Source organism: Neolamprologus brichardi, chromosome 5, assembly GCF_056152115.1.
Source record: "Neolamprologus brichardi isolate AB-2024 chromosome 5, ASM5615211v1, whole genome shotgun sequence".
Taxonomy (NCBI): Eukaryota; Metazoa; Chordata; class Actinopteri; order Cichliformes; family Cichlidae; genus Neolamprologus; species Neolamprologus brichardi.
Genome location: NC_142108.1, coordinates 5,483,563 through 5,627,741, shown reverse-complemented (window position 1 = coordinate 5,627,741; position 144,179 = coordinate 5,483,563). Strand labels below are relative to the sequence as shown.

The 144,179-nt window shown below is 39.9% G+C and overlaps 5 protein-coding genes across 12 annotated transcripts; 2 read left to right on the top strand and 3 right to left on the bottom strand.

Annotated features, from left to right (window-relative positions):
- Nucleotides 1-41,870: 41,870 nt before the first annotated feature.
- avpr2b.1 (arginine vasopressin receptor 2b, tandem duplicate, 1) lies at nucleotides 41,871-43,507 on the bottom strand. The gene is made up of 2 exons (XM_006784734.2): nucleotides 42,643-43,507; nucleotides 41,871-42,137 (listed from the first exon to the last, which is right to left on the bottom strand). Exons 1-2 carry the CDS (start codon nucleotides 43,505-43,507, stop codon nucleotides 41,929-41,931), a joined length of 1,074 nt encoding a protein of 357 aa, XP_006784797.2. The 3' UTR covers nucleotides 41,871-41,928.
- Nucleotides 43,508-43,804: 297 nt separating this feature from the next.
- trnt1 (tRNA nucleotidyl transferase, CCA-adding, 1) lies at nucleotides 43,805-53,290 on the bottom strand. The gene is made up of 8 exons (XM_087840536.1): nucleotides 53,156-53,290; nucleotides 52,842-52,971; nucleotides 50,735-50,928; nucleotides 49,454-49,592; nucleotides 48,766-48,892; nucleotides 48,456-48,649; nucleotides 47,424-47,677; nucleotides 43,805-44,525 (listed from the first exon to the last, which is right to left on the bottom strand). The coding sequence occupies exons 2-8, from the start codon at nucleotides 52,969-52,971 to the stop codon at nucleotides 44,280-44,282; spliced, it is 1,284 nt and encodes a 427-aa protein (XP_087696662.1). The 5' UTR covers nucleotides 53,156-53,290; the 3' UTR covers nucleotides 43,805-44,279.
- A 38-nt stretch (nucleotides 53,291-53,328) lies between these two features.
- On the top strand, nucleotides 53,329-58,121 carry arl6ip5a (ARF like GTPase 6 interacting protein 5a). The gene is made up of 3 exons (XM_087840537.1): nucleotides 53,329-53,588; nucleotides 56,903-57,120; nucleotides 57,294-58,121. The coding sequence occupies exons 1-3, from the start codon at nucleotides 53,410-53,412 to the stop codon at nucleotides 57,452-57,454; spliced, it is 558 nt and encodes a 185-aa protein (XP_087696663.1). The 5' UTR covers nucleotides 53,329-53,409; the 3' UTR covers nucleotides 57,455-58,121.
- Nucleotides 58,122-61,663: 3,542 nt separating this feature from the next.
- Nucleotides 61,664-103,392, bottom strand: frmd4ba (FERM domain containing 4Ba). 5 transcript variants are annotated; one of them, XM_035905017.2, is made up of 24 exons: nucleotides 103,137-103,392; nucleotides 84,036-84,101; nucleotides 83,828-83,922; nucleotides 83,589-83,681; nucleotides 83,233-83,317; nucleotides 81,884-81,940; nucleotides 81,476-81,498; nucleotides 77,505-77,588; nucleotides 76,671-76,736; nucleotides 76,038-76,095; nucleotides 75,525-75,611; nucleotides 70,579-70,655; nucleotides 69,157-69,295; nucleotides 67,867-68,008; nucleotides 67,635-67,768; nucleotides 67,439-67,555; nucleotides 66,821-67,049; nucleotides 66,625-66,681; nucleotides 66,401-66,536; nucleotides 65,429-65,590; nucleotides 64,576-65,333; nucleotides 64,346-64,472; nucleotides 63,728-63,970; nucleotides 61,664-62,778 (listed from the first exon to the last, which is right to left on the bottom strand). In XM_035905017.2, coding segments are annotated over exons 2-24 (3,036 nt in total). In that variant the 5' UTR covers nucleotides 103,137-103,392; the 3' UTR covers nucleotides 61,664-62,777. The 5 variants fall into 5 exon arrangements, with proteins under 5 accessions (XP_035760910.1, XP_035760909.1, XP_006784798.1 ...); XM_035905016.2 differs by lacking the exon at nucleotides 103,137-103,392 and adding an exon at nucleotides 88,181-88,462; XM_006784735.3 differs by lacking the exon at nucleotides 103,137-103,392 and adding an exon at nucleotides 88,181-88,462 and having other exon boundaries at nucleotides 69,157-69,292.
- An 8,688-nt stretch (nucleotides 103,393-112,080) lies between these two features.
- mitfa (melanocyte inducing transcription factor a) lies at nucleotides 112,081-138,622 on the top strand. 4 transcript variants are annotated; one of them, XM_035905095.2, is made up of 10 exons: nucleotides 112,081-112,221; nucleotides 118,391-118,640; nucleotides 133,565-133,765; nucleotides 133,862-133,957; nucleotides 134,099-134,204; nucleotides 134,497-134,580; nucleotides 134,930-134,986; nucleotides 135,188-135,263; nucleotides 135,498-135,645; nucleotides 137,817-138,622. In XM_035905095.2, exons 1-10 carry the CDS (start codon nucleotides 112,208-112,210, stop codon nucleotides 138,219-138,221), a joined length of 1,437 nt encoding a protein of 478 aa, XP_035760988.2. In that variant the 5' UTR covers nucleotides 112,081-112,207; the 3' UTR covers nucleotides 138,222-138,622. The 4 variants fall into 4 exon arrangements, with proteins under 4 accessions (XP_035760988.2, XP_035760989.2, XP_006784800.1 ...); XM_035905096.2 differs by lacking the exon at nucleotides 134,497-134,580; XM_006784737.2 differs by lacking the exons at nucleotides 112,081-112,221; nucleotides 118,391-118,640 and adding an exon at nucleotides 132,779-132,909.
- The last annotated feature ends 5,557 nt before the right edge of the window (nucleotides 138,623-144,179 follow it).

Here is a 144,179-nt window from a genome sequence, read left to right as displayed (position 1 = left end):
AGTGAACAGAGACAGTTATGCTACATTAATTTACATATTAGGCTAACATCTAGTTTATACTCATTTTTAAAAAGTGACATTCAAACTGCTCCCCAGTAGCTTTCTAACATGTAATGGCACTTTTTTATTAGTCACTTAAAAAGGCTTATAAATACACACCTACTTTTTATTAATTTTATTGGTTTTATTTAATTATCACGAGAACAAATTGTTTCTTACCCACAAATCTACTGGTTTACTTAAGAATTTCCCTTTGAAAATTAAGTCTTCTCGTGGGTCTAAAAAATTATTATCTGCACTCCCTTCAAACAACACGCAGGCATCAAAAGACAGCTCTAAGCCTGAGCTACGCACATCTGGGCTCTGTTATTGCACCCAACTCAGATGACATCCCACAGTGCATGGAGACAGTAATCGGATTAGCCGTGGTCTCAAGGAGACAAACATAACATGTTGTGTTCTATCCGAAGACTTCCCCACAGACATCATCTTCATCAGGTGCCATTGTCCCTTATCATCTTCCCTCAGCGTCTGTCCTCCAGCTTTGCTCTGGGGAAACAACACTCGCAGCCAAACCAATTTAACCACATCCAACAATCCAATCACTTCTACAATGTATCTGTGTCAGTGTCTGAGGGAGAGGAAACTTGTGGCCAGTGATCTTTAAAATACCACGGACTGCTTGGAAATTATAATTCAATAGCACACTAAATAGCTAATCTGACTGCTGGTGGTAAATGGCTGCAAAACAAAGACTTTGTCATCTGCTCCAGGCTAAAAAAAATACAATCCAATTCTTACCTTTTCAAAACCACCACACCTGTCTTTGAAGGGCAGCTTTTTTTTAAATGCGGCTCACCCTCCCTGTATTGCTTGTGAAGTCAAGTAAAACCCTGCCGGGGAAAGACCATATCGATTGCAGTGATGGCTGCCTGAGGAATACTATGTTCTCATAACAGCTTGAAGGCATGTTCTGGCCTGACTCTGCTATACTGAGATGAGCAGGTCACAGGGTGGGAAGCACATAAATAATTCACTGTGATCTCACTCTGGCCCACATGTAATTTAGCTTGTATCTCAGGTGGCTCCACCAAAAGAGAGAAAGCGTTGTGTTTTAGTTATCCAAAGGGGACCCTCCACGGTGATTTTAATAGGAAGCTGTTTTTCCTGTCTCCAGATTTGAGGCAGGAAAAAGGTGAGAAAGCTGCTTGACTCGTCTGTTTTCATACGAGACAGCGCCGCAAAAATGGGGGGAAAGCTGCGTGACTAAACAATTTAGGTAGGAAAACACTGTAGAGAGCTAAATCATGTTTTCCTAAACTGCTGCACCACCGACTAGCTTTAATAACTGTTGGGTTCACTGCAGTTACTCCTAAAACTGATGTTTACCTTTGTATTTTCTGAGGAAAACCTATTTCTAATATGTATTAGAATCTTGAAAACTATGTAATTGTGTAATAAAACTAACAAATAGCTGACCTAGGTATTAGCTGGAGCTATGTGCTTTTAGTTTGAATTTGAGTTCATCAAAAGGACTGAATTAATGGTTAGGATTTATTGTCCACTTTTACTCTCACTGTTATCCTGTCAGTGCTGATTGTCTGTTTATGTTATATACCACATGTAAGAGTCTATTTTCTGTCTGCAACAGCGGTCTCCAACCCAATCTGTGAGTTGTTTGGTACCGGGCCCGAGAGTTGAGGCTCAGGTGTGAAATTTATGGTTTTCGGGGTTTTTATCGTTAATTCGGTTTCCCTGGGTCTTTTCCCGTGTTGTAGTTGTGTGTATTATTTTGAAAGAAATATTTACACGTTACCATAGCAACCAGAGAGCATTAAGGGGCAGGGAGGAGGATTTTACTCTCAATGTTGTTGGCGCATTTCAGGAGGACGCTGCTAATAAAGTTACACAATTACATAGTGAATTTATTATTATATTTACAAAATACCACAGTTTTTGTCTTGGTCGTATCATCTTATTTTATTGTTTTTATCCGCGACACCTTAAAGGCCGGTCTGTGAAAATATTGTCTGACAAACCGTGGTGCAAAAAAGGTTGGGGACCGCTGGTCTACAAGAACCAGTACATAGCATACTGGTGTGTTCAACCAAAGGAAAAAAATGCATTCCCTTTTTCTGTTAAGTATATTTAGAGTATATTACTCTGCATTATCCGTTTATGGGGTTTTTGATTAGTGTTGATGAAATTTTGACATATTAAACTACACAAATGAGTGTAATTTAAATGTTTTGTGTAATCGAGCTTGGATTGATCCTGCTGTGTGAATTCAGTTCAGGGCCCAAACAAGTCTGCATATAGTGCAGCGAGGTCCACTCTGCTCTACCCACTGGATCACGTGTCCTCACTCAGTGGGAAACATCGTACGATGATGGTGGACTGTTGCAGTCTGTGATTTTCTGTGTGTGTGTTTTTATTCCTTGTATTCAACTTCTTTTGCTTCAACAACAAATTTGTCACATTTAGTTTTTCTCCACTTGTGCTCATGTTTTGCTGAAAGTCAGAGATGCTGGTGTGAAACTACAGTCCCGCCTCTGCTGCTCACATTAAACAGCCTCTCAGTTATAAATGTCTTGTCTATAATGCATCTCTGGTAACACATATCTCCCACAATCTAATTGTGACACATGTACGTACGGAAGTAAGACAAACTCATCATCTGGTATTAAAACACTTGGTCATCTTAAGGACCACTTTATTGCAAGATTCTCCTGCAATGAAGTGAAAAAGTTTTGAAAATATGTGGTTTGGTGTTCTGAAACCTTAATGTTACCCCTCCATGTTGTGGTATTTTTATATAAAAGTGCTTAAATCCACTGGGCTTAGTGAAAACTAGTTTTCCCAAAGGCAGAATAAAGAACAGCGCAGATCTGATTATTCAAAGAGCCTTATTTATGTGTTCTGAGCAAATGGGATTCTGGTAGGAGAGATGGATGGGTCTGAAACTTTGGATTTTTTATGAGCTCTTCTCCAAAATACACATGCCTTATTATAACAGTATACAGGATATTACTGTGCTACAATCAGGTTTTTTTGCAGGGTGGAATCTAGTGATACAACATGTTGTGTAACTGTGGGATTAATTTAGATTTGTCTTTCTGTACTCCTAATACTGTACGTATTATTTACTCTGTTAGCTCTAGGGCATGCACTTTATACATGGATGATTATTTCAGCTGGGTCGAACTCATTTTTTTCCCTTGCTTCCTTAAAGCAATTGTGTTTGATTGTGTTAGCAATAAATCCAGAAAGCAGACCTCTTTTAGGAGCACTTTTATTTAATGTATACATGATGCAGCTCCATTATGGAGAGAGGAGTTCTGTTTTTCTAATCTTCTGTGTTAAGCATATTGATTTTACTGATAATGAAATGTGCTATATAAATGGAATTGCCATCTCAGTTAGGTAGGAATTGTTTACATATGTAATCTATTATTGCCATATACTGGGAAAATAATCAGTGCCCTCTAACAGTTCTTAACAAAAAGAAAAAAGGAGGGATGGTCCAATGCCAGGGATGAGTTCCTGCCCCAAGTGGAGGAGTTTAAGTATCACGAGCTGTGGGTAATGACCGAAAGAACGAGATTGCGGCAGAAATGAGCTTCCTCTGAAGGGTGGCTGGCCTCTCCCTTAAAGATAGGGTAAGAAGGTTGGCCATCTGGGAGGGGCTTAGAGTATAGCCACTGCTCCTCCACATTGAAAGGAGTCAGCTGAGGTGGTTCGGGCATCTGACTTGTACTCATATAATCTGGTCGTTAAGTGATGACGTGACGAATCCTACTTCCAGGCCTAAAGTAGTCTGCGTTTAATATGGCTTTTGTGTTGTTAACATGTTTAATATTTTGTATTTTCTTCTATTTAATCTCAAAAAGCTCCTAAAACAGTCAGTGATCACTGTTGACCTCCCTCAGCTTTGATTACCGCTAATCATTTATTTAAGCTCAGTTTTTAAAACCTTAGGATGTAACTGCAGCCCAGCCCATGCAGCAGTATATGAATGACTAACCTCGTATTGTGGATGGATTATCTCAGTTGTTCTCCTGGCTGAAGTTTGGTCCTTTTACAGCATCCTGCCATGCGATTACATTTGTTCCTGACCACCGAGAACACTCACGTTAACTTTTATCGAGTGGAAAAAAAGTTAGCTTGTTTATATTATGCTAACATAGCTGTGTCGCTAGCGGTCACGTAGCACTTCATTATTATACCAGCTAGCCAAATTTCAGTAACCCTACAAACGTCACTGCTGTTTAGTTTTCTGTCTTCATTTATGCTGGAAGTGATAACAGAGCTGTACGTTTTAATTTGTTTCCAAAACCCCGCAGTCAGGACATGCTATATTGTATTTAGATGGAAGCTAGCGAGCTAACTTCCTGCTAACTTCTAACTCCGTTAAATGTCATAAATTCCGTTTTCATGGATGCCTGGATGTTAAACTCAATTGTTACACCTGGTAGAGCAGAACGCTGATCATTTTATTAAAGATGAAAGACTTTAGACAGTTTTTCAACTCTCAGTAATGCCATAGTGATCGTTTGATATATGGACGTGCAGCAGAGTTTAGGCCCAGACACGGCTAGTGACGTCAGACTTAACGACCGGATTATCCTATTTGCTTAGAGGCCGAAAAAATATTAGCTTTGTAGAAGAATACTACTTGTTATATTTTTGTATTTTATTTAAAACTTTGTGATTAAAGTAAAGATAAAAGAGTTGAGAGTCCAGTTACCATAACCAGGATCAGTCAAACCTGGATCATTCTATTAATCTTGCATTTAAAAACATAAAGAGAAAAGGCTCCTGTTTTGACTGCATCGTTTGGGGAAGAAGCATCTTATTTAGCTTTTTTTTCTTTTTTTACTGATCCTTCAGAAACATTTGAGATAAAGTATAGCTTATTTAGTGTTGTTTAATTTAGTGTATTTTAAGGCCACCGAGAGAGATGAAAGTTTTTTGTAAAAAAAACCCCTAAAAAGTCAGTCAGTCAAACCTCATTTTGCATCCATCCATGAGAACGTTTTGCAAAAGATGGTATAACCAATTCAGTCCTAGATCTCTGAGAAACCTAAAGAGCTGTCATCAACCACCTTTTATTACATCCTTTAATTACGGTTTATAATTGAATCCAAACTGAGCACAAAAACATTAAGACAGTCAAGTTTAATATTAATTCATTAAGTAAGTGTTTTAATGTTTAAAATGCAAAAGGGAGTGCTTTTTTGGACAAATCATAGTATATTTCTCTTATAATATATTAAATGATAATATCTCTGATTTCTATGTTTCATGTGGGATCTAAGAAATAAATCGAATTATTTGCCTCCACGGCACATTATCTATCTATCTATCTATCTATCTATCTATCTATCTATCTATCTATCTATCTATCTATCTATCTATCTATCTATCCATACACACACACACACACACACATATATATATATATATATATATATATATATAGGCTATATATATATATATATATGAAATAAAAATGTTAATAACTTTTACACAGTCAGAAAAATGTCAGATCAACAGCTTATCAGGTAATTGGCTATGAAAGTGGCACATCAATTACTAGGAATGATGAATGCCCTGCTGGAGATAATCTAATACACGTGGTTGATTTGGCTCAGTGTTGTTAAAGCGAAGGGAAATCATAGCTCATGCATAAACAAATCTAATACGACTTCTGTAGCACACTGTTACACAACAACTTTAAAAATCCTGGAAATCAGTTTATTCATGCGACTTCACAGCAGGGAGGGCAGCTTGACGTGTTCACCGGAGGAGAGCGAACTTCTGCAATATTTTTATCTGATCAGCTTTGTTGCGGTGAAATCCGCTGTAATTGATGACGGAGACATGTTCTCTTCGGCAAATCAGTTTAAAAGGAGATGACGGATGGAGACCAGGGTTGCCGGGGAAAAAGAGGCTCATCTGTCTTCCCTCTGTCAGGGTGACAGGAGCATGAAGCTGTCATTTTCATTCGCTCCGCTAGTTGCTCTTCTGCCCGATTCACAACTCAATCCACACCAGCCTTCAGCTCCAGTCAGCTCTAATGCTGGATTTGGGTCCGAATCTTTAGACAGCTTTGAAATTTATATTATGCGACTCCTAGACTGTAGTCTATTTGGTTAGTTCAGATGATTGATCGTTTCTGCAAGGGTCCAACAGACAGTTCTTTAAAGGTTTTCACTGTCTTTTTGTGTGATTTGAAAGTGGCTTTTGACAAAAATACCAAAGCTTAGCTTAGCTTAGCTTAGTTTAGCCCAGCAACAGAATAAAAATGGGATGAGGGGTGATAGCTTTACCTTAGGTCACATAGAGATAACAGTTTCTAACTGCAAATTTGTTGAACTCTTTTTAATTACCAGTTGATGCTAAGCTAAATTAGCATGCAAGTGGCACACCAATGTGACAGTTTTTTTTTTATTCCTTTCAACAAAGCTTTTAAGGCAAGTAACATTTATACAACGGAGCATTAGGGCCAAAATCAGAAAAAACATATATTGATCATTTGGACAATAAAGTCAAAACTTTGAGATTAAAGTCAAAAATCTATTGTGAGAAAATAATCTAAAAACTGTTTTGAGAAAAAAGTCAAAATTCTGTTTTGAGAAAATGTGGAGGTTAGTTGTTTCAAGTCAAAATGCCACGGTTGCTATACCCTCTGAGTTAGTGAAATCGTACTTCAGATTCAGTTTTAGCAACATGGAATGAAATTATTTCTCTTCAAGCACACAAGCACAGTGTGGTGATCAGTATAAGGTGATCCATCTACACAGGGCATTTTGTACGGGGTACAGCAATCGTGGGAGTTGGGCTTGAAACAACAACTGCTTTCTGCATATTTGGACTTTTTCTCGAAAATTCAACTTTATACTCAAATATCGATCAATAATGTATTTTTTTTCTTTATGTGACCCTAGTATTCCTTCTGACATTTCAAAGTATTGCTTCAAATTTTGTATTTTACACATTAAAACACAAGACAGATGGCCTGTCCTTTTAAACTACATTAAACTCCCCCATAATCCCCATTTATAGAACCTTTCATTTCACGAGTGTGAAATATATATGCAAATATAAACTGTGTTGATTATTTCTCTTGGGTTTCCAAACCAATAACCCCCATAGTCTTTGCAGCATTACACAGCTTTACTTCTCCCCAGTAGCAATCATTTGGCCTCCAGGCTCCCCAAGCTGGAGAATAGTATGGAAAGCCTAATGTGATGACACTGGGCCATATAAGTTAACTTTTTCAGCCCATGCTTGTTTTTATTGGATTTTATCTTAAGCCTGACCAGAAATATATTCTAGAAATTGTTACCACTTGACGCAAAGCTGGCATCTTGTTTTAGTGATGGAGAAAAAATCCATCATAACCTTACAGCAAATTGTAATGGTAATAGCTCCTTTACTTCCTCTGGCTTTAAAAATCGAGTATGTGACAGGGGACTCAAGTCATGGGTCTTTTCAGAGCAGGTGACAAGTCCACGTGGAAAGATAAATGTAGGGGTGACAGTGGGTGACCAGAGGGCTTTCACCTGGGGGAGTAGGGTTTGAATTCTAACTATTTTTAGGCACAAACCTGTGCTCATCAGATGGGAGGGGTGTACATCAGAATGCTTTTTGTGTGTGTGTGTAACTTTTTTTGTTTTCAGCTTTAACACTATGAATTTTCCAGGAGATTTATAGCTTGGAACGTGACAGTTGAGACGTGATAACAACCGAGGCAAAGATGTCCCAGAGGGACGATGTCAATGCACAACATGTGACCTTCTCCACCACCTCAACCTGCTACTGTGCAGATGGGATACAGACCATGTGTGGAAGCAAAGAACAAGAAGCAGGCAATGACATACACACATTTTACACACATGTTTACTTCACAGCCATTTCCTGACTACAGCAGCAGTACATGCAGCTTGATCGGGCTCTTTGTTGTTATGCTGCAGGATGGCTGGGAGGATGCCAGAGGTTTTGAGAACAGCTGTGAAACTTCCAGACACCAAAGATTCAACACATCCTGCAGTACATCTGCCAGTGCCAGGTCTGTGAGCACTGATATCTCTATAAATCTTGCCTCTTCATATGCCATATGGCTTTTGCATTCAAACAAAACAAAAAAAAAACAATCAGTGGCTTATTTATGATAAGGAATTATCCACAGCTCAGCAGCCAAATAGGACCGATTAATGACCGGTGAATAAAAAGCTTTTCTGCATGCGTTGTAATGTACATTTGGGTCGGTCAGCAAAGGATCAGCGCAAGTTTTCTTACTGGAGTCTGTGGCTGGCTGAAAGCAGCCCTGTGAATAATCTGGAATAATAATGTTCAGTAAGTGGCAGCCTGTGCCTGCCAGCTGCAGCAGAGACCTCCTCCTGTATCTATCCAAGGAGCTGATTATTCTGAGCCTCTCTACCCAGGTCTACAGTTCACTTATTAGTTCAGATAACTCTTACTTCACCAGTTAGCTGTTTTTAGTCAGTAACCTTCTTTACCTGTTAAGTACAGTATATTATTGCAGTTGGATAAATATGTATCTGACAGACTGGTGTGTTTGCCTGTTGACAAAGTGCGTAATCGTGTGTATCATTGACAGCTGGGGCTCTGACCTTGGGAGGTGTCCACCACTCTTTGATTGATGGCAGATAGATGCCTAGTGCAACATAGATAAAGGGATCGATCTGGCTAGGACTTACTGAGCCCTCATTGATCCTCTGGCTGGGGATCACACTGGCTGAACTGTTTCAGTAAAGAGGAAGTTTTATATAATTATCTTGTATTGTTACAATGCATTGCTTATGTGTTCTTTTATGGGGGTACTGCAATGCAGAAGGAGATAATGAACTTTTTAGATTGCAGTCACTCTGTAAAAACTCTGCATTTAGTGTAATTGTACAGCAGGGTAGATTCATCACATTATGTAACACATATACATATATACAGCTTGCTGCACAGCGTGTTACAGCAGGAATAAGCTCTTCAATTGGTCCTGTGTTACAAGATCATGGCAGAAGATCAAGAGGGCCAGATAATATCATGCTTAATCATTCATTTTCCAGACAATTATCCACAGCTCCTTTTGTAAATGATCATCATCCCCTCATCGTCGTCAGACTCCACAACAATATTTAAAGGACAGCACTGACACCTTCTGGACAAACTGGCAAGAGTCAGGAGGGAATGTGGAGACTACAGAACAGCACCAAAGCTATTAATGGTTTCAAACTGTAAGAAAGATCAGATATCAGATAATTAGTCTACAGTCATTACATTTGAGTTAAATTTGAACATTTTTGAGTGATATTGAATACTGAAACCCGTCACTGTGCCACGGTCCATTTTAAGGTAAAAGACTGAATATTTTGAGCAGTTTGATGTGGAGGAACTCTTGACTCGTAACATTTTAAGATTCCTATGCTGGGTGGTAAACTTTATGGTAGTGGCATTGAGCAGTCCTCCTTCTACACAGCAGCATACATGAAGATAAATGCACTTCATAATTTTTCAGACTTTGATGGAGTGTCCAATATTCTGCCCTGCACTCATGTGTATAGAGTACAGATAATGAAACAATATTACACAACAAATGTCATATTAATGCAGCTCAGTCCACACAACTGTGAAACCTCAATAACCAAAATATTAAATATGGAGTTAAACTGACATCTTTCTAACAGTCAAAACTGTAAATGGTTATAATGGCAAAGGCAGAATTTGTGACAGCGTAAAGAAGTGTGTGAAGAGTGTACTGCTAATTACTGCTTACTTAGAAATTCCGTACACGTTACTGCAGCTAACATGTGCAACAGCCTTTTAGATTTTAAATGTGTTGCATTTAGTCTGCAAAAAAAAGTTTGAAATTGAAATTACTGTATGGCCGTTCAATATGTGGTTCAAGGTGTAATCATGTGTGTTGGAGCGATTAGATAATTTATTATGGAAACTTAATGTACTTAAAAAATATTTTAAGATTAAAACTGTAATGATATTGTCTCAGTTCAAATTTCCTTTTACTTGAATGATAGGAAAAAAGAATAGACTATCCTGTAAATGTCAGAACGTCGCGATGTGGAGAGAAGGAAGAAAAGACCTAAACGCAGGACTCACGGGTTGGTGAAGCATGTGGACAGTTTTTATTAGGAAGGCAGGAAGAACAGAACATGAGACTGCCTGAAGGGTTGGCTGAACTGAACTGAAACACACATGCAGAATTGACAATGACAAGACAATGAACTGAGAGAAACCGAGGGTTTAAATGCAGAGGCTAATGATGATGATAAGAGACCTGTGAGTACACAGCTGAACTTCATCTAACTAATAACACAGGAAGTAGACCTAGACATAATGCACATAGACAGAAGCTAACTTAACCCTTTAAAACCGGTAGGAGCGGGCACGCTCTGTTTTGTGTAACTATTTTTAAATCCCGGTAGCTCTGCAACCACGTAAGCTAGCGCAATATTTTTTTTTGCATATGAAACCTGAGGAGTTGTACTTACACCTTATGCCATCAGCTTGTCCTCGGTCACAGTTTCCTTCCACATATAGTTTTGCAAAAACTGCATAAAAAGCGCTTGCAGCAACAAAAACATAATATTCCAGAAACACGCTTTGCCGATCCGATCAGCTGTTTGTAACACTTCCTACATTGGATTAGACGGCAGCGCGAACGATCGCATGTCCGCCATGACCTGCCCGAAACCGGAAGTGACGTCATTTTCGCGGAAATGTAGTTTTTTATGGTTCGGGCCTCAATGAGCCTATACTGGTGTTTTTAAAAGTTATGTTTGACTTTATGACTTTCTGTATCGTTTCTGGGATGCTTAGGACTCATATTGCACTGCTGGAAATAGTTTATTTTGATGCATATGCTGCTTTTTTGCAAATTTGCACTATAATATTTATTTTCGTTTTTCCTGCAGTATATAAAAATTGGTGTATTTCAAAAATAAAACTATGAAGGCACTCAAAATAAATTTCCTGTGGTGGGAAACTATTTTGTGCAACTTTTTTGTATTTACAGTTTTGAGGGATAAGCCTCTTAAATTTCTCTAACTAGAAATATATGTTAAAAAAACAAAAACGATTTTCAATTTTTTTGTAGTTTATTGCACTTTTTTGCAATTTATGTAATCACTATGCACTTAATTCCTACATATTATTAAAATCTAGGCTGTAATGGTTGTATTGATGTATAGCAACTTGAAATGCTCCCAAAAATGGCTCCACAGCATGTAAAAATATAATATAAGCTCTGGCGGACTTGGTTCTATGGTAGGTCTTAAAGGGTTAATAAAACAGGAAACTTGAAAACTAAACTGTGACAAAGTCCAAAACTGGACAAAAAATAAATGATGTAAAACTACGACAGATCAAAAGCCCCAATGTGCTTCTTTGTATTTCATATTTCAGTGTCTCACTCTGCTGCGGGCCTGTGTGCATGCTTTCTCAATATGTTCAGTTCACATAGCCTAGAGAATAACTTTTCCCTTTTTTCTTCTATTGCGTTGAGGCTCCATAAGAAGCCATGAACAAAATTGGAAGGAAATAAAATCTATAAAACAACAAAACTGTGGTACTCTTTAAAAATTGATATTTAGTCATTAAAGCTGATTCTTAGATTGTAAAGTTGAAGCCATGACAGAGTCGCTCCTTCCATAACACATTAGTGCAAAGAGGAATACACAGCTGAATTTACAGAGCCATAAAAATGATAAATGCAAACTTCTAGTTAAATGCTAATAAAGCAGTTACTGTTAGATGATGCAGAGGTGTGGATTCGTGCAAGGATTTGAGTGTCAACTCTAATGTAAAGCATATAAATATATTTCTGGAAACTCAAAGCGACTTGAACTCATTCCATCACTGTGTAAGGCCGATGCTCTAATTCATGCCCTTTCTTTGGCTTTGCTAGATGTGCTACACAAACTCTTTTGCTTGATTAAAAATCTAGAACTCATGACATACATTTAAAACCGTTAGCAACCATTCTGGCTTCTTCATTAAAGTAAAACAAGAGCTGAGTTTGTACCAACGTTCTTACCTGAGCTAATTAGCTACATGAAACAGTGTGCCCTAATGGCTTTCTTGATGCTTGTCTCCCAACATTTGCATACTAAAAATGCCCATTCAAATCAGTAAATCAAACCTGAAAAAAAGAGCATAAAGTTAATGTATTAATGTTATTTTTAGAATTATGTGTGGATTGGTTGGTTACACCATGAAATGTCTACAAAGTTTTTGATGGCTCTATAAATCCAGCCAGTTTACTCAGCCAAGACAACATTTTCTTCTTCTTCTTTTTTTGTTGTTGTTGAGGATCCATAGGAAGTTCTGCCGAGAAGATCTCTTCGTTAGCTGATGCTTTTGATATGTATGTTGATACTATATGGATGCATAAAAGGTTGTCGTCATCTGCAAATTTCACAGCAGGATTGAGGTTGTTTACAATCTGTTTGGCTGTGAGGCTACAGGCCACAAAGGAACCCTTAACAGGAAGCACTTTTAAAGACCTTCTATGACTCTGTGGTGGCATCCGTCATTTTTTACAGTGTGGTATGTTGGAGCAGCGGTTTATCAGCAGCTGAGAGGAAGAGGTTGGATAAACTCATCAGGAAGGCCAGCTCTGTTCTGGGATGCACCCTGGACCCAGTGCAGGTGGTGGGAGACAGAAGGACTCTGGCCAAAATAACATCTCTGATGGACAGAGTCTGCCACCCCATGCATGTAAATGTTGCTGAACTGCAGAGCTCCTTCAGTGACAGACTGCTGCATCCTCGATGCATGAAGGAGCGTTTCCGCATGTCCTTCCTCCCTGCAGCTGTCAGACTGTACAATCAAATGCTCCCAACAATCATAGATGTTTACATCTGCGCTGTAAATGCAATAATTTAATCAACCGATTCGCACTACAACCTGGTTTGCCTCTTATCTGTAGTTAATTTTATTTAATTTAATAACTGTACAGTACTCTGTTTATAGTAACCATTGTCCTTAATGTAAATATGTAAGAAAAATTGTGTATATTTCTGTTCTGTGTCCTGTGTCCTGTTTGTTGTATATGTGTCTTTCTGGCTGCTGTTACAACCAAATTTCCCCTTGTGGGACAATTAAAGGATTATTCTATTCTCTATCCTATTCTATTCTATTCTATTAACACCTTAACATACTCTCCTAGGTGTCAGGCAGGGTCTCTGTGAGTGCAATTTTTAGTGGCCGGCACATTTCCTGGCTCACCTTTATATCTTGGTTGGGATCTTCAACATGTTTAATGCTTTGAAGAAAAAGACTCTGTGATTCCTGCATTTCTTCACCTTCTTTTCCTGCAACAAGTGAATGTGCTCATCCACTTAATTTTCAAAGCCCTGGTTCTTTTCGATCTTCGGTTTGTAAAAGCTGTCTCTGCCTTTGAACAGTTTCACTGGGACACAGCAAACGGTGGATTCTTTGACTGTGATGAGATCTGGCTTCACAGTATTACAGTAGTGTGGGCGTAACCTGGAGAGGTCAGTACTGAGACAGTTTGAGCCTTTAAATGTCACCTCCAAGACTTTCATTTCTGGAGACAAGTCTGTGGTCTCCTCTGTAATACCAGGCAGACGAGAGTGTGGTCTCCCCGTAAAAGTCAGAAAGAAATTGAACACCAGTGCATGCTCAGAAACCTTAAAAATGACACTGAGGCTGGCACGGCTGCCACATACACGATGACGTTAAAAGCTACATGTGTTTTGTGTATGTTGTATTAATGACTTGTCACCGAAACTGGTTTATTAACCTGCAATGTCCTACTACAAATGAAGGCTTTTTATGGCCCGTTTAAATTTTTTCTTCTAAGTGATGGATGCAAATAACGAGCAGCCGAGGAGACACGTACACGTTATTACTTGACAGACACTCGTTGAGCAGAAAGTGGTGCAGAGAAGAATGATGAAGGCTGAGCTTGAGCTTAATTCATTTTCTGCTGCTCCTCACATCACCCTTTAATAACAAGCTTAGGCTTTCTTTTTGCACCACAGTTTTTGTTTTTCACGTGGACTAAAACCATCTACTTCTATTCGTCTCTGAGCGTGGCTGCACACTGACTGAAAAAAGGAGGAGCTGCTCAACATCTGGAGTCTGTGAAATGAACGACTACAGAATAATCTGACCTATGAGCTTGTGGTAAACAAGCAGCAAGAATTAATAGTTTTATTTTTCTGCAGCAATTATAACTACAACATGAGACAAAAGAAGATAAATGTGTATTTATATTGCTGTTTATATTTAAGAGCATTAGGTCAAATTAACTTCCCTCGTCACCCCCAAAAGGTCTGAGGTCTTCACTAACGTCCTGGATGTAACTGAGGCCTTAAAAAACAATCAGAAAAATATGTCACTACACAATCGATCAAGCCCTCTTTGAAAGCACTGCAGTTCAGTTTATACACTCTCACTGAGAGTCGGGCTCAGTACTGCTATGAATTAGAGCTATATGTCACCCACAATGGGTCAAGAAATGGAACAGGGGGGAAAAAGAACATTAGGTTTTTGTCCAATGGCTCTAAAAAGCTGTGCGGACGAACTAAAACTAATGTCAAATCACTGGTGACGGTGAGACACCAAAATAAAAAATAAAAATAAGGATCATTGAAACTAAAACATTATCCTTACCACAGATAAACTCACTCATGCCAGAATAAGGCTGTGAGCCGCCGACTTTCCACAGGTGAAAACTCCTTTTCGTGGATTTTGCAATAGATCACTGACACAACAGTGTTTTCCAACACTGTGGCTGTGGAGAACATTCCCCTTTTGATTTTTCCTGTTATAAAAATCCCAGCTGTTAGTTATAATATAAACAGTTAGAGCGTCACTGAAAGGACAATAATAGTCTGACAGCATAACTGACAGCAGACCACAATAACCGAGGCAGCTGAACGACATTCAAACACTGTCACTGTAATTATTTGATGCTGTGTTTGTTTCTCTGTGACAGTCTTAAATGTAAAAAACTGACTCACATGTTAACTCACGAATCAAATATGAATTTGACAGTCTGTGGACCAGTGAACCACATCACAAGAGTCGCCTCAAGGAGCTTTATATTATAAGGTAACGACCCTACAGTGATAAAGAGAAAAGCCAACAATCAGACAACCTTCTATGAACAAGCACTTGGTGAAAGTAGAAAGAAAAAACATAATTTTAACAGGAAGAAACTTTAATTAGAAAAATAAGCTCAGTGCAAGAGAAGCCCCCAGCAGCCTACACCTCTTGCAGTGTAACCAAGGGAGGATTTGAATTTTAAATAGTTTTATATCTTATATAAATTTAAAACCTGATCCCGGAAAAGAACCCGAATCCCTCAGATGTGGAGCATATGCAGCAGGATGGCCGAGTGCCCAGTGCACCCAGTACTAGAACCAGTGAAGCTGCTCAGAGACCAGCAGCAGATCAGACATTTTGTTCATTTTGAGTTCATTTTGAACAGCAGAGGGCAGCGTGTCCCTGAGTATGAAGATCCTCTGACTTTAACGGTAAAGCTGTTAAGAGAAGGGAAGATCAAGAAAAATGAAAATGAATCAACGAAAATCATCCGAGGCTGCTGTGATGACCAGTGTGGTGCTTAAAGGAGAACAGCAGAAGGTTTTCACACCTAAAATGAGTCGTGACAGTCTGACGTTTGGGAATGTCAGCGCTACACAAATATGCACAACAGACACAAGGAGGGTTGTTTTAGTGAAAACCTCAGATACTAAAGCTTTAGAATAGAATAGATTTTTTTTTTTGGGCGACCGTGGCTCGGGGGGTTGGGAAGCGTATCTGTAACCGGAAGGTCGCCGGTTTGATCCCCAGGCTCTCTGTCCTGGTCGTTGTGTCCTTGGGCAAGACACTTTACCCTACTGCCTACTGGCGTTGGCCAGAGGGGCCGATGGCGCGATATGGCAGCCTCGCCTCTGTCAGTCTGCCCCAGGGCAGCTGTGGCTACAACTGTAGCTGCCTCCACCAGTGAGTGAATGAATAGTGGCACTTTGTAAAGCACTTTGGGTGCCTTGAAAAGCGCTATATAAATCCAATCCATTATTATTATTATTATCATTCAGATTGTTTTAGAAGAAACAATGAATCTTTGTCTCAGACCTCTTTTTATGACCATCCATTCAAAAGGCACAATAATGTATTTTATACACATAATCCAACTCTTTGAAGTTACATGGTTACCAAGCTGAATTAAATCAAAACAAAACTAAAATTACCTGCTGAAACGTGGCCCTCAGTTAAAAGTGTCACTACTAGGTGGATAATATTTGTATCACAGTTAAAACCAGCGCCACAAACTGCTTAAAAAACATAAAGTATGCAAAAAAAAAAAGAACGGGTACTTTAGGTCTAAATTACAGATATGATTTCAGTTTTAACAGGATTCTGAGCAGCAGAGTTTCTGATGATTCTGAATAAAAGGACAATAATGGTTTGTTCCTCCTGAGAAAAAGGATTTTAAGAACAGGCCTGGACACCTTTACAAAGACACACTTCACTCAACAAAGAAAAACTGAAGCGATGGTGAAAAGTGCATCCTAACGAGAAGCCGAGTCCTGTTCAAGCAACTAAAAGCTGCTGATTTTTGTTTCCACCCTTAAACCCTTTAAATCAGTTTTTCCCTTGAAGGAAGAATCTGTGCTGCACTGATGTTTAAAACAACCTCATATCTACAAAAGTAGAATCTGCTTCTTCTTCTTCTTCTTCATCATCCCTTTCAGTCAGGTCTTTTCACCCCTTTATTAACCACTAATCAACAACACATCAGTCACTATTACTGCATTTTATAAAATGTCTTTGAGTGCACAAAAAAATCTCCAGATTTCTCAGATCGCCTTTTTGGTTTTAGTCCCTGATTTATTTTTAAAGAGTTAAACACTTGAAGATGATCAACATGATCTCCTAGAACTCAATAGACTTTCATTTGGTTTTGCTGTCTCCCTCTTTACTCCTCTGGTTTGTTGAGTTTCTTTTCAGTTTCTTTCTTGTTCATATATCTGCTTTCATTTCCTTTACAAAAGAAGAGTTGAGTTCACATTTGATGATTCACAGACACAGAATGAAAGATGGAAAAGTTACAAAAAATACAAAAATTAAGACATAAAAGTTGATCTCAAAGATATAGACTCCATTTTCCCTGCAAAGTATACCAATGTGCTCACACACCCTCATAGAAGGAAGGATGCTAAACAGTTTCTGATTTAAGTGGCAGCTCTGGGTCACCTTTACAAGGATCTTTCTCATCTATCTGGTTTCTCTGAGAAGCTACAAAAAGGCAAAACAAAAGTCTTTTAACATTATATAACACATGCACGTGATTAGTGAAGATCCCAAAGTGATGAGACTCATCAGTATCTAACTCACTGTACTGCAAATGAAGCTCTTTGATTATTAAGATTTTACTGTTAACAACAAACCACAGCTGTGAGCCATCGGGCTTATTATTCTACAACTGCAGCAGGTACATGACTCCAAGCTAAATTTAACTGTTTGCTCAATCGATCAATCTTTGTGTAGTTATTAAAGCCCTTTTGCCTCCATTACATAAAGATTAACAGCCTTATGTTACCATGAATGTCTTAAGCAACCTACTAAAAAAATAAACTTGCTGCATCCAAGGGGCTAAAAGTCCTGAACAACTATAATAAGGAGAAAAAAATTAAAAGAAATCTCACCATGATGGATAATGCACGTGGATCTCGTCATCAGTCACATGACTGATCCCTCAGTGTGGCTACACAGAGGAAGAGGTTGGTCTTTGTCTTGGTCACAGTGGTGATGTAGTAGCGGTCTCCTCTGTATGACACCTGTGGCTCTGCAGCAGGACGGAGGCGTCCATCACTGTCCTGTCCTCACACTACAGCAGCGATCTGTCCTCTGTGGTGATCAGGATCCTAACAGGAGGCTTTGGACCTTCTTTCAGTCTCCTCTTTCTATAAAGTTATTATTGTTGAATTGTAGTATTCAGAGATCAATTTGATCTCAAAGGCTAACTCATATCTGTTTTCTAACATGTGTGGGTGTTTTTGTTGTTGTTGTTTTTTATAAGTAACATGTAAGCATGTTCAACAAACTGAGTCCTATCATAAACTTTGAGTTGATTAACTTTGAGATCAGCAACTCTGATTGGCTGTTCTGGAACCGATATCTCAGAGTTCAATCAGCTCTGAGTTTGTTTGGCTGTGTTAAGTGCATGTGTGCGTTGAGCAACAAAACCATCATTAATGGAGCTTTAATATGAGGATTCCCCGTGGCAATAGGTAAATAAAGAACAGAGACTCCAATTTAATCCAATGAACCAAGGCAGAGCTGCCCCAGGTGTTATGGGCATTCAGAATTTGATGTGGGATTGACTCCCGGTTAAAGACATTTCCTACCACCCACCTCACCACAGCCCAAATTAACTATATACAGCACATCTAAGACAGCCATCACCAGGACTTAAAAAGAACACCAAATAAATAACTAAAATATAAACTATTCATTAAGAAGTATACTCTTCATTTGTAGATGGATTAAAAAACCCATGTCATGTCATATTAAATACTAATAAATACTAATGAATGCTAAACATATCTGACAGGCTGGTCCATATTCATCTGGCAGGAAAAACTCACCTGTGGTTGTTGGTGTTCCAAAATATTTTAACAGTGCTCCTAAAAGTTGATGGGGATAAATTTACCAAGTCATGGCAAACTCAAACACCACGGAGGTCAGAATGAGCAAAACAACAACATCCAGAACAGGTCTTACCAAATATAACGGCAAAGACTCCAAAAAGACAATGTGCATTTTGTAATTCAGAGCCATGAAATACAAGTTTTGTTTCATGATGAGACGATGCTAGTCACAAAGCAATGGGATATAATTCAGCCTGGGACCAGGATATGGTGAGGGTCCAGGAATATCCCTTACATGTTACTAGCATAGTCCCTCAGTTCGGAAAACTCTAATTACATTTGCATAAAAAAAAGTAAACTAACTAGTAACGGGTTATCTTTAGAGTGTAACTTCCTATAACTGATATTCTAATAAGTGAAAGGCTTAGAAACATGATTAAAACATGAAGAGCACATATGGTTACTTGGCTGTTAACTGATTAGTGAGCTAAAGCTAAGTTACCAATAGTAATGCCTGTGATTTTTATACAATATACAACTGAAGCTCGCCATACACTTACTCATATGAAGGCTCGTTTGATGCTTCTGTTTCGCTAACATCATTGTCACAGTAAATATTTCAGTATAACTAAGATGAAACATTTAAAACAAAGAATACAGATTCTTTCATGACAAAATTAGCAACACAAAAACATGGGAAATAGCAGGATCTGAACTGGTTGTGTACCCAGGGGTGGGCAGCATAACCTCAAAATTAGGACAAAATCAGGACATTTCAAGAAGATTTGCAGTAATGATATTTTCATTATTAAAGAAAACATAACATTTTATCGACGCTTGCAGGCAGCATCATTTTTAAGCATAAGTAAATTACTAACATTTCCCATCCTTCTTTTCCAATAACTTACTGTCACTGATGACAGACTACCTCATTTAAAGTGTGAAACAAGGTGCCAGCAGCAGCATTATGGTGGAACAGCAGTTAGACAGAATAAGTTAAATGTAAGCAGAAAAGTAGCCAATGAAGTGTTTCCCCTGGAAACTTTAAGTATAGAACAGCTCCTAACACTTTATAGAGTTCGTTTATTATTAAGAGTAATTAAGAAGTAATAAAGTGAATAATAAAGTAATTAACCTCGTAACTTGTCAGGACATAAGTGTGTCTTAGATTATTTGAGTTATACCACATTATGCTTTCTTCAACCAAGAGAATGCACCGTATAAAAAATACAAAAACTGTTGTGCATATGTGTTCACATTTAGTCATTAAAGCAGATTCTCATAAATTGTGAAGTTATAGCCATGGCAGTCACACCGTGCATTATACTTATTAGTGCAAAGAAGAATACACCTGAATTTATAGAGGCCTGTCTACTATAAAATGATGAACATAAACTTCAGGTTAATGACGGTTTTATAAGCATTTGTTAAATCAGGCAGATGTGTGGATTCATGCAAGCATTTGAGTGTTAACTCTAATGATTGTATTATTTCTGGAAACTCAACCATCAAAGCCAGTGGAGTTCTTTTTGAATGTATCTTATATCCGTGTCTTGTATCAAAGCTAATTGAACCCATTCCATCAAAGTGTAAATGCTGGTGCTGTATTTTTGTAGATCGTCTACTCAAACTCTTTGACCCAAGGAGAAATCTGAAGCTAGAATCCAGCCAGAAGTTTAAAACTGTATTAATTAGCAACCAGTCTGGTTTCTTTTCACTAATTATCAGTAAAACAAGAGTGAAATTTGTAGAAACGTTGCTGTCTGAGCTTATTAAACCATATAAACCTCATTGTCCCCTCATTGCTTACTTGATGCTGGTCTCTTGGTCATCTACCATGCTTTGTATGTCTTGAATGGCCTCTTCCTCTTCTAACTAACATGCATAAAGGAAAGAGAGAATTTGTCATGGCTACATCTTTGCAGTCGATCAGAACCAGCTTTGATCACCAGATGTGTAGACATGCACAGCTGTATTCATCCTTTAATTGCAATACCTAACTGCATTTCCCCATTTCTGAACAGTTAAAGAGTTGTTATTATTTTATACTTTTCTTTCCACTCTTGCTTCCAAGCCTTGTTGAAAGTTTTTATATCCATATGTCTCTCAAACATTTAGTACATTTTAATCAGATTTTCAGAAATGGATTCTTCATTACTGCTTGACTCTTTTTTATTTGTACGTCTTTGCACCAACTTTTTAATACATATTGAATAATGACTCAGATTAATTCACGCTATTGTTAATTAAACTCAGGGGTTGATGTGGAATTTGGTAGATTGGGAAACACTAAGATCTAGTGTAGCAGTGCAGAGGGAGACATGGAAATTACAAAATAATTTGCACTGATATTTCTTTATCTTTTTTTTTTTTTTGGTATTGCAGCAATCAGCTGACCTATGCTTTATCTGAGATGACTGCTCTCTATAGTTTAAGACAAATGGATTTTAATTACAGCAGCTAGTATTCAATCCTTGGTCAGTGTACATGTGGGATTCAACAAATGATACAAAAGAGCATCATCAGCTTAAAATCAAATTGACTTGTATCCTTGACCGTGACTGCGTATACAATTATTAAAGATTAAAGATTTGGGTACATCAGCTGATAAAAGGATTTCAATCCCATTTCCAGCAACCAATAAAGTGAATAAAGTCAACATGTCCAAGGGTAATGCTAATTCAATTTTACGTCTTTTCTTCTAGACATTTCTTCGAAGCAGATTGTACTGAATTGATTTAAAAGGTTTAATAGTCTGCTGGAAGTATTCTGCCCAAAAGGTTATGTAGGAAAGACTGTAAAATGTCCTCTGCTTTTCCACAATCACTAATGCCGAGCCCAGCATTAGTGTGCAGAGTACAAATATGGGAAAAACTCCCTTCAGCGCTAAGTAAAAACTGCTAACTTAATAACGGAAGTAGCTGCATATAAAGTATGCAGAACAGGACAGAAAAATAAATTCTCTAGTGGCATAAATAGAGAGAGAAGAAGCACACAGCTGCTACGCTCAGCCTCGACCTTTCCACATAATTATTTTTGTTAGCTTTTCCTTCTGGGTAATTGTATTGTCTCAGTAACAATAGTTAATATGTAATATTATATTATATTTTTATTTATTTTTAAAATACAAAATTGTTTTTGATGTGATTTTTCTGGTTTCACCAACTTTCATTATATATACTTTCAACTTTCATTATTCATTATATATATATATATATATATATGTATATATATATATACATATATAACCTGCCATGTGTTTTCTGCTGTGTCTGGTGTTAGATTAAGCTACAGTGAGGAATATTAATAATAAGTATCAGTTTTCAATACAGTACATCTTATCACTAGATTCTAAAATTATTTTTTCCAATGTGTTTAGTTTTGCAAGGATAGGATTAACCTTCAAGAAACAACAAAGAAGAAAAAGCATCAGGTCTGTGTATCTGTCTATATCATGTCAAATCCACTCACTCCACAAGCCACTGAGCTATTAAAGACTAGTACAGAAATTTGTACTTTTCTACAAAGGAAAGCACACTCTCAGCCATGTTAGTTTGCCTGGTGCTTTGAACATTAAAGTAGATACAGCAATGCAGGGTGAGTGTCGCAGGCAGGTTGCTTTGAATCAAGCCCACTGTTGACATGAAAGACGAGTCAATTTTACATGTCTACTGACTCATCGACTGTTTGTGATCAGAAGCAGGAATGTTGATTGTAGAGCTCCGTCTGAGTATCTACCTGCTGCAAATGTATGGTGTGCATTCAAAGCAATGGAAATTACATTTAAACAAGAGACAACAGCCATGCTAACAGCTTGTCAGGCTGGATGTAGATGCAACTGGGATTTCATCTAAATGCTAATGTCAGCGCGCTGCTACTCACAATAATAATGTTAACGTACTGATACTAAGCAGATATCCTTTCACCAGCTTATTAAGTTTGATTCTAAACAATTGACAATAAACGCAAACACATAAAACAAGTACATTAGGGGCTAATGGCATTTAGTCATTAGTAAGAATTAGACAAATTAAAATGTTAAGCTGATGACGATAATACTACAGTGCAGCACAAATCATCTTCTGTCATCAATGTCTGCTCGGCAGTTTACTGCGATCCATGCAGTCAATGCTAATTGGAAGAAAAGCAAAGTCCATCAAAGCCATTACAGAGATAATCATCAGTGCTGGCTTGCCCCTTAATGAAATGAAAAAAATAATCCACAGACCTAGGAAATGGTTTTAGCAATTATAGCTTTTGGATAAGATAATTGCTACCCAGGTTATGTTTCCTGTTACCCCGTCTAAAACGGGAAAACAGCGACATAATTGTGATACACAGAAATAATATTGGATATTTCTACTGAAAGAAGAAATATCAGATACCAGCATGGGCTAGAGTGGATCTAGTACTTTTCTTGGTGCCTTTGAAGAGCAGAAGTTAGGGTAATTTCTGTGGGAATAAAATTAGCAGGTGAATCAGAATCTGAGGGCTGCAATTGTGGAATTATCTGTGAATTGCTTGGGGCAATCCAAAGCTGTTTGGTGTAAAGTCACGGACCATTTACCAAAGGTCCTAACACCATGTCTGTGCTGTGTATGCTTTGGCCTAGGCTATGCTGTATTTGGTAAAATGCTGAAAAATAACCAACCAACCACTGCATGTACATACTATCACTGTTTAAGTTACTAAGGCGAGCCAGTGAGCAATCCAGCTTTCTTAGAAAATATGACACTAATGCATTTTGCATGTTGCATGTTTGTGCAAATATCAAATGTTCAGACGTGGTGGTCTACAGAAAATAACCAGCCCCGGTTTGGAACATGCATCAAAGGTAGGACCATAGCACTAATAAAAGGTAAGATGTTTTTTTTTGTTTGTTTGTTTGTTTTACAAAACTTAAAAAAAAAAAAAAAAAGTTCCCTTGAATTGAAACAGTGTGGTAGGATACGGTAGTGTACGTGGGATTGGTGTGGGTTTAGAGCAAGAACTCTGCAAATGATGCTTAGTTTTTACCAAGAGGAACTTCTCAGAAACAATAAGCCACTGTTTTCTCACTGGATAATAGAGTTTTGTTTTGGTTTTTTTTGCAAGTTTCTCATTTTAGCAAAGTTCTCGGCTGACACTGAACCTGAAATTCTATCTTGCCGAGTATGACACGGTGACTCGATATCATCTGTAGTTTTTGATGGCAGTTAATGAGACAGTGGTGTTTTGTGTTCCAGTGCACAAAACGACTACCTTAATTGTGTCTTTTATTGACTTTTAGGGTCTGAGCGTAGGCTGCTCACCAGCACAAAATTGTTGGCTTAAAAAGCCGTCCATCGATTTCCTCTGCCGGGTTGGGCTTGTTTCCGTGCTTCCCTCTGTGTATCTGGACGAGGCAGATGCAGCACTTGATGACAGCTTCATTAGTCAAGCTGACTTCATTAAAATTAATCTGTGGCTATGCATATCGTTCAGCTGAATTATTCATGCTGGGTTATTTACGGTTTTAGAGTTGAAAAATTAGTGCTGGTGAAAGGCTATCTGATGGTGTAAAAAGCTCATTTATGGTAAAGCTCAAACACGGTGCACTACAAGGTAAAATGCTTTGCTATTAGAGATACAGCAGAAATATGCAAGCCTGGTCGACTGAGCTCTGTCCACAACATCACACTTCCAGAGACAAAGAAACTGACGTACTCTGTGTTTTCATTAGATTCAGGTTCAAGGATTGCTGACCTTAAAACCACTAGCTCACAATCATAATCGTTCCTGTTATTGCCATAGCAACACTGCAGCATTTGTTAAGGCTTGTGTGTCAGTTTATGTTTAGGTCTTGTCACATGGCCTAGAGGAAAAGACAGATCTGTGAATTACACATAAATAACAATCAAATCTATGGCTTTGGGACTATGTCAGTCAGTATTATCAGTTGTAAATGTAACGTGTGGCTGATGGTTTGTGAAATGTGTGTGAATCAGATAAATGCCAAATCTTTTGAGACTTTCCAAAGCTACATGAACCCCGGCTGTACTGCAAGACTGGCTAACAATGCTAACATTTCCTGTGTAAGCACTAACCAATGGACTCTAACGTCTCTTTGGACGTGTGACACTGTAGTGGCAACGAATACAGGCCCAAAGGAAAAGTCTGTATTCCCCAGCCTAATGGTGAATGGTCTCAAGGTAAAAGTGAATATAGGTCAAATTGGTACAATACTGATAGTTTGCAAACTTATATTAAATCTAGATTTTACTGTTAGACTAAATTTACCAGAATAACGTTAAACCCCGACCAAAATTCTTAATCCCTTTTGCATTTGCGGTTAATATTGAAGTAATGTTGAATTCATGACCAAAGATAAACAGTAATCCAGTGGTATTTCAGCTTCAGCTAACTGTCTACTTTAATTTAAGCGAACCAACTTTGTATTCTGATGTTGATGATGTTGATTCTTGATAATTTTTGCATCCTCGGTTAATAATGACACATCACTACTAAAGATCAGCAGGACATGCATTTCTTTATCTAAGGCCAGAAAAAATGTTCCAGTCATGTTGATTAAAATGTATCAAATTATAACCTTAGAACTTTATCATTAAATATTAGCTTCTATCTGGCCTGTAAATAACAACAAAAAACTTGACATCAGTTAGAAAGAAAAACAAGTTATTGTGTGTTTTTTGCACAATACAGTCTTTTGCACATTTCTATTGTACTGTTGTGTCTTTATCGTTCTGTTCTGTCTGGTCTTGCACTGTCTTTGTTTTGGTTTTTTGCAGTTTTGGCACACTTGCACTTTATGTAGTCCTGTGTTTATTGTCTGTTATATGTCATATATAGCACCAGGGTCTTGGAGGAACGTTGTCTTGTTTCACTGTGTTCTGTACCATTGCACATGGTTGGAATGACAATAAAGCCACTTGACTTATTTAATTTATCAAATCATTACTATTTTAAAATCACATTTGATGAATTCACTCCTACTTGGTACCACGACTTGCCTCCACCTGGTCTGGATCAGAGCTGTGAACAGCCTGTATGTAAAGGAGAATTCTTAGAGTGCCACTAAAGTGCCATTTGCTTATGCATATAAAAAAAATATGCAAGGAGCACGTTCTGCTCAGATTTGGGGTTTTTCCCTAATATTTGTCTCTCTTTCCCTAAATCATCCCAGCTAATATAATCCTACCATCACTTAAGTTCTCAGTTATATTAGCAAGCTAATTTTAGTAAATTAAATTTAAGAAGCATCTGATAGTGAAAGTTATAATATATAATATTATAAGTCTACAGTATGCATCACTGAATCTAGTGTTTGACAATATGCATAAAATACATTTTGCACAATTCAGATATAATAAAACAGTAAGTGAATTCTTACCTTGTGTATCGACAGATGACATTTCTAGGGTACAGTAATGTAGACTATAAATTCAGGATGTTTTCATATCTGGCAGGTGGGATCGGGTGGGTGGGGGTGGGGGCGCTAGCACATCATCCCCACCGTAAAAAATGGTGATGGCAGCATCATTCGAGTTAGCGTGCCCCAGACAAAGTCAAGACCTAAATCCTATTGGGAATCTCTGGCAACACTTGAAGATTGCTGTTCACAGACACTCAGTTCAAACTGACTGCAAAGAAGAATGGGCAAAAGCTGAAGTGAAAGGTGATTCAACAATATGTAGACTCAGGAGTGCTGAATACAAATGTACAGCACATTTCTCAGATTTTTATTTGTGAGAAATCTTCAAAAACGCTTATTATTTTCCTTCTGCTTAACAATTATGCCCTACTTTTTGATGGTCTATAACATAAAAATTACAATGAAATACATTTAAGATCATGGTTGTAATGGAGCAAAATGTGATGAAGTTCAAGGAGTATGAATATTTAGGAGTAAAACATCCTTATTGGCAGTCATCACCAGGATAACGTCACTGTCATGACGGTTGCAGGTTTAATCATTTCATGAGGTATTTTAATGTTGATCCAACATTCATTTTTTCTCAACTTTAATGATACTTCAGATCAAGAGGTAACATTGTTACCTGAGCTGTGCCAATCTGCTAGAAACCAAAGCAATCACAAGAAGGTTCTTGGTGCAATAATTCAATTTAGGTCGTTTGTTTATATGTATAGCGCTGTTGTGACTGTGGTTGTGATAGCGCCAAATCACAACAACAGTCACCTCAATGCCCTAAAATAATACTGCACTATATTTGCAATCAATTTCACCTTGCTGCTTGTGAACTCCAGGAACCGCTCAGCAGTAAAGCATTCAGAATATGCATTTTCCCCTCATGACTGGTGGTGGACAATTCTTGAGCAATGTATGGATGATGTCACAGAAACCTCAATAAGCAAGTCTCATCACTCTGCAGTCATATTGAAGGGATTCAAACTTGGTTTTTCTTATGATGCATTATCAAATAAACTTAATGGTCTCAGGAACATAGAAACTCCATGCATAGGATCACCAGACCAAGTCTGCTACAAATTGCATAAAGTCTTCTCTGGATTTGCCTCAAAATAAGACTTTAAAGCTTTTTCCTCTCAGGAACTTGTGATTCTACCAACATGGTTTCTTGTGGAATTTGTTTTGGAAATTTCAGTTCAAGATTCTTTGACTTCAGTGTCTCTTGTATCTCTTTTTGTACAAATTGGGCCTACAAAAGATAGTTTTGAACTGATTATAAGGCAAAATATTTGAAATAGATATATTTTAAAATAAGTAGATTTTGGCAATGAGTAGCCCAGTGTTTTGATTTTGTATTATTGCTAACTGGTAAGGTTTAGACAACAAAGCTACGAAAAAAAAGCATGTGTAAAGTAAGTTAAAAAAAAAACGCAATCAAAACCTGGTCTCTTGGATGACGGTCTAGTAAGTTATGCCTCCAACATGCTTTATGTGGACTTCAGTCTTTTGAAATGTAAGCCTCTGTGGAGAGAAGCTGTATCCGATGTAGTTGAGCAGTCTGCTTGTACGGGAACATCATTATATTGTAGATAGTGTGGCACAGCCTTCTCAGCATTAGGAATGCTTGTTAGTGCCATCAGACTGTACAACAAGTCAGCTCTCAATACATTACAACACAACACAACCACTTTTTTTTTTAAATAATAATAATTATTACTCCATGCCTGAGTTCACGTGGCTGAACGCAGGCATCGGTTTTATGTGCTGTTTTTGTACTCCTTGCAAGACAGCAGTTGTCTCTAGTAATAAACAAATTCTCCATCAGTTTTAAGTTTTAAGTTGGTGTGACATTCTGGCACAGTAACCACTGTTTTTTAGTTGTTTTTTGTTTGGAGGGGGAACTGTGCTGTTTTAAAATTCATGACCTACAAAAATGTTGCTGCAAGCCAGAAAAATCACATCAAAAACAATTTTGTATTCACAAAGCTAAACAGAAGGCTCCCGTGGAAAGCTCTTTATTCACAGATCGTGACAACAATAAATGATTTTACCAGCAGGAACAACAAAGCTAAAGAAAAAGTCTTCTGTGTCAAAGATGAGTCATTTGTATGTGTCCCGAATGCGGCACAGCGAGTGACTGAAACAATGTATGATAGAGTTGCTGACATCCGCCGAAAGGAAAATGCATGCAGTGGGAACACTTCCTTAGTAAAGTGAAATAGGATTCTTTCAGTGTAGAACAGCTGGACTGCTTCTGTATATATTTCCTGTCTAAGGATGTGTGTGCTGATAGCTGGGTCTGAGGACTAAAAAGAGGCATTGTTGTAGAAGATTACCCTTTCAGTTCTGTTAATACAAAGTTTTGAAAGACTGATTAAAATATGGAAGATGTGAAAAATACAGTGATTATTGTCATGTACAAAGGAACAGTGCAAAAGGTGGATTAGCCTTAGACTGAAAGTGGAAAAAGCTTTAGGTGTTGCTTTAAAGTAGACTGGATGGACCACAGTTACATCGTCAGTGACACGAATATTAAATAAGAGCAGCATTGACCCCACAAACAGCTGCTGTTAAGAATGACTCCCTAGTGAAGTCCGTTCTGCAGCTTCTTTCTTTTTTTCTCCTGTTGTCGTGTTGCAGCCACACATCAAATGCTGGGATTTATTTGTATGATTGGTGGTTAGTTTCTTATATTGTTGCTTCCCAGCAAACATTCTCATGTGGGAGCACAGTGAGTAGTTGTGTGGGCAGAGCAAACCCACAGTCATCCCATGTGGAAGCTGAGTGGGTGATCTCATAAAGAGTCCATGGCAGTTTTGCCCTTTGGGGCCCCAATAATTCCACTTTTCAGTGGGCTTACCCACAGAAGACCTGCATGGCGTCCCCTTTGGTTTGACACATGCAGGCCCCACAATAGTTTTACCACTTGGGGCCCCTGTGAGTGTTTTCTGTAGGCAATCCACAGCGGGCTTTCCCACTGAAATCTGAAAGGCACCACAATAGTTTTAGCCCTTTGGATACCCATTACCGTTTTCTTAAGGGCAAGCCCTCTATGGATTGCCCACAGGTGGGAGCTCTATGTAGGCTATGTCACCCCTTTTGCCCTGTTTCGCCCTTCTGAGTAAACCCATAGCAGGTTTGCCTATTGAAAACCCATAAAGGAGCCTCAAAGGGCAAAACTGCCATCAGTGCTCTGTGGACACACCAACACAGGGCCAAGAAGTGTGGATGTGCTTACAGACCTTCACAATTTAAGCACACCTACTTACTGTGGGCTCATTTGTTTTATTTATGATAATTTATAATAAAGAAACATAATGATCGTACAGTCCAGGACCACAATGGGCTCCTCTGTGTCACACTGGGGATGGTCCAGATGTGCCCTATATTTTACACTGGTGCTAGGGACTGTGTGTGTCTGCCTACAGTTGCCCCAGAGAGGGGCATGTTTGCTGGGTTATTCCTTTTGGTGCCCAGACTGACAAATTGCATTATTACCGCACTGACAATAGCGTTAATGTTGGTACTCAATTCTTGTAACCTGGTTGCATGGTTGAGGACTGTAATTTAGACACTCACAGGAAGGTCTGAATCACAAGAGCTTCACTGTGACCTGGTCAACATTGGGAACCTATTGTCAGTTTAAACAATCAAGACAGGAAATCTAAAAACACAGGTAAGGGGCAAGTTCACAGAAAAGCCACAGACAGCATTTCCATGTAAATGGCCTCTTCGGAGTCCAATTACTAATTCAGAACCATGATTGCAGCTAAAGTTGGAAAAGAAACCAGCTATTGTTTTCCCTCGCTGCTTTGCCCGAATCAATAAACTAATCTCGCTAGCTTTTTCACAAGCGGCGGGGGACTCTCTATAGCTGTGCACATTATTCTGCTTAAACCTCAGTTCCATTTTGGAGATATATTACTGCCATTTCTTTATATTTTGTTTTTAAGGAGTCAGACTTTCTTCTGATTTTTTTAAAGCAGTTTTGAGTAATAGTTCTTCAGGCTTTCTGGGGATCTTTCAAAGTTTTCCGTTGGGCATTGGCTGCTTTTTCCTTGTACATAACCATTTTCAGAGAAGTGCTTTTATTTGCTTCTTTTTAACATACTTAATTCTAACCTAAGAGTCATTTAAGCAGAAAAAAGGCACCTAACTCAATGGATGAGATATGTGAGGTAAGCTGAAAGGATGTAACACAAGTCCAAAACATAAAGAATCAATCACAAATAAATAAATAAATAATCTAACGAATGCATTGAGAACACGTTAGGGAACAATAATGATCCAGTAAAGAAGAATATAGAAGTTAAAAATATGGACTGATTAGTGATGAGACAGAGGAGGGGCATGACACCGGTGAAAGTAGGAAGAACAAATAAAAACCAAAACAAGACAAAAAGACACTAAACAGGAGACAGGGATGATTTGCAGTAAATGTAGACAGAGAAACGCAGAAGAGATGAGTGTAATAATGAAAAAAAGTAGCTATTGCAAGCTAAATGTCATCGTTAAAAAAAACAACTGGACTGGCCCTTTTCTCAGCACTGAAGGAAAAAAGATGTCAGAAAAGCAAAAAGCAGTTTTTAAAATCCATAAATCTCAAGCAGCGAGCATTTCAGTCTGCTGTTCTGCAAACAAAGTGACACCCTGAACCGTACCTGAATATCGCCTTTGATAGGAGGAAGATCGTATAGATTTCCTCCTGCTCAGCAGAAAGAGGAAATCTATACGCTCCCCGTTGCCTCGTCTAGCTGCTCTGTCTCTCTCAATAGTTTGCAGCTTGGTGTGGATACGTGAGGAGGTATTGACTCTGACAATTACATCTGTCAGTACGGGCCTACACACAGCTCAGCTTGCCATTTAAAGGGTAGTACAGAATCGGGGAGGACGCTACACCTGTCCAAGTGTACTTCAAGTTTTGTCCAGAGTCACACAATCCTTGGAAGGTATCTGAACACAAAAATTCCTTCTTCTTTTTCTTTTTTAGCAAAGATGAAAAACAAGACATTATGTCAATCTAAATTAGATATCAACCATCCTGCAGTAGTAAAGTGTCCATCACCAGTGTATCAGTTAGTTAGTTATACTTCTGAAAGGCTAACCTTTTGCCTCGCTCTTCCCTCTCTGAGTATTTTTCCCACACATCTCTCCATTTTCCACATCTCTTCTCAGTCCCCTCTTGGGCTCTGTTAGTAATTAAAACATCAAGGTGTACCACAGAGTGTTTAGTATTTCTGTTTATCAGGGAACTAGAAAGTGTTTTTCTAGTTTTTGAATAAAAAAATGTTTACACAGCAGCTGTAGCCACAGTTTAGGTCAACATGCAAATGGAGTTCCATTATTTCCAGCAGCCAGAGTTTGGCGTGCATGTAAAATGACGCCCCACGGCACTCTGAACTCAGTTAGGTTTTGCCCTGCATAAATGTGCATTATGTTGTTTACATTCGGACAGAAAGAGAATTTCCAAATGAGGGAATGGGGTTTTATACATGCAAACCATAAACATCTGCAGATGTATTCCCTGTCACAGTAAGTACCAAATGCATTAGTAAGCAGAATAAACCCTGCAGAAGCTATGTTGCCATTCTGTGTGATTTACGAGCTGCTGTGAAAGGGTCCAATTTACTCTCAAAAGAGTTCAGAAAGTGCAAAAAACCCCAAAACAAAATCACACAACAGCACAAACTGCACCTATGGACGTATTAAGAACAGTAAAAGCACAGCAAAGATTAAGTCAGCCAGGTCAACCAGCCACAAAATAGAGATGACTGGAGTACGGGGGGGAAAACACAGACAAATATAAAAACAACAAAGCAGTCATAAAATCAATCTGTGAGATGGACGGGAGGTCAGCTGTGGGGAGTCTAATGCTGTGAGAGATTGACAATAAAGGTTTTGCTACAGTTTCTGTCTACAACAGTGCGCAGCGGTGTCACGTTCCTGGGTCTGTTGACCCGGCATTTTGAGTTTTCGTTTATTTTGATGTTTATGGTTTATTTTTTAGTTCATTAGGTTATCTAAGCTCATTTGTTTATTTAGATTCCCCTTGTGTCTTCTACCCCTGTGTTTTTGTCTCCTTTTGCCCTTTATGTGTTTCATGCTGCATGTCTTATGTTATCAAGTTTGTATTATCATGTCTGTCTCATGTTTCCTGTTTTATTTTGAAGGAGTCGTGTGTTCTTTGTTCATTGTATGTAGTTTCACTTCCCTTGTCCTGTCATTAGGCTCATGTCAGTCAGCTGTTCCTCCATGTGTTCCCACTTCCCCTAATCACCTCCTGCGTATTTAAGTCCTCTGTTTTCAGTGTACGTTGTCAGGTTGTCTGTTGTTCACGCCAAGGTTTCCATGTCATGTTTCCAAGTTTCATGTCCAGGTTTTTCTTGTTGTTTATTTAGTTCTCCCAGTTTAGGTTGATGTTAGTTTACTTCAGTTTGAAGTTTGCCTTTTCTTTGTACCTTTTTACCAGCCTTATTAAACGGCTTGCTTTTTATTAATACTCAAGCTTTGGTCCAAGTTCCTTCGTGTCTGCATTTTGGGTCTACTCTTCACAATTAATACAGTCTGCCACCGCCAGACTGTCACAAGCGGTTTGGTTTGTGTGTGTGGCTGATATAAAGGCAGTGCGCACAAAGCTGTTTCTGTAATAAAGTGATCAGTGCACCATCATCTCTGCTTAAAAAAAACTAAACTAAAATATACCAGGGCTGGATATATTTATTTATTTATTTGCTTAAAAACAGACAAAGAAGAGAATGCAAAATGATGACTACAGCAGCCAAGAAGTAAAACCACAAAATTTTGCATTTTTCTAAGAGGCCTTTACTTTGGCTAAAAGTCAGCATTTTTTTTAGCTCAATATCAAATTTGAAGGAGCAGCCAAAAGTTACTCTGATACTGAACCCGACGAGCCAAGAGAGACATTAAGAAATGAACGGTGACTCGGGACTTTTGCACAGAAAGGTCCAGATTCATATAAGAACCACAGTGTGTTTAAAAGTGACAGGGAACCACAGTGAATGTGCTTATCAAATACACCCGTGTGAAAAAGCTTTGAGTGGGTGAGTGGGAGCGGTGTCTCAGAGCCACCTTGCAGACTGTGATGATCGACTCCCTCACTTAATAAGGAGATTAAATGAGCTCAGACTGGGGAGCTGAAAAACAGAGTTTGTAAATGAAAACTTAAGAGCAGAAATCTTGTCAATGAAGCTAAAATGTGTGCACCACACTCCGTTTAAAACATCAGTCCTCACAAGCATTAAATGTAAGTCAATGTTTGCTGTGCAGCACTCAGTCAGCCATGCACTAACCCTTGCTCCACAGAGTACATCCTGTTCATTTATATGCAGCAGCTATTTCAATCTAGCTTCGCTGGTGCCTCATTTTTGGGCACGCCGCCTCCCCTTGACAGCAGTTCAGTTCAACCTCGATGCAGAGTGAAGAAATGAGTTGCAGGTAAAACACTTTCTGAAGTGACAACACACCTGAAAAACAATGACAAGGATACAGACCTCTCACTTTTTACTGCAGCAGCTTACACTAAGTAAATCATGATATATGTGAAGATGAGGTGGAATTATCTGTTATCAGTAGAACACAGAAGCCTCAGTATGAAGACATCTTGATAGGAAAGACAGACCTGGGAGCGAATTACATACATGCACTATTGCACAACATTTAAAGCTAAACTTGTGGTCTGGTGTCACCGTTGTTCATTTTTTGGTGCATAATTTGATTTAGTGTCTGCAAAAAAAGTAGTAGTGCCATTTCTTCTTCACTGTTCTGGAAGTGGCTCTATAAAATGCACAAAGAATGGATAGATCTCATATGTGAGTGACGATAAAAGAAAGCGAGAGCGATTATTCCTAAAATCACTCTGTGTAGGGAAAAAAATAAAATAATAAGTTCCTTTAATGGCGAGAAGGCTTTCAGGTGTGAAAGAGCTCATCTGGAATTCATGTCTTATTATAATGCCATCCCACCGCTCTGATTCGTGCAAAGTCTACAACGGTCGAGGGAGGATCGACCTCCTCATGCTGTCTTTGTATTGATCATATATTTTCTCTTATATCTTGCCAAGATCTATATCAATATTAGCTCGCTTTAACTCAGTGGGGCATTCGAGGCAGTCATCAAACGGTATAATAGATGAAGCTGACGATCAGTGCGTATCACAGATTCATAATGAATTCTCCATCTCATTTGTAGGAAGTAAGGTTTGAACATTCAATTATTCAAAGCCCATCAAATTCTTTTCAGGGACTGTTTATTAATTACATTGATGGTGTTCAGTAGAGGATGTGCTACAACTGACAACGTCTAAAAAGTGTTAGAATACAGGTTGTTCACTGAGTCCTGAGCTGCGGTTGTTTCCGTTTCCACCAGTATTCCTCCTGTTTTAAGATTTTAGACATTATTTTTTAAAATCAATCAAAAATCTAATGTTGAATGAATTATGTTGAAATAATTTGATGGAGCTGAAAAGCTGCCAAGGTTCTGTTGAGGCTGACTTCAGAATTGAGTCAATTCACTTATTTTCAAATGTTACAATGCCCAAGTTTACAGCAGTGTCCTGCAGGCTTTCCAGAGAAAGTGCAAATGTCATATGCAGTTAATTTAATAGTAGCTTTGTTTTTTACTCCTTATTCTGCCATGAAACAGCAACTGTTTATGAAGCAGCAGCGTCTCCTTTATTGCTGCCACAATAAACCTCTTTGTTGTCATTTTACACTGAAAGCAGGACAAATAATTACAGCAAACAGACTGTTCTTTCTTGCATTGAATTATCTCAAGACAGGGTTAAACAAGTGAAGCTTAACCAAAAGGCCACCTAATTATAAAGAGCACCAATTATAAACATGTTTTATAGGTTTAAAATGCCTCAAAGTACTACACACCATGCAGTATTAGCCACAGTACACTTAGCAAGATCAACACTTCATGTATGCTTATTGACTGAGCTCCAACTGGTCAGCTCCACAGTCACCAGAGCTCAGTAAAATAGACTGAGCTCTGACATCTTTGGGATGTTGATCAACAAATCTGCAGCAACTGTGTGATGCTATCACATCAATATGGACCAAAACCTCTGAGGAATGTTTTCCAGCACTTTGGGGCGATCGTGGCTCAAGAGTTGGGAGTTCGCCTTGTAATCGGAAGGTCGCCGGTTCGAGCCCCGGCTTGGACAGTCTCGGTCGTTGTGTCCTTGGGCAAGACTGGGTGGTCAGAGGGTCTGGTGGCGCCTCTGTCAGTGCGCCCCAGGGTGGCTGTGGCTACAATGTAGCTTGCCATCACCAGTGTATAAATGGGTGGATGACTGGTTGTGTAAAGCGCTTTAGGGTCCTTAGTTGGACTAGTAAAGCGCTATACAAATACAGGCTATTTTCTTTGTTAAATCTATGGCACAAACAATGACGTCACTTCTGAAGGTGAAAGGAGACGAATCCAGTGATAGCTAGTTGTAACTAATAAAGTGGCCGGTATATCATATTGATATACTTGAAGAATCTCCTTTACTTATTTGCTTTATTCCACCTGATGGTCATCTGAGTCATGTGTTAGAAAGAATACAATCAAGTGGGATAAAAAAGAAAAAGAAAAAAAGAAATGATCAACAAGTTGAAATTCCTCAAGTGGCCACTTGAGGCTGACTTCAGAATTGAGTCAATTTGCTTATTTTCCATTGTTAAAATGCACAAGTTCACAGCAGTAAAAAACCTGGTACAAAAATGGCTTTTGTGGATAAACGTCCTTCAAAAAAGACGTGACAACGCAACTGTACGGACGCTGGTAATGCTTATGGTTAGGGGTGCACATGCTCTATAATCTATAATAATCTATGGCATGCTGAGACAGGAAAATGTAGCAGTTGCCTGTCTGCTAGGCCTCACCTCTGCTTATTCCAGTCACTGAACTCAATCTTTGCATCCTATTTGTGCTGTCAGTGCCTTTTGGAGCATTTTTATTGGAGTTATCAGATGAATAATATGGCCTACTGTGGGGTGCAAACCATGCAGGGAGTTTGGTGAGTAAAATTTTAATGTTACTAAATTAAACTGTTCACCTGCATTAGTTATCAGATACCTACGTTTGTACGGCCCTCTTTGTCCAAATATGGTCATTTGTGGCCCCTGTAAACTAACCTGGTGATGACAAAATGCTAAAAGTGCCACTCATTGACAACCAATGGGTATTGTTAAGTTATTGGGTTTGCACATCTTTTATATAAAGTCAGTGGTTACATCATGAAGAAAAGGAATAAAGGAGTTCAGATGGTTTGTGCCATCAATTCTTTATATATGATTCATAAACAATAAACAGTGCAGTATCTTAAACAGCAAATACTCTGTTTTCTCATCTGCTCGTCCAGTTTAGTGTCCTGAGGGAGTATCACAGACCCTGCCCATAACATTACTAACTCTGATAAACAGGTATTCTTGATTTTCAAATTAATTTTGAATACATCATTTATTCAGCAATAATATAAAAAAATTCACATGTTATGCACCTTTTAGACTCAGAAGAACATCAGACCAGTCGAGTAAGATGTGCAGCAGTCCACTGTTATCTGTGTGAAATTTTCTTGTTATAATAATGGGATCACATTCAAATTAAGCTTGTTATAAACACAAAAATTAGGTTATATCATTGCACATTGCATATTCCACATATTATATAGGCTAAGTATACTAACAACACTGGAACTTCCTGACCTTGCTTCCCTCAAGCCTCTGAATAGAGCTTATCTGTCTTATCTGGGCCTAATAGCCGCTCTGATAAATGGACACAGCCCTCAGGCATGGACCATAATAAGAAGACAGACCTATTCCTGGGACTAGCAGCCATTATGGAGTCACAGCCCCATTTTATTTTAATCAAGCTGAGGTCATGCACATGAATTATAAAGCGCTTTATTCATCTTTGCACTTTCTTTAAAAGTTTAATTAGAAACTCATGCTTGGACAATAGCAAAAGCCCTCAGACAATGACACATCTGGATCAAAACACCTCATCCCTCCATTACGTAATCCAATGCAATTTTCCCATATTTCAAATATCATCAGCACATTCAATTCAATTCAATTCAATTCAATTCAATTTTATTTATATAGCGCCAAATCACAACAAATGTCGCCTCAAGGCGCTTCATAGATACAGAGAAAAACCCAACAATCATATGACCCCCTATGAGCAAGCACTTTGGCGACAGTGGGAAGGAAAAACTCCCTTTTAACAGGAAGAAACCTCCGGCAGAACCAGGCTCAGGGAGGGGCGGCCATCTGCTGCGACCGGTTGGGGTGAGAGAAGGAAGACAGGATAAAAGACATGCTGTGGAAGAGAGACAGAGATTAATAACAGATACGATTCAATACAGAGAGGTCTGTTAACACATAGTGAGTGAGAAAGGTGACTGGAAAGGAAAAACTCAATGCATCATGGGAATCCCCCGGCAGCCTACATCTATTGCAGCATAACTAAGGGAGGATTCAGGGTCACCTGGTCCAGCCCTAACTATATGCTTTAGCAAAAAGGAAAGTTTTAAGCCTAATCTTAAAAGTAGAGATAGTGTCTGTCTCCCGAATCCAAACTGGAAGCTGGTTCCACAGAAGAGGGGCCTGAAAACTGAAGGCTCTCCCTCCCCTTCTACTTTTAAATACTCTAGGAACAACAAGTAGCGAAGTGCTCTAATAGGGTAATATGGTACTACAAGGTCATTAAGATAAGATGGGGCCTGATTATTTAAGACCTTGTATGTGAGGAGCAGGATTTTGAATTCAATTCTGGATTTAACAGGAAGCCAATGAAGGGAAGCCAAAACAGGAGAAATATGCTCTCTCTTTCTAGTCCCTGTCAGTACTCTTGCTGCAGCATTTTGGATTAGCTGAAGGCTTTTTAGTGAGTTTTTTGGACATCCTGATAATAATGAATTGCAGTAGTCACATGTGATGGGAAAGTGTTGTATTGTAAAGTACCATAATGCACATCTGTTTGATTATGTATGGTATTCTAATGACAGCAGCCTGGACACATGTCCTGGATGCTATAATAGATCTCAGGTATACACTGTTCTGCATGTGCTCTGTCTGTTTGTTGTGTTTACTGGCTCACTGCATCAGGACAGGAGAAAGTAAGGAAATGGTTCTGTTTAAATTCCAGATGTAATCCATAATAATTGAAGCTTTTGTGGTTTCCACCAAGTTTCATTTCACACTCACAGTTTCACAACTGTTTCAAACATCTTCAGGAATCACGCCCTGACACATTTGCGCTCACGCACAATATGAACATGAGGTATCACTTAAGTGTGGTGTGTATTTTGTTGGTTTTTTTCACAATGTTGACGATATGTTCTGTGTCTTCATTACATCTCTGAGGCTTTTTGTTCTCAAATCTGTTCTAAATTGAAGGACACAAGCAGTTTCTTCTCTGTGCACATGAAGTGGTTTGTTAAGTAATGCATTTGTCATCCACCATATGGTAAATGGCCCGATCATAACACCCTTCTTCAATCAACCTTTTGAGATTTACGTGTTTTGGCGTCAACAGCCTTAAGAAGACAAAGGCAGGAAAGAACATTTAAAATGCCTCGTGAACACGCACTGTGCTCAGTGATAGAATCAATTGTGGTGACAAAAATAGACTTATTGGATCTCAAGTGTGTGGGTCATTTAAGGCTTTTTGTATGACGTATTGAAGATCTCTGCCAGGGAAGATTGGCTTGACTGTTGTTGGGTGAAGACAGAAAGCCTGGGTACGTTTTTTCAGTGCTACCTACACACACGTGTCCTGGATTTGGGTATGTACCATTATCAAGTCGGTAAACTGCATACCTCCCTGTGAGGAAGAGACTAGAAGTCATTCTTTCACGTATAAGGTTTGATTTAGTTATAGTAAAGCTTTTAACTCTTTGTTACTATGTTGGAAAAAATATCCACTTTCTTTAGATAAATCTATGAAAAATGTCAACGATAACACAGTTTGACATTCATAAAATAGTATTGTTGCACCAATAAGGTGATTCCCAAAGAGCCATTAACTGAAAACCTGGCATACTTCGGTGTCAGGGGAAGGATGGCTGTCCAGAAGCCATTACTGAATGGAAGGGAAACAGGGGAAAAAACCCTGATGTATGGCAAATTACACAAACACTGAGCTGAAAAGATCTTATGGAGTGATTAATCCAAATTTCACCTTTTTATTTCATATCATTGTTAATATCATTAACAGGGGAAGTCAGGAGAGAGGTACAACAGCATCAAGCTGCATGTCATTCAGTGGTGCTGGGGATCTTGTCAAAATTGGTGGAATTACAAACTCAGAAAGGTACTGTCAGAGTTTGACACAGCACTGAAAAAAGACAAGAAAAGCTAAAAATAAAAATAAGAGAGCTCAGACTGTGCTGAAGAATAAAAGTGGTCATAGCAAATATTGGCTTTCAAGCTTGTTAGGAACTTGGAAACATTAAAATGGCCTCATGTGGCCACTGTTTGTGCTGAGCCCTGTCCAGGGGCTGGATCACAGAAATATTTCTGTTGTTCTAACAGACCAAAGGTAAAGTTGTCTCTATTGTTTACAGTCAGGCTGAGCAACATGGCTGAGATGTGCTCATTTCCTAAATATCCCAAAAACACTCAGGTGTGGTACGTTTTTAATGTGCAGAAGGTTTTGAGCATCTGCAAAAATCTGAGACAGACAGGAGGATGCTGAAAAAAGTGAACCTTCATAATAATTATCGTTTTCGCTGATGTGAGTAGTTAACGCATGCACATTCAAGCTTCCTCAAAGAAGACGCAAAAGTAGCAAATATCAGACAGAATAATCAGCTCAATACTCGCATTAAAGGACGGAGATGAATAACACAGTGAACAGAAGAGTTAATCACACTCACATGTGTGCTGACTTTGGTGCATAATTTTGTTTTTTTCCTTCATGTCTATTTTAATGCCCTCATGTACAAGTAGTTTAAATGTTGTGACTAATCATGAGACACTGGAGAACATTAATATAGCTTTGGGATTCGACAGCAGATGAATGTGATGATAGAAATTGAAGTCAGAGAGCACCGGCCAGCACAAACAAACTTTATTGAGGTTTTCTAGACAACACACAATTGTTACAAGTAGGCCTTTATATATTTCATTACTCAGCTGTCAGTGTTTCGTTATTTATGTCAGTTATTGTAAGTAATTTCCAATTGAATGCTGGGTCATACGTCATAGTGTTTTATACTATAAACACTACCAAACAGAACTGAAATGCGATCCTGTAATGCATGAAAACTGAAGTGGGGTGGCTAATAGTTCTATGATGAACTTTTGGTCTTGGTGTAGGGAACCATTTATATTTTAGGGGGTGCGCTGATTGGTTTAAATATTGATGACCTCACGAGCGCCCAGCAGCCGTTGTCCTTATTACTGTTAAATGTCCCTGCCGAGTCCCTGCCAGGCACTCGCTGATGAGGGTAAAAGCAGATTTATTGTTGGACAATTTGTGTCGGATTTGTCTGTGCAGCCTAATGAAAGTACAGAAGCGCATTTCTTGTGGCCGTAATGATGTTTCACAGAAATGTTTTATTCAGTTCTCCTGGCTAGCAAATTACACACAAAACATGCACATCTTCAACCGCTCGCTTCAGAAAGATGTGCAGCATGCTGGGTTTTTGCTAATTTTCCCCACCTCGCTCTCCGTGAGTTCTAATGATATGTTGTATAATAATATAGCGCGCACGATTGAATAATTACATACGCTTGCATTCCATCCTCCACGTGGAAGATGGAAACGCTATTAAGTGATGTTCAGCAGAAAATTTGAGGCCTAAATATAAAGTGAGCAAACAGAAGTATGTGTAACCGAGGCCTCCGAGTGCAAATAAATAGTTGAGCTTTAAATCCAAAGGGATTTTTTCTTTTCTCAACGTGCTGATGGGAAGAAAGAAACAAGTCATCAGAAATAACAGCCCTAGATCCTTGGGGGATGAAAGGAAAAATGGCAACATGTATCAATGACTCTCTGGGGCACTGAACACAGAGTGTCTGAAAATAAGTACTATTAATGTCGCCTGTTAACTATTTCAGCCACCGAGTGTAGCTCGGACTGTCATACACATGATCGTATGTACACATGGGCGTAAAAGGAGCTTGAAGTATTTGATTCAGATGACATACGAGATATTTAAACATAGACATGGGAACAATCACATTTAGGTGAAACATTTCAAGATCAGCTGCTAAACAACCTTTTTGGGGAAAATATTCAACGCAGTAAAATATCAGAAACAACATTTCGAGTCATGCACCGCAGTGTTTTTAATCAAATCACAACTGAAGCTGGTGGGGATGTGATTATGGGCTTTCGAGGTATTTACTCGTCAGCTGGTCTCAGACAAAATAAAACTCCTACCTGATAACGGTGCCAGAAGAAAACGCTACTGCTCAAGTTATTATCAGCTAGAGACCATTCATATCTGAGCATTTCCTGCTAATAAAGTCAAAGTAACATTCAAGCTCAGGTTAGTGCTTGCAGAGAGACTCTTCCTCTTCCTCTGAGCACCACGAATGTCAAATTTGGGATTTTAGTGAATTTATCCAGGACATATTTCAGTCACAGCTATTTTTTTTTATTGTTTTTGTTCTTTTAATTTGAAAAATGTTTTCAAAATGTGATGTGCAAGATAGTGTGTCTGGCATTTTCTGTATGAAAGCGTTGTATGCAGTGATCATCTGTACAGTAGGAATATCACACTGCTAGGCTGTTTGCCTTCACACTTATTAGAAGAGTTTCAGTCTGTACCATGAGGGAGCCGTACTTTCACACCATGTGAAATGAGGTGTAATCGGTGTGTGATCATCGGGGCTTTCATCTGCAGTCCGATAGGCTCTTGAGGCTGATGTACATGGAGCTGACCACAGTGGCTTCTTCCTGCATGGACTCCTTCAGGTCAGGCTGACCTACACAAAGCAGGCTGACCACCCTTTTGGGTAGCTTTCCGCTAAACAGCATGTAGATGCAGGGGTTCACACAGCTGTTTAAACTGGCAAGCAGCATCAAGATGGTGAAGGTTGCACCTGGAGATAGATGAGGAGGACATGAGAGTCACTTTATTTGGGCTTGGTTACCTCTTACAGATTTGTGGCTATTTTAAGTTATCTGTTGATGCTATGCGAAATTAAGGACCATTAACCTTTGACCTAATGTACTGTCTGTCGATTACAGTGACTTCATTCAAGTGGAGAGGGTATCCTTCCCGTAATTTCACTTTTAAATTACACTTTCATTGTAATACTAAGAGATTTTAAGGTGTAGATGTTAGAAATAATGTAATTTACTGGATGTATTAAGTGTAACGGGATTGTATAAGTGGAATGATTCTGGTCTGCAGAATGTGAGCGGTCGAAATGAGTTCAAAGCAATTGTGCAGAAAATTCTAGTTTCCTCCTCTATTGTTTTCCTGAGCACGATGGCGCTTGTAGCCAGTTAAACTTGCAGTAATAACAATTTTTTTTTGCTTTCCAGTGACTTTTATGTCAGACTGTGCCCTTTTTGCGTGTTGTGGGATCACTGTCTTCTTACTCTGTGTGGGTGCCTCGTCGTCCCAGACAGACCAAAGCTGCACGGTGAAGAAAGGTGTCCAGCAGAGGATGTATGCGAGCACAATGACCACGGTCATCTTCACCGTCTTCACCCTGGCCTTGGACACTCCTGCCACGCTGCTGGCCCTCGATGACGGAGGCTTGCTGACCGCTTCCCCGACGTGGTGCGTCTTCATGTGGAAGTTTAGCTGCACTGCGCGGCAGATGCGCACCTGGCACACGATCACGGTGAGAATTGGCAGGACGAATATCACCAAAGTCGTCCAGGTTACGTAGGCTCTCCGTCCCCACGGCTCGATGAACTGCGCCCAACAATCGTACACGCCGGGAGCGACCTCGACCCGAGAGAAGATGAAGACCTGCGGGAGGCTGCAGAGGACGGAGACGCACCAGGCTGCGCACACCGGACCGTTCCAGCGCGCCCTGCGCCTCTGGAAAGTTACCATGGGATTGCAGATGGCTTGGTACCGATCTATAGTCATCACTACGATAATGTACGTGGAGGCGAACATCCCGACCACCTGCAGGTACTTTACCGCCCGACACAACACATCTGGACCGATGAACCTGTCGGTGATGTCCCAGATGAGTTGGGGGCAGACTTGGAAAAATGTGACCACCAAGTCAGCGACGCACAGGTGGAAAACGAAGACGCGCATTCTGGAGAGCGGCTTCCTGCGCTTCCACAGCACCAGCAAGATCCCAAAGTTTAGGATCCCCGCTGTGATGAAGATGATGGCGAGAAGGGCGATTTCCACCTGCGCCAAGCGCTCATCCCGAGGATCGTCACCAACCGGTGCACTCTCCGAAGAGACGTTACTGATATTTACACCGATCCAAGCCATGCCTTCAACCCAAGCGCAGCACAGATGGGATTAAATAACCACTCCAGGTGAATCCAGCGGCAGAGGCGCCATGTGAACGATACAGAAAACTCTTGGCGATTTCATCAAAATGTAAAAACGACGGCGGGAGGGACACGGGCTGAACAACTGTTGAGCTTCTTCATACACAGAGAGCGGTAGTAAAGGAGATCAGCGGATTTTATGTCTCGTCTCTGTGGGAGGGAGGAGCAATCTCACTCCAGCACAAAAAAATGTATTTCTCACAGTGCCAGAAACGTTAGAATTCACACACTGGGGGCCACCTTTTATTGTACAGAGCATGCAGAAAAGGGCAGCCATGAAAACTGAACCTTTTAGTAGAAGTGTAAAATGATCTATACAGAAAACAGAAATACAGTCAACATAAAAAAAAAAGCCACAGACACAAACATTCCTCTGCTTCCTATCATCATGTGAGCAATGAAAATAAACATCTACTGTGAATAAACTGAATTTATTCCATGTGTAGTTGTCCGTTACAGGTCAGAGCGAGTTTACTGCAAATGATGAGAATCCAACTGGCTGAGCATCAACAATAGTGGCCCAAGGCTGCAGGCTCAGGCTAAAGAGCATTTTTCCGCCCGATTTCATGTCTCACTCACCGTAGTGTCCTTTCTGATTGTTTGAGCATCAGGCTGCTCAAACAATACCCAGGAGCAGTGCAGTCGCAGCATCAAGCGTCCATGCGATTACCATCTAAACACAACAAAACCATTTCTGCTCCTCTGCTTGTTTATAGCTTTACATAACTCAGCAGTTCATCTTTGTCCATCTGGTAATGACTCTTCTTCCAAATGTCACGGAGCTTCTGTAAGGTGGCGCCTATCTCTTTGCCCGAGGTGATGCCCAGCTTCCTCAGATCGTGCCCGCTGATGGGGAAGCGAGGGATGGACCATCTGCTCAGGTCTGACAGGAGCTTCTCCTCACCTTTGTACTTGAGCAGCTCGCACACTTTACTCTGGGAATCCAGCTCCCGACTCTGAAAGGATGTGACATGTGTGTGAATCAAAGTAACCACATTTTCTAGAACATCCCAGTCACAAGCAACAGTAAGAAAGCTTTACCATTTACAGTAAATACTTGGCTGAACTGTTCAGGACACTGTGGTCTGATCAGGTTTGACTGACAGTGGTTTGGCAACAAAAGCAGACAAATCTTTAACTGTCGCCACCGTTTTGACTCAAATTCTCCTAAATCCTGAGTGGTTAAAAATATGCAGCTGCACATTTTTCCAACTGACTCTCAGCCAACGTCAAACCAACATGCACACAGCAAAACCCAAATAAAGAAATCTGCTCTATAAGGCGAGACAAGCCCGGTGAGAAACCAGAGAAACCAGTCTTCATTCTTTCTCCGTCTACTTTATCCAGTGGTGCTTCTGGTAATGGCAGGGTTAAAGTATTGTGTTTTTGTTTATCAATGTCAACCTGAGTAAAACAAAAATGAAATTAAAAGATATAAGAACAAAAACAGTCTAAAAAAAGTGACAGCTTAAGATGCAACAACTAAATTTGGTTTTGAAAATAACTTTAGAAAAATGGTGAGAACAGAACACTGTCTCTCCCAAATTGACTTTTTATATATTCAGTAAACATGCCATCTTTCAATTATTTCTTAATCCTACAAGGTGTTGTACATGTTCACTTCCTTGCTCAGTCAGGGATCCACCAGCATGTTATAAACCAGGCAGCCCTCCTAGCCTAAGCTGACTCTGCACCGAGCACTTTTTATTTTTTTAAAGAAAGCTGCAACCATTAAATGGTGGAACTTAAAACTCTTACTTGTTCAGCTGATTTTCATTCACTAGTTGAATGACATGAAGTAAGATTCACTGGATTAAATAAACCAGAAATAAACCAACTCCCTCCTTTACTCGCTATATTTGCATAAATGTCTTGATGGCTCTTTTTAAACTTCAGGATACTTCCTGTTGATGGTCATAGTCTTTACTGTCTGTGTACAAAACATTTTAAAAATCTACTTCATCTTGACATTTACGAGGCTTTCGTGTCATAAACAGTATGTTTGTTAGTTTCCATAATTAGTTTTGTCAGCAGCTCAAGACACGACTACTTGCGCTGGTAGCAAAGCACATTTCCACAGCACGGGAGCGTTTATGACTTAGAAACAATACTTACGAGTGCGGTGTGTATTTTCAACATATAGAAAATATTGTAGAAAGATTTAAAATATGTCGCATTTGACCCCTGGCCAATAAACTGATCTTAAAGTCAAAGTAATAATAATAATGTTGTATAGAGCCATTTAAAACTATGGTTCTACTACCATTGTTTGTACTGACCACAAGCATATAGCGACTGATATACAGGGATTCTAAATATCACAGTACTTTGTACCTCTGATCTCTTCTTTGCGGTCAAGTTAAGCTAAACTTTCATAAAATGTCTTATCTGTAAAATTCTGCTGCCTTTGTTTGCATTGGCAACACTTATTTTTCAATTAGTCCATAAAATGTGTTAATTTTACTGCACTAAACTTCAAGTACATTTAAAAAGAACAAAGAAAACAAAATAACTACATATAAAAGACAATACTATTCCCTTATAAGTAAATACTGCCCAGCATGTATGTCTAGTTATAAATGGAAATATAAAGAGAGTGTAGAATGTCAATAATGTAGGCTTTATAGTGTTGAAACTGTCTATTATACTTTAACTTGAATGTGGAATCATGTGTCTAATTAGCAAATCTGAATACAATTTCATATTTATGTCTTTAAGAACTTTAATGACAGTTTTAAAAAAATACTGCTACAACTAAAACTAAAGTTGAGCTACGGTTTGTGAAAGATGCAGTAACTACAGAAAGAACTAGCAGAGTGTTTTGGTAGCTGTAGAGCAGGGGTAGGCAACTCCAGGCCTCGAGTGCCGATGTCCTGGAGGTTTTAGATGTGTCCATGATCCATCACAGCTGATTTAAAGGGCTAAATGACTCCTCAGCATTTCTTGAAGTTCTCCAGAGACCTGGTAATGAACTAATCATTTGATTCAGGTGTGTTAACCCAGGGTGGGATCTAAAACCTGCAGGACACCGGCACTCGAGGCCTGAAGTTGCCTACCCCTGCTGTAGAGTATTTGACCCTAACCGATCTGGTTTTGGTTCGGCTCTTTGACCTGTTCTAGGCTCCTCTGCTACCCCCTGCTCTCCTGCAGTGGCAGTGCACAGTGTTGGCTGGCTTTGATAGATGAGATTATAAACTAATTAAAAATAAAAACTGATGTTTCTATAAACTCTGGTGTCAGTCTCTCTCCAGTGTGTTTCAGCTTATGAGCTGGGTTGTAACAAAAGCTGATCAAAGCTTAAACTAGTGTCAAATCAATTTAGCAAATCTAAACACCAGAGCGATTTATGTTGACATTTCCACATAAAAAAAAAAAAAACAACAACTTTAAAATAACAGCTACAACAAATACTACTATAACACAAACTAAGGTTCAGCTAAGATTTGTGAAACATGCACCATTTACAAAAATAACTATCAGAATGTTTTGGAAACTATTTTTTTTATTCTACAAACATTGCAAAGATAAATATTCCATCAAAGATCAGCAGTGGTTTTGGTTTAGCTCTGGTTAACGATCCACACATTTCCTAAATACTTCCTGCCTCTGAAAACAAAGCCGTAACAGTCGGGTGAGATCATGCTGCAGTCTGTTGTGAATGACGGCTGCAGGCTGGCAACTCTTGAACATTAGCGACACAGGTTGGCTATGGTAGGGAACATTCACAGACTCAAAGGGTTAATTAATGTCTGTGAAACTGGCTTTTTAAACACATATGTGACTAATATCAGTGACCGCATTGGTCTGGAAATAATATTCTCTGTACAGACCGAGTGGAAGAAGAAGAAACTTACGTCAATAATAAAGTCAGTGAAAGGTTTGAGGCTGTCTGGCTCATCGTCTCTCTTGCAGAGCTCCCGTCTGTATTTGACCAGAAACAGTGCCAGGTTCTTCTCCTCTCTGGACACCTTCAATCGGATGTCCATCTTTTCCACCTGCTCTGGGGAGCGGAACAGAGCAGCCAGGATGGTCATGGGTTTGGGAGAGTGGTCTTTGGCGTTCTGCCACACTCGCTTCATCTCGTCAATATCGCCATCTGGAGGTAACCCTGAGGAGCAGCAGGGACAGGAGGGAGTGACCAGGACTGATGTGTAACAAGACAGAAAATGTTTGGTAGAATGATTTCTCCCTCAAACCTATTAAATACTAATTTAACAAGAGTTAAATCAGAGGAAATAGAACCTTACTAGATACGAGACAATAATAGAGCTCAGAGGACCACAGACATCAGGAGGCACTTAAATCCTCTTTATCTCAGGGAAGGAAACCAAAACTTTCTCCCAGTTATAAACAGCTGGAAACTGCAAGAAAACTGTTGGCACATTTGATCCATTATTTCCAGACCTATGCTAAGAAAACAATGATTTCACTGCCATCCCCTCAGGCCACTTTTAAGAAGGATCCGTGCCAAAGCAAAAGGGATACCATGCTCTGCAAAGTGGCCAAATTTGACCATATTGGGTAAAAAAAATGTTGTCTACAAAAAGCATATTTCACAAATAATAACCAGTTCTATGAGTATGAGTGTAGGTGTAACCGTCAACTAAATAAATACATAAAATAAAATAAAATAAAATAAAATAAAATAAAAAACCTACAGGGAAAAACTAATGTTGACATCTGAGCTGCAACCATCATGATTTCCTTTTTAAAACAATTTATTTTTCTAATTCGTCTTTGGTAGCGCTGGATATAATGTGAAAAACTCTTAAAATGTTAGATTTACCTTTTCTTCTTTTTAAAAACAGCTGAACAGAAACATATAAACATTTTTTATCTGGAGTTTAAAATGATTAAGACACCCAGCCGTGCCCTCCCTCTCTCACCAATGTACTGAGCCAGTTCCAGGCTATAGATCAGCTCCAGCAGGTGAGCGGCATGGTTCCCGACCGCCAACTTTTTTAGCTCCACCCAGATTCGCTCTCCCGATATAGCGCCCAGTCCGTGACCATTTTCCCTGATGGCAGTCACTGTCTCAGGCTCGTGGTCACCGGGCTCCGAAGAAACTCGGCCGTAAAACCTGCGACAAAATGATGGGAGTGAGGTGGTTAATACGCTCACGTCAAACAAGGAAGAATATCTGCTTTTCAAACTTCACAGTCTCAAGTTGATACAAAAAGAAATGAGGAAGTCTACCTAAAATATCGTAGTATTCTCAGGTAGTCCTCTTTGATCCTTTGTTCAGCGCTGCCAACAAACCGCACTTTACGGTTCTGCAGGTCCTCATATCCACGATAATAATCATACAATGTGCCGTCCAGACCTGTTATAGGAAGCAGAGTCACACAACTTGTCACAAAAAAATTGGAATGCAAAAACAATACTTTTTGGTTGCAACTGGGAACTTCAGACTGACTCTTCTTCTAGTTCTCTTTTAAATATCAATATAGCAACACAATTTCTGACATTTTAAGTACTTCCAAAACTGTTTTAATGTGTTTATTCTCAACACAAACTCAAGGTCTCTGCTCTGTGATTGCCAAGAAAATTCTGGACAACCTGCACGAGTGCTTCCCGTGGGTTAAGCTTCCTTTTGAACTCACTGTCAAGCATCAGTTAACAGATTTCAGGAAAAACACATTCCTAATTTTGGCTTCACTTTTCTGGAGACCAGATTTATTTCTTAAATGGTGAATCTGTCCCATTATCGCAGCTGTACAATACTTGAAACATCATAATTTAAAAAAAAAATAAAACTGAACGTGCTAGATGAAAATGGTTTTTAGATTTTGAGTGAAGGTGAAGGTACAGGTGAAAGAAGCTCCGTGTTATCAATTCTTTGTACGGTCCATTTTTAGGCTCAGTGGAGAAGAAGGGAAATTACCCAGAAACATGGAGTTAATGGTGAGGTCTCTCCGCTCAGCATCTTTCTGCCAGTCAGTTGTGAATTCCACCTCTGCATGACGCCCATCAGTCTGAACATCCACTCGCAGTGTGGTCACCTCAAAGCTCTCATTGTGCAGCTGCAAACACCCAATAAAGGAAACACTCATCAAGATCAGAGGCACAGAGAAGCCCGTGTTCTTCAACTGCTGTCAAGTACAAATACTATCAGAGTCATTTCACAGTCTTTATAGAACAAATCCAGCTTAGTTCATGAGAAAATTGTTGCACTTGATAAACATCCAATCGTATTGAGCCATACGTTTCAGCCTGCTGCACCTGCTCATTAGAACAAAATCTTTACATATTCTAGAAACATAAACATCACTCATTAGCAGAGCTTCCTGTTAGTGGGCTGCTTATTTATGCAATGCATCAGGGCTGTTCAACCATTTCAATCTTTCCATTAAGATTTAAGATTTGACTGATGATGCAGCTGGCTGCTCAGTGAATCATCACAATCTTTGCTCACGTATTTACTTTATATTTGCACACTTACTTTATTCCACCATTAAAACTGACCCTCACATGACCATGTGGTCATAAACAGATGTGAAGAATCTGGACAATTACACTTTTAGTTTGTAATTCTGTAGGTTATTTAGCCTAAAATATAAAACAGCTACTGTATGAGACCAACTTTTTGATTTGTTCATTTAAATTTTAAAACATTTAATTCTTAATCCTAATCATGAAGAAAGCTCATTCAGCCTAAAACCTTGTTTGACTGGCTTGTTTTTTTCGTTTTGTTTTTATTTTAAGAATCATCACAAGTGTTGATTTGGACAAACTAGCTCTAATATTTGCGATGCATTTTTAAGCTTTACTAAATCTTGCCTTGTTAACTCACATGACCTCCTCTTCACTCATATTTACCATAAATACCAACTCTAAAATCTGAACCTCGTGTGAATCTTTAAAAATGACACCCAGCATCTATCTATAGAGTACACTTCAAATTTAGCTGTCTAAATAGTTATTATTTTCTTAAGTGCATTTTATTTTCTATTAGACAAAAACAGACAGAAAATATACATGTTCTAAGAAATCAGTAATAAAGTTATTATTCCTTTCAAACAACATTAGCTACCATAACTATACCAGGACAGCAAGTTTGGTTAAGCAGTCGCTGACAGTTAAGTTTAACACTGTTCAAATCAGCTTTTAGCATTATTTAGACAAATGAAAGACTTCATCAGCGTTACACAGCAGAGCCTCTTACTCGTGCAGTGATAGTCCCGTGCTTCTCTCCTTTATTGTTGATCATCCTGATCCCAGCCGTTTGAAACATGTGCTTCATCTCCTCTGGAGTGGCTGTCGTAGCAAAATCCACATCTTCAGGCCGCTTCCCAGACAGCAGATCCCGCACAGCACCTCCAGCTATCCTCAGCTCATGCTGGTGTTTCTCAAACACCTCTGGAAAAACCGTGCAAACACACTCAGGAAACTTTTCAGAAGTTGCGCCTGGAGGTCGTTTTGACCTCTGCAGTGTATTTGCTCTCTTGCAAATCACCTGACAAGTTTAAAATTTTTAACTATTTTATCCTTAGTCTGTTAATAAAACAGGGAGTTTTACATCTCACGATCTCTTTCTCGTCTAAATATACCTTTAAAAAAAGGGGGCAAGTTTTACACACTGCTTTGGTCCTGAAGCAGACATTCTGACACAGAAGAGAAAGAACAGTTGCATCATCTGTAAAGCACTGCATCAAAGATGCTAAAGTGAAGTTTGAAATGCAGCCATCACAAATATCAGTTAAATCAGTCACTCTGGGGTATGTTCTGTTTTTGATTAGTTCACTTTCATGTTTTACTGACGTGACTCCCACTTAAATCCAACTCTGCTTTTCATACCATCAAAATATTTGAAAAAAGGGTCTATGGCTGTTGCAGGATTTATTCAGGCAGGTTGAGGGACAATATCAGGGAATTACAGCTTCTTATAACTTGGTGACTTTTCACGCAAACGTTGAAAACCTATTTGGCCAGGCTTCTTCAAAATAACATCCACGGGCTATTCAATCATTCTGGCATAAATGAAAAGTCAGTCTCGCCTCCAACCAGATTAAAATACAGCAGCTCTGCTTCTACCTGTCTACATGTTTTATAATGTGTTTTAAAAGTTTTAACTTATTTTACTAGTCACTTTTAAAGCAGCTGAGGCCCTTCTGGTTGCTCTAAAGTCGAGACTTAAATCTAAAGGTGACCGTGCTATTGCCATCACAGCCCCAAGCTTTCGAAAACAATCTGCCCAAGGAGATAAGGTAAAATTGGTGACTACTTGAAATCACTAGAAAAAACACATTTTTATAAACTTGCTTTTGTGACGTTTTGATCTCTCTGGTTTGTCTTTCGCCCTCTTATTGCTGCTTTATATTCTCATTTGGTTTTTAATTCTCTTTTGCTTTCGGTCAAGGAGCTTGTGTTTCTGGTACTGTTTATGTACGTGTGTATTTCTGTCTGTAAACATGATAGCTCAAAAGTTTGACATTAATTATGATAACCATTAAATTTTGGCTTAGACCCACTGAGGTCTTTAAGGTCAATTTAATGACTTGTTGGTCATAAACTGACAAAAAGCCTTATAACTTAGAAACTATGATTTTTACAAGTGTGGTAAGCACTGTATAAAGATTTAGAATTTCATTTCCCATTTGGGCTTTAAACCTCTCATTCAAGGTTAGTAGATTGATCTGAAGGTCAAAACAATAATAATGCTACACAGAGCTATTTAAAAGTGTTTCTTACTGTCCAGCGAGTGAGCTGCCTTGGTGGAGATTTGGGCTCTCAGAGTGCTTCATATGTTTTTTGGCTTTTACAATATAATACGTTTCTGATGCAGTGCTTTTTCTGTCTTAATATTTATTTTCCTTTTAAATCCCGTTTTATATTTGGTCCCAATTTCCAAGCTTTCTGTTTTAATACTAAATAAATAAAGCAATTATTACTATCAACATAGAAGAACCATCATCTTGTGAAAATTGTTAAAAACCCTTATTTCCGGTATGGTAAATTCAATTTCTCGCCATGGAAGCGCAATGCATTAAAACAATAAACCTGTACCTAATACAAAACCTCGATGTTGAATAAAAATAATAAATTAGTAAATAAGTTAATAATAAATTGTATAAGAAAGTAAGTAACAGACCGACGGGCGGTCTTCGGTTCTTAACTGCTCTCCGAGTGTCCCCATTTATTTTTAATAGGAAGTGATCAAGTTGTCAGTCACTCTGTCATTGTGCACGGGTATTAACATTTCACAAATAGGCGAAAACTCAAAGGTTTAAGTGACCGCAGCTGGCACGTGTCCTTCCGCAGCTGTGCCTCACCTGCCAATCCATTCAGTCCATCAGTGAACAGGGACTGGAACTCGCTGGTCTTTAGCTGCATGGTAAACAGGCTTCTCCAACACAAACTTGCTCTACCACTCACACGAGGACTCAGTAACCTGCTCCACATCTGCACAGACAAAAGACACGTTGTCACGGGCTGCTGCTTGGTTGTGTATCACTACTTCTATCGAGCTAGCTAGCTATGAGTCACTGAACGCATGCTCCTGCGCTCGAGCAGCTCTCGTGAACATTTCACGTTGATGTTTTTCCATGCCAACGTATGTGTAACCAAAAACAACAGACAAACTGACCTACAACTTAACAAGGAGATTATATGCGCATAAATCGCCACTATTTCCCATAACACCGTCCTGTTATCTCTCGTGAAAGCTGGCCGGAAGAGTTTCCATACCGGGCACTTAACTAACCAATAGCGCGAGGTTTCGTCAGGCAGTGTTTTTAAGGAACGTGCAACAACAAGTCTCGCGAGATTCTGGTTTGAAGTTAAGGGCGATTGTCTGTCAGATTCTGTGCGCTGTCAGATTTAATAAAGGGGGCAGAAGTGATGGCTAGGGTGGAGGTGGCACCGCTCCGACCGTGGACCGACTTCTTTCCTGGCTCGAATAGATTCGCAAAACCAGACACAAAAGATTTTAGGAAATGGAACAACAGAGTTGTCAGCAACCTGCTTTATTATCAAACTAATTATCTGTCTTTGGTTACCACCGTTTTCCTCCTCGTCGGGTAAGTAATGTTATATCAGTCACTATCAATCAGAGAACTTCGTCTTTTTTGTTTATTTACCCAGCTCGCATAAAGTACAATGCCTGTGATGCACTGCTATTGTTATATTCTCAATATGAACTTTTATTTCTTTGGTGCCAGAACCAACGACCGATCATTAAATGAGAATGTAATTTAAGCAGTGTTAAAATTCACATATATTAACTCTATAGTTGAGAAACAGCCTGCGTTTGTGGGGGCTGCTCTAAACAGTGAAACAGGTATCTGCAGACAATTTTGAGAATGGACTTAAGTAGAATAACTTAAAACAAGATCCATGCACAGACACGTGCTTATGCAGCGGAATTTTCTGAAGTCGTCTATTATCTTGTAACTACATACAAGGTAGATGTGACATATATTATCTCTGATCTAAAACATCCTGGCTTTGCTTCTCCCTTTCCCCCCCTTCTAAAGCCCAGCCTGCTAAAAATAATGATGTCCACTGAGCTGTGCCACGACACTGTTGCTGTGGTCATGAAAGCCCCATAAGCCTTCTGGTCAGCTGTTCCATTGCAGATAGCACTGGTGATAAAACAACAACTTAATCAGAGGCAGGGAGTCCATGAGTCGTGACCTGCAAACTCAAACTTTGACACGTCTGGTTTTTCAAAAAACCCTGTGATGCTATTTCCATTTAGTGTAGAGCAAACAGTCTCTGCGCTGTGTGTTTGTGAAAGTCAGTTGTTTTATAGTGTTATTGTATATGATATATGATAACTCGGAGAAAACAAATCAGTGTAATATTATACTGTTTGTACGGTTTGAAGGCATTTTTGCAAGCTTACCAAAGAAGTATTAAAAGTCAGTGTAGGCAGATTAAGTAGGGACTATGTGCAGTGTACTCAGTATTATACCTGTAGACCAGACCTACAAGAAGAAGAGGATTTTCAGGATTAGAGCAACATTCCTACAAATAGCAAGAAATCTCCTCTCCATGTTGAGTAAACAATAGAGCTAAATATGAGGAAGGAGCTAAACCGTCAAAGTATAGATGAGGTGACTGTAACAAGACATTAAAAGAAAAAGTCACTACAAAAAGAAAAGTTCCAAGAAAAAGTACCACAGAATGCCCAAAGAGCCTCTGTTGACTTTGTGGAGATGAACTTTTCTGCTATAAAAGGACGAACATCTGCATATGACAATGAGTTGATCATGCTACATTTTAACCGCTTCCACCTTCATCAAGCCGTGTTTCCTGAAGTTTTCTTGAGCTTTTTTGATGCCAGTAATCCAACAAAGCCTGACTAAGTTGCTTAGCAGGCCACTAGCCACATTTACTGAGGTCATGGACTTGGCCTGGTGGCATCACTGTCGTCGTGCCAAGGCTGGATCTATCACAAAGCAAATATGTCTGCACAGGCACAAGAGATATCTTGATGTCTTGATGGAGATGAGAATAGAAGGCTTCAATCTGCTGATTTATTTAAACCTTAGACAACATGATTATATCAAATTTGCACAATGAGAAGTGTTATTGTGTTTTGAAAATGTAATAAAGGCTCAGATTTTCCTATCCTGGATTTGTAAGATTTCAGCCTCACAAAAGTTAATTCTATTTTCTGTTCCTTAGTGCTCTAAATGTTTTTAGTGTGTGAGATATCTGAGCCGCAGACGAGCCAGTTTAGCACCCCTGCTGTTGAAGAATGTAGTTTGGCATCTTTTGCACCGTCTGTAGTTTCCATGAAACAAGAAAAAGAAAAGGATATCATGTGCATAGCAGTATATGTTGCTCGTTAAGTGTTATCAGGGCCTTCACACATGCATGAAGGCATGCACATGTGCGCTAACACACCTTGATGCCATCACTGATTCTGCTTTTCCTCTTTAGCCCTGAGAATATCCACAGCACAGTTTTCCAGTCCATCTTGAATGTGGTCAGCGCAAAGAGGACAACTCTGGTTTTGCTTATATGCAGCTTTAACTTGCATTTGTGGATGCACCAGTTTAAAATTTATTTCTCATCAGTACTTTTTAGAAGTGTTCCTGTGCTGTTATGCAGTGTTGTGCAAGGGTCAGAAGAGGTCACAGCTAACTCGGTGACACCCCCACACTTTTGGACTGTCTTCTCTGAATCTTTTAACAGCAACACTTCGGGCAAACTCAACCTATTTTGGATGCTTGTTTTCTATCAAGTCATATTTCTAAGTTTTAGTGTGAAATGTTCCACCAGAGTTGTTTGGGGTTTTTTTTTGTCTATTTTTGTTTTGTTTGCATTTCACAACTTTTCCATTTTTCTTTCATGAAACAGGTTTAGTGGCATCAGGTTGCAAACAGCAAGGGCGTTTCTCAGTTTCAGTGGAAAAATATTAATCATCCCAAGTGTACACACAATTATAAGTATTAGGGGCACATTAAGAAAACTGGAGTTGTTTCAAGACAAACTGCCACGTTTGCCTGTGTACGTGAGTTAGTGATCAGCCAGCGTGTGATACAACATACATGCTCTGATATTGAAACTATCGATGCCCTACGAACTGTCCATTACAAGCTGTTTCAAAAGAGAAATCATTTCCTTCCTTTCTTGTTGCTAAAATTGATTCTGAAGTAGTTTCACCAACTCAGAGGGTAGAGCAACTGTGGCGTTTTGTCTTGAAACAACTGTAATCTCCACATTTCGACTTTATTCTCGAAATAGAATTGCGACTCTAATCTTGAAATTTTGACTTTATTCTAATTCTTTTTATTCGTTAAATTTTTTTTATTGATTTGCCCCTACTGCTGTTTCGTACAATTAAACTAATCTGACATTTGATTTTTGTAAACCAGTCTGATCCACTCAGCAGTTGCTGTTGCACACACAGCATCTGACCACTTGATGGAGCTAGTTAGCACACAAGAACAGCGCCTCTGCTCCAGCTGCATGTCAGATTCAAGATTCGGGACTGTTTATTGTCATTATGCAAGCACAACGACATTAAATCACATAAATATACTGACAAAATACATTATATGCAGCATGTACACAGTGAAAGTGGGCCTTCTGCATGCTTGGACTGAACATGAGTTATTTACTGGCTGTGTGTGTCTGTGTAACGTGTATACCTGAGTGTCATAATCGTGTGAAGCTGAGCAGTAGAAAAGCGCACTTTACACAAGTTATTTTACATATTATAAAATGCACATAAGGAGGTATAACCCGAGGGGTAGGACCTGGAATTGGGCAGACGAATATTGCACACAAGGGTTGTACGTCGTTACCATGGGGTCAAGTTCAGCAGTATGCCAAAGCTATTTAAACTTGCCCTCATATGTTCTGTGCTGCTGCCTTGCAGGATCCTGAAACCTCTGGAGACGCTCATAGCCATAGTCGTGGTGTCGGTCGTGTTCGTGGTTTCGGTGTGGGTGGGGGAGAACGGAGCTGCGATCAACAACTTTAAGAAGCAGAAACCTTCAGCGTTCATCATTTTGATCATGGTTGCCAGCTGCATATTGATTTCCATGCTGGGGAGCATCTTGGTATTCATGTGGGCCATCACTTTACCCCTGATTTGTAAGTTTGTAAGTTTGGCTGATTTGGGTGATTGAATGTCTAATAATTCTTCAGAGCATAATGATCACTGCATGTGTGACATCATGAAATGTTTCAAAATCAATGAAACACATTTTCCAGATCCTCAAAGTGTGATATTACAGCTGACATTTTTCTACGGGTTTGTTTTTCAGTAATATTTGCACATGCTTCATGTCGCAAACGCAATATGCAGAATAAGCTGGAGAACAAGATGGATGGATCTGGACTGAAGAAGACGTTTATGGGCATTCTGCTGGATTCTCTGGGTCAGCAGGAGGAAACCATTCAAAAGATCCACAACTTTCTGAATTAGAAGTTAAAGAGTGACTGGATTTGAGAAGAAGCAAATGCACATCTGTGCGTCAAAGATTATGACTTTTTTTTTTTTTTTAAATTTTGCTTAGATTTCATACGTTTGTCTCTCTCAGTCTAAACTCCTTGAAGTTTCATGCACAGCTTGTGATTTAAAATGAAAGATTGTTATCTAAAGGGCTTTATCTTTACCTCAGGGCTTCTGTCACTCTACCCAGAACTTGTCAGGGTACGTTTTTTTTTTGTGTTTTGTTTTTTTTCTCCGAACAGTGATGAGGGCATGTGAGTGCAGCCTCACATCTCTGCTATGCAGTGTGCAAGTGTTCCTGTAGAACCAGCTGCAGACTTAACCCTGGGTACGAAATCTGTGTTCAATCATTCTCAGAAACAGCCGACAGCCCTGTCTGTTTGTGCTCAGCTAAAATTGTGAAAGCAGCACGAGTGTTGCCTTTTAACAAAGAATGAAGAGTGCACGCTCAACTTAGTTGTACTGCCAAGAAGCTCGGAGGCTGGATTGAATAATCTGCTCACGTAAAATGTAACACCAGCTTCAGTCCACCAGCCCACCCGATGCTCATCCAAATAAAAAGTAGACAAAAGAGAGAGGACTGCTGTGTCTCAAGTCAAACTGCTTTGTCAATATTGTAAAATAAAGACTTCAAAGGTGACCCGTGACCATCAGTGTTCCCTCTGAATCTTCGAGTGCTTCATCTTGACAGTGCCCCCTGGGTGATGGATTGGTTAACTTTACTTTCCTCTCCACTTACCCCAAATGCTAATCAGTGGGCTTGCAGTAGATTATAGTGCAGAGAGCTGACAGTGGATTCATCTGCACTCACTCACCTCCAAACCCGATTTAGTCGCTGTGTCAGCTTCTCTTTTATTGGATTCCATTTAAAATTGATTGCAGATAACAAGAATCCATCCAGAACCTAATGCTCTGTTATTCAGTTTGAAGCGGCAGCGAGGGGAAAACGGGAGGATGGTCCATGTTAACCCTTTGCTTTCTAGGTTTGCTGTAGCTGAGGATCTCTTCGCATTGCTCAGTTGGACTCAGCTGCTGGGTTTTCCCCCCTTTTTGTACTTCAGCGCTGATTTATGTCCCGCGGTGCTTCATCAGCATCCATATTGTGAAACTTGGACGAGTGAGTATAAGCACCGGTGGCAGTCTAGTCAAGTAAAGTCATGTCTCAGAGGGCACAGTGGAAGCCCTTGTTCTAGCTGCTGATGCAGCTGCTGCGAAGATCGTATCGGCACGTGTGCTGCTGCACACCCAACAGGTGTGTGTGTGTGTGTGTGTTTGGTCTTTTCTTCTTCACAGTCTCTCCAGGAGTGAGGCCTCTTTTACACTCTACAATACCAAAATCTTGTTTCTGTGCATTTCTGGGCAAAAATCAGCTGCTTTCACCTGCTGCGCGCTTCTTGCACGGGACACTGAGCAATGTACAGTACACAGTGCTTGCTTTTGCATGGTTACGCGTACTTGCTGTGCTGCCTTCCACTTGACCCCTGCGTCCCCACCCCCCTCCTCTTCCCTGAGAGGCTTTGGCTTGTGGCTAGCTAAGCTGGTTAGCTAGCCTCATAACTCAAACAGCCTGTCATTCAGCAGATCTCGGCTGCTTAGACCTACACCACAGCCGATCATGTGACCCATTAAAGATGACCCACCATGACCTGTGCAGTCTGCTGTATCCTCATGTGAGCTGTTCCACCTTCCGGTTTGTCCATGTTTTTTGTTTTTTGTTTTTTGCCTCCTTTTGAAGGAAGAGACAGGAATGAGCTGTGAGAGCATGTGACCTGGTCAGCTAATCCAGTCGTTCACCTTTCATAGCTTGTCAGAGTCATTACTCCCTGAATCCTGGGGAAGTCGCAGGATTCGGGGAGTAAGCACAGCATGATTTCAAGCCATTTTAATCTCAGTTTGGCCGAGCCCTGTGGCTGCTCAGTTTAGTGTTTCATGTGTGACACTTCCTGTGTGTGCTACCATTGGGAACATTGTACATTCTATATTTAATAATCACTCAGTGTACAGCTGGTCTATTACAGTCTTTATCATATAACTGCCTGCACTGACGAAAATCAAGGATTAATGAAAAAAGTGAAACTGAACTAAAACATATTAGCTGCGGGGCTGTAATGCGGAAACAAGAAGCTGAAAGGTCCTAAAATGGACAGCCATGGAGCTTAGGGGATTTGGTGAGTTTTTCTTTAGCTTGAACTTATTTACACAAAAGAAAATGTATACAAAAAATGGACACCACGCCACCATGACGCCACCCATTGTTTATTTAAGTCCAGTTGTCAGGCATCGTGCGTAGTGTTTCCGCCATATTGTCATTTTGGAAACAGACTTGCTGAACGAGGGGGGGGGGGGGCTGACAGAAAATCAACGGACAGTACCCACTCATGAGTTGTCATACACAAAATATGACCGTTATACTTGTTATATTACCTATATAAAGTAAGGCTGCCCAGCAGGCGTGCCATTTTGCTCTTGGATCACTGTCCTTCGGGAGCTGTTTGAAATTTCTGTTCCCATTGTTGATTGTAACAAATTTGCAGTTTATTATAGTTCATTTCAGTTTTTTCACACATTGCTTGTAACTGCCACTTGACCTCATTCAGTTGCAAACTGATAGCAGACTGACTCCATCTTATCATTTTATCACCACATCGAGGCACCAAAGTCTTTTTGAAGAAGCCAACTGACAGCAAGTGGTCGTAGACATGGTCCCCGTCTCCGAAGCGACCCCATCAAGGACACGAAGTGAGGAGGTCATTACACACATTCATGATAATTTGGGTTGGGATGCAGTCTCCAACCACTCTCTTCCCTAGTTTGCCCCAAGGGTTGTTTTTCCCATAAGCTTCTATGCAGATTGCAGGTTTAAGGCACTTCAGGATCCAGGAGCTGTGTCGATCATTTATGTACAATCTATGGTTCACATGGTAATCTAATACACTATTCAACACTGTTTAGTGCAGGTTTAAATCAGAAACCATTCAGTCAATGAACTTGTAATGCAGATATTTGATGCCAGTACTTCCAGTACTTGACAGCTTTCAATACTTTGCGTGACTGACGTTTCCATTAGTCACACAAGTATTGGAGTCCATGCACAGCCTTAATCCACTCTGCATTACAAGTTTTTTGTGTGTTGCGTTTTAGATAAAGAGAAAGTCAATAGAAATCTATTGTTTATGTAGTGAAGTGTCAGCTGGAACAGCCTCCCATGATGTCTAACTACAGCTGGCGCGGCCGAGACAGGGAGACAGCTGGATGAAGAGCTCTCCCCCTCTTTCGCTGCTCGAGGAGCTGGAATAGTCCAAGACCTCCCTTGAGCTTGCTCAAGAAGCATAAAACTGAGAGGCACTCTGAGCAAGGAAAGCTGCTCAACTCTGGCCGTCTTAAAGAGGGGACCCGAGGCAGGATACATCGATAGAAAATGTGCAGCAGCACAGGAAGGAAAGGAAGGGGAATGGTAGTGAAAGGTTATAGTACAATGTGAAGGGAGGAGGGCTCGGATAACATGTGTAAAACAGACTTCTCATAACATGAATGCCTGCAGGGAGGGTTTGATGCTATAAACACTAGCTTGTCATTCACACAGAAGACACAAGGAAAGGTTTTATAGCCCATAGTGGGTGTGACAGCCTTTAAAGACTGGTTTGGTCGGTTTACAGCTTGAGAACCCGCACACACAAAAAAGTGCCTGGTTACACAGCAAGGCAGTGAGAAAGTACAGCAGAGCGACAGAACTCTGCAGAGCAGTGAGTTTCTAAAACCGGCTCATTTATTCACACTTGACTGTCATTATGAGTGATTGCAGCTCTATATTCATTCATTCTTAAGACGCTCAAAAAACCCCCCAGTACTTTAGAGTTATCTCTCTTACTATAATCTGCTTCCTTGAATGAACACCTGATAAGCAGCTTCCAAACCATTTATATGAGGAAAACTCATTTGTGTTGTGTTCTGCAGTCATTAAATGTAAATGACACTTTAGGTTTTCTACCTATTTTCCTTCTGGAAGTAGTGATTATTGCACCTTTATACTCAATTTCATTAACTGAATTGGCCCAGCAGACGTTCATTTAGCTAATTCAAAGGATTTGGATTTAAATCCTGTGTTGTCCTGCACTAAGGGGGATAAGACGCTTCGAAGGCTCAGTTTTAAATAAATATCACCCACAAACAAAAGCACTGGGAAATTCAATTTTTTTAATCCAAACCATTGTAATTATACAAATTACTAAGAACCAGCTTAACAATAATTGTTTACTATATATTACATGCTTTTCAAATACATAAAAATGCTCTAAAATAATAAAAAAAAGACTAAGCCAGTGTATTTACATACCAACATTTACACAGTTTTAATCTCTTGAGAGAAATTTGGAGCACCAGTCCATGATTTCCAGCATGGATGAAATAACCATGTTCAAAACAAAACAAAACTGGATTTTCTGTCTTCCCACAGAGGCAGTAATATTCGAAACTGGTGACTCAGGTAATACTTAAGTGGTGCAACAAATAAGCATTTGGCTCAATTATGGTGTAAGTACTGACAGTGAAGCAAACTGAATACTTTGTAAATGACAAACGAGTGTAGAGACCGGAACGGTAATAGAAACGTGGATCAGGTGACTGCAGAATGTTCCCGGAAGTAGCCTTTTCTCTCGACTCCTATTTAACGAGTTCAGTGCTTCATTAATGACCTTATAAATCCGTGTCTAATCCTTCATGGTTACAGTGTTCATATGTGTGTGCAAGTAGCACAACAGGATCAGTCATGTTCTTTGTTCATTGCCGCTCAGTATCCTCTTAGAGAGACAGTTTTAGTCCTTGGTTCAGTATCTCTAAAGAGTAATGCTACACCCTTTGCTATACCATTCAGTCCACTGCAGGGCTTGGTATAGTTTCAGTGCACAGGTCCCATCACTACAAACACTCGCAACCCCATGATTAGACACTCCAATGGAGTTCTTGTTGTGATTTCAAATACAGGGATGGGCATCAGTTTGGCAACTGCGTTCAAGAGATACAGAAATGAGAATACTTCATTTAACGTGCTGAGTTCCACAGAAGTTAAATTCCTTCATTCTTTGGGTCCTTTTACAAGGAAATTACAAAACAGGTAAGTGCAGTTTAAGGCACAGTGACGTTTTGTCAAGGTGAAGATTTTGCACAGTTGTAAGGTATCCGGCTAAACTATTGTTCCTGGTTTTGAGTCTTCATGCCAGTAAAGCTGTTCTTCAGGGTCCATGTTAGTGTGCATTTGGCTGTTGATGTGGGAGTCCATTTGGCTGACATCTATATAGGATCTGTAATGAACACACAAAACAAACACATTAGGCTGCAAACTGCTGACTGTGACTGACTACGGGGTTAGAATTGATTAACCCTGGGCTCTGCGTCTAAACTACAAAGGTAAAATGTCAATATAAAACAGCAATGTGAGCCATCACCTGTGTTTCAGATTTTGTAATGTGAAAGCTGATTTCACACCCAGGGTCAAACATTCTCACCCAGTTATAAGGCAAATGCACACAGACACAATAGCCGTCTATACACAAACACATGGCCTTCCAATGCAACAGTGCTCAGGGGTCACATTTTCCCTTTGCCACACAAGTGCTCTCCCACCACCACGAGGCACCAAAGTTCGTCAGTGAAATCAAATGATCTGGTGCTTTCTGTCAGTCCCTGCTATGCATAAAAATTAACACATCACCATCACCACGTGGGGAAGTTTTTACACTTTCTCACCCTTTCTTCTCTCCTGTGACTTTGATTATTGGGGGGGAGGGGATAATTTTCCTGGTCAGTAGCATAGGAAGCACCACCACACCTCTCTAAATACCCAGGGGGGCATGCCATCCTATCACATCCTCGCCACTCAAACTCTGGGAGACATCTGTGCATGAGAGGGGGCAAAGGTCAGTGGTGAATGGAAGCACATGGGCAAAGAGTGGAGGGAAAAAACAAACAAACAAAAACAAACAAAATCTTGACAGTAAAGGAAGACTGCGGAGAAATGTGACCACTGGATGACAATGTGGCAGTTGAGGAGGAAGTAGGACGAGCATATTTATATATTTTTCCTTAAGGAAGCCATGCAATCACAGTATCAGACATGACACTGAATGATCAGTCAAACATCTCAAAAATGCAAAGTTCACTTCAAAACATCAACAAGCAGACTCACGAGTCAGACTGCGGGCACACTAAAAGAAGCAACTGCACGGGGTCTGGCCGATGCTGTTTACTTACTACGAGCTACCTTTAGAAAAAGACACCTTACTGAGCCTGTGCCCTCTGGAGGATTGTGGCTGCGCAGGGCTGGAGGCCACCTGCCTGACCCGACAGCCAGGGGAGTAGTAGGAGGAGGGGGAGGGGGAGGGAAAGGAAGAAGAGGGCAGGGAGGAAGTGGAAGGATAACCAGAGGAGGAAGAACTAGCAGGGATAAAGGCACAGCGCCTCTGGCCATCAGGGCTGTGCCAGGAGTCGCCATATCTATAAGAGAGCAGGGGCCAGTGGACAGTTAGGGAGAGCAGAACCATTTTTAAGCTCTTAGGAGGAACTGACTGCAGGCAGCACAGATCCTCTAATCCCATCAATGAATACGGCTGTGAAATTAAACACTGGCCTGTTTGTGGATTCAGTTTCATAATTTATAGGTGAAGGTAAAGAAAAGATGACATTGGCAACACATTATTTCACATTGCTGATGGGTGTAAGGGATAAAAACACCAAATAGCAGCTCGTGTTTTCTGTAGCCATCCCCTCTAGGTAATTAAACACTAGCACTTAACTCTGAGGATAAGAAGGATCAGGGAGTGGCTTATTGGATAAGTAGAAGAGCTGAGGGCCAGGTTTTTTTCCTCTTACCTGCTGTGGGTGGAGTGGGCGTAGGGGGCTGTGCTGTAAGAGTAAGACTGCGGTGCATGCACGGGCATGTCATATTCCAGCATAGCACTGCCGGTCATGTGACTGTGCCAGTTTCCACTGGAGGCCACTGAGGACATGGCAGAAAAATGGTACAAGTCAGAAAACAACCCACCAACATGTAGAACCAGTGTTAGAAACATAATTCAGAGGACATTGTGAAATTGTCTAACCTGACGAGTAGGAAAGGTTCCTGCTGTAGGCTTGTGGTGCATGCGTGGTTGGATAGCCCAGACTCTGCTGGGAGCCTCTGTCATACTCATAGTCGTACGCAGCCTGTTTTTGTGCAGTGTTGCGTTTGTACCAGCCTCTCAAGTGTTCAGCCACCAGGGCCTTCTGGATGTTCTTGTTGATCTGTTCGTTGCTTCGAGGCACTGGACGCTGCCTGGATGGCCGTATCGTGGCGTACACGTTCTGTGATGCACCATCTATCTCGTCATTACCGTAGTGACCATACACGCTGTGGCTTTGATAAGCTGTTTGGGTGTGGTGGTAGGAAGGGTTAACATTATAGTGTCCCTCCATTTCATTGTCGTAAACATAGACTCCATTGGAGTAAGGCTCCGGTTCTGGGTAGTTGGGATAGCCTGTGACATAGTAGGCTGTTGTGGTGGGCCGAGCCCGAGGCTGGTAGGCATAGCACCGAGTGTCTGGCTGAGCCAGGTTGGGCATGCTGCCCGTGTTGGCGTACATGTCTTTTCTGTGGCGCCCGCGCACTCTGCGCCCGTGGGTGTGGTTACCAGGGACGCTGTATTCCACACTAGACTGGCTTGTGTAGGAGGAACCGTCATCGAGCATTTCGGTGCTGTTGCTGCGTCGAGCTGACGGGACAGTCAGTGTTGGCATGGTTGGTTTGGTCTCGATCATGAGCTGAGACTGTGACTCCAGACTCCCGCTACGCTGGCGGAAGTGTTGTGGAGAATCCTCTGATCTGCAATTAAAATTAAAGTTTAGTGAATGTAATGCATAAGAGCCGTTTATGAAGCGGGTCTTCAAAATAATGAAAGAACTACATAAAGCTCATACCTCAGCTGTGTGCTGCTGTATGCGTTGCGGGTGAGGAGGGGAGTGGGTGGCATGCTGCGTGCATCACGTGGCTGCCTGGAAGCTGCTTTACATGGGCTGCTGTAGACCGATAAGGTGTCATTGTGACTGTAATGGTGCGCTTCCTGGTCTTGGTCAAACAATCTAGAACACAGATAGGAAATATGTTCAGATGATTAACACCACTATCTTCTCGACAATAAATCTAGGAAAGGAAGAAAAAAAAGGAAAAAACAAAACAGGGTTTGCTTGACTGCGGCACTTTAGTCATTCCTTACACCTGAATGAGTTCCACTGCACAGACCATTAATCTTTTCATGCAGCAGCAAGCATTATGACTTTTACCCCCCTTCTTTTAAATGAACCTGAGAGTAAAACATCACCCGCACCACTCTAAACACTAACGCAGTAGCTGGTGTTTAAACAACATTTCCAGCACCGCCTTCTGTTTCCCTTTTCCTCTCAGCTTGGGATTGTTGTTTGCTCCTTTACAGGCAGAGACATGTTGTTTTTTCATCTATTTTTAAAGCCGGTGTGTTTGGGCTGATAAGCAGACTGTTGGAGAGGCAGGAGAAGGAGGGAGGAGGTTGACTGTCAGGAATGTAGCTCTGGATCTACTCTACAGGTCTGTACTAGCTTCACGCTTCAGGCCCCTGGAGAAACAACAGGCATTGCGTATCTCCACAGAAAAACAGTTCAGCCATGTTTCCCTGTCATCAGTCATCATACCCATCAATCCAGCCGTTCTCTCCACTTGCCTACACGTATCTTTGTTTTTATTTTCTTGCATTTTACACGCATACTTCCAACTGCCTGTGTGTTGAGCTCTGCCAAAAAGTGATAATACTGTGTCTGAACAGAGTTGTGTAGCTGCTCACATTCAGTCTCCTCTTCAGTCACAGTGTTAGGACACTAATAAAGTATGCTCCATGAGTGTGGGTGCTGGTCGCATACCTGCTGTCTGCGAGCTGGTCATTGGCAGAGGCTCGTCTGTCTTTGTTGTAATGAGCATCCAGAGTGTCTGCGTGGTGTGGTCTGGGGGAGTATTGGACTGAACGAGACCGCTGCCTCTGGGAGCCAAGCTCATCATCTGGGAGTGAAAAGGTCATTGTTTTAAGTATAACTCATTCATAAATGAGATGGGGATTAGGAAGCCCATGCACACTGAGCACACTAACCATCATCCAGAGTGAGGCTGTCAGATAGCGAGCTGAGTTCTGAAGGCTGGGGATCATCTGGTCAGAGGACAGAGAGAGACAAGTGTTCTAAGAAATGTCTCTGATATTATTATTCACAGTCTTGTCTCATTATGACTAATGTTCTACAAGCTCTGATATGCAAGTATGTGTCACTGCCACTGTTCGTGAAATCTACCTCGTAAGATCAGTGAGGCTCTCTGAGTGGGTTTCTGTCCTTTTTTGACCCTGTAGTCGTTGATCTGCTTCTCAATCTCTTCCAGGTTTCTCATAGCGTCAAGATAGTTGTGTTTCCTTTTCCTTTTCACAGTCTTGCACAGGTCAGCCTCATTGGCTAGCTTCATGGCTGCTTCCACAATCTTTTGCTGCAAGGCAAACCGACTCTCCAGATTCCTCAGATGTGGATCCTGTAGGAAAACACAAGACTGACACAGTTAATGGGGACTTTCCAAAAAACACAGATCTTGTCAGAGCAGAGGCACCCATATGAACAAAGAAACAGACATAAAGCACTCAAAGCTAAAAACACAAAGACATCAGTCTTTTAGTGTAATTTTATATACTCATCTTTAGATAAAGACAGAAACTAGGTACATCTCCCCATAAGAGTCTCATATGATATGTTACACAATGTAGGCTTAAAAAAAAGAACTGAACTCCAAAAGCCTGACTTTAAAAAGTCAGCTGATCTAAATGAGCCGTAGCTAAACAACAACAGTGGGGCACTAATGGTGTTCCAAGTGTCACAGCAGCCTCACACAGCAAATCCACAGCACAAACAAATATCTGCATTCACCTCATCATAGGGGAAAAGATCATCCAGTTTGAAGGCTGTCCCAACACGCCGTCGCACTTGAGGAACCTTCTCACCTGTGGCCAGGGGATATTCCTTAGGCAATCTTCCTGTAAGCTCCTGCAAATGAGAATAGCAGCCAGAAGTCAGCTGAGAATTTGACACTTTTGGAAACAAATCCAGTAAGACAGACACTCACAGCTTCTCTTAAGCAGATCTTTTTCAGTTCTTCAAGTTTCGCTGACAGTTTGTCTTGAAGTTCCTTTTCCTTCTTTTTCAATTCAGCGATCTTCTCTTTCTTCTGTTCCTCGCTGACTTCAGAGTCAGCAGAACCTGGAACAGGGACAAAATAAATAAAAAAAAATTAATACATTATCACCTATCAATCTGATGTAGAATAGAAGTCATTATTTGATTATCTGTCTGCTTACCAGTTGAGATGAGGCTTCCATTGCTGGCCATTATTAGATGATTTTTGCTTTCAATACTGGAAAGTTTAGTGATCCGGGGGGCGGAGATCTCAGTGAGGTCTACTGCGATGTCTCCTGAACTCCTGGTAGTGGTCATCTTTGACTGTAAGTGAGGAAAGAGAAGATTAGGAGGAGAAAAGGGAAGGCGATAGTATTTAATTTTATTGATAGCACAGTGCATCGTGACGGCTGCAGTGGCATGCTAAATATTTATCATCAATTGACTTCATTGACTTCCTGTGCATGGCATCAAACCTGACACGCCATGCGCCTCCAAGACATAGCCTGAATAACTTCATATAACTGCAACCACACACACTCAACCATCTTAACTATAAAATGCACATAACACACATAACACCTGCCTCAGTGCTCAAGCCCAGTGTGCATTTCAGGAAGAGTTGAACACTTGTTCTAGGATCTTTGCTTTTAATTCACAGTGTATTTTACCTTTCTGTGGTTTCCAAACTAAATACTTTCTTTGTGCACATGTGCCTTTACCTTAAGCTACAAATAAAACAAAAATAGGTAAAATACTACAATTCTATAATGAATACTATATGCACAACATCATAAAAGTATTTCCTGGGGTGCAATTTCAAGCACTTTGTGCACTTTCAGTTTCATTTTGCAGAAGTGAATTAGAGAGGGTCTGGTTACATGAATTATAACAGCTTTTACACTTAAGACCTAACAACCTTCCTACATAAAACTCAATGGCTAGGAATCTGTTTACTTTAAAACTGGAAGCCCTCGATAAACTCTGAGTCAAGATATTTACACTAGTCACGAGTAAGGGACACGGATCAGGCAGTGTATCACATGAAGAACAGTCATTGTTGTAAAAGGCTGTGAGACAACAAACCGTTTAAACATCATTTGGTCACTGTTCAAACTGAAAAAGACTGGCAAGCTTTTCTTTGTTGCAATCCATCTAGAGGTTACTCCTTTTACAGCCTACTGAAAATAGGTCAACACCACAAGACAAACTAAAAACATATAACAAGAAGATTTAGCATTCAAAATTTAAAAACTAAAAACAAGGAAAAAGTCCGTTATGGTCTCTTCAATCTTATGATTGACTCTACTCCAAGAAACCACCATGCATATTCTCTAAACACATCAAACAGTGTAAATTACTGTGGTAAACTGGTGTAGACTGTTTCTTTGTGTTTCACAATAGAAAAACAGGCAGACAGTGTGAACAAAGCAAAGTGAATCATGGAGGAGAAAAAACAGGCAGACACTCACTTTGCTTTGCTTCATGTCCAGGTAGAACTGGTGCTGACTGATGGCCATCACCCAGATGGTTTTAATTAGTGAATGGCTGGCATACCACGTGTGAATAACCAGGCCAGACTGTCCAAAGGTTCGCTTGGTCACTGTTCTACTGTAGAAGATAAGATAGACATCCAATACTTGCTGTATTGCAGATACAATCTGTTTAATTGCTTAAATTCGAGTGCCTATAATATGTTCATTTAAAGATTCCTCATTTTATTTTGGGTGTGTACCTAAAGCCCAGTGTGCCCCAAATAGTCCCAGGAAATATAAGCCAAACTAATGCTGGTCTAAGATCTGTTGGCTGGTATCAACAGTATGAATCTGGTATGTATCCAGAAAAGACTACTCGTCACATCATCCCATAAAGCACAAGGTTTTCATCAACTTGTTTTTCATGTATTTATATTACAAAAATATATTACAAAGGAATGACAGTAAAAAAGAAAAAAAATCCAGCCAAGTTTAGCTTCCACTATAGCACAAGGAGAAAAAACAGTAACCCACAGCCAATTCTTATTTATTGTTTTCAAATCAATCTTTAAGTCATTTTTGATTGTCCCTCAGTATTACGGTGTTCACTTAGCTCTGGCCTGTGGGCAAATGATCAAATGCTTACGTCAGCCACATTAGCTCACAGCATAGTGCAACTACAGACTCTCCTATTCTTGTGAGGACACTGTCATCAAAAACTAATCCACCGGGTGCTCAGTTTCTCAGAGAGCATTAGAAACTCCTAAAAGTCTGCTCTTACTGGCAGCAAAAGAACATGCTTTTTTTGTGGATGAAACATTTTAAAGTCAGACCTAGCAGACACAGCTCTAGCAAATTGGCGAAAATGCAGAATGCGAGGCAGTCATTCTATGCTTAAAGGCGTGCCAAACTAGCTGCTAGCTAGTTAACCTGATTACAGAGAGATAACATGGATAACACATTTATATGGGTACATAAAGGAAGTAAGGGCTCAAGTGTCAACGAAGCATTTCAAGTAGTTCAGCAACAGTGTTTGTTATCCAATACAGAACCCGTTACATACATAACAGCTATATAACAAAGGAGGAATAATTTTAAATCTGAAGCTGTCTGTTAGGTTTAATAATGGCTTTAACTGCTGGAAGTGGCACATTAAAGCTTGTGTTAAGGGCAGAGGGCTTATAACAACCTTAGAATAATAAACAGCCACTGAGCAGCAGGAAAAGACTCATTTAACAGACATGTTAAAAGGCTTTAACAAGGTGTCCTAAATGGGCCAGTGGCTGCAGATGACCTTCACAGTGTGTAAGGTGCAGGATAAGGAAGCAAGAGCAGTTGCTAAAATGGGAACACTTCAGAATACAAGAAAAGCAGCTATTAGGTTAAGTGAAGATAAAGTAAGTGGGTTTGTCTTCTGACCTGTGTGGGTCGTTCACTTCCACTGAAAACTTCTTCTCACGGAAATACAAATTCTCCAACCGCTTCCACTGAAACAACTGCAGAGACACAGAGAGGGTTCAGCGGAAAGGAGGGGAAGGGACAGACAGACAGATTACACATCACTGAGCACACATCAGCCAACACAACACTATAGAAATATGGATTGACATTACATGAACAACAACAACAAAAAAGCTTTCCATACAAGAGGAATCAATACCACCAAAAGATACTAAGCAGAGAGGTGGGTAGATTCAGCCACAGCAGCCTGCCTGTGAACACTGTTTATAACGTATACAAAATAACTGCTCAAGTCATGAATGGGACTCAGTGGGCCAGCCAGTCAGGTGTAAGTTCAGGCTAACAAAAGAGTAATTATGAAGCTGCTGCAACTGCAGGAACAAAACTGTGCCAGGCAGCAAGCCAGCTTTTCATTTCTCTGTTGAAGAGAACAGACACGACTTCTCTGTGTCAGAAGAAACATCTGTTCTACCGATACTGAAACAACTCAAACAGATTTAAAGTTTTTGTTGCCTTTCAAGAACTCTTCTCTGCTCACGTACAGGAAAAAACATAATAATAAGACCAAAACAATGGGGCTGCCAGTGTTCATAGAAACTGCTTTACCTGATACCAACTCACAAGACAAGGACTGAAACGCCAGTTTCAACCATTGTACAAAAACGTATATATATACACACACACACATGCTTTTTGGGATAAGAATCCAGTATCCAGTTCCATTTCCAGAGTTTATTCTCAGTAAAACAAGTGCAGCACATCACAGCAGTGACAGACACAATGCTTTACACATTACAGAAAGCACAGCACACTAACAATCTAGAGAAGAGCACAAAGATACTAAAACATGCCAACTTAAAGATTATTTAAATCAGCCTGACAGGTAACTAGTGGACACCACAACATGGCTTACCGTGAACGTTGTATCTGTGCTTATCAAATCTCTGAGGAATTCTCTGGACTTGTATTGAATCCTTTGACTTTCCCACAGGGCTTGAGCTTCTTCGAACAATACTCTCTCTTGTCTGTTGTGAAGCCAGATAGGTGTTGCAAGAGTTTTGGTTGAGATAGCCACGCCCCCCCCCTCCTTAACCCCAACCCCTCCTCCACCTCTCTCTCCTCCTACGCTAGCAGGGACACCTCCTGCAGCCTCCAGTGCTTAGTACTGCTCTGCACTCTCCTTTCCCCCCCTTCTCTTCTACGCAGCTCTCTTCCTTTTTGGTCAAACCAGATAAGCAGGTTGTACACAACTATTTGATGAACCAGATATTTCACCTTTGCTCTGCTTACTGTCACTCACAGACATTTAAATGCCCCACACTAAATGTGGGAAGTGTTCTGCCGCCCTTACTGTAAACAGAAGACAGAGCACTGCCATGTATAATAATCCACTACAACCATCTCCCCCACCAAGAAAACATGCTGGCAATAAGTAACTTTGGGCTAATAATTAATAGCAGTGGCTTTCTTTGCCATTGTGAGAGCAAGTGAGCACACAGCATGGCCCAAATTACCCCACAACCTGAGCCTACAATACTGAAACTGTACATAAATGCTTAGTTCAAACAGGGTATTCCAGCATGGCAGATCATTCCACTAAATACTGCACTCCTAGCAGCTGGTAGGCACATTTAAAGACCTCATTTTCTTGTGGGGGTCTTCACGAAAATTACCACTGTCTAGTCACCACCATTTAGCATCAATCACACAGTAACAACTGATACTTGTGTTGGCTCACTCATTCTGCTAGAGAAACTCCACACCTGTGTGCCAGCGCATAATAAAACTCTGAGGCGGCTTCTGGTAGAACCACTGTTCGAAAAAATGTTAGAGATGTGACACACCTCAAACTCGGCAATCACGAGACCTCTCAAAGAGGAAACAGTCCATGAAATCACCCAGATCACATTTAGAGAAAGCAGAATCAGTTTGCTAAAACCAGAAAACTAACCGGAATTAACAGCACACAAAAATTTTCTGTCTTCATTTTCTGTCATCTTCTTTGTTTTTGCCAAATGTGTCATTACAGGTGGAAGTGTGCCAGAAATGCCTGTGGTTTCAGATGGGATCAGGCTGTTCTCATAGAGACACACCCACAAGCCCAAGGACCCCCAGGGCCACAAGTCCTAAAAATCATACATGGATTTTAAAAAGGAGCCCTGACTCACATGCCAATACAGAAAAAGATCTGCCACACCCATCACAGAGTACGTCACATACCAAGGCTCTACTTGAACACTGTACATTTCCACGGCATGACACAACATGACACACAGCTCAAAGTTGTGATAAGCTGATAAAAATGTAGCTCCCGGAACAAAAAGCATCCTGTTTTATTTCATAACAGGAGTAAAGCGAGTTGAGTGAAAATAGGGAAAAAAACAAAAAAACTAAAACACACACAATAGAAAAGTAGTTTGTTCAGTTTTTATTTTTCTTGAACAGAGAGTGAGAACACTTTTATACCCCCAGCTGACACTGTCTCGTAATGACCTGAAGACTGGTTTTGGTTCTGCTGGCTCATCGTACGTGTGGACCAGCATGCGGTCCCATTACATGAAGGGAGAGAGCCCAAGTGACGCAGAGAGAGAGAGAGACTGACTCCTGGTTTAATTTAAGAAGAAATTAAATGTCGACTTGCCATCTGCCTGAGTCCCAGAAACAGTTGTGGCACTCCAGTTTTGCTCCTTCATATTAAAGCATCACAGGCTTCCTAATTACAATTCTGCATCTTTTTCCTCCCATTCCACATTCAGATCTTTGGGATACATAATCAGTGGGTGTTATCTACATGCTTATATACAGTTCCATTATGTATGCATGATGGAAGCGGGAGAGTATTCACTTTACTAAATATGTCACTTTTCTAAAGCACAGCAGGGAAAGGGGCCTTTTCAGTTTCAGGGTATTCAGTTAAAAGTGATCAAAGTGGGGTGTGTGAAAAGAAGATAATATTGGGTTAAGCTATCATAGCTGCTTTTTAGTTTTACTAGACTTATACAATCAAAAAATAAAAAAGCAGCACTGAGCAAATGCTTTGTCCTCTTTAAATCAGCACTACAACAATGGCAGCAAGTACTAATTTTCTGTTATCTATTTAATGAAAAACTGTTCAAAGCAGCATTGTTGTGAAGGGAAAATGTTCACACAGAATTGAAAATTACATTTAAAACTGCCGTGATGGTCAACTGACCTCCCCTTAATACTAAAATCCAGCACCTCACCCACATCCACAGATAACTGTTTTGTTTTGTTTGAGCAATTGTGTTCCCTCTAAGACACACACACACACATAATTACCATAATGAATGTAGCATGCTGAGAGGGGATGGGCAGGAGGCAAGGAGGGATGGGATGGGTGGAATACAAGGGCTATGAACTAAGACAAGAATACTACCCGGATATAGAGACCTCCCTTCAAGGTAAAGGAAAATGAGGGAAACCGAGGCTTCTAATTACCAGCAAGAACAACAAAAAGAGTTATTAAGAAAAAAAAAAAAGCCACATTTCGCCCCCCAACAGGAAACTCTTATGAAGTTTTTATGCTCCTGCCCTGAGTAGAAGACTTAGAAAAGGCAAAAAGGCAGTCTTGCTTTGGATGAACATTTCCAACATCCCAAAATACAAATTCTACCTATCCACTTGGCTGTCGAGGAGAAAACTCTGGTCCCAAAGCTTTGCTGCTTCCCTGGAGCACCATAATTACCCCTCGTATAGGACTGCTGGGAGAGCCACGCTGTGCGTCTGCCCATTAATGCCTTGCCTCAGTACTGCACACCCTGCTATGTCAACAAGTTCATACTGTATAAAAGCAGCTATGATGAGACTAAAGAAAGAGGCCAGCGAAAATGCCTGGGTAGAACATTATTAAATGACACCTCCCAGACAAAGGAGACAACAATCACGGACACAGCTACACATTAAGAACGTTTGCCCTATAAGCAGGGAATTTTTAAACTGCAATGGATACTATACAAACTACATTATTACCAGAGTGATGTTTTAAGACACACACCACTACAAATTCAGTACAAGTTATAAGTATAATTTTAAAGCCACTAATCTTATATAACTGGAGTAAGCTACAAATTATAGAAAAAAACTGCTTTGCAAGAGCTGTTATTTTTATTTACTTTAATAACACACTGGCCTGGTGATATGTTTTTAGAATTAATCAAAAAAGGACTATGACACACTATTTTTTCAAAGTGTAGGTCTTTGTGTATTTTACCACTTAAACTTAGCAAGCAGATTTTATAATCCATACCACTCTGCATTCCACCCCTGCTAATACTGGTCCATACTGTATTTACTCCTGCAGCCTTGAAAGCACTACGCACATACTGACACTCCAAAATATTTCCCCCCCATCTGTGTTCCTCTTTCTCCTGACTGGCATGGGAACCAGAGTCTTAATTACACCTATTTACAGTCTGGATGGATCATTAACCAGCCAGCAAGAAACACATGAGTGGAAGCAGAGTTTTCATCAGACAAAGCCTTTCAATGACCCTCAATGCATCATACTTCCACAAACTTAAGAGCTTTCAACTTTACATTCGATGAGTGACTTGATCAAGTATTAAATGGCACTTGTAAGAAAGCCAGGTCTATTTATAAAGCCCACACCCTAAGCTAGTCTGAGTAACTTTGCAAACCAAACAAAAGTAACAAACAAGTAAAACAAGTAAATTATAAATAGGAACGCAGATCCAAACCAAAATTTAACATATCCCTTTTTTAGTCCAGGCTCTGTGTCTCCATAAAGTTTCATGCAATTTGGCAAAGTAGATTCATCTGACAAACAGATGAATGCAGTACAAGTATACCTTCACCAAAGACAGGACAAGAGAAAGAAGAGCAACTGTGGCAAATACAGCAGCTATAACGAGAGGTCAACCCACCTGTCGAGGTTTCAGCTTATCCTGCCAATCGTACTGGCCAATGCCTTTATAGCTGACTCCCAGCCACCACGGTATTCCTTGCTTGTCCTGCAGGAAAGCACACACATGCAAATAAACCACACTTTCACTCCTTAGAGGTAACTTTATTGGTGTGTCTAAAAAAAAAAGAAAGAGGCCTGTTACCAAAGTAATTACCCTGTTAGGCTCACAACAATTGCAACTCAAGAAGAGATCAAATACATTTAAGCTCTTAAAACTTCAACACTGCTGTTTGATCTCCTCACACACCTTGATTTAATTAGGTTTGGTAAGGGAAAAAAACTGTGCATGAATGTAAGAAAGTGAGAAAAGCTGAATGGATAGATTGCTGTCTTAGCTGAATCAAAAAGCTCACATTTCAACCATCATGGGAAAAAAAAGTAGGAATAGGGGTTAGATTGATGTGTTTAGATTAGATGTAGACGTAAGCTTGTTTTAATGTTAAGCTACTGTATGACAGGGCACTGCCATTACCTTCACTGGGTAATAATGGACTCCATATGTTGGCAGGGACTCCACCAGGGCCAGATACCTTCAGTGAAAGAGGAACAGGTTAACAGGAATTCAGCCACTTACACTTCATCACTGTCATCTGGCTGCTGTAATACAACAGACTGAGTGGGATTTAAGCTACAGCCATTGAGAAGCCACAATCATTTGAAGTGGCAAGCTGATCGATTTGTTTCAGGGCTGTGACAGAGTCCATTGATCAGTTCAAGGGCAGAAATCATCGGAGTGTAAATGACCCAGGGTTGCACAGAATTACAGTCCTGGGAAAAACAGTGCAGGGCTGACACTCTCCCAAGGCTGGCTGGCAAACTGCCCACTCTAAGAGCACCTCCTCTAATTAATGACACATTCTGGCATGGTGACAGTCACCTCTTAAAACAACAGCCACCACAGAGCAGACATGTTAAGTTAAAGAGTAAGACCTGATGTAGAAGCTGCTGTAATGCAGAAGAGAAGTTCAGCCTTAAATCATTTTTAGTCTCTCTCTCTCTCTCACACACACACACACACACACACACACACACACACACACACACACACACACACACACACACACACACACACACACACACACACAAAGTTGTTTTCATGACTTACTGAACAATGGCTTGCCCTCTGGTCAGTCCTATCAGCTTCTTGTAATGTTCAATCACTTTTTCCTCACTGTAAATGGATAGATAAAACATTTAATGAATAATCCATCAAGTGTAGCATATTGAAGCCACAGAGGGATTGCTGTGCGAGGGCCATTTCTCCGACACACTTTCTGACTGCTCATGCAGAAAATGCAGTCTGCCCTACTGGCTTGCTAATGGCTCTCGTCTACCTCTCCTGCAAACGCCTCACATTTACATCCCATTGTAATCATTTCTTAACAGCCACACTGCAAACATACTGAAACTTAACACACAGAGAAAGCAAGAACGACAGACATGTACATGTGGTCACCCAAGCACCATAACAATGTAATTTTACAATAGGATATTGAACTGCTGTATCAGCTTCAGAGACTGTAGCAGCCTCAGATGACCAAGATAAGCAAGAGCAAAGTGGATTGAAGAGGCAGACAGTGATCTTTCAGACAGTCTGTGGCTGTCAGCACCTCCCAGTGCTCTCCAGGACTAATGAGCAAACGTAATTAACACGACCCAGACGCTAATGAGTCACCCTGTCAGAGGAAAAAGCTTCTGACAATAAGAGACTGGGTCTGCATTCAACCTTGACACCTAAAAAAGCTCATCAGAAGAGTTAACTGCTGGGTTCAACCAGGCGTTGCTGACCAGTGAGCAGATTTGTTAGAGTTGTGAAGAAAGGGGCTGTGGTGTTGGCTGAAACCTAAGTTTCTTTGGTGCTAATCCGAAACAACTTAATCATTCATTATCCTCGTGCATTTTGTGGTTTTCTCAGACCACAAGATCTCAGATATCTTACCAGTAATTGAGAGACGGGTGTTCCCTTAATACCCTGGTGGGCAGGACTGGTAGCTGTTTCAAGTCTGATGTAGCAGTTTCAGCACTGGATTGGGAAAAAAAATTCTGTTAATTTACAGTAACAGAAAAAAGTTATTGTGCTATCCTTTATTGCTGGCAGTGTGACAGTAAAGCACCAAAACTGCACCGATTATTGCCTGTCAACACACAATATTGTACAAGACTTCCTATGCATGGGAATCGTGCTTACAAGTCCAAGGTATCCTGTTTTGGCCTTAAAGTAAGTGGCCTGTGCCAGAATGTTGACCATGAGTAAAGCAAATTTCAGTGTTTACGCAAAAATCTCAACCCAAAGTCTAAAAATGTGTCGAGAGCATTTCTCCACATGTTCGGACTTTCACAGTGTGTTTTGGATTTCTATCTTAAGGCATGGCAGCAATAACTCACCCTTGTAGATCTTTAGAAAAGGTGCACTGTCAGGATATTGTTTTCATCTTTCTTATCTGAGGTAGAAAGAGTATAACGTCCCGCCAAGACAAAACTTGGGCTTTATTCATGTCTTGCCAGACTTAATTTGCGCAGCACATGCAGAACTTTTAAGTCACAAAGGGCTTGGAGAAAAATAATCTCTTAAAAAATATCAAAGCCGTTCTATGCAGGTTCTCCGCAGTAAGCCACTTCAGTTATGTAATTTACTGCATGTAAATAATAGTATATCGATTCCTCTTTACGGGTAAGCCAAAGAAGGGGTGCTCTCATGCACAAACCAACCAACTGTTGTAATCACTTTATCTGTACAGAACTGTGGTGTTACTGACTGTCAAGGTCTCTGATACTGAACTATGAGTCACTGCAGCCTCTTGTAGATGGGAGCACTGGGTCTACAGTTTCTGTCAGACAAAAACGGCTCAGGCTTGGCGGGCCAGTCCACTGGAGACCTGAACAAAAGCCATTCACAAGCACTTGGCAGCCTCTGCCTGTGTTGAAAAGTACTGTATGGGCCAGTCCTATTACAAAACAATCCATGTCTTCTCAGACAGGCCTATAATATGTAGATCACACCATATTTAATATAAAGCTATTAGAACATCCTCAGCTCTTGTGCTATCTAACTACATTACAATAACCTTGAAAATAAGTATTGAATGACTTTAAGATCATAACCATTTAACCTCAAGCTGACTTTGTGGTCATCACTTTAGCTCATCTTCTTCAGAGAGTAATGGAATCAAACGGTAAGACGGAACCCTAACAATCCAGCTATGCGAACCTGCTCCCTAAACCAAAGGAAAAGAGTGAACCACCACAAGGACAGAGGCTCCTGACTCATTCTCCCCTGTAGTTACCTCTCCTAGGTTGACTGGGTTTTGCTGCCACGGCAGCTGTGTGTTTGATGGCATACATTTTATGGGGAGCTGGGGCCTGGTGTTGTCGAGGTGATCTACTCTGCAGCCGCACTGCCGTGTCAGCAATCTGGAATTCATTACTATGTCTGTTATCTTCCCGCAGAATGCAGCGTGGGGGCAATTCCTACACCCAGTGCAGCCCAACCCGGAGCAGCCTACCCAGTGTGGGAGCGATAATGCTCATGTGTCAGCTGTTCCACAGGGCTGAGACATGGCGACTTTGGAAGGGAGCACAATGAGAGAGCTGGTTACTGTGAATCGACCACTAACTACAGGGTACACCTGCAAATAGAACTGAAGACCAAAACTGTCTGGGTGTAATGCCGGTTTATGCGCCGCACATTTTGAACTAAACAGACACTCAAGTTAACTCGAAATCATCAACAGATGAATAGACAAATGTCTGAAGATTACGTTTGAAGGTAACTACAATTACACAAAAGAAAGAAAAAAAATCCCCAGCCGCTCTTAAAACTGTAAGGCATAATTAAAGCCATCAATCAGTTCAGTGATTTCCAATGCTTCCACCAAACCCCAGAGAACTGCTGAAACTTGTTGCTGTGAATTATACCTGCAGGTGCGAAGAGGACAGCAATAAAGTGTGAATCAGTATGCAATACTGCACAGGAAAAGGAATTCTAACACAGAACACAATGGGAGACCTGATGGCACATTAATTCAAATCACAGCAGGGGGCCAGCCCACACCAAAACAAAAGCATGACTACAGTGAGTCCTCCTGACGCCAAGTTGTCTGCAATTGGACAGTGGGTCTGGCTCATCCCTCTTAAGGCAGCTGTGTCTGTATGCGGAGGGCTCCCTGACTCCTCCGCAGCTAATCTTTACTGCTCCAGGACCCTTCGCTGATACAGTATATGGGAGGCACATTCATATGCTTCCTGAGGGGATTTACTTGGCCTATTCTCTCACAGGAGTAGAAATAAAGGAGATCACTGACAGGGATGAGAAATACTTCCACAGAGAAGTGGGGGATGCACCAGGACAATAATAGTGGTAGATAAATGGGATGGGGGTGCTATGATCAAGTCAGACAAGAAAAAAAGTATTTTGCCACTGAGGGAAATCCATTCTATTTATTAATGTGTAAAGTAAACAAAATCTATTGTGTTTTACAGCCTAAAATCTAGCAACCACAATGCAAGTAGATATCCCTGCAAATACAGACTAACAAAACTCCCAAAAAACTAAAACAGAACTGTTTGATTTGGAAACTTCCCATCATCCTCTCTGATTCTTCCAGATTTGTTGGCCAGTTTTCTTTTATTGTGCTTTCAGAGTCAGGGCAAAGTACAGCCCATCCCTACACCCACATGAACTGAAAGTTCAGACAGTAAAGTGCATGTTACACTTTAAGGATATAACAAGCCTGAAATCAAAACACAAGAGGAATAAATCTGCATTGAAGCTATAATAAATGGTAATTAATATTTATCAGGTCAGTCGCGTTTGTAATAAAACAGAGCAAGTTAATGAGCACAAGCAGATGCAGCCAAGTTGTGTTTTTCCATTTTTTTCTGCAGGAGAACAAAGGCAAAGCTTTGACAAGAGGTTGAACTGCATTTTCAGCATTGCATATATACCACCATTCAAACAACACAAGCGCACTCGCCTTACAAAGCACAAATCTTTGTTTCTGCACAATGGACGGAGAGGCCTTTAGAGGCAAAGCAAAGAGACAACACATGCAGGTTCAGGCTGCTTCAAGCTGCTTGCTCATTCAATCAAACAGGCCAGTGTTTACTAGTGGCAGCAAATGTCCTTCACTTCTATGACTGGAGGGGGAAAAAAACAAAAAAACAAACAAAAAACTCCACACACTTTATCACTAGGCAGGCTTCTGAGAGCAAGTTGACTATGAAAGCATTATCACAACTAATGAACAGATTATTGAGCTCTGGAACAGAATCTCCCACTAGTGTCATCGACCCAATCGTGTACACTACGTCCCATGTTTGTACATGTGTCATTCAGGCCATGTTTGTCAGGGTACGTGACATTTATTAAGAGATGACGCCATCACTACATGCCAAACAGTAAATCTGTAAAGTGTTCCACATGTTTAGAGCATAAACACGTTGCATCATTGCATATGCATACGCAAAGGCAGGAATTAATAGTAAATCTGTCTTTGAAAGCACTATGTGGATAATGCCAAGCCACATGAGGTTCAGGTAAATGCCAGAAGAGCAACCAGGAAAAAAAGAAAAGAAAAAGAAAATTATTAACTCAGATAAGTCCACCATAATACAAATCTGAGCCAGCAAGTTGTACATTAACAGACAGCCATCGTTTAAACAAACAGAACTGACCAATGAACTTGGCAAACTCTGCTTCCTTTATATAGATGACAGGAACAAATACTTTATAGATTATGCAAAGCCTGCCTTCAAGTGCAGAACTTAAGTTATAAAAATGTGTATGGAAATCCGTTTATCCAATACATCAAAACATATTTCTAAACTTCAACAGATAGTACTGTTTTGAATGAAAATCAACTTGATGTAATAAAGACCTTCGAGCCAGGCAATATTTCAAGGGGTTCTTACCTGCTGTAATCTCCTTTGGCCTCCTAAAAATGGGAAAACAAAGAAATTAGTGAAAATATTGCTAGAAAAGTCAAGACTTAATAAACTGTGCTAGTAGCTAACATTACCGCAGAGGTCAGTCACTACAAAGGCAACATTACATAAGTAAACATCAACACGTTTAATTTAGAATTTCATTCATTTCAATAGCTAATAGCTAAAAGCAAGCATGTAGTCGAAGCATAAGGTGATTTTAGACGTCACTGTTGATATAAAAAGGCACAGTTTGGTTAACAACAGCTCCGACTGTAGCCCCCCCACCCCCTCAAGAGACAACTATTTTCAAATGTTGCGAGCCCACCGAGCGTCCTCGTTTGGGCTGAGTGACAACACTTTAGCCTGGAAAGGCTGCGACAAACTCTTTCTTACCTGCAATGCGAACGCAGCTAACTTGAACACATTTTCACTCTCCACTTCAATGGTCTCCTGTTGTTAAAAAAAAGGAGAAGAAAAAAAATTGGCAAGGGTATTTAAAAAGACAATGTGTAGCCCGTTTGAAACACTTGACTTGAGAGAAAAACCTTCCCGTCCCGTACCTCGGTCCCACCGTTACCGACTGAACCACTCTCGCAAAGTCAACCCCGTGTTACAAAAAAAAAAAACTGCCCGTGAAGAGGATTTAACATGTTTTTCAGTCCCCGAATTATCCAGTCGTTTACTCTAAAACGTAACGCACACACCGGAGTGCAGAGAGAGCCTGGGTTAATGCCCTGACTGAAGTTGCTGCCCCCTCGGCAAAGTGGTACGGTCCGAAAGCAGGTTCAACAGTCTGCGTCTCCCATGGAGATCAGTCTGCTCTCCCCGCGAAAAGAAAAAACGGCAACCGCAACGTTTGATCACGTGCTGCCTTCATGTGCTCCTCGTATACCCCACGTTCCCCTGTCCTCTTTTCGCAAATTTGCGCAGAACTTCACACATTAAACAGTTTATTTCAAAATGATTAAACATAATCAAACACTAGTATCTATTAACGTTTATTAACTCTTGTCAGCAAGTAGCATAATAATTTTGCTTAATTTTTATAAATAATTTAACTAAAATACAAAGGGAAAGTGACTGCGGAGCTCTGAGTTTTTCATTTCTGTGTTGAAACCTTTTGTTCTGTTTGAATGTACCCTAAACATTAACATTCGACTTTGATAACACCGTTAGTAAATTAGAACAACACTAGGGGTTTCCAATTGCCACCGAAAGCAGCATTCTGCTCTTGAGCGGTAGTAGACGGACTACTGAGAGATATAACAGTATATTATGAATAAATATTACATAGGCACAACAATTCAGTGTAAAGAACCATGAGCAAAGGAAATCAGTGCACAGCAGGATATGTGAAGTTGTTACATCTGAAGCAAAATGATGGGGATTTGTGATTTGTCATGCTAAAACAATAAGAAATCAAAATGGGCAATATTAATTCTGTAGAAAAGATTGTGCATGTTTTATTTTTAAAATGTGCATCATGTAGATTTTTTTCTTAACATTTACTCAAAATTAAATTACCCTGAGCTGTTATGCATCTTCCCATAATGCAATCAGCTATTGTGTGCAATTTATTAAAATGCCAGTTTTGGATACCCTTATACAAAATATATAAAATTTTTGTTTTGTTTTTTATATATATTTTGCTTCAGATGTAACAACTTCACATAGCCTGCTGTGAGCCTATTTTCTTTGCTCATATATATTATATAAAACACATTTTGCTCGCAAACACTTACATTAAACACTAGAGATTTAGCATTTAGGAAGAACAGCTCCACTGTTGTGTTCTCTTTCAAGAGGGTGATTTTCTCGATGTAAAACCTGTGAAAAGTTTATTTTGGGTCAGTAAGGCTTACTAGAAACAGATTGCCAGTGCAAGTCAGCCAGTGTTTGAGCATTAAGCACATCATCATGTTCAATACAGTAATGCTGTTTGGAAGACATACAGCTGGATTTAAACCATGTTCCATTACTGCCACCTGCTGGTCATGACAAAACAGTGGATGTTGCTTCAAAACGGGGCTCTCATTATTATAGTGTGTAGAACAATAAGACATGATAGGCTGATGCTTCCAGTAAAACACTCACTCACCTCACAAGGAACTTGAGCTCCAAAGGCCCTGAAGTCTTGGAGAAGTAATGATCGAGGACTTTACGATCTAGCTGGAGCCAGTTGCTCTGGCCACTGAGCAGGGTTAAATTGCAAAAGGAAAAAAAGAAAATCATGTTTGCAATACAGCTATTTTTCAATTATTTCCCTTTTATTGTTAAAGTAAATTTTCCTCAAGTGCACTTTTGCATTAAAGTGTACACATGTGGAAATGTACTTACGTGTCATCTATGAAGCACAATCCAAAGTACTCTTTCTCCTTCAGGTTAAAATGTGACGCTACCAGATCTAGCAGTTCACGGGACAAAAGCTTGGGCTGTAAAGTTTTAAATAATATGCAGGAGCTCAGTTTAAACTACTACTATTATTATTTTTTTAAACATAAAACACCATAAATACAATGTGAAATAAATTAAAAGGGTGACGTACCTGAACCAGCAGCTCCAGCTTGCGGTCATCAAGGAGGTGAACTTGGCACAGGCGGCCCTCTGTCATCTAGAGGGGAGAAACAAAGACAACTCCTGTAAAACAACACCAGAACACCTCACTGTCTCCACATCCACCTGTGCGTCTCAGCTGTGCCTCCACTGTTTCAGGCCCTCTTCAGTGTCACGATTGGCTTTGTGATGAAGGAGTGAATAGGTAAGAAAATCCACAAGCTAAGCACCCATTTGGGACCCACGCTCCCAAAGATCAAAGTCTTCACAAGATCATTCTCTTTACATGTCTGAAAACTATTGTTTAAAAGTCCACTGGCAACACTTTGGCCACAGGTCTGTCTGCTTTTTATAAGGCCACAGTGAATCTCAGAAAAAGAGTTGGAGATTCTTTTGCCGCCAGACAGGATCCCATATCCTGTCTGCTGGTGTGTCCTTTTCACCCACATATCCTTCCTCTGCATCAACACTAGTCCTATGAAAACGTTTAAGATGTCGTCATCCCGCTTTTTCCTCTGCTGTAAAGAAAGAGCAGTGAAAGACAATGATGTCCTCCTCCAGAGTTTAATTGAATTCCCAGTCTATTGTTTATGATGAATGGTTTGTAAGACTCATTATGTTGCAGTCAGCAGAACTGTCTTTCACTGCAGAGCACCGTAAACATTATTGTCTTGTGATAACTTATAATTTAATTTTTTAATTCAGCGTGTTGAGCTGCCACCAACACTTTGATCTGGTTCTGATCATTTGAGACGTGCACACTCCAAGTGCCATTAATACAGAAAAGGGATTTCTATGTAGCACTGAGGAATGCAGCGACACTGCTATATTTATTTCCTTGTGTTAACATATATTATTCCTTGCTAGTGGAGGTATCGGTCTGTTACAATGTACTATAAACACACTTCATATTTGCAGGCTTTATTCAAACACTCCTGTCTGTAGAGTAGCTGCATATAAGGCTGCCATGAGCAGCTGCTAGCTTAGCTTGGCATGATGATGGGAAACAATGGGAAGCAGCTAGCTTGGCACTGTCAAAAGGAAGTTCAACTACAAGCACAGCTGAAACATTGACATGGTTCAATGTTATTTCATCTTTCAAAAACTTCATTCCCTCTTAGTTTGACCTGCTCAAAGTGGTTTTTGTAATATCATGTAGTAGATTGAGCCTGTGAAACACACTAGAGGGAAGAAGCGCCAGCAAACACAATCTCAACATATAAGAAAGCTTATAGTGATAATGATAAAGCTTCTCATTGGGGCTGGATCAGGTGATCATTTAGTTAAGATAGTAATAGGCCCCAGCTGCTGTGCGCTTGCCATGACACACTGAGCATTTCTTCATCACTGGAACTCTCCATGTGTTTATACACCACTATGCTATTTCATCTTTTATTTTGAAAGTCTGGCTTTCTCGTACAGTGTCCTTTGTTCTGCCTTCCTCCATTCACCCCCAACAAGTCGCAGGACAGGACTGCCCCTCCCTGAGCGGGGTTCTGCTGGAGGTTTCTTCCTGTTAAAATGGAGTTTTTTCTTCACACTGTCTCCAAGTGCTTGCTCATAGGGGGTTGTCTGACTGTTGGGGTTTTTTCCTCGGTCATTGCAGGGTCTTTACCCTACTTGAGGTGGCAACTTTTGGGATTTGGTGCTTTATAAAGGAAATTGGGTTGAGCTGAATAATGTTTTTAATGCAATAACAGTGTCTTTATGAGATGGGTAACTTAGTTCAGTTAGCAGTACTTTCCTACTATCTGATCTCAGCAACACTAGGCAAACCCGTAATGTCAAGATCTGCTAACTGCATGTTAAATGTATTCAGGTTACCTTTTATTTCTCTAACTTCAGCTACCCCCCCCCAAAAACAAAAAAAAAAACAAAAAAAAAACAAACAAAAAACAAACCCATGACATTCAGCTAGTTGGCCTCTTTGGAGGTAACTGAGGGTCACACTGACCTCCATTCAGGGAGACCACAGGCAGGGAAGACGTCTTCTGGCACTGTGTTAACCTTAAGTGTACTAGGACATATCGTTCTCAGCACCACAACAGAGCAGTCATTTCACTTTTATACAGCACAGGCTGCTTTTCCAAGCTGCTGTTTTTCAACACCCAAAACCTCAGTGAGACTTACGCTTCCAGAGACAGCTGGATGCGTGTGTTCGGTTGTGTGTTCAGTCATGCTAACTTTTTACTGTGCCATAATTTTGCTGAAAGCTGTAAAGTTCCAGATTTTAAAACGACCTCCTCCGTCTACTGTGCACGTGTCCAAAGGTTTAAGCCTCTGAATCTCTGCCAAAGACAAACATAAAGAATCCCAGCAGCTTGACTGTATGAGAAACACATCTTTGGCAGCTTTGTTGTGGTCTGCCCATTATGTGGTTCTCTTTTCATACTTCTTTGTGTCTTGCTCTCTTTTGTCTTGTGTCTCCTGGGCTTTCTTGTCTGTGTCTGTCAGTGTTTCTTTCTTATCTTTTTGTGTGCGTCATGTCACGTTTTTACTCCTGCTTTTTGTTGTTGTTTTTTTTTCTAGCATTGTTATTGTCACATGCCTCTTGATTGTGTTGACCAGAGTCTCATTAATTCCCTGTGTATTTAGATTCCTGTCCCCCCTTTGTTAGACATCAGTTTAACTGTTTACTGGCCACCTGTACGGTTGCCTTTCTGATTTGGTGTTGTGCTGTTTGATCCTCTGTTGGTTTATGTTTGAACTGTGTCTTGCAACAGTTTTGGTAAGTCGTAATAAAGCTGATATTGTTATATTACCTGTTAGCCACATTTTTGCATTCAGGACTCTCCTGAACTCCACACATAACAAGATTTGCCTTGATAAGAATTATAGTAGATGACAGTAATGTCCATTGTTTAAACAGGGATTAATCACTATAGCAACCCTTTTATGAGTTGTTGTTGCTGTCCAAGCCACAGTCCTTCCAAAAGCCTATCTATCAATGCTGTATTGTTGTAAGCCGTGGACATCAAAACAGAAAGAAAGGGACAAAGGTCTTTAGATAATGGTCCGATTTTAAACTCACAGCCAGTCGTTAAAGTGAGCTCACTATCTAAAACTGTGTGGGACACAAAGCCTCTCATCCATAAGTTTTCACTCTCCGTGTCAATGTTTAATTATTTGTTAAAAGTGTCTATAACGGTATCCTGTCCTCCGTAAAATAATGTGCACAGCAGAAACAAGGTCTTGTATCGTTCTTTATGATGACTAAAATCAGGTTATCAACTCACTAAATTAACCCATGGTTTCCCAATCTAGTTATCAGTTCATTCAAATAATACAGGCTGTATTGACATGGATAAGTAGTGGTTATACAAAGAAAAACAACATTCTAATATTATAAATATATGAAGAGGTTAAACAAATAATACAGACTGAAAGCTACACAGACAGGCCCAGCTTGATGCTTCAGAGATTATTTCTAGGAAACAACAAACTTTTCAGTGACATAGAGGAATGCTTACATTTAATTGTTGTATTATGTGCATTTTGGGGGTTGAGGAAGTCAATTTCAAGTACTATGAAAATGAAAATAGCGCTGCTTTAAAATTAAAGGGATGTGAGTCATACCTGTCTTTTTTCAGAACTCCTTTTCAAAGAAGTCAGTGTCAGGTTTTCTGTTTGCTCTTTCAAAGACACAAATGAACTTTACCTTCACATGATAGCATGCAGGGAAAGAGCAAAACCTGAGAGAGAAACCCGAGTCTGCCCAGATGACGTCCATGAAAGTGAGATACGTAAACCACGCAGACAGCGCTCAGGTGTTCCAGGAACCACGCATTTCAAAGAAAACTTTGGAAGTGCCCCTTGTTACCCGGACGCCGAGATCAAACGGCCGGTCACGCTGCTTTCCAAATGATTACCACGTGTCCTGGGAGAGGGACCCTTGTTAAAAAACAGACTTTGTGACTCAGCATGAGGCAGCCTGTGCCTCCTCACGTTCACACAAATAAACGCATGCATGCACTAATGAGCCAGATGAGGAAAATCACTGACTCACTTCAGTCAGAGGAAAGTTTGGCCATAAAAATCCAATACAGTAATTAATCACAAGTGCTGCCCAGGCAGCTAGTAAAATCAGCTTTATCTGACTTCCTCCCACTTGAGATATTTACACTAATGCCCTCATACCTGGTAGCATTTCCCAATCCTGAACCAGGCTTCTAGGAAGCGTCTGCATGGCATCAGCCCACGATTGTACCAGCTCCTCAGTGTCTGATGCGCCAGGCTCCAGACGAGCTGGCTACCCGATGCCACCAGATCCTCCATCCCACGTATGATACGCACAGCCATGTCCGAATGCTCTTTCTCTCCGCTGGCCACCTTTCTTTCTTCTTCTACTGGTGACACCTTGCACCTTCAGAATGAGTAGAAGAGCTGATCTGTGGACCACTTTGTTTTGCTTGAGAGCAACAAGCTTAAAGGGAGCACTCACTCCAGCACACACAAACGCACACACAGACACACACACTAGTCTACTATGTCTCCCCCAGCTGATGTAATGTCAGTGAGAGTCGGCGCTCTGGAGAGGCTGGAGCAGAGCAGCGTGCCTCCGGCTTGGTCCTGGGCCCCCGTCCAAAACACTGCCTCACAGAGTGCAGGGGAGGGCAGGACAGAACCACAAAGCCCCTGCTGCAAAGGCTCCATCTCCCACCACATAAACACACTTGTATACTAATACAACTTACATGCGAACAAACCTCAGCTGGCCACTCTGAAGTCACACAATCGTTCATCTGTGGCTCACAGTAGTATAATGTTGAATTTATTTATTTTTTGAGGGGGGGGGGGGGGGGGGAATTGTGCAAAAGCGAATGACTACATCTCTCGCATTACTTTTTTATTTCAGCATTTATTTCAGTTTCATTGTCTGAGAAAGGGTGTGGGAATGGTCCGTCACTTTGTCTGTGATGTGGGGAGCAATTTCCTGAGGAGTCCAGACATTCCCACCCACTATATTCTGCAGAAGCACTAAAAATAATTGGTCCTGTTTGGATCAGCATGGCTGGCAAAACTGACGAGGCAAAACTAAAAGTGATACCGTCTGGGGAAAATCATTTGGGAGGGCTCTGATGCAAACACGCCTTGTTTCTTCCTTTCATACGGCTGTAAATAATAGGTGAACTTCACACGTGAGCTGAACACCTGAGTCAGACCTACAACTTGGAGAAGGTTGAGCAAAAACAGCACGAAAGGAGAGATGGGAGATTGCTGCGGCTCACGTGGAAGCAATATCCGGATGTTTGTTTATGTGATCCCAATTTCTGAGAAATTTAAAAGTGGCCGCAGACAACAAGGTGCCGTTTCAATGAACATGATCAATGTTACCGTCTGCAATGACAACAAAGAAGAAGGGTGGAGACAGAGGTGAGAGAAGGAGCCTATTAGTGAAAATTGTGTATTATTAATTACCAATAAAAAAAGCAGGGCAGGAAGTGAAGGTTTGTGTGTAAACAAACACAACCTTAGCACCCATCAGGAGCCGCCATGTATCTAAAATGCATTGTGTGCTATGCATGCACCGTCTCTGTGCAGGAAGTGCACAGGCTACTGTCTGTTTTACCTCCCTTCCTACTTCATTTAAGTCAGCTGTTTTCAGATTGGCAGCCCCTGGCAAAGAAAAGATTGGTAATGTGCCATCACTGTACCGAACAGCATGCCAGGGATACACTTTCATTTGCTTGCATTCATTTTAAAATCATATCAAAATGCAAACAAGCGTCCAGAAAGGATTAAATACATGTGATGTTGTAATCCATCTCACTTGAATCAGATGGATCTACTTCTAAGTGAAAGGATTCACTGTCCTAAATGTAAAGTTGCAGCTAACTATAACAAACACGGACAGGCGTGCAAAGCCACAGCTGCCTGGAGGGCAGCAGGCGAGAGAGCCAAACATATGGTGGACACTGTTGCTGCTGTTGAACACACATGTGCTTGCCATGTGTGCAAAGGAGGCTGATGTGTTCTGGTCCACATCACTCTGAAACATGAAGAGGGGCTTATGCATCTGTGGCACACATTTCTGCCATGTAAACATCTTGACTTTCCACTTAGAGCATGTCACATAAACTGCCTGGTTAATAAGCATTTAAACTGCCTGAAAACTATTTCTTGCATAAAAAAAAAAAAAGATCACTCTTTGATTCTAGCAAATTTAAATAAACCCATTTAGAAGTGGGTACATTCATTATGTAGAGTGAACAATAAATTAGCTAGGTACACTATAGACATGCAGATGCTGTCTTTAAGACACACAGTTTTACTCTCTATCCCAAGTCTCAAAGAGGAACTAACTGATATTAACTTTTCCAGATAAAAGTTAATATCAGCCGTTGGGTAGATACATATTTAGAATATCTATCTGATACTCTGTGACTCTGTGTGATCTGTAAGTAATGTTAAATCTTAAAATAACTGCTTTTTTGGGCAGATGCAGTACTGTATACACCTTGTGACAACTACTCAAATACTAAATCTCATACTGAATAGTCATTCAGTCTCTAACTCTTAGAGGGGATGTGTGGCTAATTAGCACATAATTGCTCCATTATGTTCCCAAGTTACTTGCATTTTGGGCTCTGTGGTGTCGGCCAATCGTGACTAATGGCGCATCTTCTGCTTTTTGTGTCTGCAAACTCATGAGCACAAACCAAAATTGTAAAGATGGATGCCATTAATCTAAATGAGCTTGAAGCTTAAAAACAACATAAAAAGACAACAAAACCAGCTTTGATCTCTGCATGCCTGAAATAGGTTTCTTTGTCTCCTGGTGATCATAGTGACACACTCATTCTAACTTCTGAAATCTTACACAAAACAAGCTTGCAAGTACAAATTTGTCTACTCATTTCAAGGTAAAGTGATTACTCGACAGCTAAATAAAATGCTTTCACAGAGAGAATTTATCACCTGTGTTCCCTCTTATCGTCCACTGTCACAGCAGCCGTTAATACCATGAGGTCACAGCATGGTCCGTCACCCCCTCTGATGTCACTTTTGTGTCACTCTGAATTAGTCATGTGCTTTCACAAGGCTGTGCTCACTTAAAGGCTCATTCTTTTCCAGCTGCTGTTGTACTTCACCTCGGACAGAATACGATCATTGTTGCGGACGCTGCAATGCACCTTTATTGCCAGCAGATGGGGTAACAGGGTGTCAGACAACCCTTGGGGGCAAATGGAGGCAATCCTTTTGTGGTAAATTATTCTGTCTGGAGGGTTTTCCTCATGCTTTTTTTTTTTTTTTTTGCCAATGTCACGCCATTTCTCCTCACATAAAGCTCTTATTTCACTTGTGACATGTGGATTGAAAATGTAATAAGAGTACAGACAGGCAAGTTGTTGCAATTTAGCCAAATTCTATCCCTGAAGCTTCGTGTTAATAGGCTTGAATCTATAGAGAATACAAGGCAGGGCATGACAGGGGGAGCCACGCTGCCAAGATCATCACGGTTTCTTGTCCCGGGGCTCTTTTCAACATGGGATGGCAATTACCGTGTACAGTAAGTGGTAGATTAATAGTCTAAACGGGGTAGGCCTCCCGGTGAACAGAACAGAGCCGGAGCAGGGCAGGGAAACAGCTGTCACCAACACACGCCTGCAGCTGACGAGCTTTGCCACATACAGAGACTGCAGCTGACACACTGAATGGAAGACATTTTGGACAGTACGCTTGACACACACACAATTGCACGCAGGTCGGCACTCTCACTTACAGTACCGTCTCCTCACAGGACACTACCCACACACACTTATCACGCTTCCCGACTGTCAGTTGTAGTTAGAAATTTAGCAGGTGGACACAGCTGTCTGAGATCATGACACCCGATCAGAGCATCATCTGTAATCATACATCACAGATGAACAAATGTGGAACATAAAACATTAAAAAGGCCATCTTTGGTCAAGCATAGTCTATGTCCTACTTTTTAAAGGGCTTTAACAGTGCGAGCATGGCTATGCTGAATATCAGATGTTATGCATCTTGTGTGTTCTCACTGTTGTTAACCTTCCCCTGACGCATGGCTTGAAATCAATAAATCAGAAAGAACTAATCCTTTAAAGACAAAAGCTTTCAGATTTGATAACCAAGGGAGCGTAAGTGAGAGATTACTATTATGCATCTTGACTGAAATTGTGGTTTAAGAAACCACAAGACATCTTAATTACAGCCAATTAACACTGTGTGATAGAGCTCCATTTGGCAATCATTGGTGAGACAGAAAAGCTTTGCGTGTGTGTGTGTGTCTGTGTCTGTTTGGGCAGTGTGGGGTGTGGAAAAAGAAAGGAAGACGGGGAAAGAGGCAAAGGCCTGGGGCTTCAGGCTGCCACCATGCACCTATCGGCTTTTGGGTTGTGACTAGGGATTTGGGGCCAGCTCCTCTTGCTGTACAGGATGGCCCTTAGGGGCACGCTGGAGGCCACAGGCCACAACAAACCATGTGTGTGAATAACCCAGATGCTATGAAGAGGAGGAGGTCAGGAGCTGGGGGAAGGGTGCAAGGGGGCTAGAGGCCACAATATGAGTCAACAGCCCAACACTGACTGCCACAACAAAATGTTGCCTCAAGGGACTGCGGGTGCACAGATTTGCCGAGGCATTTCTTAGAAGAAGCATAAAGAGCCAGTGTCAGAAGTTTTCAATATCATATCCAAGTGACGAAAAACATGAATGGCCACTGTGCACATCACCACAGGCATCCCAGTGAAACAAAGAGGGACGGAGCAGAGGGCGGGGGGAGGGGAGGAGACACTATCAGTCTGTAATGAGCCTTGAGGCCATGCACGGGGTGAAGTTATTGAGAGGGTATTATGATCTAAATCTGTATTATGATCTGAAACACTAAGAACTGTTTTGCAAATACAAAAAACTGAAATATGATGCTTTGGAACCCACGAAATCAGAAGTCACGAGTGAATTTAAAGAGAAATGCAGCTGTTAGTCAGCTGTCAATCAGTTACTTTTGGACAATTTAAAAAGATGGCTCTGGGAAAATTATGACACAATTCATATAAATTTCATACACTTTACAGACAATTATTTGCAAATATTTAAAACAGCTCACCAGCTGGCTGAAAAATGCATTTCAATCTTTGCTCCGCAGTCATTCATATCTGAGACCCAGCACACTGACTAGGCTGGATACAACATAACAGGGAGAGCTAGGTTGCAAGGAGAAGGTGGGTTGCCAAGCAGCTTGCAGAGGTACTGCAGCTGTCGGTGCCCTATATAAGAAATTTCCCAGAGGAATTTATAGAATTATGTCAGCAGATGTGATCTGCTGGTACTGTGGCTGAGCCTGCCTGCATTAATGCTACTCTTAGTATCTGTGGTTCCATTATTTGTGGATGTTCAATTTGATTCCTAATGTTGCTTCTTAATCTGATTTTCACCCCGGGTAAGTGATCTGATACTCTGATGTATTGGCAGGTTTTCATCTGATAACAGAAATTGTACCCTTAACACACGTAAAGTTATCGACACTAGAAATTCCTTTGAGTCTTCCCGTTCCCATCTGTTAAATCAAAACATTTCCGTTCTGAAGTGTCTAAATTCATTTTGTGGCCACGGTTCGCGATTAGTAGAGACCTGGCAGATGATATCTGCATCTGTACATGTGAGTCCCTCTGGCTTATCATTCCCAATCCAATTTAGTAACTAGATAATGAGATCAGTGATATGGCCTTATCTGGCCATATAACACATGTCTGAGAAACCACAACAGATGTGCAGCTGTGAAGTGCACATGTCTACCCCCTGTCCTGCGCAGGCACACTGCGGAACCCGTGAGACTCACAGAGACATTACTTTAAAGTAAAGACTTATGGGAGGTCTTATGGGAATACTGTACTGTCAGTATTAAGCCACCAATATGGTAGAATACCTCTATTTTTATCCTGTCATATGAATACAAGCGCTCTCAGCGGGCCGAGAGCTCCCAAAGGTGCTGGCATTGTCAGAGCAATTTCATGAGGTGCCTTGATTTTAAGTGGAGTTGAGTTCATTGCAAGTCAAATGGGGATTTATATGTGCATGGAGTTTGTAGTGCAAAGAGCCTAAATATAAAAAAAAAACCAGGGCATCTGTTCCTGCTTTACTGCTGCAAGTATGTCTAATTCAATACTTTTACTGTTTATATGGTCACAAATTCTGAAACAGCTGCTACACAGCAGATGGAAAACATGTCTCATTGCTTTTCAATATTTTATTGACTTGAAAACACACCACATGAGAGCAAATTAAAATTTTAACTGTAAATATTCTTAGGAGTTGCCATGAAGACAGAAAAAGTGCTCAAAGCACAGACAAAGAACCCAGTTCTTGTGGTAAAGAAACACACAAGCGTCCAAAAATTGAGATTAGGAAGAGAGATGAGGCAGTAGCTGAAAATTATAGTCCACTAGGCTGCATTGCAAAGCACAAAGCTGAACCAATCCGTATTTGCATTTTGAAACGGGTTTAAATGACTCTTTGGTTAAAAAAAGAGGTCATAAAACAAACAAACCACCTGCCTCTGTGTTAAATTTGAGAATTTCTTAAGTTCATCGTTTTGCTTTTACAGCTTGAAAGTCCTCACTTGCTGCTCTCCTTTTGTGTATTTGCAGCTTCCAAAAAACAACTTTGCCAAAAAACTCAGAGAGACCCACAGAACAGAATGACAGACTGACCAAGATGCCAACAACAGCAAAAAACATCAGATGAAGTAAGTGAGGCAGGCGGAGACCTAAACTGAGCTAAAACCAGAGAGACCATTAAGTATGACATGTAACCGTTTTTGTGGCCAGCGAGCAAGAAGCAAGAAGAAAACAACACGAAGGGCATCAAAGCAGAAACATTAACAGGATCTGAGTCTTTCTGAACTCTAATTTTGTGGCTTGACTGAAAATGATAAAGACAACATGCAAAAGTTGTCAGCAAAGTGCAAATCATTGGTGCCCAGTCATCTTTTGAATTGAAATAACTTGTGAGTTGTAATAATAATATTGATAAAAGTAATAAAGGCAGAAAATGTTGCAAATGTTTGATTTTTTTTCTTTATGACATGAAATCAGGGTTGTTACCTGAATAAATAGCACAATACTTTTCAATACCAAAATTCTGAAAACACAGTGGTATATTATTAATATTGTTTTTTTGTTTGTCTTTTATTGCAGCATTTCTACCAGGGAAGCAGTTCTTCTGGAACTGAAGGAAGCTGCATACGGCCAGAGGTTAAACAGGCCTGGCATGACATTCTGACACCTTCAGTTAACCTGGCCATCAATTAAATGTGATGGGCAGGTTAATTCATACTGTCAAATGAGTTAATTTCTCATGCCTTTACATCTGATGCCATGGTGAGATTTACTCGGAAAATAAGGACATAGCCTGCTTACATCTTCAAAACCTCCATTTTCCCTCATCGTCACTGTGATGCATTCAAGGGGCAGATGTAAAGTTGCGGTAACAGTACTTTAGCAATATGCTAGTAGAACAGAAGAGCAGCAAATGTAAACGGAGCAACATTTTCCTACGTGGTAGAATGTTAAAGTGTGACTGAAAGAGAAGCACAGGACAAGAGAGGAAGATGAGAGATTTCCAAAGGTGAGGACTGCACGTGAAATTTTATAAACTAGAAATTTAAATCTTCTGTTTATATCTTGTTGAACTCAGTCGGCTGTATAAAAAGCAAAATCTATTATTATACGATTTATTTATTTTATTATTTTCCTTCTACACCCAATTTTAGATTTCTTCCACCTGCCAAATCCCACTTTAACCTCTGCATATGCCTACAAGTGTTCTAGTATTTCCTTGTACAACAGAAGAAGAAGAATGGTGCTCGCTAGCACAGGAAAACCAACATGTGGAAGATGCAACTAAAGTAGCTGCACTGACAGCTCTGCCCCAACAAGTTGAGAAAGAGTCAGGTGTGATCTGGAGCCAGAGGTTGACAACCGATTCACAAATGGCAATATCCAAATCATTGTTTAAGGCAGGAAACACTTTAGTCTAACGAAATGCCTAAAACACGGGAATCTAGATGTTTTTAACAATTTTTTTAACAAAGTTTCTGTCCAGTATTCAACAAAATCCAAAGTATTATCCTGTTTATGTTATCTGGAAATACACTTTACCATATTGACAGCTAGTGTTGCCCCTAGCTGCTACAGTCCATACGCTTAAATGTTTGTAATGACTAACATTAAATGCGTAAGCTAGCTTAATGATGCTAAAATTGCTAATGCTACAGTACAATACAGTACCCCGTCTACTTTTTTTTTTTTTTTTTTTTTTTTTTTTTTTACACAATTATTAAGTACATGGGGTAAATTTTGGTTTGATATCGAGACTCGTGCAGTTCTACTGATACTACCACAAACTACCAAATGTCTGGTACTTCTGGCATGCCTAAAATGTAATGTGATTAATTCTGATGATATTCAGAAGTCCATTCTGGAAAACCATTTAAATGTAACCACACAAATTTTAAACCACTGATCATCTTCGCCACTATGACAACCACCGCCTGCCCCTGAGGACACCGAGTGTCATCTTTCTTCCCGGTGTGCTCGACACCTGTTATAACTGTGCCCTGCACACAACCCCCATATCAGCTTTCCATCCAAGTCCAGTGTAGAGTGTCATCAAATGCTGTCCTGACATCATTTATTTCTAGTCCAGGTCTGATTCTGCAACTTGTTGCTTAGCACGCTTTTGTGAAGTGCTTAGTAAGCACACGGCTGATACAATAGCATAAAGTAGGTTAAAGGGTACTCTCACGTTGTACAAACCCAGTACACAAGCCTCTTAGGAACACAATGCAACCTTGAAAATAAAAAACCCTCTAGATCAAAGTCGTATTTTTCTATTGAATTACAGGTTTTCCCCCTATGACGCAGTTTCCTTGTCATTGTGTCGCACTCCTAAATCTTTCCTGCATGTTAGAACTAAAATGCAGACACTCATCCATGTCTGAGAGCTCAGTCTGATCTGTCTGAGTGAACCAGCAGGATGCTCGTTTTCGGTCCACAGGGCAGGTGATAATTACTTCCCGCAGATCCCTCTAACCCACCCCCCACCCCCTTTGCCCCCAACTCCTCCAGTTCCTCCCCTCATCCCAAGCTGCCATGGTGAAGGTGACCGCAGCTGGATGATTTCTGTCTTTCTAAACTGCGGGGGACGCGAACTGTGAGCAGCTAGTGTCTGCATGTGTATTGGCTGGAGCGGGGGCGTTGCTTTCCACTATTAACCCAGTACAAGAGGAAGCTCAGGTAACCCCTCTATTAATGATGAATGCTACGCTCTAGTGAGCGAGCAACTGCAGTATCCAGCCATCAATATATACACTCTGTACGGCCACAGACCCACACAAAATGAATTTATAGAGATATGATTTGAAAGAAAAAAATCAAGCCAATTCAACAGGAAATTACTTTGTGAGGAGTTATGAGGGCATCGCATATTCACAGAAGTCTCCAGTGTGTGTCTTTAACATGCCTCTAACCCTTCTGGCACTAAATGTGTGAAACACTCACATGGGGTTTTAAAAGCTGAGGAGTATTGATCATTGTGGGTATGAAGCTGTGGGGTATGTCTGCTTGGGAAGCACGGTTGCTTTTTTCTTTCCAGCTCCACCACCATGTACCTCTCCATTTGTGCCTGAGAGGATAATAATAGCAACTCAGGCCCTTTCCGTCCATCCCTCCGCCTTTACCTTACACACATTTGCCGGGCAGGGACTCTCATTCTGAGCATTCAGGCTTTTAAGCACCCGCCTTTACATCACCACCTCGCAGCTCTCCTAATGTGTAATCTGGGTGTAGTGTGTATTCAGGAGTGAAATACAGAGAAATGGGAAATGATTACAGGAGAGGGATTGTTGAATAGATAGAGAGGTGCACAAGCGGCATCATTTCAGGGAGAGTCACTCCCCTCCATGTCTCCAAAAAAAACCTCCCAGGCAAGCCGACAGCAGCAGCACAGATAGAAAGAAAGGTGGTGGAGGGCTTTGCTTTGTTGTTATTTTCATTTTCTCAGCCTCACAGCAATTATATTCTAGTCGGAAAAACAGGCGATGATGAGGAGCAGGAGGAAGAAGAGAAACGGGGGTGTTCACTTCTGGAGCGGAACTGTGCACCGAGCTGTTGGGTTCAAGGTTCCCTTAAATGCCCGAGGATGTGGCTGAAACTGGGAGGAGGAAGGCGCTCCTCTGCTCAGGTCTGCTAGAAGATCCACATCTCAACTGCACACCTGAGCAGCAGTACACAGTGTTATGATTCAAGAAGTCTTATGAATACAGACAGTTGGGAAAACCAGGAAATGTAAGTGGTTGGAGAGACAATGTTTAAAAATGGTTATTTGCCTATCCTGATACCAGCGTGACATTCAAATGCCTGTGTCTGTCTATACCAGGGGTGTCAAACATAAGGCCTGGGGCCCAGAATCGGCCCGACAAAAACTCTAATCCATGAAGGAGTGCAACAATTTCCTGTTGATAAAGACTGTTCACTCCCATTACCATTCATACTCCACCAAAGTAATTAAATAAGAGATAAATGAACAAAAACGTTATATTTTATTAAAAGGTTCTGATAGTTCATTGCATAGACTTTCCTACAGTCTGTGGAATCAACTGTTGTGACTTTTTTCTGCAATTTTACTCATTTAACATGTAGTTAAGATCAGAGTGGCTGTATGTGGTTGACATCCCTGGTGTATACACTCAAAATAAATTAATAATAATAATAAATATCTTACTTTAACTAATTTCATTACACAAGTACAATCAGGTCAAATGAAATGTACTTAATTGGTATACATTCAGATTTTCTTTCATTATTAATTATTTGAATAAATAAATCTTTGATTTTTATATATTTCAGTTGCATTTTGCATTTTAAAATTAGGATGAAGAATCATTACTTTGAGTGTATGTGTTTGTATCTGGCTCAAATTAACAGCAACACTTTTTCTTTAAAAATAATCAGATGATGTCAAAAAACTGGTATCCACTGCTTCATAATTTATCTTCATAATTTCCCACATTTCTGATAAAATGAGTGAGTCCGCTCTAGCTTATGCATCTCCCTGGAAGCTTTATTAAGGACACCGGTTATTTCCGAACACATTTATGTGGGTTTTACTGTTTATCCTCTGGAATAAATGGGAACATTACTGACCCGCTTGCTGTTGGAATCATAGTAAAAATAATAATAATAATTCCACGACAGGGTTTTGCAGCAATAGAAACAAGTATTACTGAAACTGCTTCTTCTGTTCCTGTACACCCTCAGTTATTCTCTGAATTACACACGGTTGGCAAACATTATCGCTGGCTGGATTATGGTCACAGGCAATGACTTTCTTTGGATAAACAAAGCATGTACCAAAGAAATGTTAGAGGGAAGAGGATGAGGCTGACGGTGGATGAATAAAGCACTGGACTGTGACACCAAACAGTGGAGTGGACAACCTTAGATCCTGAGCAGAATCCTTTCATGACCCTTAAAGGTGCAGAAATATAACCATAAAAATGAATTAATAACACTTTTGGTGATACAAGTAGACAAATTCCAAGATGGGATTTTTGCCTTGTATTCACTGACACTTTAGTGATACTGCAACATTTTAGATGCCTAATTAACAGCACCTTGTCACCCCATCTCTTTAGATACTGTTGGGACCCCTTGTTGTCATTTGTTAACTCACTGGGCTCCAGTACAGCCTGCAGGGTTATACTCCAGATAAACATCTTGTCAAATAAGGAAGTAGAAAAACTGACAGGACAGCGGTGTCACCCAAAAAGCAGGAGTTTAAATGTAATGCATCACAGCTAGTTTTTGGACTTAACTGGGAGTGGAGTGTATATACATTAGCTGTGTGTAAAAAAACAAAACAACAACATTATATAGCAATATCTAATAAAGATTAAAAAAAGGTGGGCTGTGCTATACTGTGCAAAAGTCTTCTGAAGTGGACCAGCTTTCTTATCAAGATGGTCGCAAACTGCCTGTTTCGCCCAATTTGAACACACTTATGTTGGTATAGCCATGATTTATTTTACCACAAATGTTACCCTTTTATTCTGTGCCTGTCCCTGGTTCAGTAGCCACTGATACGCGTGGGTAACCCGTGAATATAACCTTGTGTCCATCCTTTAAATAATTCATAAGGAGGTGGTCTTGAATGATGCATTTTTGGGGGGAATTTGTCCACAAACTGGGAAGGGCCGGCCCTTAAACAGATTGGAGCTTGTTTTAATGCAGTCTCTTTTATCTAAATGATATGGAAACAGACTCCCAGAGGAATACCAAACCCAGCTCAGATCCACTCTCCAAGGTTGATGCAAGTGTTTTCTGCTTTATTCTGAAGGGAAATAAACACACAAACAGAGTATGAGCACACCGCATCCCTCAGCAACCAAGCAAAAACTATCACTGTACACATGTGGCATTTTTGGTACTGCAAATTTTGAAACTGGCAATTAAAGTGGGAAATTTTCCAGTGTCTGTGCTTTGAATGCGAAACTGTGGTCCAGACTCTTTGTTTTACTCAGGATGTCCTTTCTGAAAGGAAAAGAGATGTCTGCACACTGCGTAGCTGTTTCACTACCAATGAGGAACAGATTCCTGTTGACACAACTTTTCAGTGATTATGTTATGGAAAGAACTAGAGTCATTTACTGCAAACACTGGAGGACTGACACATTAGTGATAAAACATTTAGGACTAAATATTTTCACTAAACGCCCGCATGACCTCTTCATTCAGATGTCCTGGGGTCTGGCGATCTGAATAGATTTCCACTGTGAATATAGATTACTGATGACCCACAAACACAGAACTGAAAAACACTCCAGCGACTGACCTTTTAATTAGGCCTCAAGCACTCCGAGAGGTCTAATCAACAAACATTTTTTGCTTTAGTTATGAGAAATCTTTTTGACCCAACACTTGAATACTGTCAGATGATCAAAGGGCAACATCTATTTTATGTTTGGAATTTCCGCAAAGCTAACTCTCGTTTTACAAATGAAGAATTCAGTTTCACTCATTTCCCGTTAATGCAGTCATTGAGACTCCAGAAGTCCCTCATGCAGTAGCAATTAAAGGAAATGAGGAGATGCACAAAAACACTGCATTTTAAGGCCACGAGTTCAAGCTTCCTTAAATTTAAAAGAAATATCTGAACACAAGTCACACAAGAGAATCTTCTGTGATTTGTTGCTTTTAACAGAGGGAGAAAACAAAGTTAGCATAAACACAGAGATTCTGCTAGAGTTTCTGTAAACTGATGCCACCTACCACAAATTGGTAGCTGCAAATTGTAAATGGCCGGCAGCATCTAAACATTTCAGTAAAACTATGTTAGCTAATGCTATCTAAGCATTGGATTTACACACATTTAGTTACAATGAGTGAAGAATGCATTCTGTACCTCTGAAGTGTTAAAAAATTTCATGTCAATACAGTACTAATGCACTAATGCAGATTTTTGTTGGTGCTTAAATGATACTAGTTAAGATTAAGATGACACCTGCTCTGTTAAATATGTCGCTTTTACATACTTTAAGTTAGTTTTATGATATTTTGTCTCAATCTGGTGCCCTTGAAATACCTGATGTCCGCTTTTGCTAAAGGAGCAAGCAAACTTTATTCTTCTGTATAAAATTTGGAAGAACTGCTGTTTACATCATCATGTCACATGGCACTCTTTGATAGTAAGTTTGATCTCCCAGTGTGGAAGACATCATCTCTCAGACCAGTCTGGCAGGATTTCTGCTTGCTGAAAGTGCTGGGTTGCATGAACCTGCATGGTGACTGTATCACATAGTCTAACTGACAAATGTTATCATTCCAACCTATGCATGATTAGATGTGTGGGAAAGAAAAAAATGCTGATCAGCAACTTTTAACACAAAGCAGGTTCATTGAGGAGAGGTGAGAACACGTCAGCAGCTTAGGTCACACTGCACAGGTGGACTTGACGCGGTGTTTATTACTGTTTACCCTTTCAAAACCGGCCCTGTGGTTAAGGCTGTTAATGGACTCTGATGGGCAAATGACTCCTATGTGCCGAGGCAAGCGTTGGAATATTCTGCGACGGTTAATAGCTTTATTGAATCAGAAGCGCTGACCCCATTAAAAGCAGCTGAACATCCTAGACTAAAAGTCAACACAAAGCAGCGCTGCCTTTGCAGTTTGCCTCTGTATGTGAGTCAAAAGAGAAAGACAGGCAGCACATGTTGCACTCATGAGGCACAATTTCAATATAGTCACCTATACAAAGCAGCCCCGTGCCTTTGTTCTGTATCACTCACACACTTCCTGTCACTGGGTTTCCTCATGCCAGAGCTGTATCATCACAAATGAATTCCACTTTAAGAGAAGAGAAACTCTTGCCTTGACTTCTTTTCTTATATAGAGAGGCTCAGTTTAAAGTATTTTTGTTTTTCACCATCCACAAACTTACACAATACACTCATATGAGACCCATACAGGATATCACGTGCTTGGATCACCATTGTTTGTTTTGGCCAGGAAACAGGATATTCACACACAGGAGAATGACCGGCTGACCACAGAGTACTTTAAGACTTTTACATTAAAAAAAAAAAAAAGTTCACGAGTTCAGTTTTATGCTGACCTGACGGCGCACCACAATTGTTACTGACTGGGACACGCTAATCATTGACAACGTCATAAACACACCGGCAAGTCACTCATGTTGACATGTCAACAGTTCAGCACCCAGCTGACACTGGGTCAGTAGTAGTCACGGAAAACGCAGGCGGGTTGCACAGTCATAGGATCCAGTCATAGTCACAGTCATAAGATTTGTGTTTTTAAACTTTTGCCACACAATGTAGTTTTTCAAAGAGTTGATGAAGTGTTTAATTTGCAAGCTTGGAGTATGGTGAAGAGCAAACATCTTGTCAGGTGTCACATGAGCACATACTGACAATCCAAGACAAACAAAACAAACGGTGTGGCTGCCAGAAAGCCTGTTACAGGTCCCGTCACGCTGTGTTTACATTAGATTATTCCAGAAAAACAAACGGTTCTAAGCGGCAATGTTCCCGTACAAACGAAACCATTCTTACCGTATTTCTTTTGTTGTGATGTGATCGCTCCTACTTATTGTCTGTCCGCAGAGCGTCTGAGCGCACACCGGTCAGTTTGAAAGGACAAAAAAAACGCGCTCCTTATTGAAAGCGGCCGCTTCTTCACAATGAGACTTCTTGCTAAAATGAGGAGCCGCTTCAGAGGAAGTCGTGCTGAAAAGTCCAGGAGGAGAAGAGGCTGCTGCCTGCTCGGCATAGTAACCTTCTGTGCCACACTCCACGCACACGGCGAGTCCCATCCATTCACACTCCCCGCCTCCTGCCGGCTTCCTCCTCCTCTTCGCTACCTTCCACTGATGCCCTGATGGGGCAGATGAATTTCCCACTGCTGCTGTTGGGAGCCAATAGAGAGGCGCTCTCTGCTGCCCAAATCCACTATTGCTCAGCGGAAGAGACAATTAAAAAACAAAACACTGTATCAGAGTAAGCCCAAGATTAACTACTTTCAGTAATGGAGATTTAAAAAGCGATTCAGCAATTTATGTTCGTAAGACCGCTGTAATTTTAAATGTATTCCCTATTGCACCAGACTTAGCCAGTTTTAGTCCATTAGGCATAGTTAATCCCTTCGCACTGCGGTTGTACCTCCCCAATATATTTATGTTGTTGTTAACTGTGCACAATAGACACACAAATAGCAAGCAGCTTTTATGGCGATCATATGAGAGTTTTACCAGAAGTCAGAGAAGCGTTTTGTCGAAGTGGAATAAAGTGTTATACATTTTCCACAGCTCAGTTTTTACACGACGGAAAAATGAGTGTGAGTTTTAGAAAAGGATCAGGGATGCAAAATGGCACACGACCAGCTAAATGCCTTCTCCAATCCAGTCCAACCGATCCAAACAGGTTGCTGTACAAAACAACACATGACAAATCAATAAAACAACGACAACAACAACAACAATACTTTGGCGGTGAGAGCTGAAAAAGCTCCATAGCACCAGGTTTTCAGTAGATTTTGGGGACGGCCAGGTGCAACAACTTCTGATATAACCAACCATTCATTTTTATTTCACTCATGTTTGCTCATGTTAGTTGCTCATGTCAAATGGAGCACCTGCAGTGCCAAATTCAAAGGGAAACCCTATCAAAACCCCAAACTCCTCTCCTTGGAGCCTTTTAGCATGTTTTTACTCACCGTTTTGCTTTTCTGACAGGCTGCTTTAATGCTTTGGTTCACTCTCATTCATCACATCATGTTTCATTCATCACCATCTGACATCACAATATATTTGCAATACTGTGCAGGGAGTTGAGGTTAGATTGCAGGCCTGTAAGAACACCAGTGTATTATAGACTTTCCAGTGATCACAGGAAAGGAAAGGAGTGCCACACTGTTGTGCCTACATGGGGTTGGCTCAACAATAGGAAAGCTGAGTAATCCACAGAAACTCCAGGAGAAAGGAAATGGGAGGGATGAAACTGTCCATTTTTATTATGAACCAGCTGAAGTACGTGTTGGTGTTGCTATAAGGTGACGTTCCCTTGGCTATCTCAGCCTTGTATATGCATGGAGGAGAGAACAAAAAAAAAGGTCCTCATGTTTAAACGAAGGCGTGCTGTGCTACTGGAGCTAAATGCCCACCAAACCTAAATGAGTAACCCCAGGGACATCCCCAACCCCCCTCCTATTTGTGAGGATTTCTGCGAGCTTGTGATTAGGCTCGCCCCAGTGCCATGTGTGCACCAAACCCCCCCCCCCCAAACCTCCTCACATGCACACCAAATCTCTGCTTGGCCTTGGCTCCCATTGAGATTAGCCCACTATTGTTCTGATGACACTTCAAATAAGCTGTACTCTCATTATGGTAATACAACAGCACCATTGTGTTACCCAGTTATTTAAAAAAGACAAAGAAAAACAGTAACAAAAAAAATGTCCTATATGGAGTGCAGAGGGAACGCAGATACATGCAAAAAGAAAATGGAATAACCAAGATAAGAAAACCCTTATTTGCAGTACATGAACTCATTTTTACCTCACAGAAAACTGAAGATCTGAAAACTGAAAATGTATCTGTTTAAGCCAAATAAATGCGAAGCAGCTGATTTGAAGCTGAAGTTAAACAACTGACAAGACGGGGAAAACTCTCTAAAGAGGGCCTTAGTTTGTGCACAGGGAGGAAACCATGAATTTTAAACACAAAGGGATTATGTTGTGCTTGTGGAACAGATGTTAGCACGTAGACAAGTCTACCCTCCTGAGAGTGGCCTCTGACTGACATACTGTCACACAGTTATTGGCCCATTGTTGGTGTGCATCCTGTCCTCTGGGTCTTTGGTTGCATTTTGCCCCCACCCCCTGCAGTAAAGCTTAACTCACCCAACACCAACCTTGACCTTGATGGGCTGCTAATGTCATCTTCCTTTATGTTCTGACAGACATTAACTCCGGCCAACTTCCAAGATCCTCTCCAAGCAAACTCCACATGCTCATGAATAGGTTGATATGAACAAAGACTGGATGACAATGAGTAAAGTCAACAATAAACGAGCACTGACCCTCCCGTTCCCCTCTTTTAAACCTTCAAGCTGTTGTGCCGTGGTCCTGTGCCACCAGTTATCATTCTTCCTCACAGCTTGGCCTTTTCAGCGTGTCTTTAGTATTTTCCAGGTCAGGGTGAATTAATTAAGTGGGTTTTCACTAAATGAAACCCAACCCCCACATATTCTGTAAAAATGAAGGGCTTTTTAGTTTGTTGTTGTGGGGGAAAAAAGATCATAGAACACAGACACTGTGTATAGACAGTGAAGTTTAAATTTAAAGAACAATCAAAACCAGCCAAGAAAAAGAAAAACAAACCTTTTTGCATTTTTAAATATTATGGCTGTTTTTATTATATTCCACAAACCATATTGATGATTTGCCAACATCTGCTACGTTCCTTTCTGCTAGCTGTTCAACGTTCATGGCAAACATGCAGTTTATAGGCTGTGTAATTATTTCTTTAGGGAAGGGGAGATGACTCTTTAGGGAAAAATTAGGCTTCCAGCAATCTTCATGCACAACACACAGGTAGATAATTTGAGTTGCTCCCTTATTTCCCGAGGCGTCACCACAACTGACAGATCTCCAGTTTGATGTGGTACAGATTTTCTGCCCTTGCTGTCACACCGCTTCCATTTATCCAATCTTGGCACCAGTACTATGCGTATACTAGCTTGTGAGTCCATCACAGTACCAACACCGTGTTTGACTGTTGATATTGTGTTCTTTTTATGGAGTACTGTTTTTATAATAGACATAACGGGGCTCACACCTTCAAAGACGGTCAGCTTCTGTCTTCTCAGTCCACAGAATATTTTCCCAAAAGTCTAGCAGATCATCAAGATGTTTTTTTTTTCTCGGCAAATATAAGACAAGTTTGTATTTTTTGGTTTGTTTTTGTTCTTTTGTGAACTTCTTTGTGAACTTTTGTGAATTGTCAGTGCAGTCTTGGAGTAATTTTGTTTAATAATTTAACAAAGAAAGGCAATTACTCTTTCGCACAGGGTCAAATAGCTTTGGACAGCATTTTACCCTTAACAAATGAAGTAATCCCTTAGACGCTGAATATTTACTTACTCAAGTTATCTTTGTTTAATATTATAATTACTTTGGTGATCTGAAACATGTAAGTGTGACAAATGTGGACAAAAAACAAAACCCTGAGATATGAGGATGCCACTTTATGTAGCGATGTCCTAATGTATTTCTACCCCTTTATTAATGTCTTCTAGTGTATGTTTTTCAGGCTATCTATGTATTTGTATCAAGAAAGTCATGTTTTATATCTTGTATAGTTGCTCAGTAAGCCTTAGTTTCTCTTTTAATTTAATTAGTTATTTAATTAATTATTTTACTTTTCTTTTATTTGGTTTTTATTTATATCTCATGTCATTTTATTTATAGTTCCAATGTACAGCACTTTGTGTCAGCTGTGGTTGTTTTAAAGTGCTTTACACATAAAGGTGATGATGATCATCATCATGTAGTAAAAACTAAAGGTAAGCCAGTATGGGATGGGTAATTTCCCTTGAAAAACATCTTTTTGCTTTTTCTTTGTCTTCTTGCCACAAAATCTCATGTGATCACACTGGCAGAGAATCGAAACCTTTCGCAGGTTTTTGAGATTATTAGGACGCAGCTGGAGAGATACTGACTCAACAGGAAGCCAAGTAAAGACACAGCACTCACACTGACAGGACAAAATCACATGCTGTGTGTTATAATGTTGTTCAGCCCTATGTACAAATGTGTTCTTTTTCTAATTGTTTTCTTATCTAATGTGCAACACTAGATTTTTTTAAAATAAATTTTAACTTCAATCCAACAGCTGTATTGAGAGAAGCAGCATTCACACGCAGTTGCAGTGCCACTATGTGGACTAGATGTGTAATGCAATCTTTAAATGTAGATAGGAGCTTATCAACACAAAACACAAATCAGTTCCTATCACACACTTTCACTTCCAAAAACGTTGGCATGGTGCGCAAAATCTCACTTAAAACAGAATGCAATGGTCTGCAAATTTTATAAACTCATATTTTATATTTTTAAAGAAACAGCTGGAGGAAAACTTTACTGTTAATCAGGTTAAGTGGAAACAGATCAGTAACATCACTGGATATAAAAAGAGCATCTTAGAGAGGCAGAGGTTCTCAGAAGTAAAGATGGGCAAAGATTCACAAATCTGCAAAGAAAAAACTGCAAAACAAATTGTGGAGCAATTTCAGAATAATGTTCCTCAATGTAAAACTTAAACAAAATCAAAATGCCTTATCAGCAGCAGTACATAATATTCCAACAAGTCTCCCTGTTAATCTTGAGAAATTTCTTTGTGCAATACCAAAAATCAACATTGGATGTCTGGGATCTTTGAGTTCTCAGGTGGCGCTTTATGAAAAACAGGCACGATGCAGTCATGCAAATCACTGCATGGGCTTGGGAACACTTCCAAAAATCACTGTGTGTGAACGCGGTTCCTTGTGCCATCAACAAACGCCGATAAAAGTTCCATTATGCAAAGAAGCTTATTATCAACATTCACTTAGCCTGCGTTTCTGAAGGTATGGGGGTGCATGTTGATGGAATTAAATGACTAAGCACACAATTCTGTTTATTTTCTCACTTTTTCCTCTGTTTGCTGCTACTCTCTTTCGAAACAATTAATCAATTAATTGAAAACAAAGTCTTTTTTAGGTCCTAATCCTAAGAGGTCATAGTATTCAGATACAATATTAAGAAAACGCAACCTAGACACCAAACAACATTCCAGGTCAAAAGGAGTGAAGTTGTTCGGCATCTTTTTTGGCTTTGTCGCCCTCTAGTGAAAATTGACCTGAAACTGTTTGTTTGACCTACTCACTGACACAGAGCTGCTTTATTCTAGTACTTCTGTACCATTTGAGTAACCTCACATAGCCTTTAACATTATCTCCTGACTACAAGATAACGTGCACTGCAGTCAGCTATGTGACATACCAACAGCGGTCTTGCACAACAACCATTCACACAGTAAAAAGAAAACATGCCAGTGGGTAATGCAAGAAAAATGAATAGTAAAAACTGCTATTATGCTCTATGCTTGTATACTGGCACCTGAATGCTTATAAATGTATGTCCTACATATTTGTCAAGGTCATGGGCTTTTGTTTCCCCAGTGTCGAGTCTTACCTTACACTTAAAAGTCAACACTAAGAAAGGTGTCAGTTGGGTAGTTGGTCAAGGTATAAATATTTGTTAAATTAGCCTATTGCACTGTGATCCTGTAAGAGTACTGATACCATGGTAACAAACTCAAACTGATACCATGGTAATTATGGGTAAACTTAATAAAACATCACTCTTCTTCCTTTGGCTGTTCACTTTGGGGGTCACCACAGCCACCCCCATCTCATCCTATCCTTATCCTCCAACCCTCTGCATGTCCTCCTTCACCACGTCCATGAATTTAGGCTATGCTCTTTTTCTTTTCCTCCAGCCTGGAAGCTCCATATTCAACATCCTTTGCCGAATATATTCACCATTGCTCCTCTGCACTTGGGCAAACCATCTGTTCCTCACTACTCTAACTTTGTGTCCAGCCTGAACTGTCCCTGTGATATGCTCATTTCTAATCTTCATCCATCCAGGTTCATCCAGGTAACCCCCAAAGAACATCTTAGCATCTTCAACTCTCAATACCATCTTGTTACTTTACCAAAGGAAGAAGAAAATCCCTTTATCAATCAAATTTCTAGCTCTACTCTCATTACATGCTTCAGATACACTGTACTTCCACTTTAGTACAAACAGTACAGCTTACACTCTAATTTATTTGCTGTTTTGCTTTGACACAAGCATGGAATGATTAGATATTTGGAGTGTACTTGGAGTCATGACATTCCCAGAAACTGCTGCTGAAACGTGATCGAATCTTTAGGGAATCCTAACACAGGAACTAAAGATAAAGAGGACAAAGAAGGGTCTGTCTGACAAATGAATGTAGGAAGATGCATTTTACTGTATTCTTCTCTATTCGACTTGAAATTTAGAAGACACTTCTGCGCTAACTAAGGAATTACAGCACAAAGCAACTAGGTTTACGATGCAGATGTGCTTGCTGGTGGCATTGTGTGTTACGAGACCACACACTGATGGGTTAGGAAAAGTAAGCACTATCTGTGCTATTCTGCAATAGATCCTGTGAATAACCGATTATTATTGGGGAAGAACACAAGATGTAGCTTTGAATTGTCCTTTTGTGTGCACACAACTGAGCTTGTAACAAGTTGCATCCTCACACACCAACAAGTAAAATTCATTTGTATGCTTAACTCAGTTATGCATGGGGGGTGGCGGGGCAAGAAGCAAAACACATCTGACAAACCATATTTAAAGTCTGTGGCTAACTTAATGTGCTAAAGGGCAAAACAACAGGTTTTTTTGTTTTTTGCACCAGATGCGTTTTTTTTCTTCTGACAATTGATCCCAAAAACTAAACCATAAATCATTTCAAGTTATTTTCTCCACAGGATACCAGGCCTCCAAAAACTCACTAGATAATTGTTGTGCTCACCCAAATGCTGGGTTGTAAAATCTTCTGTGAAGGTACTCAACAGTCAGATCATCCAAGTGCAAGAAGGTGATGAAACAGTCAGGGAAGGAAAGCACCAATTTTAGATCCAAGTTACAACATGGAAATGGCTGAATCACAGCTCATGCTTCCTGTTTCTCAGCGGCTGCGCTGCAGCGTTCACAACCTCGGAAAATTTGGGCTTCCACAGGAAGACTAAGGATAGCCTCCTGCCATATCATTGTGTTCTATATGCGTCTGTCATTTAACACATGTGAGTGAGAGTCAGAAATCTAATTATACTTCTTACTTGTAATAAAGCACCAAAAGACATACTTCGAATTAATTCGATTTCTAAGAACACAACATTTTCTCTACCTTTGGTTTTCATTAGTTTTAGTTCACTGTTGGAGCACACAACATGATGTCAAGCTAGAGACAAGACTTTCTATTGATAATGAAGGAAATGAGGACACTGACCCCCGTGGAGAAAATGTCATGGTTCGCTTGGTGGTTCAGAGCTACCATCACCACAGAACTGAAAAGCTGTTTGTAACGATACAGCAGATTTTTATGGAGCGATAGCATAACTTAACATGGTCAATTTGCCTTTGGCACAAGTGCTGCACACAGTAGGGTAGGAAGACCTACATAAGCTATCCTGCTACATAACACAGTGCAGAGAAACACACACTGCTTAAAGACTAGTGATCAATAAGCAAGCAAATATGAAAACAATGTATATATCAATATAAAATACAGTAAAGGACAGACATAATGATCTTCACTTAAATTTTTATTTTGCTCCTAAAACGCCTGTGCACTGATGATTACTTCTTATGTATCGCCTCCTCATTATCGCTCTTCAGCAGTTTCTCAGCATGTTTAACACTAAACTACTGTACAGTACTTTTCCTGTCACACATCTGCAGCAGCTGTGTTGCTTGCATTCTATTATGTGTGTAACCTTTTCCTAATATTATAACATTTGTAAAGTCAGCCATTCAATAATAAATAATCAGTGTAATTTGTCACATGCTGCCAGTTTCACACTTTTAATGTGAGTGTACACATACCCAGATCAGAAAAGCCTGTGTGAACTCAACAAGCTGCCGACCGGCTTCGTATGACCCCGTATCCTGATTGGCAGTGTTAGGGTTAGTGAAATAAGATAACAGGAAGATACCCTGGGTATGCTCAGCTTGCTTTGAGTCTCTTACAACAGCAACACACTCAAATCACAGAACTAAAGGTCAAATTCCAAACTGAACTTAACAAATAATCAGTACTTTACAAGCACGTGTGTGACTATAAAACCAACCAAACCATCAGAAACAAACAAACAAATAAACAAACAAAAAAATCAGCAGCAAGTCCTTAATTTTCTTATTGATTTTACACTTGTGTCTCAAAGGTGCCGTATAAAAAAGGGTTACTGACTTATACTTAAAAACAAATTTCCCACGTGTGGGACTAATAAAGGTTATCTTATCTTAGTGTATCTAGTCTGGTTTTATTTCTTATTTATTTTAGATTTCTACGGTAATAAATAAAATGTTATTTTATTATACTCTTGGTCCTTGCACCAGCTCATCACAAAGGACCCTTTTTAAACATGCAAAATTTCTGTTCCAACATTTTCTGTTACCTACTTTCATATTAAATGATAAGAAGATCTACTGAATTCTGTCATTTTATGCAGCCTCTGCATTCTTGATGTAAATGGGGTTGCAAAACTGTTCACCATCACAGCTCTGAATGGAAAAAATATTGCCTGATAACAGTGCTATTGCAAAACTCCAAAATTGCTCATTCTCCTTCCCTAAATCAATATGTTCAATTAAATCACGGAAGTGGAGACATCCGTCACTCGTCTTTAGGCCAGCTCATGAGTGAGACAGCGTTGTGTCACTTCTGACATTTTAGAGCTCTTTAAAAAAAAGGGAAAAAAAGGAAAGGATCTAATTCCTCAATCTGAAGCAGTGGTAAAGGGTGAATCCTGGAGTCACTATCATGAAAATAAAAAGGTAAGAAGCCTCCTTGATTCTCTGTAAATATATCTTCTTTTATTTTGGGTCTATGCGCCTCATGGGTTTAGAATTAAATTCAGCTATGTTTCCCTTAATATTATGTTTCACATGCCCTTTTTCTACATTTAACTGAAGCTTGTTTATCATTAACTAAATTGGAACTTCATACCAACAACTGGCAACACATCAGCTGTGTGTCTGTGCTGCACATGCATGTAAATCTTTTTCTTAAATGCCGATTGTAGAGAAATGGCTTGTGGTTATACAAAATCAAAAGGCAAAAGGTTTTTGGAGACTTTAAGATCTTAATTTCACAAACAACCCTGTGGGACTCATTTTGCTGTAGACATGATCCATTTATTTATATTTATATGCATCAGTTCATTATTGTTTAGTCAAATTTCCACGCTGGCACTAAATATGTGTTCAATCAATTTAGGAAACACAGGTGTGCAATTACAATAAGATAAATGATAATCTGCTAGGGCATGTTTATGCATATATGCAATTAGAAGTCACAGTTTTTAAAGGTTTAGCTATGACAGATAGTTGGTTCTGTATTTAAAAGTGACAAACACATGCAGATGTAAGGAACGAACTAACCACAATGGAGAAGCAAAACATGACTAATGGTGTTTCTCTTTTTTTAAATCAGTTAAGCTTAAGTATTGTTACACAGTGGCCATATTCACTTTCTGGAATCATTATGACTGGTGAAAATATGTATAAAATGTGTCCTTAAAGTCCTTAAAGTTTTATCAAAACTCTGCTGTTCCAAAACATGTTTAACAAAACATTTTTGGGGAGATTTATTTTAGCTGTTTTTCTGTAATCTTGTTCCGTACTGCAATAAGGAGAACAACCCAAACACAACACACCTATAGAGTGAAGTCTGAAACATTTGCACCAAGAAGGAGGTCAGTTAGTGTAGTAAAGGGGCAAGTAAAGCAAAACAGTCCAAAAACTCAACTAGGAACATAAGGAAACTAAGTAAAATGCAAAAACTCATACCTGAGCAAGAAAATGGAAACAAAAACTTAGAAAAGTTTGATGTGGAACACTGAAAGACAATTTTCCAACAGTATATGATATAACGGGAATGAATAAAGCTACAAGACGGAAGCAAACTAACTAACATTCAATAAAACCAGAGATTCCAAAATAAAGTAGGAACTAAACAGAAACCTCAAACTATGACGCATGAATGCACATCACATGACTGTCCATGTACACTGTGCATCAGCATGTTTTTGTAAATGGGAAGAAGATCGTTGTTTCCTTAATTATGACAAAACACGTCGGATGTTGAGTGACTGATAAGATCCACTTGGGCAGAGAATGTGTGTGTCTACATGTTTGTTTCCAATAGTCTTTTTTGGTCTGTCTACACTTAAACAATGTAAACAGTGTTTTAATGTCCTCATCCTTTAGCATTTCATATCTTTGAAAAAAATACATTGTGGTTGTAGTTGTATTCATTGATGGATTAGTACATAGAACAGCAGCTGGAATAACAGCTGTTATAGCAGGAGAAAAATGAACGTGAGGACACAGGCCTGAGAAAACAAACTCGAGCTTCCATTTAAAATGGGAAAAAATACATTTAAGGAAAGACCATACTGTAACCTGCCTAGTATGTATGCTTTTTTTCCAATTATATGTATCAGAATTTCAGACTACTTCTCGCTTAGTACTAGAGATGGCACGATACCACTTTTTTACGTCCAATACCGATATCATAAATTTGGATATCTGCCGATACTGATATAAATCCAATATCCAATATCCAGTATAGAGTATTTTATAATCAATAAAACCTTTTTTTTAAATATCTTGCTGCATTTTGTATAAGTTCATACTCAAGTTTAAAAAACAAAACTAAAGCTATTCTGTTATACCCAGTGTTGGGAAGGTTACTTTTAAAATGTATTCCATTACAGATTACAGAATACATGCCCCAAAATGTATTCTGTAACGTATTCCGTTACGTTACTCAATGAGAGTAACGTATTCTGAATACTTTGGATTACTTAATATATTATCATGCTGTTTACAACTACATGAATGTACTAATGCTGTGATTTATTACTGTTACTGAAGGTCTGCGGCTCCGAACCGTAGTAAAGGGACCTCTGGCTAATACGGTGGGTTCTGTGTCTGGCTCGTAGCTGAAAACTAGCTTTACTTTGTTTTGTGGGTCAACTTTGCTAGCGAGAGACAGAGAGAGGCGTTGAAAGGCTGCTCCAACGGAACTTATTGTTTTTGGAGGAAAACACGAACACGGTGTACAGTCGAGTCTTAATAGCTTACTTACAACTGGGCTCGTCAGGCACTCTTCTTGGCTGCAGTGGTTATTATTATATTTGCATGCTTCCAGCTCCCGCTCCGACATTTTTTTGTCTGATACCTGACAACTGTTTTCCTGAGAACTGAAACCTGACATTTTTTTGTCTGATACCTAACAACTTTTTTCCTGAGAACTGAAACCTGACATTTTTTTGTCTGATACCTGACGACTTTTTTCCTGAGACCTGAGATTTTTTTGTCTGAGACCTGACGACTTTTTTCCTGATACCTGACGACTTTTTTCCTGAGAACTGAGACCTGACATTTTTTTTGTCTGATACCTGACGATTTTTTTCCTTATACCTGACGACTTTTTTCCTGAGACCTGACGATGTCCTAAAATGTACACCGTACCCCCGACAGGTCTCACATGCCACAGCTGCTCTATCACAACACGCATACTGCTCCCATACTGCTAAGGTTACGAGCTGGGCAACGCTATGTCGCAAGTTTTGTGAGGTGCTTTCATGATATTGAATGGATCGGATTAATTTTTATTTCTCTCCGATATTCGATCCAGTAATTTAGGTCAGTATCCGACCGATACCGATACTTAATATCGGATCGGTCCATCTCTACATGCCCCACATCACCTCACACAAAAACAGTCCTTTGTTGCAAATCTGGTCATTCTAGACTTAAAACTTATCGGGGAGGCTAACTTTACTCCACACTTACTTTCTCCCTGGACAGTTCCCAATATGGCAGAGGAAAAAATTGGCAGGCTAATAATGTAAATAAATAAATAAAATCCTTGTACCTGAACATTTAAAATAATTTTTTTAAACTGCTCAATTGACTTATTAATCATTCAAACTAAGAAAAGAACTTAAGGGATGAAACAGTGTTGATCTACACATAAGTGATGACTTTTAAATTGTGTCTTTAGCCACTTTTACTTACTTACTGTTACTGTCTATTGCAAAAGCATGTGATTTTTTTCTCATTTCTTTTGTTGTATCTATGGAAAAAGCCAAAGATAACACAGTTTAACAGACAGATATAAAATTGTACTTGCACCAGCAAGATGATTCCCAAAGAAGCTGAAAACTTGGCATCTTACAAAGTGTGTCCTTAAAAAATTTGAGGAAACTAGGCGAGGCCTTGAAATATCTACAGCAGATGAAGAGTATCTGAGAATCAGGTCCTTCAGAAAATGGAAAATAAATCCAGCAAATTCCTGACGCAAATATATCAGGCCGTTCAGTTGATCCATCCATTTCCTGAAGCGGAAGTTTCATCAGAAACGGTCTCACTAGAAGGGCAGCTCACAAAGGTAGCCATATTTAGATATTTAAAGTCATTGGCAAGAGGTCTTATAGAGTGGTGAATCCAACGGAGGAGGCCAGGAAAGACGTACAACAGTGGGTGTCTAAAGCCATCTGTGAAACATGGTGGAGGCTCTGTTTCACAGATGGAGATTTTTCAAAATTGATGGAATCATGAGCTCAGAAAGTCACATTTTGATCCATCATATAACACCATCTGGAAACAGTCTGATTGGGACTGGCTTTGTTCCTCAGAGATAACAATGATAACAAACATGCTGCCAAAAAAGTCAAAGCATAGGTGAATAAAAAACATGCAATGAAGTCATCAAACTGCCTCCCCAGAGCCTGCACCCCAACATTATTGAAGCAGTGTAGGATCATCTTGATAGAGACCAGAACAAAAGGCAGCCAACATCCAAAGAAGAGCTTTGTATGTCCTTCAAGAAGACTTTCCCATTTTCCACACAAAATATAAAGAAATTAAATGTATACTATTTTACACTTTAAAACAATAGCTCATGAGCATAATATGGATATAAAATCTGTGCATATAAAAATATTTTACTTTGCGTGTTTGCTTTTTTTTGACTCATAAGTACATACGTCCTAAACCCTGACAGGGTAAATCTTTTTTTTTTTGTCTGTAGTGAACAGTGTTTTAGGGACAAAGTTGGGTTATTTCGCAGTAACTCAGCTTGAAATTAGAAAAATAATCCAAATTATTTTGATTTTTTTATTGATATTTTCAGCAACGCAACAACGAGAATACAGCCAGTCTCACTGAACCTTAACAAATGAACTGCAGACTAAATTAAGCATGACTCAGCTTTTTAAAATATGGTTATAACACAAGTATGATTTAAACCATAGCAAGTGCATGAAAACTGCTGTGTCTTCTAAAAGGCCAAATGGAAGGTATTTTTCTGTGGAAAATCAATATACGACACACAAACACTGAACATTATAAAACGACTTAATGAACTGGAACTGGACCCCAAAGAATCACTTTGAAACAAGATGTTGATTTCTGTGAAATAGGTTGCATAAAAAAGAAAAAAAAAGAGTTTCTTCTGAAGCTCTTTCACTGGTGATGTAAAAGCAATAGCTGTCGACCAGAGGCTAGATTTGACATGCCAGGCTAATTAGTGCGATTATCACACAGCTGCGCAGGCTGAGAGGATTTGAAGTGGTTTTATCAAAAGGATCATTTTCTGAGGGAATGCCTCATCCTGACAGCATGTGCAATGCCAGACCCAGTTCAGTTTGGGATGTGCAGCTGCTGTCTGCTGAAATATGTACATGGATTTGAATGGATGAACTCTTAGTGGACAGACTGAGTTTTTGCACATGAGTAAATCTGCGATGTTTATTAAAGGTTTTCCAAAGGCCCAAGGCACTGCCTCACACCTCAAAGTTGATTGGTTATTTGGAGTCTGACGGTTCACAGTCAGCATTAGATTTCCTTGAAATCATTTTCAGACTTGGCAGAGTTTAGATAGAAACTCAAGCAGACCCAATGATATTACCAATCTTATCTGGCCATTGTTATTGACAGTGAGGTAAAGCTCAGAATAAAAAACTACAGTTGATCAGCTTAGCAGCTCAGCTTAGAAATGTACTTTTCCTGGCATTGATATGTATGTATAAAGGAAACCCTTTATATAATAGAGTCCAAACACATAAATGCTGGGCCACAGACCCATGACAAACTTTGTTTTGACTTACATATTGATTTAACAATTCAATGTTTTTACATTATGAAGGTAAAGTTTTGCATGGCTTCATTAAAAATGTTAGGGTTACTGTGTGAAAAAACGTTTCCCATTTTCAGGGGTCAAGTTGGAACCAATTACTGATTTTCCATTGAATGACCTTTGGTCCATTGGTCAGTTACTATGAGTAACATGGTAGAGGTTGGATAATGCAGTGGACCCATAACCAGGAATTATAGCACAATTCCCTTAGCTTTGTGGAACATTTATTGCCTGGTTTATTGCCTAATAGTTTGGTCTAAATGTTTATTAGCATTGGCACTTTTTTTATAGTGCTAAAGATAGCATTGTTTATTTGAATAGCTGCAAAGCCCAGTGTAGCACTACACCAAAGTTACACCATGATGTTCATTAGGTGCTATTTCTCAAATCCTGATATTTTTATAAACCAAAAGCAGAGTTACAAAAGAAAACGGACATTACAGTAATGTTTTCTATATTATTTTAGGATACTTAATCAGTTATATTACATCCATGTTCAGGGTTGTATAGATAATTACCCACCCTCTTATAGTGTATAACGGTCCATGAAGCATAAATGCATCATTCACCCTCATTCGTAGAACAATAACATATTCTCAGTAAAAGAATCTCTGGCTTCCCTCTTGCTCAATCATTACATTGTGCTCTACTACAATACCTCATATAGCTCAGTGACTCAGGATGGCTCAGGAAAAAATGCCATTGGCCAAGTACATACACACCAGCGTTTTGTTTAGCCTGGCTTATTTAACTCCTCCCTCCGTTTTTTGCCCTTGGGTGGGCCGGTGTTTTCAGTGCTCCTCTGGACCAGCATGGCCTCTACAAGCGCTGCCAGGATTCCCCCCCTCTACCGGCCGTGATGTCACAGGTCCAACTCCAAGAGATGCCAGTGTTTTCCCCCTACCAGGTTCGAGAGTGTGGGGAAGCGAGGAAGAAGAAGTCCGGTTACCCTTTTCACCACGGCGCCCAACACATATCTATCCACCACCTGACGCCTCCACCTGGCCCTTCTGCTGTGAGCCAGTCATCCATAAAGGACCTGAAGGTAAGACTTCCAAGACTCTGGAAAACCTGCTTGAGTCACTGATGATCAGTAATGGGTATTCTCCAGTTGATCCTTGTTTCCAAAAACTGCTTAAGGATTTTGTTCTTCTTTAAATCACAATTTCAACTCGATTATGAACTATGAACAAATACAGTTTTTTAAGAGGGGACTGTGTTAATTCCATACAGGGGATTATCTCTTGACAGAATTCCTGTTTCCAGACATTTGGCATTAAACTCATTTAATCCTATTTGCTCCACTACACTGACATATTTTCATTCATCTGAGTCCTGGAATGACCGGATAGACCCTGAAAGTGTGAGTGTACACATTTTTCAGTCTGTGCTAGTTATAAATATTAGTTTCCTGAAATAAGAGGTCTTCAAATATAGTTATTTTTCCAGGTTTGAGATGAAGAGAAAGTATGAGTATTTACATTCTGCATTTTAAGTGTGTAAGGGGCTGTTAAAGAAAATTTTGACTATAGTTGGTGTGTAGCTGATGGATTGGCTCTATAGATTTGATGTGTATCTGAGTTAAAGTAAAATGACTTTACCATCGCTCTGTTTCACTGGGTTCATTCCTGCTGCTCACAGTCTTTTTGCTGATGTGTTGCACCTTTGATATATCATTGTGTTTAAACCTGCCATAATGTTATTTGGTACATGGAAAAACACAACATTACTGTAATAAAGCAGATTATTTATGGGATTCTTTTGGAGGATCTTTTTCTTATACTTCATAACTTTCACACAACCCAGACAGAAATGCCATGTGGGCAAACACTTCCTGACAGTTTGAACCTTGTCTGTCTGGATTATCAGAGAGACCCCCCTTAAGACATGTATTCAGTGCAAAATTAGCTTAGAAGTACCAGGCAGAGCTGCTGGAGCATGAAAGTGAAAACATAGAGCTCAGTTGAAGTCCAAAAGGGGATGGGGGGCCCTTAATTAGTCAAGCTTTCTCTGACCCCTGTGAGAATGGAGTGTAAAACCAGTTCAGGGATTGAGACAAAGGCACTCACTCAGCAGTGTTAAGAATTGGGTTTCACAGAACTGCATATGACTTTGTTTTTGGATTTGACTGAGTTATGGCCAAAATTTTGGTGCAGACGGCTGGTAATTGATGACGATATGGGTTTGATGCTTGACAATTTCATAACCAAGGAGACAGCTTCGAGCTGCAGAGAAATTTGGGTCATAAAACACCGAAACATGAAGTGAAGATATATTGTTGTTAAAAAAAAACTTTAATTTATGCAAATGCCTCTTTTTTGTCAGACCTAATGGCTGGAGAAAAGACCCTATAGGAAAAAAAACCAACTATAACATTAATAAATAAATAACTTGAGTTGAGATAATGTTTACACGTTTTTTTTAACAAATAGAATAATGTAGTTCCACATCCTTAACCTTTTCCATTTCATTTTTTTTGATGCATGTTGTGGACCCCTATTGGAATTGATAATGTCGTTGTTTCTACTCGTAACCCTACAGAAATGTTGTCATTTTTTGAGCTACTGCTTCAACCAAAAGTGTTTGCTAAATTATGGGATGAATTAACTAAAGCCCATTTATTATGTTATCCTTGGGAAGTAACTGTAGCAACACAAAACTCTAACGTCTTACTTGAGTAACCAGACTTCCTGCAATGCCATATCAGGATGGATTGTTTAGTGAAATGTTTCTTTAATACTTTAGATCATTTTGACTTGTTGGTAAAACGTAAGATAAGAAACACTTGATCTATATCATGTTTGGGATATTTACACTGCTCTCAAGCTTTAAGAACCAGCTAAAATTCAGACTACTTAAGACTGGCAGCACTGCTTATAAAACTATATTTAGGTCATCTAAAAACCAAATCTCACTCCGTTTGAAAACTTGTCAGAGAAACATTTTAAAGGTGATTTTTTTTTGCAGTTTAACATCTTAGTATGCAATAATAACTGCTTTTTGTTTCCATGGTGCACCACGGATAGGAAAGCTTCCTTAATTTGTGCCTATGAGCTGGAACTGTTCCTCTTGGGGTTGTGCTGTGTGTACACTGTGGCTTCTAAGATCATATCAGAGCTGTTACAAAACGTCTGTTTTACTTTCCATGGAACAACATACGGACATGAAAAAGCTTCATCAGCAACTATTTAAAGTTTGCCTGCCAGTCCACCTTCTACGTTTCAGAACTTTGTCTTGTTTGCTTCAGATGTGCTTGAATAAAATTCCCATATTATGTGTGCAGGTCGAATTTCAAATTCAATTCAATTCAAAATTTATTTGTATAGCACATTTAAAAACAACAGAGTTGAACAAAGTGCTTCACAATCGGTTAAAAACAAGAGAAAACAATAGAGAAACAAATAAAGATAAATAAGAAGACAGTGAATTAACAATAGAAGCATAAAACAGGCCCGATGGTACTCATACTGAACTCGAATTAACAGCCAGTAAAAAAGTGAGTTTTAAGACGCAATTTAAAAGACTGAATAGACTCTGAAGTTCGAATCTCCTCTGGCAGATTATTCCAGAGTCTGTGTGCTGTCACTGCGAAGGCCCGATCTCCTCTATGCTTCAATCGAGACCTTGGTTGTGCTAAGAGCATCTGGCTAGATGATCTCAGTGCTCTTTTGGGGTCATACATGTTGAGGAGTTCGTTTAAATAACTAGGCACCATATTATTTAAAACTTTAAAAGTAAGTAAAAGAATCTTAAAATCAATACAATATTTTACAGGGAGCCAATGTAAATTTGCTAAAACTGGAGAGATGTGTTCATACAATCTAACACCTGTTAAAAGACGTGCAGCGGCATTTTGGACTAACTGCAAGCGATGGAGAGATGAGTGTTGGAGACCCAAATAGAGAGAATTGCAGTAGTCCAGTCTAGAGGTAATGAAGGCATGAATAAGTGTTTCTAGGTCTCTTGGAGGAAGATAAGGCTTAGCACTGGCAATTTCACGTAACTGATAAAAACTTGTTTTCACAACTGTGGACACTTGCTTCTCTAATTTAAAGGAGGAAGCTATCTAAAAACACTCCGAGATTCCTTACAGTGTGAGAAAGATAAGAAGCAAGAGGACCGAGGGTATCAGTTAACTTGTTTAAAGGCAATACACCTGTTTCTACAGCTCTGTCGCACATGACGTCCCACCAGGCTTCTCTCCTATCAAAGTTGCTCAGAAGCCATTATTTTCTGGGTTAGTGGTAGGATTCTGCATGGTATCGTTTGAAGGATTAATGATTAATAATAATTTTATTTATTTATTTATCTAGCTCATTATGCATAAGACTTGTGTTTTCTGTCATTTTATTCAAAAATGAACATAAAAACTATGAACATAAAAAGAGATCAGTTATTTTGAACTGACCATATTTGAGTAAGAAGGTTATTATTAACAGGTAGTCTATTTGAGATTGAGCTCTATATTTCAGGTGAGACCAGTGTACACAAAGGCTATACGAAAACTGAGATAGACAGCTGCATAATAAAAGGACACATTATACATGATCACACAAAATATTATCTCTGGAAATGTTCCAGTGAAATCAGAAAAGGCAGCTTCATAATTTTTTGTAGTTCAGTCCATTTATGAGCATCAAAGTATCTATGGTCGTAATGTGACATCCTAAGTAGCATAAAGAAGCTGAGGGAAGCAGGGAATCTTTTCAGCAGAGCCGTGTAAACAAATATCATAAAATGCTGCTCTCTTCAGCTGCCCGGGGAGCATCATACCGCTTCTTTATGTATGATACAATGATGAGTAAGAAAAAAAATCACCTGTGATAAATCGTAATACACAAGCCTTCAAGGTGGATGTGGAAGCATGTATATAAACAATAGTGGTACAAGCTAGGATTGACTGGCATGTTACGCTGTGATATTGGGTTGGGTAAAGATAATATTGCTTATATAGAAAGTGAATAAAAGAGGTCCAAGAATAGATTCCTGTGGAACACTGGTAGAAATAGGAAGTGGTCTTAACCTGAAACTGCTGGAGATTACTTTCTAAGTCAGATGGTAATCGCCACTCAAAGTTGTCACGTGCCAAGTTAAATTGGCGAGTTGTATGAATATGTAACCCCTGCACAATTTTTTCTTAAGTTTAGGCTATTAGAGGAACTACAGTTTTTTGGCAATTCCTTGCTACCTGGTACTGTGACCAGTACTACCTGACTTTGTTTGGTTTCCCTGGCTTAACTGTTTGTTAATGCAAATATCTAAACCAATCATGTGGGACAAACTCAGTGCATGTGGAATGGTTGTTGAAGGTTAGTGGTTAGTCTACTGGGATTTTCCCACACAAGGATGTCTAGGGTTTAGACAATGGTCTAACAAATAGAAAATATCTCCAGGTGAAAATCCCTTATTGATGCTATAATTGCAGACTGCTTCAAGCCAATTGGAAAGCAACAATAACCATAATCAAGGCATGCAGAATAGCATCTCTGCAGCATCTCTGAATGCACATCATTCCCATTGTTGCCGGCCATCCCTTTGCACGTACACACCATGCCACAAATCTCCAACTATCTCAAACTTGTTTCTTGAACATAACCATAAGTTCACTTTACTCAAATGCCATCCACAGTTACCAGATATCAGTCCAACAGAGCACCTTTAGGGAGTGAAGGAACCTATACCACGAAGAATTAAGAATAACAATTCTGTACACAAAAGGGAGTCCAATGCTATACTAGTTGTTCCTAATAAACTGTCAGGCGAGTGTACATTGTCCATTGTATTAACTGTATTTTTAGTCACATTTTTCATGTTTTCCTGTGGCAGTTATCACTTTTTTTGCTTATATAATATAATGTTCAGTGCTAAACTCTGAGCTTGTATTTATGTTTTCATGACTCTTATTTCTAGTAGGATGTTTACTGGTAGTATGCTTTTATTTGCAAAAGATTATTTTATATGATGTGTTTTATATTAGATGTTTAAAATAACATGTAAACTAATTTAAAACTTCTAAATCTTCATGCATAAAAATTGAATTTATTCAACAGTGCCATCAAAGATTTTCCAAAGTTATTTGATGGCCCTAAATAAAAAACCCATCAGATTCAAGTCCACGTGCAGCCCTTTGTGGTTTACACTGACCTTTTCCTCAAACTTCAGGCACATAAGCTGAATAATGCGAGATCTTTGTACTATTTGATTTTTGGGTTTTGCTCAGACTGAGCTGTAAACTACCAAAGAGAGAGTCTTTTGTTTGTTACATTTCTCAGAGTATACCTAAAGCTCTGTTCTCAATTTCGAAGAGCCAGTCGATCCTTTGAGATAACGTTTACCAAGAGTAGGACATGTCTCAACAAGTCTCAAAATCCATGACAAGAATTTTCAAACCCAAAATATAGCATTTGTATATTTTTAATACTGCATTTCATCTGTAAATGCTGACACTGAGGAAGTGCGTGACCCTTCTCATTATGGCAAGATGGAAATGTACGCTGCTTGGTTAAAATTTCAATTTTAAAACTCAAAGCTTAGTCTATTGCAAAGCACCTGCATCAGACATGACAGCCAGACAGCGTGTTTATGTAGCTGCTAAATTAAGCTCTGTTGTTTGTAACTTAAGCAAGTGCATTTTTCTAATCCCACACTGACTGGACTGTGTGTCTCATTCTTGGAAGAGGATGTTACATTCTTTCTAATGTTACCCGTTAGCCTTAGGGAAAGAAAAAAGAACACGTCTTTGTCCCAAGCTCCTCCTCCTAATGAATTGGCCTGTCTCTGCTGTAGCTGCTCTTTGCTAAAGAGAAGTGTTAGTGAGGGCACTGGGCAAGAGAGCAAACCGACTCCTTCAGGCCATGTCAAAACAACATAGTGTGGTTGTTCAACTCAAAATCCTTCTTACGACCACTTTGGATATGAGAGTTTTTGCAGCCTTCTTGAAAAATAAACAATTTTCTCAAAAAGACGCTTCGCAGTAACATTTTATTTATTATGTTTGTTATGTATTCTGTTACAACGTACGCAAAGGAATTCATAACTGTATCTACATCAAACGAACAAAAAAACGTCTGAACACAGGCTAAATTGGTACTTGTAAAAAAGAGGAGCCCTTGAGGGTGGGCAGCTATGGGGGAGGCGGAGGTGACCTATACTAATACATTAAAAGTTTTAATGGGGGCCATTTCTTCAGTAGAGATTGTGTTCTGTGTTCGGGGTTTTCTGGAATAACAGTGGTAAAAATATGTGACTGCTTTGTCTTATTAAATGCTGTATCTTTGTGTGAACTTCAAAGACAAATACAGCGTTTTTGAATAGTTTTGTTTTTCCTTAATTTCTCCTGATTAAAGCACCATTTCAATTTAACCCAGGGTAAAATCTGATTAAAGGGCTGATTGTCAGCATTAATTCAAGGGGTTTAACAAAAGCATTACATTAAATGTTCATATATTACCATCATACATAGTTTCAAAAGTAACAGGACAATTGAATGAGATGGCTCATTGTCAGATGGAAGCTTGCTGTCTCATGAGAAATTAAACACATCAATATGTGGAGGAATGAAGCTTTCATTGGAATCCTCAATGTCTTCACAGTGCAAATGAATAAACAGCTAAAGCAAAGTGGAAAAGCACTTTCCATTTTCCAGGAAAGTGTATTCTGTCATATTCTTGTGCTCTACTTGTGTTGCCAAATGTGTTGGTATTTTGGTGTTCCAGTATCATAAATCATGTCAACATGAGTGAACTATGGCAAGTGAGGAATATAATAAAGCCTCTATTCAAGAAGTTTCTTACAGATTTTGACCAAAATCTGTAAGAAACTTCTTGAATAGAGAATTATTGATATTAAAAAGCACTGAAAGAAACCCAATTTTGTCCTCTGTGGCAATGAATGTCCCGGGTCACGTATTTGTCTGGCCTGTTGCTACAAGCGATTCGATCCTTATACAACCATTGCAAGAGGTGGATCTGCATAGCTGGTAATAAGTTGGACTTGTTCCCAGTGGGAGCTGAACTCTGCCATGGCTGCCCTTTGTCACCGAGTCTGTTCATAATTTTTTGGACAGAATTTCTAGGCGTAACCAAGTGGCGGAAGGCTTCACCTTGGGCGGTCTCAGAATTTCATCTCTGCTTTTCGCTGATTATATGGTTCTGTTGGCTTCATCGAGTGGTGGCATCCAGCTCGCACTGGAGCCTCTGATCACAAGCTTTGGGTTGTGCCTGAAAGTACGAGAACGCAGATTCAAGCGGCGAAAATGAGCTTTTTTCCGAAGGGTGGCTGGCCTCTCCCTCAGAGATAGAGTGGGGAGTTCAGCTTCATTTGACAAGGATGCCACAGACTCGGTCTGTCTCGGTCTCTCAGATATGAGAGAGACTCGGTCTCTCTCTTATAATTCCGCTTATTATCTAATAATAATAAGAGGAATTATTATTATTAGAAAAGTTATTTAATACACACACAATAAACGGCAGAAATGTGAAAAGTCCATCTTAATAATTCTACTATGGTCTGTTCAGATGTGTAAAAGTTATTTTATGACTAATAAACATGTCATTTTTAGATCTTCTTCATTGATATGAATGGCCACATTGACATTTAAATCAAAATAAGCATTGTTGTGCTTAGCAGCATGTCATTTTGGTAACTTTATTATTTAAGCTAAGAACAGTTAATCACCAACAAAAAATGGGAAATGTAAGTTGAGGTGAAAGTTACCTTTTTAACCTGTATGTTCTGTCTCTTTCTTTATGTCTCACGGTGTTATGAGTAGTTCAAATAGGTTTTGGCAGGTGGAGGAACCCTAAGATTGAGTCTAGCAGTGCAGAGTGAAGTGAAGAATCAACTACAAATAAGTCACATCATGTGTTCTGTATGTCACAATAGATTTTTCTTTGTGAACGTCCAGAGATTAGATGATCTGTGCTGGTAAAAAATAATAACAAATTTGACGGTACCATACATTAATATATCAGATTTAATTGTTCGTTAACTGAACACGCTAAAATCCTGCAGTGCATCATTTATGGGCACTGACATTTTCTCTACTGAATTATCAAAAAAAGTCAAGGTACTAATACCTGTACTAAAGATATTCACAGCTTATGTCTTACATTTGTCAGGAAAATATGTTTTGGGAAATTTGTCACCTTAAACACAAACTTTCATATTTGTGTTTGTATTTATGTTAATTCCTTCCATAAATACAAAAGCTTTATATTTACAAAAATGATATTATGTTGGAGATCGATTATTCTACTACTGAAAATTACACAGAAGAAAATTTTAGTATTTTTTGCTAGTATAGTATTTTTAAATTCATTATAAGGCCTTATTAATTTTTGTCTTTTAAATTAACACAATAAAAACAATTAGTCAAAATGATCCAAAATGTAAGCATGACTATTGCTGTTTTTGTGGGTTTACTTGGAAAAGAAAAGAAAAAAAGAATTTACAGATGACTTTTTGTTGTTTATGGACCTCATTTTAACTTTTGTGGTCGTCCGTTTTTGTTTATATGTTTTATATAGTTTTGTTGACCCCCATTACTAGTCGTGTAGTGCTTTGATAGCACTGAAATGTGTATGTCCTGGATATGTCTAATACTACTTTCAGTCGGGCTTAGCTTGACTAGTGACCAGAGAAATCAAATTTTTTCGTGTGCGTGTGTTTATTGTAAACTATGGGGCTCTGTAGTTTTACATGTAAATCCATGAAAGGCTGGACTCTGCAGTTCCTGAGTCTACAGAGCATTGGTGCCTTTACGTGGTCTGCCACTTTGTCGCTGACTTGTTGTAGTTCCTAAATGCTGCCACTTTGCAATAATATCACTGAGAGCTGATAGTGGAATATCAAAAAGGGAAGGAATATCACAAACGGATTTGCTGCTCCCATGATCAAATTCAGTGAGCACATGGCTGAATCAGAAGAATTTTTTACTGCACTAATATTGTTCTCTCAAACTCAAGATATGAACTCTAAAATAATTGATTTAATGCCTGACTTTTCAATCCATCTACTGTACTTCTGCTACTGACTCGCATTGCCTAAGATAGGAAAGATCTTAAGTAGTCAGGACCGCTACTGTAGCCATATTCTTAAATGTTAGCTCACACAATTAGCATCTTCCTTTTGACCAAATGCTTTGAGTGTGGCTGGTTGCCAAGGAAGTTAGAAATGGTGGAGTGGGGCTGGTGGAGTGATATGAATGGATGTATTTCTTTTCAGGGGTCAAAGAGTGACGACTATCTCGAAATGTTATTGGTCCTAAAGGCATTAGTTTAAAGCACGAACCCATGTGCTTTCCTTGAGAAGGTAATAAACCTCTGTCTCACAAAGAGTCTGTGAATAAAGTGAGAGCTCGTCTTGCTGTAGGGATAGATGAAATACATCCCTTGTTAATAGTTCCCTCTGGACCCAAAGGTTTTGCTGAAGGAAAAGGCCAAGCTGTGAAGAAGAGACAAAGAAACGTTCTACTATGAGTTTGCAAAGAATGCTTTCTCTGTTTTATTGTATAAACCCCTGTCGAGCCAGGGGGCTCCTCCTCTGTTTGTGCTCACCTCTCAAGCTTTTACTGAGTTTCCACTAATTCAGATAAAGGCGTGACGCGTGTTCTATCAGCGTCACATGAGATGCAGTAGCTCATATAGGCATTAATGAGCTCCGTCGTCAAAAAAGCATCATCGAGAGGATTTTTGAAAAAATGTGAGATTATAGAGATAGTGTACTATTTTTCATCGTGAAAAAAGAAGCACACAAAGAGCTTTCAGTGCAGAGTACATCTTGCTTTGCAGTTGTTTTCGGCTTGTAAAGCAGACATAAAACATTACTGACAATCACAAAATGCAATGTGAAATAGTGTAAATAATTGATGCTTCAGTTTTCCTAGCAAAAACATTGAATCTGCTTTCAAACGAGTGATTTAATTACTGGTAGCACTGTGGAACTTTATTTAATGGTTAATCTGCAGAGCCCAAAATGGAAAATAATTTGGCGTGACATCAATGTTACCCCTCTATGAAGTATGGCCTGAAAATTTGACACCATGTCGGTGGTACAAGAACATGCACAGCTAGTCTAATGTTGCTTGTCATCATGAGTGAAATGTCCTCAACCTTAACTATTACAAACAGAAAAGACAGGTGTCTGTGAACGTGGGCTTTATTTGCCCTTCTTAAATAAAATGTAATGTAATAAATATGGTGATGAAGTTTCTCATTAAAACTGCAAAAACTGTAAATGGTAGCAGTACAGTGAAAATGGTTAGTCTGTTTTCATGAACATTGGCAACATTAACATTGAAAATGTTCAATAATAATTTGGGTTGAGGATAAGGAAACAGAACAAACGCCACACTGTGAAAGAGAGCCAGAGATTAATAATAACTAATGATTAAATGCAGATGGTGTATACATGTTGCATCATGGGAATCCCCCAGCAGCCTAGACCTATTGCAGCGTAACTAAGGGAGGTTTCAGGGTCATTTGATTTATCAAAAAGGAATGTTTTAAGCCTGATCTTAAAAGCAGATTCATTCTAGGAACCAAAAGTAAACAAGCAGTCTGAAAGCAAAGTGCTTTGTTGGTGTGATATGCTACTATGGGGTCTTTATGATAAAATGCGGCTTGAGACCTTGGGCTGAGATTTCCAAATCTTGGTTTAAGGAGCTGGTGTAAAGAAACCTATATGGGAGAATTGTGTTCTCTCTTTCTATTTCCTGTCAGCATTTTGAATCGACCCTGAATGATTTTCAGGGAGGTTTTAGGAGACTTAATAATATATTGTGTCAGGCTAGTAGTGCCAAGTACAATAACCTCAGTTTTATCTGAATTTAGAAGCAGGAAATAGGAGACCATCAAGATCTTTATTTCTTTAAGACATTCCTAATGGGCGTGTGTCATCTGGCTTCATAGATATGAAAGCTAGGTATCATCTGCATAGCAATGAAAATATATGCTTTGCTTTCAAATGATACTGCCTAGTGGAAGCATCTATAACTTAAATAACCCGTGGGCCACTGCTGGCACTGTCATCTCATGTGACGGCCACTTTAGTATTCAAGTAGTACAAAAAAACCAAACAAACAAACAAGAAAGCACCCACAAATATTTCTGAAAATGTAGTGTTTTGTTTGTTTGTTTGTTTGTTTTTGTCACGGTTTTGGGTGATTTGACCAGCATTTTCAGTTTCTTGTATTTTGGTATTTATCTGTATTATGATTTATGTTCTGATTCTTTAGTTTTCTCATTTTGAATATTATAATCCTTTGTTTCAGTTTATTCTGGTTAGAGTTTTGTTGTCTTGTGCCCTCGTGTTTAGTGTGGGTTTAGTTCAGGGTTAAGTCTGCGTCCTTGTTTCTTGTTTCCTGTTTTATTGTGAAGGTCCTTGTCTCATGTGAGTATATTCAGTTTTGCTTGCCCTATCTCGTCTTGTCAATTACTTCCAGCTGTGTTCCCCACCTGTGTGTGTTCTCCCTGCTGTCTACCTTCATGTGCCTTCGCCCACCTTCCTTTGTGTTCAGGTTTGCGGTTTAGTTTAACCCAGTATAGATTATCTTTAGTTCCGTTTTGCCATCCTCTCCTTGTGTTTTATTTTACAATAAACCTCCTTCGCATCTCAGCGAGTGCCTGCTCTTGGGTCCTCATTTATTTCTCCACACGGCTCACTCTGTTAGCCGTGACAGTTTTAAAATTTCAAATATTGTATCACAAGAAAAAACAGCAAACATAATTCGTTCCCATTTTTTCCAGTTGAATCTGTGAAAAATTATTGTAGCACTGTGGGGCGCTCTTGACAGAAGAAGGTCAAATTGAAGGTCAAATGATGCCTGTTATTAAGGAGAAAGGAAAATAGTCATAAAGAGCAATTTTGTTTTTGTTCCTGGCATTAAAAAGCCAATTAACATGTATGTTTGTGCGCGCTGACTCGCTTATGAAGTCAGCCACACGGGCCACTAGAGGAGCTGCAGTTTGTGTCACTTCCACATTAAATTCATTTTCCAGTTCCAGGGCTTGCAGCTTGGCCGCAAGACATATTTATTTAAACTATCCAGTTTATGTATTTCATGCTTAAAGGACAAAAGCACAACCAGCATAAAAATGCAATGTTTTATTTTTAAACACCATTGTTCCCTTGTTGCTTCCAGATATTATTTTACATGTAACACAAGTTAAGCATCAATCTTTTGGATAAACACAGCACCTACGGTTTACCTAATATACTCATATAAAAGTGTCATCAATATCCTCCTGACTACCAAGAAAAAAAATGTTGTCCAATCAAATTTTTTTAAATCCCCCAATGTCTGTAAGGTAATCAGAAGACTGAAATCATTTTTTCAGAAAAAAAAGGTTTTATTTTTTAGATATCACATGTCCACTGCAGAGGACATTGGAAGGCCAAACATGTAAAACGGAACTTTGATGGCAAACAGTTGCTTCCCCCCAAAAAAGAGGTAAACCTAAGAACAAGGTTAACATCCACAGACCAGCATCACTTTTGATTAATTCTGTTGTGTTTATTTGGAGTGATACTTCAAAAAGCAATTCCCCTTCTTGGAAACACAGAGGAATACCTTGCACTTTGTGCACATCATGTATGTTTTGCTCGTGCAGTTGGATCTGCGACATCTTGATGCATGTGTTTCATCCACCATCTCTGGAAGATGGATGGCACCATAGTGTCTCAGAGCTTCATTTGGCTGAGGTTTCCACTTTTGACGTGGGGGAGTATAGTCATCTACACTGTCATTTGCACTTACTCCTTGAGCCTGAGTAATCAACTCTTCACCAAGGAGCAGCTTGAAGTCAAGGAGCTTCAGTGGTTTCTTTCCCCGAAACTGCAAGTCACTCCTATACTGAAGCCACGAGTTGGTGACATGTGGCTCTATACCACCTGTTGGACAAGCATTGCAACTATTCTCAACCCTGGGTAATGCCTTTCTGCTGTTTCCCCATAACCTTGTTTATAGGTAATTTCATTGTTTGATCACGTTAAAATTTTCCTAATTTAATGTCTAAAAGCACTTGGAAAAGGCAGAATCCCATGTAAAATTAGCGCAACAAACTCTATTTTCATTACTGAAAATAACTGTATTTTCATGAGAAAGTTATTTTCTGTTATTTTATGGTAGTATTTTGGCGCCCCAGCTGCCAGAATATTACCGTTTTTTTAAGATGTTTTTTTTAACAGTGTATCTATGGTTCCTGATAGTTCCATTTCTGGTAAGGCTGGGTAAAATAGCACTGGTTCCCAGCTTTCAGTATTATTATCTCCATGTTCCATCTTTTATGCTTGTTAAGGGCCAATAAGGGGTCACTACTTTTCGGTTCTTTATATAAGACAAGCCAACTTGTCTTTTTTTTTTTCAAAAGATTTATTCATATCAGGACCATCTGTGTAAATTTTTCAGTTGAAAGAAAACAACGCGACTTCCACCAGCGTTACGCTTCATGCATATCTGGCCAAAACATTTTTTCCAAGTCATTCAGCACACCCTCTGTGCTCAATGCAGTGCACCATTGACTGAACTTGGTGACAACCAATTCACAAAAATGAAGCATGTTCAATAAAAGATTTGAAAAGCAACAAATCCCTATTCACTTTTGCTCAGTTCCAAGTTAATTCTCCTAAATACAAAGAGAATTGACCTAGGCAGCACAAAACTGTAGCCAGATAGGAAAAACAGGAATGAAAAAATATTTTGCTGCTAAACCAAGACATTCACCTTAGATATATACATGATATCAATGTGACTTTAACTTTTACCTGCTGATGATCAAATGTAATTAACTCTAAAAAATGTTTTAAATGGATGGGGCTAGGGAAAAACAGCATACGTTTGAGTTTTCGTATGGCTAGATCATAGTGAAACAATGGTGTCAATTGTGTTTTGGGTGTTCAGAACAAATAATGTTTTATACTGGATGAGCAGAACTAAAGATTAAATGTTAGTTGGCCTTAAGCAAGCTTCGGTTCGCAGACTACTGGCCAACCAGTAGAAAGACTCCTTTGTGAGCTGCAGGTTGTGACGTCAAATGGGCTGTATAAAGACATAAATTCATAGCTAATTTGGAACAACACAGGAGTGGGAGGATGAGTCTTGGTGTCCTCCTCCATTTCTTAACTTGCATAACTAATGAGCCTTAAATATCAGATAAATTAAGCAGGACCAGTGACTGCTGTCAGATTTACACAAGCTATCTGTGGACCACAGTGTAAGCTAATAAGACAAAGGGATTGTACTGTATGTGCATTATTTTCAACTTCTGAAATACCTAAAAACCATGCTGGAGATGCTTGAATACAGCCACTATCAGGTGAGATGGGCTGACATTTTTTAAAAATTTTGAAAAAAAAACTCAGAGTAGATGCGATTTTTGCGCTTGAAAACAGGACTTAAGGTTGAAGATTAGGGTTGAGTTCTAAATACTTCATTATGTGTACCCAGTTCACAAGTCTTTGGTTAAATGAAGACAGGGAAGCTGTTTTACACACAGTCGTATTTAAATTGCTGCACGAGTTGGGGAGGTGCTGAAATGTTATATAGTGCTCTTTTAGAAAAAAAGAGAGCTTGATGTAAAAAAAAAAAATGTAAGAGAAATGTTGTTTGGACATTTCAACATCTTATCACCGTAATGTTGCAAAGCAAGCACGTTAGATTATTTGGTTTTTAAAACGCTGTTTTCAGGGGAACTTTTAATGTAACAGAGTAGTATAGTGTGATTAATTTGTAAGTTGAACTTTGAAGCTGGAAACATTTGAACATTTGAGTTCTTGCATTTTTAATTTGTGCTTTTACCACACCGGGACAGATGTTTTGAATTATTATAATGAAAACATTCATTTTTAAATCAATTTTTTTCTCTACGTGCCAGTGTATTTTTCTCCTTACCCTTAACTGTATCACACGAGCTTAGTCAAAGAATAAATCCAAAACTAATGTGGTCTAATGTTTACGACTTTGCCACTTAGGTCCAGACTCACCTGGAAAGTCCCACCAAATACCACATCCAGCAGGCTCAGCGGCAGCAGGTGAGGCATTATCTGTCAACCACCCTGGGTGGTAAAGCTGGCAGCCAGCCCCCCGAACACAGTATGCCACCCGGTCCTGGCAGCAGTGCACCCAATAGTCCCATGGCTTTGCTCACCCTCAGCTCCAACTGTGAGAAAGAGGTACATCTGCTCACTTCGAGGACATTCAGTATCCTTACATGCAGATGTCTCGACAGAGAGTGAGGAGTTCATGAAATGTGCCTTTGTGTTATACAGATGGATGATGTCATTGATGATATTATTAGCTTGGAGTCAAGCTACAACGACGATGTTCTTGGATTGATGGATCCGGGACTCCAAATGAACAACCAGGTAATTTATTTTAAGATAAAATAAATACTACAATAAATACCAAAGTGTGTAATGTTGACACCTTCTTTGAGTTTAAATAAAATATATGACAGTTGCTCTTTTCAAGAGGACACTATAATGACAGGTTTTTAACACCAACAGCTACCTGTGTCAGGAAATTTATTGGATGTATACACCAACCAAAGTCTCCAGCTACCAGGCCGCGCCATCAACAATTGTCCACCCAACATTAAAAGGGAATTCACTGGTAAACTAACACTCAATTCATGAGCGTTTGGATTAGAAAAAGTATAAGCCTTTACTACAGGTATATTTGTGGACACTCAGTTTAGTACACTTTTCTGTGACCTTTCTGTGTCTAAAAATTTACTGCTGATAAAATACATGCATAACCTTGTTTTGTATGACGTAATCCCAGTCCACTCAGACGCTTTTACATCTAAATACATAGATTACTTTAGGCTGATGTCAATATTGTGTGCAATTTAGAAGTGCACAAAATACTGTTAAGTCAATCATGTGCCAAATAATTACTCCAGCTCCTGGCATGAAGCAAGTACTGGACAAGCCTGGATCCTGTGGCCAATATGAAAACTATCAAAGGCCAGAGGGCTTTCCAGTAGGTAAGCAAAGCAAAATGAAGAGAAAAAAAGACATAATGTTTTGTAAACTGTAAAACTTCACTTTCAGAAACTGTATGTTGAGTGTTTTGTGTATTTTTAAATTGCACACATCATACTACTGTATATTGCAAAATCTGAGATGCAAACTTTAAGCTTTTTTCCAGTTCTAGCCTTCAGATTGTTAGTTTTTGTATTGCTTGTGATTAACAGATTTCAAATATGCTAAACAAACCTCAAAGCATGTGAAATACAAACCTATAAAATGAAATCATTTACTCTGGATTAAATCACATTGTAATCAAATGCTTTTGTCTAAAGTACTGCTATTCAGCCTTCTTTTGCTTCACAGAGGCTGAAGTTCGTGCTCTGGCAAAAGAGAGACAGAAGAAGGACAACCACAACTTAAGTAAGGCAATCAAAATATAACTGAATTTCAATTTTCTATGTTTAATTTTAGTAGCTTCATTGTGTAGTGGTTTACACAATCGCCTAAATATCCTAAAAAGCAAATAGTTTGTTATTTTTATACTTAATTTTCTTCTTCTAGTTGTTTTGTAAAGTTATATTAATCCGTGTTCACAGTTCATGTCCTTACTTTGCATTCTAGTTGAACGAAGACGAAGATTCAACATCAATGATCGCATTAAAGAGCTGGGAACCTTAATACCCAAGTCAAATGATCCGTAAGTGTTTTTGCATGTATTTATGCTAATGGATGCATGTGCCCAGCCATCTACTTGTCTGCCTACTGTAGTGATTCATGCATTAACCGTGTTTTAACATCCTAATGTCTCAAAGTCTCTTTAAAATGCAATTGCCGTTTTGCTCAGCTCAGCAGGATGTAAAGAACCCTGAGGTGTTCTGGTCAGCTGGTCAGCTGAGTCTGACTGTAGATATTTGTCTCATGTATACCCCAGAGACATGCGCTGGAATAAGGGCACTATTCTGAAAGCCTCGGTGGACTATATTCGGAAATTACAGCGAGAGCAGCAGAGAGCCAAGGAGCTTGAGTGCAGACAGAGGAAGCTGGAGCACGCAAATCGGCATCTCATGTTGCGTATACAGGTGGGTCACTCTAAGGCTTTGCAGACGTTATGTAGGTTTTTTAAAGTATTATGGACATGTTTTGTTTTTTTTTTACGTAAAACCACAAAATTAGTACAGTAATCTGCAAAAATCTACTTGATCCCAGATGTACAGTATTTTACACAAAATTAACAAATGCTTGTTCTTTTAATGCATCTATTACAGGTAATATGTAGAAAGCTACTTGTGTTTGACATTCTAATATATAAGGGAATTATCCTGTCCAGCCAGCAGCCAGTATAGCTTGGCAGCTATAGCATGAAGGGTGGCAAAAGAACCTGTGTGCAAAACCAGAGAATGTTTTATCTGGAAAAAAAATTGTTCTATTCAACAGATGTTTCAGCCAATTTTGAGTAATTTGGGTCATACACTGCCTGACCAAAGAAAAAATTGTCACCAAAATAAAAAGGTCACACACTCTAATATTTCGTTGGACTGCCTTTACGGCATGCATTCGCTCTGGTATTGTTTCGATAAGTTTCTGCAATGTTTTTTGTTTATTTTATTTTATTTTTATTTTGCCTGTCCCGTTTGGCTCTTTTGCCATCAGAATTATTGTCTAAAGGCGAAGAAAGATGCCCAACAGATTTACTTTACCAAATGGACCATCCCAGCCTTGCCGTAATGGTCTATTTGATTCACTTTTTATTGTTTATTTTATTTTTTATTTTCACTTTGCTAAATACGGGACAGACTTCACTGGGGAAAAGAAAAGGGAGAAAGAAAGGGAAAGAAAAACAGCGGAGAAGAGGAAAGGTAATAAAGGTCAAACAACAAAAACCAACAAAATAAGCAGACAAAAAAAGCGACAGCGCACAGTGTGCCATGAGGTAGGAGCCAAAAAGGGTGTAGTTTGTGTGTGTGAGCACCCGTGTGTACACCTGTGAGTATGAACGCACTTGTAATGATCTGCTAGAAGGTGTGGGGAGCCACAGCTCCGTCCTCCAGGGCATGAAGCAGGTATGGAGGAGGTCAAAACTCCAGTGGTGGGGGGAGATAGGCCTCCATACCTTGGAGGGCCTGAGATGTCCCTAGAGGGTTGGCGTCTGATACCCAACCTGACATATAGACACAGACATACAGGCACACCCAGATACAAACATCCATTCCCACCCTCATGCTCCCATATGCAATTACTCAACACTCACCCAACGTGGGGACACACATAAAGAGACACTGTACACACAATCACACTCCCCAAGCGTACTCTAAGCCCCAGGTCTAGGTACCCAGACCCAGGTGGTGTTACCCTCTTCCCTGGGGTGGAGAGAAGCAGACTGCCCCGACTCGGCAGCAGCAGGGAGGCCCCACTTTCCAGACCACAATCGGCCAACTCCTCCTCCTAGCCCCCCCGCTCCAACAGGCAGCAGAGAACGGGGGTGTTTCTGCAATGTCACAAGATTTATTTCCATCCAGATTCTCAATGGGGTCTGGACTCTGTGGTGGCCAGTCTATGGCTACGTCCACATGTACATGAGTATTTTTGAAAACGCAGATTTTTCTATGCATTTGCACCTTTCATCCAAAAACTCAGTTTTTGCATTTACGTGTGGACGAGGAAAACGGAGATGCAACATCAAAGGTGTGCCCCTTTTTTGACGTGACGCTGTGCGCCACGTTATTGTTTATATGTGATTATTTCTACAATGGCCGATATAGACAAAATACTGCTGCTGTTAATCTGACTATTTGAGGTTTTTACACACGTACATATACACACGCATTTACTGTCTCTCCATCACTTCATCTGCCTCTCTTCTTACCCTGAGCACTGAGCCCAGTTGGGGTTAAATAACTTGTTGCCAGATGAACGATAATCGCCCATGCAGTAATTGTCCAATAGGAGGCTCATAACTATTTGCTTAGTTAAGTCCAGGTGGCGACTTTTTGGCCAGGCAGTGTATTTGCATCCTCCCCCTTTTCATCTTTTCACCAATTGTTTTGCACTTTACAAACAAGATGCAGCACTACCATTATTGAGTTTCAAAAGATGCCTTTAGTTGGATTTTCTTCTTTGCTCTATGTTCCAGGTCTTATGCTGGCTTAGCAAATTTGCACAAAACATGGTTTTGAAGTTGATTAGCGTAGAAGTACTTTTTGTTCCAGTGTTAAAACATTGCAACATTTCCACCGTTTCTATCTCTATCTAGGAGTTGGAAATCCAAGCCCGTGCTCATGGTCTTACAGTGGTGTCATCCCCAACTGTCTGTACGTCAGAGCTAATGGCTCGTGCCATTAAGCAGGAGCCTGTCCTTGGTGACTGCCCATCAGAGCTCTACCAGCATAGTTCTGCCCCTGACATGTCCCCTCCAACCACATTAGACCTCAACAACGGCACCATCACCTTTGACCATATACCAGCAGATGCGGGGGAACCTGGCCCTTACGGCAGCTCTAGTGCGTGTAAAATGAAGGAGCTGGTAAGGGACAACACCCTAGGGCCAATTTCCCCCAGTGATCCCCTGCTGTCCTCGATGTCCCCAGATATCTCCAGCAACATCGACAGCCACCACACTTCCAGCTCAAGTTTGGAGGAGAAAGAGCATGGATGTTAGCCCAACAGCATGAGCTGCACTGACATTTACATTTGTAGCAACTCACCAGTGTGGCGCCTACATTAAAGATATCAATGTGAATGGATTAAAGAACTCAACTCTTTTCTTATTTTTGTCCACACTGGTGTAGAAGTTTTAAGTGTTACATAGTCAGACAGCTCAAAATTACTTGACATGTAATATACAGTGTCTGTGAAACATGACTACAGTCTTATTTTGGACTTGCAAATCTGTTTATTTTTGTCATATTTCAAATCATATCATATCTTTTCTAAATACACAGTGAACCTGGTGGCAATGCCAAAAGACAAAAGTATGCATATATAAAAATGTATTGCTGATAAAGTCCAAAACTTGGCACATGTTGTAATATTTGGAAATACTACATATAATAAATATTTAGAAAGTAAAGTTTTGGTATTAGAAATCCATGTATTATTTAAAGTAATTTTTACACTGTGGTTGTTGTATTATGAGGAAAGACCAATCTTTTAGAAAAAGGGCCACATAATAAAACACATTATACTCATTTACTGGGTAGAACATTTGAAATTACATTAAATGTGTGTGGTTTCTATGGTGATGAGAGCAATGGAGAAGCATCTGGTGCTGTACAAGCGCTTAACACTTTGAGATTTGCCTTTTGCTTCTTTAAAATATACAATATAATAGCATGTGTCAAACTCAAGACATGCCGATGAAATCCAGTCAAGGTTAAGCTTAAATACAAGGGTCAGAGAGACAAAAACCCAATGCAGAGTGTTGTGGGGGGACTGAGAAGAAGATAATAGCATTTAGGGCTGAGTAGAGAATGGTAAAACCGCAAGATATATTAAAGACGTATTAAGTAAGTAATTACAGTAATCAGGTGAGAACATTCACTACAACCTCATTGCAGGAAAACAAAATGAATGTTCACTGTGAACAGAAACTAAACATGAAGACAGAGGCCGTGTCCACACTAATACGTTTTCGTTTGAAAATGTATTAGCATCTTTTTCTCTCCGTTTTGGCCTTCCGTCCACACTGAGATGGTGTTTTTGGTCAAGGGAAAACGCAGCATTTTGAAAACGCTCTCCAAAGCGGATACATTTGAAAATGCTGTTTTCGTGTCGCAGTGTGGACAGCGAGCCCGGAGGCTTTTCGAAAACAATGACACAATTTTGTCATGTGATGCAGATAGTGAAGGGTATTATACAGCAGTTGTTTTGTTTGCTCTCAATTTTGACAGCCCTATTACTGATTACTATCTGTACATGCTGTAAATGCTGTTAAAATGTTCTGTGTAGTTTTCATGATGTAGATGACTGATTTATAATAAGTTACATAATTTTATGAATATATATAGTTTGTGTTGAAATGTCTTTATTTGAAATGTACATGTGTAAAGTGTAAGAGCTAGTGTCTCATGAGAATACCCTTAACGAGAGTACACGAGACTTTGCATGGACTGCGAGGGAGCAGATGTCTCTCATGAAGCGATGTAAAGTTAAAGTTTGCTAAAAGAAAAGGCAATACAAGGACTTAAGGACCTCTTTTCTGGACAAGCAGCCAACGAGGTATTTGTCATTTGAGAAATGCTTTTTATTTGTGTTTGGACTTAATATGTGTACTGTAAAGTTGCTAATTGGTTTGTACTGTTCGCTCGTGACCAGTTCTCACGGCGTACTGGCGTACTGGCGTATCGGCGTACTGGTGATGGTGAAGCTGAGGAGAGAAGCCCCAAGTAATAAACGCCCGTTTCAAAGAACCGACCTGTGTCTGTGTTGTCGTGAAGAGAGCTACAGTGAGAACTCGCCTGCTCAACACGGGTAGGAGAGGACAGGATCGCCGCGGATGATGAAACGACGCGGATCCGGTGCATCACGTCAGATAAGCAGAGTGCATAACGCATATCGGCACAGCGTTAACAAGCAACGGTGGTTAGACTGAGTTAAAACGCTAATTTTCACGTTTAAAATCAGGAGAAGCTCTACCACAAAAGTGAAGTTAAGGTGGTGTGAGAAGTGGTTAAATGTGGAAATTGCAACTAAGAGACTCATCTGTTATCCTTGCTTGCTTAATGTAGAGATTAATCCAATGTGTTTGCATTTATAGTTGGTGTACATCATAAGGTTTAAAGAATGAACAAGTAAATATTTAACAAGCTCACAGGTTATGAGTAATTTTGAGTTTACAAAATTTGCTGAGTTTTAAAGGGCACCTTATGTGAATTTTAAAGGGGTACTATACAGATGTGAAAACTTGAAAACCTTTAGTAATGTAAATGATAAGGATTTAAGGTCTTTCTAAGTACATTTACACTGTTATTGTATATTTGTGATAAGATAATTTTGTTGTTCTTATCTGTTTGAAACTTAAGTTCAGTATTGAAGTCAACAGTGTGTTGGAAGACTCATACATACATTTATGAACCTTACTGGCTATTCAAATTAAGTCTATTGCAACTTTCACTTACACATAGTCCAGAAGAAATCTAGTTGAAGTTTAATAGCTGCACAATCACACTGCTATAATCTCAACATGTCTAACATAAGCAGAGAGACCTGCCATAAAGATGCTGAACAATCCGCTCAAGCTGAAGCTACTGGCACTGAATCTGCAGCAGAACTAGAGGGGCTTCGAAGAAGTGAGAGGGCACGTACCCTAACAGAAAGGGGAAGAGCATACCAAGATGAGAGACTGAAGCACATTCAACGCAAATACAAAATCATCTATGAGAAGTGGAGGTGTCATGCACGAATAGGCAAAGAGTTATTAAGTGGTGATGCTTCTAAGGATGAGTTAACTGAGCTTATTGAGAACATCAAAAGCACCTGTTCTGATGGAAAGGTAGTTTATGAGGAGCTGCATCAAGCGCAAACCCCTGAACCAGACCTGCGGCGCAGGGTTGATACATGTATGTCATTCTCAGAATTTATTATTCAAAGAGCAGAGAGACAGCTTAAAGGTCATGAAGCAGATAAAGATGAAGAGTCTTGGCCTGATGCTGGATCTGTTCTAGGCTCAACAGGTTCTGTTTCTAGACCACTGTCTCGTCAAGGATGTAGTTCTACCCACTCTAGCAGCCACTCTGTCAAAAGAATAGAGGCTGTAGCTGAAGCTGCTGCAACTCAGGAAGTCTTGGCAGTGTTGGAGGAGCAAGAAAAGGAAGAAACAGAACTTCAAATGTTAGAGGCTGAGAACCTAGCCAGACAGCAAGCAATCCAAGACAAACGTAGAAAACTTGCACGCCTAGAAGAAGTAAAGAAGCTAAATGCTGCTAGAGCTTGAGTGAGGGTCTATGATGAAGCTGAAGAAAACATAGAAGCAACTGATTTGTTGTATGGTAGTGAAGTACTGCCAGAGCTTAGAGTCGCTGACTCCACAGTACTTCCAGTCACAACCCATTCTCTCAATGCATCAAGTCCCCCATTCATTCCTCAATCCCTAGCAGTCACAAGTCAAGCTCCTTGTCCACAACAGCTACCTCAGTCTCCTCCAGCCTCAGTGTTGAGGCCTCAAGAGCGGAATAGCTTAGATCTGGTCAATGTACTAGTAGAAGCTATGAGTGCAAACCGGCTCCCAACACCAGAACCTGCGGTGTTTACAGGAGATCCCTTGAAGTTCAAAGACTGGCAACTGTCCTTTGAAACATTAATAGAAAGGAAGAACATCCCAAAGAATGAAAAATTATATTACCTAAGAAAGTACTTAGGTGGCACAGCAAAGAAGGCCGTGGAAGGATTTCTTCTATTGGGCACAGAAGCAGCATATGACTCAGCCTGGAAGCTTTTAGAGAAACGTTTCGGAGACCCATTCCTAATTGGGAAGTCACTCAGAGACAAGCTGCATGCATGGCCAAAGATAGGTTCTAAGGATGCTTGCGAGCTAAGAGAATTTGCAGACTTTCTCAAGAGCTGTGAGGCTGCCATGTCTCATGTCAAGATGCTGGAGGTCTTGAATGACTGCGTTGAGAGTCAGAGGATTCTGCTGAAATTGCCAGATTGGTTGGTTTCCAGCTGGAATCGCAAAGTGATGGAAGTCAGACAAGTAAAAGCTGAGTACCCACCATTCAAGGTGTTTGTTGACTTCCTATCAAAGGAAGCAGATCTTGCTTGCGATCCAATTTCCTCAATACAAGCACTTAAGAGTGTTGAAAGCGAGAAACCAAGGCATCTACGAAGCCAAATAGTTCAAGCAAAGACTCTGACCACAAGTACAACACAGAGCAGTATTACATCATGTGTTTTCTGCAAAAGGACAGGACACATCCTAGACAAATGCCGAAGTTTCACAGAAAAGACAGTTCAGGATCGTGTTAAGTTTGTACACACAGAGAAGCTTTGCTTTGGATGTTTGAAGACCGGTCATCACTCAAGAAAATGTGCTAACAAAAGCACGTGTGAGAAATGCCAAAAGAGACACCCAACATGTTTGCATGACGATAAGTTCAAGGAACGTCAAAGGCCAATCCACCTAAATGGAAGTGAAATTTCAAAGGACAAGGCAGGAACCACAGAAAGGACCGCAACAGCCACTTCCAACAGAGTTATTCAAGAGGGTCTAAGCACACAAACGTCTTCTATCTTGCCAGTCTGGGTGTCATCTATTAAGCAGCCAGAACAAGAACTGCTAGTTTATGCACTCTTAGACACACAGAGCGATACCACCTTCATACTAGATGAAATGGCTCAAGGCCTGAACACAAACAGAGAGAATGTCAGTCTGCGACTGTCCACAATGTCTGCCAAGTCGACAGTTATTCCATGTCAGAAACTGACAGGTCTACAAGTGAGAGGATTTAACTCAGAGAAAAGGATCCCACTACCACCTGTTTTCACAAGAGAATTTATCCCAGTAAACAGGCTGCACATTCCAACCTCTGAAACAGCTCTAAAATGGCCACATCTAGAGCAACTGTCAGAAAAGATTCCACCACAGTTGGATTGCGAAGTAGGCCTTCTTATAGGCTACAACTGTCAACGAGCCCTCCTCCCAAGAGAGATCCTGTCTGGTGACGAAAATCATCCATATGCGCAGCGGACTGATCTGGGCTGGAGCATTGTTGGTGGCTCACATTCAGCAAGCGACAACAGCGATCCAATAGGATTCAGTCATAGAATCATAGTACGGCAAGTGACACCGACTGTGCATCCATCAGTTCAGCTAAAGAAGGAAGTGCACTTTGCGTGCAGGACTCAAGTCAAAGAGATCCACCCACTTGACATAATTAAGACTTTTGAATCAGATTTTACAGATCACTCAACAGATGATGATCTAGTTTCTCAGGAGGACCTCCTCTTTCTGTCTAAAGTGAAAGCTGGAATAAGACAGAAGGAAGATGGCCACTATGAACTTCCGCTTCCTTTCAAGACAGACAAACCTAATCTTCCAGACAATAAACAGTGTGCAGTTCACAGGCTCAGCTCATTAGAGCGTCGACTGAGGAGAAATGAACAATATTACACGGACTATGTCAACTTCATGAATGAAATCATAAGTAGAAGAGATGCTGAGAAGGTGCCACAGTCTGAATTAGACAACCAGCCAGCATGGTACATACCACACCATGGTGTCTACCATCCCCACAAGCCCGGGAAGATCCGTGTGGTTTTCGATTGTTCGGCACGCTACCAAGAAACTTCTCTAAATTACCATCTCTTGACAGGTCCAGACCTGACTAACACATTAGTTGGTGTGTTGTGTCGATTTAGAAAGGGTCCTATAGCCATAATGTGTGACATCGAAAAAATGTTTCACCAGTTCCACGTTGCAAGGGAACATCAAGACTATCTCAGGTTCCTCTGGTGGGATGGAGGTGATTTGGATTCTGAACCCTCGGTGTACAGGATGAAGGTACACCTCTTTGGGGCAGCTTCATCCCCCGGTTGCTCCAACTTTGGACTGAAATACCTAGCTTCACAAGGCCAAGGCAAGTTCAGCAAAGAAGCCATCAAGTTCATCCAAAGAAGCTTC

What these genes read in the sequence shown, in the direction of transcription:
- mitfa (XM_035905095.2), top strand. An exon ending in GACTCCAAATGAACAACCAG is followed by an intron (nt 133,958 to 134,098) that starts GTAATTTATTTT and finishes TAACACCAACAG; the next exon opens with CTACCTGTGTCAGGAAATTT. An exon ending in GAAGGACAACCACAACTTAA is followed by an intron (nt 134,987 to 135,187) that starts GTAAGGCAATCA and finishes TTTGCATTCTAG; the next exon opens with TTGAACGAAGACGAAGATTC.
- arl6ip5a (XM_087840537.1), top strand. Translation starts at nt 53,410, where the DNA reads ATGGCTAGGGTGGAGGTGGCACCGCTCCGACCGTGGACCGACTTCTTT. An exon ending in ACCGTTTTCCTCCTCGTCGG is followed by an intron (nt 53,589 to 56,902) that starts GTAAGTAATGTT and finishes GCTGCCTTGCAG; the next exon opens with GATCCTGAAACCTCTGGAGA. An exon ending in CATCACTTTACCCCTGATTT is followed by an intron (nt 57,121 to 57,293) that starts GTAAGTTTGTAA and finishes TTTGTTTTTCAG; the next exon opens with TAATATTTGCACATGCTTCA.
- avpr2b.1 (XM_006784734.2), bottom strand. Translation starts at nt 43,507, where the DNA reads ATGGCTTGGATCGGTGTAAATATCAGTAACGTCTCTTCGGAGAGTGCA. An exon ending in CGACGAGGCACCCACACAGA is followed by an intron (nt 42,138 to 42,642) that starts GTAAGAAGACAG and finishes ATCTATCTCCAG; the next exon opens with GTGCAACCTTCACCATCTTG.
- trnt1 (XM_087840536.1), bottom strand. Translation starts at nt 52,971, where the DNA reads ATGTGGAGCAGGTTACTGAGTCCTCGTGTGAGTGGTAGAGCAAGTTTG. An exon ending in TGGACTGAATGGATTGGCAG is followed by an intron (nt 50,929 to 52,841) that starts GTGAGGCACAGC and finishes CGGTTTTTCCAG; the next exon opens with AGGTGTTTGAGAAACACCAG. An exon ending in AGAATACTACGATATTTTAG is followed by an intron (nt 48,650 to 48,765) that starts GTAGACTTCCTC and finishes ATTTTGTCGCAG; the next exon opens with GTTTTACGGCCGAGTTTCTT.
- frmd4ba (XM_035905016.2), bottom strand. Translation starts at nt 88,342, where the DNA reads ATGGCTGTGCGTATCATACGTGGGATGGAGGATCTGGTGGCATCGGGT. An exon ending in CACCCGTCTCTCAATTACTG is followed by an intron (nt 76,737 to 77,504) that starts GTAAGATATCTG and finishes ATCCATTTACAG; the next exon opens with TGAGGAAAAAGTGATTGAAC. An exon ending in AGATCTGCTTAAGAGAAGCT is followed by an intron (nt 67,556 to 67,634) that starts GTGAGTGTCTGT and finishes TCTCATTTGCAG; the next exon opens with GAGCTTACAGGAAGATTGCC.